This window comes from Anopheles maculipalpis, chromosome X (assembly GCF_943734695.1).
Source record: "Anopheles maculipalpis chromosome X, idAnoMacuDA_375_x, whole genome shotgun sequence".
In the NCBI taxonomy this organism is placed as follows: domain Eukaryota; kingdom Metazoa; phylum Arthropoda; class Insecta; order Diptera; family Culicidae; genus Anopheles; species Anopheles maculipalpis.
Genome location: NC_064870.1, coordinates 15,670,317 through 15,784,799, shown reverse-complemented (window position 1 = coordinate 15,784,799; position 114,483 = coordinate 15,670,317). Strand labels below are relative to the sequence as shown.

Sequence of the window (114,483 nt, the reverse complement as noted above, 5' to 3'; positions counted from 1 at the left end):
GCTTCGCTCTTATCTAGTCAACAGGACGTACTTTGCGAAATTTAGTGTATCTGTGCTCTGACACGTTTATGAGCACATGTGAAAAGTCCCACAGGGTAGCAATCTTGGTACTCTGACGTTTTTAATATATATAAATGATGTTAGTTTTACATTACTCAACTATAGCTACTTATAGCGTATGCGGGTGATGTGAAAATTTTTCGTCCTGTTAGTACCCCGTTAGATCGTAGAGAGCTGCAATCCATTATTGACATTTTCTCAAACTAGGTGTAGTAGCAACTTTTGAAAAACCTGCGTTGGTAAATGTGCGATAATCTCGTTTTCTCGCGGCAGAAAACAACCTACTCGATATACGTACAGCATAGAAAGGCAGCAAATTAACCGCACGGATAGGATTCGTGATCTTGGTATAATCCTAGATCATAAATTAACGGTTTATAATCACAAAGGAGACATACCAAAAAGAACTTATAGGACCTTAGGCTTAGTTCGTAAAATGACAAATGAGTATAGTGATCACATGTGTGTAAAGTTAAAATTCCATTGTCTAGTCTCGTCCGGTGTTGTAGACGACAGGGGCACCGGACTTCAAACGCCAGGACAGGGGTTCAAACCCCATCCGGATCGTCCCCCCGTAGTGATAGGGCTGACTATTAAACTACGTGGTAATGGCAAGTATTGGGCGACGTGACCTTATGATCGTTAAGCCAAGAAGAAGAAGTAAGATCATTATAAGAATATGGATCAACTGCGTGGTGTTATTATACTGACCGTTAGATCAAGCGTATCGAAAGAATCCAAAGAAATGTGACCAGGTTTGCAATAAGTTTCCTTAGATAGGCGAAATGCGAAAGATGCCAGGAAATGTTCAAACTATTTAAAGGGGAAGTGGATGTAAAAGTAAAGTAAATACTTAAGTCTTACGTCTAAGTACTAGATCGTCAAATCTGCTTACGGTGACTAGACACAACTCAAGATATCCTGCGAATGAATCTATGACTGCCATGGCACACTGCTGGCAATTTGAATTTAAATTTTTTAGTAGCAAAATTCATCGCTGGGGAGGATCGACTGAATTTAATAATCCAAAAATAACAATTCAATCACCTTATTAGACTGTTACTAATTAATTTCATTGTTTTTATCTTTCTTTTCCGGTTCCGCCTTCAACCATACCAACGCGCGGTACACGATCATCGAACCTATAATTATCAACCAACCATCATGACATTGGTTTGTGGCCCTCCTGATCCTGCGCTGCATTTTCGCGAATACGGTCGTCTCCGCCTCTTCATCCGCCATCTGCTTGCCGGCCGTTTAGTGACCTTTGTATCCGAAGTGTGAACGCTTTTTCGTGGTGAGAAACACGGACTCTACGGGTCGCGCGCGTACTTTACGCTTTAAGTGCGAGATTTAATTTGGCACACAGCACAGCACAGCGAACACCATAACCTCTGGCAAGTTCTAAGGAGCATTTCCGGTTGTGCTTTGAAGCAGAGAGGAAGCTTGCAAGCGGAAAGATCCGAGGATCTTTTCCGGCGCACAGCAGGACACGGGGGCAAAAGAGCCAGCGAGAACATCAGTGAGAGTTGGGGTTTCACCAATCAACAAAGTACGAAGGCTGACCGATACCGCGTGCGTCGAACGTCAATCAAACACACACAAACTCCATAGGAAAAAGATTCTTTTTTGTTTGGTTCGCGGACAGCATATCCTTATCTTTCGCCAGTGTGAAGCGGCAAGCGGATAAGAACCGAACATGGCATTAAAAAGAATTAACAAGGTTCGTGATGTTGAAATATCTAACATTTATTCTTGACTAATTAATTTCTTTTTCAGCATTGGCTTTAGATGTCTAGTATTTATTCCTTTCCTATTTGTATGAAGCATCTGGATTATCCAACATGGAATCATTTCTGTTCTGCCTTATGCGTAGGACAAACAAATTAATGTCCATCTCATCATTCTGTTGCAGTAATTTGAATGATATGCTTCATGTTTCAACTAGCATCGTTAACAATGGGTGGTGGTTTCCATAAAAATACTTTTTACAATTTAAAAGGGTTATTACACGCGAGATAATTCTGTCGGCTGAATTAAAATTCTATCTGTCATCAAGGGCCAAATTTTGCACACCGATTTCGAAATTTGGACTCTATACTCTATTTGGCAGATATTTGCCACCCAAAACGAAATCGGAATTGTGCATGCTGAATTGCTGTTTTCAGACCGGCATCTATCTTTCAAATCCGCTTTGAAGTGTAGATGCCATAACCGATGACAGTGTTTTTCATCGTGTGGTAAACCACTAAAAGAGTGTAGAAAATTAACATTTTTTAAACTACTCAAACTCAAAGCAGCTCAGCAAAGAACTGAGAATATGGCAACCAGACGTAATATTTTATTCAAGTATGACGGCTCTACGCCGCATTGCCTACGAGCCGTACCATTTAACAAAATTTGAATGATGCAAATGTTATCCAAACGGTTCCCTAATTATACTTTTACCAAAAAGTGAAATCAGCTCTTTTTTTTTTGTTTAGCGCTAAGAAATGCGCTTTCCGGTAGCCGCCAAAAGCAGTATACATAAAACAGCAGTCATAGAACGGAACCGACATTGCTTGAGATACTGTTTTTTTCTCTGCTCAAACTCTGCTTTATGTTGATGCAGCAAAACCGTGACGGGGGGAGCACAGACCTTGGTGCTGCTGGCCGTTATAGGCCATCATGTGTTTGTTTTGTTTTTTCTTTTTCATTTCTTCATGATTATGATAATAATAACTGGCTAAGTATGCAAAAGCAGCATTCGCTTTGTAGCTGTGTCTCGTCAGCACGATCATTGTGTGAGAGAGCGGTTTGAGGTTAAGTTTAGGGAGCAAAAATGACGAGGTCATGTGTCGCACATACACACTGAACCGTTATAACGTTTACCTTATTTTTACTTAACCCTGTGGCGAATGATGATTAGGGTTATAATTTATAATATTTTGTAGTAAAATTTACAACGTGTTATTCAAAGTCTTGCACAACATTCTTGTCAATAGATGCAATTATTATGCCTCACAGTGGTACGATCACTGCCCACAGTGTACTACTGCATGCATAAGTGTATGTAGAATCTGGTCACCGGAGGCACATCGTGTCGCATTGTACGTACGCAACAAAAGCCTTCCTTTAAAATGTGTACCCATTTAGGTGCGGTAGATCTCTTAAAGTCTCCCATTAGTATGTCCACGTATCTCAGACAATCTACCTGGTTAGTGGCTGCTGTTAGGTTTAGCTTCTTTGTTGAAGTTGATGTGTAGTAGGCCGGAAAAGGCCATCATAATTGGTACACCTGCCAGCTATTTGAACGTGTGGGTGTGTAATGCTAGAAAGTGAGGCATTTTCACGCACACGCTACAATGTGGGGGAAGGGGGAGGGGTGTACGCGTAACGACGATTCCCCCCGTTGAAGAGCTGGCGTTACGTGCCGCAAACTGGCATTGCCTCTGAGCCACATCGGAAATGAAAAATCGAATCCAACGACGCGACAAAGCGAGACACACAAGGCCTGTTGGAAAAATTGTGAGAAAGAGAGCGAGAAAAAGAGAGAAATACCGAGACGATGTCCAGAGAGCAACGACACGACGGTTTTGTGGATTCGCGCGAGGCTTTCATATTTGCCCCCTCGTATTGGTGTGTGTGTGTGTGTGTGTGTGTGTGTGTGTGTGTGTGTGTGTGTGTGTGTGTGTGTGTGTGTGTGTGTGAATCGTTGTCCTTAGCGGAGTTTTTTGTGTTGTAATTTTCTTTCCCCAACTAAGAACATGTATGCATGCATGTGTTGATGAACGTGCAACGTTTCGCTTGATGACGAACGAGGCAGCATAAATATCCTCGAAGAGGAGACATCTTTTCCTTTCAAGGGTATATTGAGGTTGGCGGGCGACCATGGACCATGAACCTTGTTTGGCTACCCATTTCTCTCGCACCTCGCCCCTAAAATCCTTTGCAGCAAAGGTAGAAAGAGAACATAAGAGAGCAAAAAATGAAACAAGACGCCGAACGCCCTTAAACCCACCAGCAGCAGCGAGAGAAACTGGCGAAAAAGTAGAGAGAAATGTGGTTTGCACTGCACATACTTTTTTTCTTTTGATGTCAGATGGTATCCATTTCGATTCCCTTTCTCTTGCTAAACACATCTAGAGAAAATCTTTTTAACATTCCTTAAGGACCGCTGGTTAGACGATAGAGCGTGTGGGGTGTGTTGCGTGTGGTAGTACAATACTACAAAAATTATTGTTCGCATGTAGAGAACAACCGTTTATTTTAGGTTTCTCATGCAGCTACTCACGATACTCAGATACTCTTGTAAGATACTAATGTTTGGAATCCCAACGAGGATTGCTGAACAAAATTCACTTCTCGTCTCCCGTCACGATTCTGTGCAGGAGGAAACCTTTTCTGTTGTGCCGCTGTGGTATCCATTTACCCTCCTTCTATATCATGCCTAACGCATTCAGCCGTGATGATATGGCCTGACGAGTTAACGCGTTTGGCAGTGATTTTCCTCCAGTAAAGTGTCAATTCTTCGTCGGCGAACGTTTTGGGCCTTCCTTCACGTTGAGCATCCTTCACGGCGAAATCACCACTTCGAAAGCGTCGAAACCAATCCGTAAACACTCGAAAGCTCTCGATGCGCTACGGCTGAAGTTTTCTTCGCTCGAAACAAAAACAGCAACGCCTCCCGCATATGGCTATTGTCTGGTTCAAAATCAGACATTTTCAAGAACTGGAACTTTTACTCGCACGAAATAATCACTAATTTGTTTACATAGTTTGATTATTCTATTCCCGAACTTGATTTATAACGTTTGTAATCGTCGAAAGCGCGCCACAGTCCACGGTGGCCCCATCGATTTCAAAACGGCCGTTATTTATTTGCGGACCTGATACATACTATCGTAACACATTTTCCGTACATTTAATTTGCAATCTGCAATAGATAATTATATCATTTTCCTTTTTTAAAACTTGTGTTTCATCGGGATGCAAGTGCTAATAAAAACAAATTAAATTACTATAATTACATGTAGTTGCCTTGGTTACTTGGAGCTCGCTCATGACAACGCATCGCAGTATTGTCAAGCTCATTAAATGTTGTTCATTTTATTTCAAACGAATTGTTGTGTATTTTTGTAAATATATTTGTCTCACCTTTGTCCTACTAAATCATCGTTCCGGATAAATTTCTTTCTTCTAATAATCGAGTATAACAAGCAATTAGAATGTAAACACCCTCGTGATAGATAAATACTGTTTTGAAGCAAAAGATACACCTGTGCCTAATTTTTTTTATCCCCCTTAGCTTTTTAGTCCTTTTGTTGCCAACGATTACATTGATTACAACATTGAAAAGTTGACCAAAAGAATAATCTATTAGAAGTACAATGTATTTATACAGTGACCAGCAATAAAATCAGACCACTACCTACTGCACAACAGGCAAAAATGAGATTGTTAAGTCACTTATCAACGAATCGATAAGTTTTGTTGTTGTTGTAAAAGTTAGTTGAACATTTTGGGAACATGTTCCTACTGTTGGGTGAGTTTTGATATCGGTTATTAGTCGATTTTTTCGATTTTGATGAAAAAGAAAAATGGATTAAACATACAAGACTATAAAATGAGACCAGTCATCGTGTTTTTTAAACTCAAACAAACAGTTATTCATAGTTTTGGACATACATTTTTTTTTACATTTTTCAATAATCATTGATGTTAATAATCACGATTTTTTCGAAATTGACGAAACGAAATAATCAATAATTATCGTTTTTTTTTTACAAAATCAAAGATTCTGTAAATAGTTCAGTTGCATAATGATCATTCTACCAAAATTTCGTAAAGTTAGTATTGACGGTCGCTGCATATCACATGTTCAGTAAAGGTGTCCCTTTTCTTATTTGATATTTAACAGACAATTAGGCGCTATTTTTGTAATCTGAAATGTTTCCTCAATAGTACAGCAGGAACGAAAAGAAGTAAAACTGTCGTTTTATTGCGCCGTTTCGTTATTTCTCGGTGTACGGTTCAAAATTTTTGTGGAAAGGATGAATGCCTGATCATCAGTATTGATCGTTAGACCACCGCTTACCGATAATTCTGACCGGCTTCCGGGTGTGCTTGAAATTTCCGCATTTTTTTTGTTTTGCATATACTGCCTTAATACTATCTCCTTAAAGAGTATGGTCGCTAAATTGGCAAAAAAACAGCAAGTCGCTCAAACGTATTACGCGCGGCGCACACGCACACGACAGAAAGGCCAAAAGAATATTATTTTTAGCCCAGTTAAAGCGGACAGAACGGGGGCGCGCATTTTCATCATCTCGCGTTTGACTCAAACGATATTTTGCCGGTCCGAATCGAACCAAATTGTGCGTTTTGTGTCTGTCTCTCTTTAAGCTGCTCGCTCGCCGGGGTTTGGTGGGCGTGAAGGTGGTACCAGCATCAAAGTGTTTTTTTTTATTGCAATATAACATTGAAACACATTTTCCAACTAATGAAACTTTCACACTTCCAGCCTCTCGATACTGTCAAATGGTATTAACAAAAGTTTTCTACATTTTCTTTCTCTTTGCATGTTGTCTACATTTCGTCGGTCCCTGGTAACAGGAATTACAAGACTTGGGGAGGGACCCACCTGCACAATGTTCAGCCGGTCCAGTCGGTGATGACCGTAAGTATTCAGCTCTTCGATGGAATTATCTTCAAAGATGGAATTATGTGTTGGTAGGAAAACTGTAGAAGCGATCCCGTGTCGACAACAAATGAGAGAATAACGGGGAAGGGTTCATTTAATGTCCTTATGGCATGACAGTTCAGGCAATACGGATTTATACTACAAATGTTTGTAATTTGCAATCCAATGTAGTAAAGCAGCCGAGCAAGCAAATCCATATAATAGAATAGTACAATCAATTAAGGGAATGTTACAAATGGATAGTTGCATCGTTGCAAGCACGTTTTTGACCGTTGCAATCATGTGATCGAATCACTGAGGGGAATTTTGAGCGGTTATTAACAACCAATTTCTGGTTTCAATATGCATTATGTGGTGTGCAACAAAGCTGTCGGAAGACACTTTTCATTTTAAAAAATCAAAAGAGGAGGATGACCAAATGATGGACAGATATGTTATAGTGGCATTGCAAATTTCCCCTAACTGAAAGCATAATTCTATGGAGAAACTAGAAGAAGTGCCACCAAAAAGATTACAATTTTCTACCATGCTTAAGAAAAACTCAAATCGAAACCCCCTATATATGCGAAAGCAGATACGTAATGTGGGAATTATTTGCTTCATTTGTTATCACTTTCTCTTGGTGCCTAAGAAAAAGGGTTTCTTATTTATGCATAAAGGAATCCATCTTTGGCTAACAAATAGGTTGCGGTTAACCATCCACCCCCATAACAATCACCGCGGTGTGTGTAATGAGCAAAAGCGCAGAACTAATATTGAAACGATCATACAACGCGTAGGAAAACACCACAAATGATCGTTTTATCTTATCTTCTGACTAGTTACGGTGATTGTGCGGTGATTGTGTGTGAAGCTAGTTAGATTTCTTGCCACATACTCACGATTAATACGGTAGGCCAAATCTTGAGCTTGATAACATTCGTGAGTGGTTGCGATTGCAATGAGCCCAAAGGGAGGAGGTGTATGGATCTCCTAAGTATTGTCATCTCTCCTCGTCGATGAGGTGATGTGTTTTGATGAGCCCTTGGATTGGATGTTGCTGTGTATTAAAGCCTAGCGAGAAATTGTTCTCAGTCCCCTTACAACAGCGTGTGAAGCGTTAACGATTGACGTTTCTTATTTTATATCGTATCTCGTATCTGCCTTCCTTCTTGTGTAACTGTGGCTGGTTTTAGAATGCGCCTGCGCATACAAGCGCAAACATGTTATTGCCTTTTCTTTGCAACAGCTCTATATACCAACGGGGAACCCGTAGTACAGTACCATCTCACTCACTCTAGAGTCCCTGACCGAACCCGTCCTCCATCACTAGATCCCCCCCCCCCCCCCCCCTCCTCATCCATATAGGCATGTTTGTGTATTGTGACCATACAAAATACCATTCATCATTTTAACATTCAAGCAAAATAAAAAAAAATCAAACTTGGTTCGAAAAAGGGGATTTTCATAATTGGGGCGTTCTATAGTAATATTTCAATTTACAATATCTTTCCTTCATGAGAGTTTCAGAGTGACTGAGCGCCAATGTCCGATTAGCCGAATCCTTTCCTAATCCTATCGTGAGTGCCGACCACACGTTGTAGCGTGCGTACAATGTGCTACCTCGTCGGGACATTTAATTACAGCACCACAATCATTGACGATCTTTTGTACAAAGTCAAAGATGTATTAGATAATATAGTTGCTAATGATCATTCTACCAACATGTGGTAAAGTTGGATCTAGTAGAAGTATCGAAATAAGTTTTTTGGAAAAGTGAAGATGAAACTGGTCTTTTACATTATTGGCGGTCACTGTAAATGTGAATATACAATACAAAATCTCGGTAGGGACAAATGCCGGTCCGTATCCGACTTACGCGGTACTCGAGTTACGCGGATTTGAATGTTATACATTACGTAGAACCATTACGCACATTTAATTTTGGAGAAAATGTTTAAATTAGTATTTTATTCAGACGAAAAAGCCAAATGTTTAGGATCCGAAGGAACCTCCATCGAAAAGTAGAATAAGTTGGGATTTTTTTTATTCATGAAGCACATACGATGTGTCAAGCAATAATTGGGATACGCGGAAATTCGAGACACACGGATTGCTCCGGTTCCTGCGTATATCGGAAATCGGCAGGTGCATTCGCAGACTGCTGTCATGATACACAGATATCCATCTAGCACATTTGGTCTGCTTTGACGCCTTATTTTCCAACATTCCTTACACCACATCACGATGAAAGAGTTCATCTGCGTGAATTTGCCAGACAAAAATATGTATAATAAATAAATATGTTCAACAGCAGACTTCAAATGAGTAATTCGATTTTCTTTATTTTATTCTAGTGTTTCACTGGCAGGCAACCATCATGGGCCCGGTAAGTTAACAGCTCAAAAATAGAATGTAAATGATAGTGCATTCACATCTGTCTGCTTGCAAATTCCATCTTTTCAGTAAGATGAAATGAAATTGTTTTTTACTACCATTCCCATGTCCGTATCCGTAACTTTACAAAGGAAGGCCGCGTCTTTCGCTTCCGGTTTTGCGCCCTAAGCTAACATAAAACACGTACACAGTACTGAAGTGCAGTTGCGTTTTGTGTGCTGCACCTTGCACATGTACTATGGCCGTTTTATTTTCGTGTGCAGGCTTGCATGAGCTTCTGTTTGATGTTATGCGGGGTCTGCGCGTTATTTTCTGCACCCACGTGGATACAGGAACAACACCATGCGGGCAGATCTTTTTCTGATGTGATCGCTACGTACTATTTATAGTAGGACAATCGATACGGAATCGACACGACACTACGGATTGTTGATGTTAGCTTTGTTATTTCTGAGTGCTTTGATTTTTGTCTGTGTCTCTTCCGCCAACGGTGTTTTCTTTTTATGATTTGCTTCTGTAGTTCAAAGGCTTTGTTTTTTTACACGTACGTACGTTCTTCTATACATCATGAATAACTTTTACTTTTACAAGAACATGCTACCAAGTTTATATATTCAGCAACAAATGCTATTACCAATTATCATTATCCATAGCAGAATATAGAAGGTTATACCGTTGGCTCTTTACTTGAATTCAGAATCAGCATATTTAACAGTAAAACGGCCAATCATTATTTTGACTGGTTTAGTTTTTTTTATAGTACAACAATTTTCTTGTTACTCGACAACAAATGGAACGGATCGATTTGAAATGTTTACAGAATGCGTATGAAAGATGGAGCTTTCTTTTGATGGATTTTTATTTGTTCTTTGGTATCGCGCATACGTTTTTTTTTTTAATTTGTAGTGTGACGGCTCTTTGCCGTATGGCCATCGTGCTCATGTATTATTTTTATTTATTTATATTATAGTATTACAGCTTAACGCCGTGTCGTAAATATGTATTGCTTTAAATTTTTAGATCTGTCTATAAGATTGGTTTTGGAATAAAAATTTTTCCTGCAGTTATTCCATACACTACAATGATGAGTAAAACTGCTTTATGTTTGAAACAAAGTACATGATTAATGTTGAAAAAAGAAAAGAATCGGATAGATAGAACTTGAGCTTGACCCACCCTCAAAAATAACCAGTCATTTTGTCTGGTTCGATCGAAGTGATACTTCATTAATCTTGTTCGTTCTAGTGTTAATTAGGGCTTGATTCAAGAATAAATTGTTTTTGCTGTTTGAAAAAAAAAACGATATTTTTTTGGTAGCGAATCTGATTCATGCCAATGTAATGCACGTTACATGCAGTTGGCATCAACGGCGCAGGTGATCACATTGCTCGAATAGAGGGAAAGGCAGTTTTCCTGAAGTCATCAAGAATCATGGTGGAAACATCGGTATAGTCGGTTTTGATCGTCCAGGCGATCATAAAAATCTTAAAACAGATTCTCGAAGCTCTGAAAATGAGAACAGGAATGAGTTTAATATAGAGTAACTCTAGTTTGGGCGGTCCGTTCGATTTTGCCATTCCTAAAAAAAATTTCACTTTATTATTGCCTTAATTTTCTCACAAATTTGTTGTTCTTAATATTAAAGCTAAAATAATAAGTAGCTTATCTGAAAACAGTTTCTATTATTTACTTTAAGTTGTTTGGGGTTGATAATTATTGTTTTCATATCGCATACGGTGTAGCATGTAGAACGTAAGGTTCTTGATCAAAACATGTTTTTTCCAGCTTGCTTGATAAATGCTTTTAGTTTTAAATTTATTTACTTTAACTGGATTCTGTATGTTAACAGAGCTTACATTTTTTGTCGGAAAAATATCGATCACCGATAAGTTGCATTTGTAGCTGGGAATTGTTCCATGGATGTGTTTATGTTTTTAGTGATCGCGTTTCCTGACCGTTGTTTGTGATCGCTTGCTACTTGCTACTTGTGATCGATAAATACTTGCTGACCGCGAAAGTATTTATTGTTTTGTTTACGGAGTTGCTAAAAGTGCTATTTTTGCGTCCTTGGCTAAATGTAAGTTAAATGGTAAATTGATGGATTGCTTCTCAACCTTTCAATCGTATACCACATAATGTTTGTAGATAATGGATAATGTATATTTTACTGAGATTTTTCGCAGATATGCTACACCAATACAAACAGCTCCTATGAAACAGATTTGTGAACCTTTTTGTATCTACATGGTATGAATGTTTTTTCACTGGTTCGATTTCCTTGGCTTTAACTTTTCCAATCTACTGAGAGCAGAATCAGAGTTGATGATAGGCAAAATTTATTGATTCTACCTTTCCCAAGTTTTCGTTCAGATAAATTACCTTGGTGGCAATTAACCCTGAAAAGGAATGTGCAAGCGGCAGCATGGAGTGTGCCGATTTTGCATTCGCCCATTTTATTAATCCAACTCTTTTTCCCCGTCTTTTTATCACTTGCAGCCAGACAGTCCGTACCAGGGAGGCGTATTTTTCTTGACAATACATTTCCCGACAGATTACCCATTCAAACCACCGAAAGTGGCTTTTACGACACGCATATATCATCCAAACATTAACAGCAACGGGTCGATCTGCCTGGACATATTAAGATCTCAATGGTCTCCCGCCCTGACAATTTCCAAGGGTATGTATGCAAGATGTGTTTCTCACTCGTCACTCTCTTGCTTAAATAGTTCGTCTTTTTTTTTTTCAACCACTCTTTTTCATCTCACTTTGCCTTTCCTATCCTACTCACCGAATCGCTCCTATAATCGCTGTCGCTTTGTTTGTACGTTTTTTTAGTGTTGTTGTCAATCTGCTCTCTGTTGTGTGATCCCAACCCCGACGATCCATTGGTGCCGGAGATCGCCAGAATATATAAAACGGATCGGGAAAAATATAATGAACTTGCCCGGGAATGGACAAGGAAGTATGCTATGTGATGCGTTCCAGACGAAACATTGCTACGTAAAACCTACACCTACACGAACGACAAATACAAGAGCAGCAGCGTGCAGTTTACCACCATCCACTACTATCCGCGCAACAACACCAGCAGCAACAACAATGTCAGCCAGTATGGTTGTAGGAAGCAGAAGAAGACGAAGCAGTCCTGGGACGGTATCGATAGAGGTAGCATCATCATAATTCGCAGTAGCAGAAACATTGAGTGCTTGCAGTACCATAAACTGCAAAAGCAGCAGCAGCAGCAAAAACAACAACTGCAGCAGCAAGAAAAGAACTTTACAACGGAGCAAAGCACCGTCATTGAGAATGGCTCCATCAAGCATAAGCATCACTATCCAAACGAACATCTGATGCAACTACAACGCTATTTTTGTGTGCTGGACCAAAACCCACACTGCATAGCCCCGTACTATTATTGTCGTCGCAATAGAATTAGCAGCGATGAAGGACATCAGGAGAAGGAGAATGAAGAGGAAAAATGGGCGGAAAGCTATGAAAGTAATCTTAATTTTACAGACCAACTCCGCAACACCAACCACAGCAACAACAGCAATAATACTATCCTTAACTATCTTTACGTAAGCATCAGCATGCCGTTGGCTCGATGCACCCGGAAGATCAACATCCAGTGGTCCAGTGGTGGTGGTAGAGCGGTGGTTTTGTTGAACTGCAACAGCAAACAAAATTGCCGCCAATTGGCGCCCGCCGCTACTGCTGCTGCATGAGCAGCGGTGACAGCACAAACCATCTCTGCTCGTCACCGTTGTGCACCAACTGGTTCTCTGCTATTTTTCTTTAGATTATTATTTTAAAACATAATTTGCCTAAATTCCTGAGTAGTATGAGATGCAAAAGGCATTTGAGTTAATATATTTTTAAACCACCTCCAATCCTTAATCATTTCCGACGTCATTATATGTTACAACACCACAACATATTCAAATGTGGGGCTCTAGTGTGTTGAGCCATGGGAGGGAAAGTACTCGTAGGGACACGGGAATACACTTTCGATTTTTGTTTTCCCACCTCATTCAGTAAACGCAATACCCCCCAGGCAACCGTTTAAAACCATCCACTGCAGCAAATCGTCCCAACAATTAGAAAATTATCTCGTGCATTGTGTAACGGCCTTCGAAAGCCGCAGGAAGAACACGAAAAAAATCCCGCCAAAACTGTATTATGTGTTTTGGTGCACGAACTATTCGAACAATTTCAAATTCAAATCACCGTGCATGCGAAGGGGCATATAACAATAGAGCATATAAGGAAGAAGAGTGAAACCACAGGAAGCACTAAGGTGTGAGGAGGTGTTGGATCAATAGAAGGAGCGCTCTGAGTTTTAGATTTATGGCATTCGTGTTCATAGCAGCAGGTATTTGTAAGTTATTAATTAATAATTATAATCTGCTGTCACGATGCCAACTTACAACCAAGCTTGAAAAAATTCTGCGCGTGCGGTGATCTCTGTGTACAGAATCCAGGGTAAGTCTTATACTCGCTTACATAAAAAAAACACATTTGATCGTACGTCTCTGCCACACTCCTTACTTATACAATGGCGTCCGGGAAATTTCGTTGTTATTTGTTTAAAAACAGATCGAAAACGCAAATCCAGAAATCCAAACAAATAAAATTGTCATGTAAAACAGATGAGCGTGCTTGGATAGTAGAAAATTTACCTGCCTATCGTTGTCCTCCCATTTCTGGCCCAATCTTTGAGTGTGTGTGTGTGTGTGTCATTGTGTATTGGATGCACACAAAAATGCGGGTAGCATTTGAAATAGCGTGCACACAACCGATTGCAATCCCGGTACCCGTAAAACTATCTTTTGTGTGTAGCAGTAGCATTGATGAGCAAGCCGGCCCCTCCCCAAACTCCTTAACTTCTCAAAAGCGCCTATATGCTGGACAAGCCCAGCCAAGACAAAAGATCGTCAAGATATTAAGGTTCGGAAGGATGATGTGGTAAGAGTTATAGGGTTGGATGGGGGAAGGGGCTAGTAGAGCGCCAAATTGTCTACTAGATGCACAAGAAAAACATAACACGCCTAATTGACAAAATCTGCCTACTAAGGCTCTATTAAGGCAAATTTGTATTGACAAATCTCCTTAGTGGTAGGTTATTTAGGCAATTTTGTCAATGAGGCAACAGCAGCATATAATAATCGCGCTCGTACGTATGGGAAGTGCAACACAAAAGCTAAAATGAGCGAAAGTACAGCCAAGTAGAATTATAGATGATGATGCGGATAATTAATGGGCTCTGAGAGAGAGAGAGAGAGAGAGAGAGAGAGAAAAGAAAAAAAGGGGGCAGACTAGAAGGGTGTTACTAAGGCGAGATACTAATGAACTGCGTTACTTGCGTGTTAGCGAACGATTTACAAACAAAACAAAGCAACAAAAAGAAGCAAAAAAAGTAAAAAAACAGCTAGGAAGATTCACGAGAAAAAAAAAACATTAGTGGCAGGTTTAAATACAAAACGCAAAGGAAAGGAGTAATTACATATATATTACACGTAAATCTATGGTGTGTTTCGTTTTTGTTTTCTCAATCCTATTTTACATGTATACATATATCTATTATTCGTTTCCGTTCCTTCCACGATTTACGGCGTTCGGTAAACTATGACTCAACGTGTACAAGTTGACCTACCATCATCATTTCCGAGGTCCCACCTAAACCTTTCTTCGCTTGTTGGGGTAATTTTGTTTGTGTTTTTGTTTTGTTTCACTGTGCTAAAGGTGAACTAAAGATGAGGATGCGCGTTTGGAACAACATTTCAGATTTGGTACAGACGTTAGGCTACTTCCACGCTTTGATTTTTTTTGTTTGCTGTGAATTGCGGCTTCTGAATATTAGTGACTCATCTCTGATGGGTATCTATTTTTCTTTCCTTTTGATTTTTGTTTTATTAGCTAGAAGCGTAAACATGTTGTGCTGAAATATAATGCCAACTATGTAGGCATTTGCTGTTTGGTTACGATATTATAACTCAACACATTCACACGTACATCTACAACTATTATTGCTCTATAAAAGTACATGTTTTATTGATCCCGGTACTAATGCAACCAGAAGCAAACTGACTAGTTTTAAGTAAGTAAGTAATGGACGGCAAACACGTGGCATAGTTAAAAACCGAATCCTATTTATGTTAGCAAAGGGAACATAAGGGTAAAAAATTAAGTTTTTCCATTTTTTTTTCTTCAAACAGTTGGTTGAATACTAGCTACCAGCTGCAGCTAACTGCAACTGAATTTTGGAGTCAGCCAGTCAGTAGGAATGCAAACCGTTTAAATGGCTTTTTGTCTGTGTAAAACTTATTTTATTCAACAACAACACTTGTGTGTGTGTGTGTGTGGTGTGTACAGCGACAGATTAGAAGGGTATGTGTGAGAATTGAGAAGCACAGTAAAACAAAAAATATACGCAGTAAAATTTGAAAAACTATATTTAAAAAAAATCGGTTAACTAGAGAAACTCATTGTACGTTCGCGTACATTCTTGTCCATTTATTCGTGCATTATTCGTGTCAAAGTTTTGTTTTTATGGTTGTGGTTTTTTAAATGTTTTTTCATGCAGAAAAAATTTATTCCAAGAAGAATGTCAAGCTCATTGTAAAAATGGTAGTATTATTGATGTGCTCTAATTTTTCGCTTGGGTCCAAACATCGCCTTCGGTTTTGGGTCTGCTGATCGTTGACGAGTACTTTAGTTTGCTACTGTCTTTTTTTTAAACGAAAATTCAATATTTTGAACGCTTTAGTAAATCTGTGTGAGAATGCATTTCAATTGAAGATGGGACAATTATTTTGCTCCAATAATGATTACAATTTTGTTTGTTTAGCTAATTGATTGCGGCATATACCTACTAAGAGAAGAAAGTCCATGCAGCGATAGGGAAACTTGAATATGAGTTAAATTATAATAGTATCGTATTGCGTACACGTATTGCGTGGTAACAGGCCGGCGGGACAATTTTGTGATTCAAATATAGGCGTTTTTCATTTGCGACTTAAAACCAGACGAACATTAATACTTAATGGAAACATTTTTACACCTACGCATAAAGTTATAGTGCAGTGCACATCTTTCGTTTTCTTCCCGATCGTATGTGTAAGACTAGTTATTTCTATGATTTAAAGTACCATTTGGCTTGTGCAAAGATTGCATTATCCTCATTGGTTTTTGTTTCGTCCGAGTGGTGAGACAGCTGAGCGGAAGAATTACTTTTGCGCTAACCATAATATAACCCGGAAAGCATTAGAGCGAAACGGTAAAAAAGCATGTAAATGCGTACGATCATACGGAATTACCAATCAACCAGACGAGAACAAAACTGGTAATACAAATCACATACTAAGCATTTACTCTTTTAGCAAACAAATAAATTAGTACCGGTCAGAGTGGATGTGCTGCGGAGGTGTGAACGATGATGGCACTTTACTGCAATAAAACTAAAAAAAAAAATACAAAAAGCGAAACATATTAACGGATACACGTGCTCTCTTGGACGCGCTTAACTAACTGCATTAACAAGAAAAAAAAGACAGATAAATCATATTTCAACTCATTGCTGCATCAGAATGTGATACAGAGCTGCGAACAATGATGATACTACCTAGAGGTGGAACAGCATAAAAGGGAGGGAAAGAGGAAAACAAATGGGAAATACATACCAGTGGTGGTGATTAAGTAATCAAACAAGCTATCTTATACAATTAACAACTTATAGCAAAAAAAAAGGAACACACACAGACAAACAAAATCGACTTACGAAGTGTATTTATTACTCTTCTCCTCTCGCACACTGATCCGCGGTTTTTGTGGCAATGGGTACGCTACACCTGAAACTATGCAATCATGTTGAAACCTTCGTTGGCAGCCAAGGACCGATTGAAATTCGTACTATTGAGGACATTGTTCGGGCACGGGTCAAGGTTTCCCAAGGCCGGACTTCTCTATTGACAAAATCTTTGTACATCTGCCAACTAAGGCACTACGAAGGCAAATTTTATATTGGGAAACCCCTTAGTAGTGCCTATTAAGGCTATTTTGTCAATAGAGTTGCAAGGCGACTAGGCGATTTGGCAAAATTGTTGCATACGCACAGGCGCGCACGCCCCACTTAACCCAGCGTTGAGCCGAAACCGGGGGAGAAGGTAATGCACTCAATCCACAAACAGAACTACTAATACTTCTGCAAAGAAAAATCAAATGGATACTTTACCGTAACGGTCCAGATGGCGTACATGGATGTGAGGATGCGAGGTGAAGATTAATTGGTAATGTAGCTGCTGCATCATACGCCATGCTTGAGGTGAAAGCGGGAAAAAGGATGGTAAATATCTGAAGTGAAGTGAACCATCAGCGCCATTCGTGATCGAAAACCATCTGTCGAAAAATTGTGGCTATCCCCTTGTTCCATATCGTCGATAGGAAAGTGAACCTTCTGCGAACTTACGATATATCTACTATACAGGCTCGAAATGGTGTTGATTGTGTGGATGTGAGTTTGTTGTGAGGTGGTGCTGAAATGCTGTTTCTTACTTTGTGAAGTACATGGGTGTAGGGACTTATGTCGAAAGAACAGGAGAAAGAACAAAACTAAACAAGAAGAACAAAACAGGCAACATATAAGATGCGAAGAAAAAAGGAAAATGGAATAGATAGAGAGAGAGAGAGAGAAGGAGAGAAAAAGAGAGAAACAGCGAGAGGGAGGGAGAGGAAGAAAAAAAAGAAAGGGCTGGAACAAAATCAGAAAAATGATATGAATCGTTTTTTTTCTATAAGTCAAATTGAATTTAAATTAAAATAAACAGAAGGAAACCCGAATCGAAATGATGTTTACTCTTATCGATGTTAGAGTAAATTTGGCTATGGAACTGATCGAACTCTTGCACGGATTGTATTTCTCGTCGACACAATGCACATTGCATGTAAATCTGGAATTCCCCCTATTTCCGATGAACTGCATAATGTCCTTCTGTACAGGCGTCTCATGCTTGCTGTACATTATCAGCAAGCATTGTTGAGGGCAAGCTTATTCGCAAGTTCTAGATGACACTCGACAGACATTTAAATTGTAGATCTTTGGTTTGTTTTTACCATTTTTAATGTTCCATTTATAGTATTTGAGAGATTCATTTTATTTCGAGACTCTACACAGCGGGTCTTTGGGACTACGTTCGCCTCTTAAACTCACTTAATGCAGATCTCCATTCCAAATAGTATCATATGCTCGCGTTTGTAAGAACGAGCTATCTTATCAATAAATAAGAAATAAGAACTTTTATTGGAGCAACTGTTGGAATGACTTGGAGTTTCTGAAACCGGCTTACTAGACATGCTGATACTACGTAGTTGCATAGCCAGTCTTGATGCGGGGGAACGGTTGTTAAACAAAAGCTGAAATTGCGAATATTTAACAAATTTTTAAATTTTAATTTAACATTTCGGTTAAAACAATATCTTTTAGTATTTATTTCTGTTAAAACAATAAGATGGTTTAACAGTATAAAACTAGTTGTTAACGCACAAGTCAAACACGTGTAACTATTTCGAGCAGAAGTGTAAATGATTGCTAATTTGTATCGCGAACGCTTTTGACGATCGTTTATTAACCAACGTCTCAGGACCTGCTGTTGAAATGAAAGAATGAAAAGATTTAATAATCTTCAATTAAATTATACTTTTAAATGGTTTGAAAAAATATCGCAGCCGAGTTTTTGTGCACAATTTCACATCTTTCAGACTTTTCACACGCATCATTCCAGTTTCTTTATGCCTGGTTTTGTCGTGAATGTGATTGCTTTTTTTTTTGCTTTATCGTACCGATAACGACCGGCTCATCTAAATTCTTAGATGGTACTTAGAGGATCTTACTGTCTATTCTTGGTCGAAGTTTAACTCAACTCAAAGTAATTTATCTCTAGATCCCCGCCATCTTTTTTGTTATAAACGGTTTACAACTATTTTATTTACCTAATCTTAGATTTTAACGATTGATTAATTATCTTATTTTCTATTAAAAATTAGTGATGGGAACTTCTGGAAAAAATCCGGAGTCAACTTCGGAGTAACTCCGGAGTAATCTGGAATTTGCTCCGTTGTTATCCGTTGTTGGTTCTGTAACACAAAATTGTTTATTTGTTAGTGATAAACTGTTTTTACATCGACCACATTTCGCATTTAGCTCTTTTTAATTCCATGGAATTTCTGCGTTGGTTATAATTATACTTTGCTTTATGAATTTTGTTTGGAGATGACGATATAACTAATATTATCATCACCAATGCATATTTCTTCCTTTATTAGAGGATTGAGGTACTATTCTGTACGATAAATAAGGTGACATTCGATCTCAAACGTCGCGCGACAAAGAAATTGTAAGAAGAAAGTAGTGTTATTGACTTCCTTAAGCTAAGAATTAGCTTAAGTAAGTTGAGCTTAAGTAAGCTTAGCTTAAGATAAGCTTAGAATATTGTTTTGTTTTCTTGTATGAAATTAATTTAATTAATTAATTAATTAATCAATTTTTTAATTCCTCATGGTTTCCTTCATGTCCAGCTGTTGATAAAAGCTTCTTCCGTTGGAAGATTATCCCTTCTTCTTTCTAGTTCAAACCTTCTGCATTGCAACCTTTAGGAACGTTGTTTCTGATTTAGGAACGGCGAATATGGCGGCTAAACCAATATTTTAAAAGAAGGATTCCTCTCTAAAATAGTCTTCACTGGCCGTGCATGGTGAAATCGATCGTTGTCCGTAACCAGTGTGCCTTCTTAACAGAAGCCACACTTTTTTTTTGTTAGCCTGCTTATTAAATACATTTTCTAACAAAAAAACCTACAAATGATGCTGTATTATAGCGAAATCTTTGAAATGTTGTGTCTTGTGTTTAAGGTGTCCGAGTTGTTTATATTAAAACATTGCATTCAAGACAAAAACGATACTAAAATTTGTTAAACATATTGAAATTAACGCACGCACCGCACGCAACACACCGAACGCTTCGCTATCTTAAAACTGAGTGCCGAATCCTTTCTACCTGGTCGCTTATAGATTGCGCGCTGACCCGATCCTGCGGTCAGCGCCCTAGGACACTCACTGAGCTGAGTGTCTGTCAGTGCGTAGCTCCAACGCATCAGGTTGCACCATAACACATAAAATCATAATTCATTTTTGTTGATTGCGCAACAAACTGAAATATTACTCGCCCGAACTCGTCGCACTCACATAATGGCTGGTGTGCCAAACCAGGAACGGCCGTATTCTGCATGCGCATTGAATCCTACCTCATCTATGAATGCAGTGTTCGCCTCCGAACCAAATATATTTAAGAATTCTACTCTCTGGCACAACAGATCTTCGTTTAAAACTGAATATGAAACTCGGGGAGCCTCCGGCAAGCAGGTATTTCGTCCTCGTCGCATTGATCATCAATCCAATTCTTGCTGCTTCACTTATCAGTCGGGCGTACGCCTCACACACCTTCGCTGTCGTCTTGCCAACGATGTCAATGTCATCCGCGAAGCCAAGAAATTGAAGAGCTCGGTACACAATCGTGCAACGGATATCGTTGTCTAGCCCCGCGCTTCGTATGACACCATCCAAGGCTATATTGAACAGTAGACAGGAGAGTCCGTCCCCTTTCCTCAGACCCCTGTGAGATTCGAACGATTCCGACAGCATGTTCGATACTCTAACTTTGCACTGCGCCCCATTCATGGTGGCCTGGCGCTCTCGGCACTTCTGGAGGATCTGCCGAAGAATGAAGATTTGGTCGGTGGTGGAATTGCCTCCAACAAACCCCGCTTGGTAGCTGCCGACGAAATCTGTAGCAAGGGGAGCAAGTCTGCAGAACAAGATCTGTGACAGGGTCTTATAGGCGGCATTAAGGACTGAAATGGCACGATAGTTCGAGCATTCCAGTCTGTCGCCCTTTTTGTAGACTGGGTGAATGACTCCCAGTTTCCACTCCTCCGGTAATTATTCCAGATTCTCGTGATCAGCTTGTGGATTTCGACGGTAAGCCTTTCCGGCCTCAAGATGGGGCAAGAGCTCGCGGATGGAAGCTTGAAGAGCTCGCGGAGCTGCAGAGATGGCGGAGGCACTTCGTCTTCTGCACTATTGCTGTCACTGATGTTATTGTTTCTGCTGCTGTTGGCTTGTTCTACTACTAGTACCAACCTCTCCTGTCTCTGTTCCGTTCTGGTGTCCTTCGAAGTAGCACTTCCACCTTTCTATCACCTTCCGCTCGTCTGTCAGGTCAGTTTTCCGTCTGCGTCCTGGCACATTGCTCTTGTAGGAGCAAATCCACTCCGTGGCTTTTTCAACCTCCTGTAAAACGAGAGGGCGTCCCCCGATTGTGAAGCTGCTCTAGCAGCTTTTCATCTGACTCTTCAAAGCGGCGCTTCTTGTCCTGGAAGAGCAGGGTCTGCTGTCTCCTCAGTCGTTTATAGTTTTCCACGTTCTGACGTGTTTCATGCTGAAGCATGAGGGCGCGTGCTGCATTCTTCTCGGATAGTGCACGAGTGCACTCTTCGTCGAACCATTCCTTTCGCTGTCTGTGTGGTAAGTGGGCAATTTTCAGTTCGGCTGCTGTGCTGATGGCTCGTTCTACCATACGCCAGTGATCTCCGAGGGGCATTGTGGGATTGTCGCCCGAGAGCACTTCCCCGAGCGCTGCCGCATACCCCTCCCCCACATCAGCACGCCACAGCCGATCCAGATTGAGCCTAGGGGTAGGCTTGCTCTGTTGCTTGTTGACCACGAAGAGTTTCTGGAGCAGCTTTACCATTACCAGGAAATGGTCCGAGTCAACGTTTGGGCCTCTGTACGTTTTCCCGTCGATAATATCCAAAAAGTGCCTTCCGTCTATTAGAACGTGGTCGATTTGGGAGTAGGTTTGTAATGGTGATCTCCAGGTGTAGCTGAACCGAGGTACGTGCTGGCAAAAGGTGCTGCGAATGCTCATGCGCTGAAACTTCCGATTGTTGGTTTATATACCTCCTCCCGTCCGACCTGAGCATCATACTCCTGCGTATCTCCAGCTGCGTAAAGAAGAGCTCGTTCTCGTCATCGGTGCTCCCAAGGTGCGGACTGTGCACATTTATGATGCTCAGTTTGAAGAACCTGCCACGAATCCTCAACCTGCACATTCGTTCGTTGACTGGCAACCATCCAAACACCCATTGTTGCATCGCACCTAGCACCATGAACGCTGACCGAGCTCACGCGTTTCTCCACTACTTTGGTAGATTGTGCAGTTGCTATGGTACTGGCGCACCATTGCACCCTTCCAGCGCACCTTCTGAAGTGCTACTATCTCGAAGCCACGGGCCTGGACCTCATCTAACAGGATTCGGATGCTTCCATCAGATGTAAGTGATATACAATTTCAGGTTCCGAGCCTCCAATTGTAAGTCCTTTTTCCTTGCGGGGGTCTGCATCGATTGGACCGGTGCGATATTTTCGTTTGCGGTAGTTGTTTTCTCTAGGGGCGGCTTGCAAGGCCTCTCCCACAACCCCAACCCCCGATATGTTACCGTTCTGTACGTCGTAGACGTATTGAGTCGGAGTAGTTAGTCTTCAGTAGTTGGAGTAGGTAACCTATATTAACCTTCAGGAGGTGTCGGATCAGGGTTGGTCTGTAGCCGCAGACCACCTTCCGAGATGGGGACCTTTTGAAGGTTCCCTCCCCCTTAACAAAAAAAAAAAGGAGGTGTCGGATCATACCCGTATCAGTGCGGTATTGCTACAAACACTGACAACACTGAAGAACCTTCAAGGATGAAGGATAGGATTTTTCATTAAATGTAAAATTTTATTTATTTGTTATATTCTCAGCAACAACTCTAAACATTTTTTTTTGCCTGGCCAGTTCAAATATTTGATGCTTTATTTGATATTTGATTTACACCCCGGTCCTGTCGTTTGATGACTGGCGTCGCTGTCGCCTGTACCTGCTTCGATAATGCAGTAGTTTAAAAAAACACATATTAAGATGGACCTATACTATTGTCCCCTTGTTTGTATATATGTTCTATATGTGTAACAGCTGTATGTTTTTCTATTGGTACAAGATATAGGATATTTACAAAGCAACATTTAACACAAATAGTGGAAAAACTAAATGTTTACATCAAGTTTCACCTGACCGCAATTGCAAGATTGCGGATTGTCCGTGATTATCCGTCCCCCTCATGAATCCACACGCTTTTTTTCATAGTTGGCGCTCTTTCTCATGTTATAAAGTTATGCTCTCAAAATATCTCTCGCTGGAAACAGTGTCTCATTCTCCTTGGTACAGTAGTATACACGTCAAATGCGGACGGAGCTGTGCATTATTATTTTTTATTTTTTATTTTTTTATTCATAAAGGACGGCCAGGCTGTATTGCTAGCTGTGCATTATTTAATTCTAAAATACATTTTAATTTTTTTTTTATTCATAAAGAACGGCCAGGCAAGTTTTAATCTCCTAATTTAATCTAATCCTAAAAATTTAATCTAATAATTTCAAATTAAGGTCCCGAACCACGGCAAATTTGAATCCATTGATATCGATGTGAAACTGTCAGAGATTTTTTAACCTCTGATTTCAACCTTACTCCGTGTAGGCAGCTTGTGTATGCGCCTGGTTCTCAAAAAGCGATTTCAAAGCGAGAAAATTTCCCTAACATTCAACAGGACCTGAAATTTGGATTTTAAAATCTTTCATGGCACATGGCCTTTTTGAGAAATTCACGTTTTACCTATTAGTATGGTAAATTTAATCATTTAAAGCCTTTAATGTACTTTCCGTATTCCATGCGCATTAATATCTTGAATCCGCGGGCCACGAGAGATTTCAAAATCAAAATTGCAGGTTCTATTGAGTGTTTGTGTAATTTTCTTCGCTTCGAAATCGCTTTTTAAAAACCTGGCAAACGTACCGGCCTTTTTTAGAACAAACGCAAGGTACCTACACAGGGCAACGGAGAAAATGTTGGAATAGTTAATTTTACTTTTTTTGACAGTTCCATAGCGATTTCAACAGTTTGTAATTTGTCGCTGCCTTGATAGCTCATAATTTTATCAATCGCACCACGTCTCGCACAGTTGGTTTAGGAGCTACTGTAACTCTTGAACGAGTATGGGCAGGGTGGGGTGGCAAGTACGTTGGTTTTTTGTTGGATCGCTCACGAAAACGGTGCTGGACTGGTGTCTCTCGGGCAGCACACATTTTACGTTATAGCGCGGTGTGAAGCAGAACGGTCCGTACAGTGTGAGCTGTCAAAATCGTCGGTTGTAGTGTGAATCTTTCGTGCCGTCGATCCTGCCTGACAGGTTGATCTCATCCGGGGTGCTTGGTGAATCGAAACATCGCAGGTAAGTCGAGGCTACAGTGAGTGTGAGTTTCTGTCGGCTAGCCGGTTGGAGATGAAGCTGTAGACCATCACCATACACAACACAAGAATATTATTTAGGAAAAAGTGAGTGTTTACACAGTTAACAAGCTTACCGGAGTTATTTGCTTCGTTGGTTCACGTAACGGGCCGCAAGTTAGCAAATAATGGTGATACAAATTTCGCTATTCCGATATTCCTACTGTTGCCTACATTAGTACATCAAAAAAAAAAAAAAAAAAAACACAGACAACCACCAAAAAAAGTAACGCCAAGTGCAATGCGGATAAACATTGCCGGTTGAGAGGTTTCGTTCTTGCTGGCGGAGAATTTTTCCTACAAAGAGAGACACTCCATATCAACGCGAGAGGAATGCAGAAGAAGCCTTTGCGTACACAACAGCATAGGTTTATGAATATGAAATCCAAAAATGACATCCGTGTGAAAATTTAATCTAATGTCAAGATTTGGAAAACATCAGACAAATATGGAGAGCAGAGACTTTAAACAATAACAAACAAATAAACAGCACCAGACTTGCAAACAACAAGAATCTTTTGCTTCGTCTTGCTTGTTCGAGGGTTAACGAATCGTCACTGCTGCAGCATGGCTGTGGCTTCCTCATCCGTCCACTAAAGCGATGCCTTCATCCGCCCATCCTACCAAGTAATCCTGTAGCCAACGGCTGATAAGTTCATCCCGATAAGTTGCTGATTTGCTGATCCATTCAAGCGATAAGACGCTTCATCCGAAAGCGTGTCGAGCTCTTATCGGCAAGCATATGCATTTGGGCACATGTTGTAGAGTGCATCGCGTGCACGTTCAATGTCTTTCCGGAACGATTTCAAATCAAACGTGGTGACTAGCATCCAACAGATTTGAACATATCGCAACGTTTACTCTCGCTCTCTTTCTCCCAGTGATTGCGGATAATTATGCAGTTTGAATTGCTCCCAAAACAAACGCGACTGGCGTTGTCGAAGGCGGAAGCAAATTTGCACACGCTAGAGATTTCGCTTTTCGTTTTTTTTTTTGTTTGTTTGTTTCGTTTGTATATCGTTTCGGTTCGGCCTTATTTAATGGCGAGTGAAAGCCAACGCCACCATCGGTCAATTAAAGTGGCCAGACGGGCCGCGTGTCTGTTGACCGGACGAACTTGTGGCAACACACAAGCATCGGGTCGCTTTTGTGCCCTGTACCGGTAACGCGAAACGTTACCGCAAGTGTTCTCCCGTTGTGCGGAACTACTCCTTCAAAGCCCTTGATGTAAGGGCGCGCTGTAAGCTTTCTCTTCTGTGGTCTTTCATCGAGTGGCAGACCACATAGAGGGAAACACATTAACAAAGGCATCATCCTTCAGGACCCTTTATGTGAGTATTCGCAACTGATTGAAAAAAAAAACCTTGCCTGGACAAAAACGAAAGTGAGCAAAGCTTGTGGTGGGCAGGTGACAATCGTCGCAATTTGGAGAAAGCCTTACCCATCGATAGTTTGCGCCCTTTAACGGTCCTTTGTTTTGTTTTTTTTTTTTCGTTTTGTTTTCCCAGATACCCGGGGTGGCAAGTGGACTGCTCACCCACAGTTGAAGCGTTCCGCAAATCAATCAAACCGAACATATAACATCATCTGCGCGATCAACCACAGCACACAAGCCAGCATGAACGAGTGGAATGAGCTGCTGAAGGCGGAACTATTGCCACCGTCCGGGAGCTACCGGGCGGAGGTGGACGTACCGGGCAGCATGAAGTGTGGTTTGCTGCGGCCAACGGTTGCGGCCTCGTTCGCACAGCCTCTGGATGACAGTGGACTCTATCATCGGCACCCGCAGAAGGTAAGCTCTAATGGCTTCATTCGAACGCCCGAACGGTGCTGATTGAATTACACCAACAAGCAGTACGTAGTTGCGCGGTTGATTGTTGATGGAAGTAATTGCAGATCACGTGTTTAAGTAGCGCATTGCAGTGTTTGCGGGCCGGACCAAGATTGACGTTGATGAAATTTCGGAAGGGAATAAGTTTGCTTGAAACACATTTTGAACTTTCGTGACAATTCAACGGTACTAGTTGCCTTCTGCATTTTTTACTCCGATAACGACAGGAATTTCGATCAAAGATTTCAAGAAGCCGTGTTAGATATTCACAGAGTAACATATTTTCACAGTAACATCCTTTAATTTTTGCTTTATATTGGTCTGGCCGAGAAGCTCGTCAGAATCAATGGCGTATTTTAGTCCCTCGGAGGCCCTGAGCGGAATAGAAGTTAGGAGCCCCGATCAGCATGAATCTGCTGACCCCTGGAGGGGGGGGGGGGGAAATGTTGTTTTGCGAATTCGGGGCCCATTACCTTTTCGGGACTCACCGCAGTTCCGCTTACTTCGCTTACCGTTAACACCGCCACTGGACAGAATGGTTCTTCCCAGTCAGGGGATCCGACTGAGATGGCATCAATAATACGATCAATGGCCGGTGTGACTTAGTTTGTCGTTAAGCCGAGAAGAAGAAGTAGTAGAAGATATTTAAAGGAAATGAATGATTCCTTGGATTGGTGTACTAAGCATAAGACGGAAAAATTAGGAGGACTTTAGCATTTGGCTTGTGTCTCTAAGCATCTATATTATCTCCGGAGCTTGAAGTTTCAAATTATACTTCTTCAGTAGCTCAAAGAGTCGAGATATGGATCGATGAATCAAGTTATCGAAGAGGAGTTCTCCACATTACAACTACTAAAAGTGTACATCGGTCTAGGACATTCTTAAGCCTGTCAACCAGTATTGGAAATATTACAGCAGCAGCAGAAGACTCATAATTTATGAAGGGTGAGCACGACACTCAGACGTGTCAGTACTGTCACAGAATGAAAGAGGGCAAACACAATCAAAGACTACACTGTACAGGGTGCTAAACGTGCGTCTCCTTTTAACGTCCATTGTTGAATAATTTACCGACCGATGGCCGACCAGGCTGATTGGCATCAATTGGTTCGGCATATATTGGGTTGCGGCGCAGGGTTTAGCTTGGCACGGGTAACAGTGTAAAGCTTTAGAAGTTCGAACAACGCCGTAAGCTGTATGCAAAATCAAACCAACGCCGTATGAGGAGGGAAATATCTTGAGACTAATAAATGTATCGTTTGCTGTGCAACTACAGCACACATCCAAACCGTCTTCCATCTTTTAGCTCTGGCAGCGACTCGATATGAATTGCGGAAATTGATTGCACATGCCGTGGTACAGGGCCTGTTAAAAACTATTCGTTAAAATAGCGTACAGCCTTGGGGTTCAGCTAGCGTACCACAGAATGCTTGCTGCGGGCAGATGGGTTGATGGGCGACTGGTTGAGCTGTTGCGATTTCTCTCATCTTCCCGCGAAACGCCACATGCTTGGTCGCGAATAAAAAAAATAAAAACCTGTACTTGCTCACGTGTTACAAAATCTGCCACAATCTCTCGTACGCCTGGTGTTTACCGATTTGCGCACACAAATCAAGATGGAAGTCGAATTCTCCCTGCCACACCGCCAAACATTCCTGCACACGGCACGCAAAGCAGCGCAGCCATTGTGCGGGAAGCGCGGAAATAATTTCTCTTCCATTTCTTGCGGCTTCGAGTGTGTGGGGTTGCACTACGGCGTACGGAGCTTCCGTCCCGTGGCTGGGTGAAGTTCCCGGCATGGCGACCACTCAAGACAACCGATGCCTCATATACAAATCAGCGCAGAACGCATCGTCTCGCTAAACTGAGAGCAATTTGCTGGGTTTAGTTCCGTGACTCACGTGTCAGTATCTATATCGGGTTCCGATTTCACCCGGTTCCGTTTAGTTTTGCAATTTTGAGCACTGATCATGCTTGATTACTGGTGTGATTGTCTTGCTAAATTAAACCGTTTAGCTTAATGCGCATGTGCATCCGTCAAGTTTCTGCAGATTGATATCCCATTAAGATCTGCACATGATGGATGTCACAGTAATGAATTATGTTGGCTTTGGTGTATTGCAATTCCAATGTCCATTCCATTTATGGGATCTAGAATTTATAATACCATTCGGTGAACGGAGAAGAAACCATTGATCCTCAGTACATAACGTTACATATTTCTTCATTCTATATTCTTCTAGACTGAGCTCTCATTATTATCTTCATTATTATTAGCGGGTGACAATTTCAAGAAATTTTGATTTACAAGAATTTGATGCACTAACACTATTTAAACGGTCTCAGTATGATCTACTCATTTTAGTAACATCAGCACCAATCGGATCTAAGATCTGGGAGACCTCACCTCTTCTGGGAAGAACGCTCTTAAATATGTTTGGTTACCTGTGGATCTATACGTGTTGAATTAGCTGCTACAGGTGCTACGGACTCTATCGGCGGAACCGTTTCAAAATTTGTTGGTGAAGTGGCCATGATCATAATTTTTCGCAACTATTAGGTTATCTCCAAGTTACTATTACTATTTTCAGACATAGAGTTTTCCCCAATTTTTGTAAAATTCGTAGACATTCGTAGGTAAAATAGGCAGAAGGATGTTTTGTTCCGTATTTATGGAAATGGCTTCACTAGTTTCAACGCTCCGGTGGATGTAAATGAGTGTGCTACTGTCCAAACGGATATTTGGATGAAATTTAGGTTCAAACTGATTGGTCCATCAAGATCTCAAAGTTTTTTTTAGCACCTTAAAGATGGTAACCTACATTATCTCTGCACAAAAAATGTCTCAATTTTCGTTTATGTTTCCTTACCAACAGTACATTATATTTTATCTGTGTTCCGTTCTTGGTTTTGTTTTCCGTGCATTAAATGCATCATTAAAGCAACGACTCTGGATGACATTGCACATTCACTAAGCTCTTTATAACGACGTTACGATTTTTCTGCACTTGCTCGAGTAAAGCACCTACTCCACTTGGGTAAAAGTATTCCGGAAGGTGCGATGGAAGGGTTAATTTATTCAAATGAATAAAATAAGAACTTAACGCCGCTTGCTAACTTTGTCAAGCATGTTTCATTTGTTTCCAGCTGACCATGTCTGGGTTGTGAGTGTTTATAGGAGCGGTTTCTTGAATTGTTTTAAGCTGGTAGCTAACCTGGTACCCAAAATTTGCTGATAAGGTAAACAGTGCAATTGGTTTCATTGGGCATGGAGATTGTGTGCATGTGGGTAAAGTTTTGAGTATCATGTTGATGCCATCATTGCTGATGGCTTCACATTTTTCTTTACAGATGTTTTTTTTTCTACTTTGCCAAAAGAACCAATGTTGACAATTGCGTTTTGTACACTAATAACAAATTGTAGGAAGTGCAGACACTGTGCTAATAGCGGTAATGCCCTTTTTTGTGTTTGACCTACATTTTAGCATTTGCTGTGATGTATTTTAAAGTGCGATATGTACCGAAAACCATTTACCTAGATTGGTAAATCGCTCAGTTGCTTGTACACATAAACGCGCTTGCAAACGATAGCAAGTTTGGCTCATTTGGAACGTTCCTTTCAGTTGACTGAATGTTTTTGGCACAAAAATGGCACAAGTTGCTTAGAACTGTCATACCGTATTGATAAAATTGCCTTCATAACCATTACTAAGGCTGAGTGGCTGACTGCGAGGCTGCTCGGTATAGCAGGCGACAGCGGCGCCGATCTTCAAACGACAGGACCGGGGTTCAAATGCCATCCGGACTCCCGACAATGGATTTTTGTATAAAAATTTGCTTTATTTGGGAGATTTTATCAGAGAGAAATGTTCATTTATAGAAAAATGAACCGAGTGAAAATTCGCCAAAAAATAGATATGAAATCAGTAAAATAATTTACTCTTCATTGGGGCGGATTTTTCGGAAATTAAAAAAAAAATGACGTCTCAAATCGTCATTATTTTTACTTCATTTCTTAAATCATCCTACAATTAAAATCGAATCTCTTCTCGTTGTAACATTTGTGTCTTCATTGGGCGACATAAGAAAGCATATGCAAAATAATTATTAAATGTTCTGATCCTATCGCTCTTTGCCACTCACTAGTCTCGTGCAGACATTTTTAATACGATCGACAGAGCCTAACCTACAAAGCACAGAGATCAGCTTCTCGCTACGGCACATATGATTTTAAACGAGCGAAGTGAGAATTAACAGAAGATCTCTTTAGGGCGTATTTAGGACGTATTTACACAATTTAGTTTTTTTTGTCATTATCAATGCCTTGATTCACTAATTCTATGAGTTGCATTCGTATTGGCGACGATTTGAATCGTCGCGGATTTCGCTGGTTTTAAATAGATACTTTTGTAACAGTCCTGTAATTATAGCGAAAGCTCCCCTCTCATTAACGACAAAAATTGAAATAATTCTCTCAATGGACAACCAAACCACCAACAGATGTTTAACATATGTGAAATATTAACCTTCGCTTCAACGACCTAAAGTACACCTTAACTGCTATAACCACCTATCGAGGTAGGTCACACGTTTTGAATGGGATTCGCACCAGAAAGGTAGTAACTTTTGATTTGCTCTTCGTATTTGCATGAAATATTAAAAAAAGAGAAGGTTATTTGTTGTCTAATTAGTAACATTTAGTTGAGAATTGTTTTTAGTTTTTATAGCTTGTAACATCTACATTTACAGAAGTTTATCAAGCGTCAAACATACTTTTTGTATGACAATCTACATTTTCCTTTATAAAAAATGATACTTACCCTTACTTACTTACTTACTTATAAGAATCCGGAATCGCTCACGGTCCCGCGCCGTCGTCGGCTAATCCGTTATCCCGGCCTTGATGGCGGATGATTCCACGCCATCAGTTCGTACAGCTCTTCGTTATAGCGGCTTCTCCATTGTCCTTCCACACATACAGGGCCAACAGTTCTTCTGAGCATCTTCCTCTTGAATGCGGCTAAGAGGGCTTTGTCTGTTTTGGACAGGGTCCATGTCTCAGATGCGTATGTGAGTACTGGGACTATAAAGGTACGATACAGTCCCAGATGTTTCCTGAGGCTGTAGAAAGACCGGCTGGCCGTCAGCATCCTAGCGCGCAACTCCGTCTCTGTGCTGTTTTCGGTGCTGACTTTTGACCGGAGATACGTGAAGTTTTAGACGACTTCAATTTCTTAGTAGGGCCACTGATGGTGCTACAATCAATTTGGTCTGCCACCTGCTCGATCCTTTGGTAGGCCTTTGCTACCTAGGAGAGCCACATACCAATGATGTCTATATCATCAGCTTATGCCAGGATCTGGGTTGACTTATAGAAGATGGTTCCCCAAGTCTCAACCTCCGAACTACGCATGACCCTCTCTAGCGCCAAGTTGAATAGGAGACAGGCGAGCCCATCTCCCTGACGCAGGCCTTTGGTGGTAGCAAAGGACTCTGAAAGTTTTCCATCCACCTTCACCTGGCATGTGACGTCGGTCATGGTCATTCTAACAAGCCTGATCAATTTGACCGAGTTTCCAAAAGAGCTTATAGCCTCGTAGAGTTTTACCCTGGCTATGCTATCATATGCGGCCTTGAAATCTATGAAGAGATGGTACGTGTTCAACTGCTGTTCAGCCATCTTCTCCAAAATTTGCCGCATGGTGAAGATCTGGTCAGTGGTAGATTTTCCGTTCCGGAACCCACTTTGATAGTTTCCAACTTTCCGTTCAACGAATGGGACAAGCTTATCCTGCAGGATTAGGGAGAATATTTTGTAGGCGGTATTCAACACCGTAATACCCCTGTAGTAGTGGCAGTCCAACATATTTCCCTTCTTGTATATGGACCCATACCTCAGTAACAAGATGATGAACCTCATTTTCTAGTAAGACAACCCCGTTTTTAACCAGTTCGGCTACGATTCCGTCGGTTCCGGGTACCTTGTTGTTCTTTAACCGACATCGTGTGTCCTAGATGTCAGGTGGCGTACATCGGGACCGTCTGCTAGTGGAGCCTCTAGCTGTTCGTTGAACTGGTCGTTGAGTAGTTCATCAAAGTACTGAGCCCATCGAGAGAGGACCTCTGGCTTGTTACTGACCAGATTACCATCTTTGTTGCGACAGCAGGTCGCCTTAGGTGTGAAGTTGTTTCGGCGGCCTGCTATTGCTTGGTTAAAACTTTTTAACCTTATTACTTAAAAAAAAAGTACCAATTTTCCAAATTTTGGTCAGCGTGAAAAAGTGAAAAAATTTCTTTTAATTCTTGACTAATTTTTATTAGTTTGACAGCAATTAGCCTCCTCTATTTTTAAAAATTTCATGCAAATACGAGCAGATCAAAAGATACTAGCTTTACGGCAAAATACAAACTTCAATACAAATGTATGACCTACCCGTGTTAGACATTACAGAAGGTATGGGCATAAATCAAAAATATAATAAAAAGTTTTTTTTTAAATACAAAAATCCGTTTTTGCGTAAAGATGCAAGCTGCTAATTGCATTATAAAAAATGTTATTAAAAATAAAAGTGCACCTTCAAAGATTCACCTTATCCACGCGTTTAGACATGTAAAGCTCAGTTTCACGCAGGTGACATGCGATTTGACAGTTAACAGTGAGTGAATGTTGCATTCGTTTATCAGCGGTTTGAGAACATTGTCTGGATATCCAAGAAACACCCTAGATCATAATAGAGACGATATGTGAGACAAGGTTTCTGAGATATACAGTCGATATTGATTCTGTCGACCCGGTGGGATTGCGACAACGGCCGGCAGTCTTCACACGGCAGGTCCGGGGTTCAAATTCCATCCGAAACGCATTAGATGGCCGACGCGACCTGGAAGATGTAGTAGTAGTAGAAGAAGAAGAAGAAGATTTATTCTGCCGTCGTTATATATTCTTTATGATTTACTCTTGTCTTTGTATTCTCGTTCCATCGGAATTTGAAGAAAAAAGACTATGATGATTGCTCTAAGCTTTTTAACGCACTGTAGTTGCTAATTTCTCTGTGTGTTCAACTACAGGATGTCTTTTTGCCGTTTAAACTATATTTTAATATTACGAAGCATTAAGTACATTGCATAGTGCTCGTAAAAAAAGTACATAAATCTCCGGATTAACCGTCTCATAGTAGTGCAAAAAAGTTTTTTTTTCAGTTAACTTTTTTTGACAGTTCGTGTTGATAAGATCTTTTGCTTTTTAATTAGCAGTGCTGCCATCAAGCTTAAAAGCTTTTGCATCGTGTCGTGTGCTGTGCTTTAAAGTATTTTGAGCTTGCCGTTGTATAAAGTGTTTGCTGTTTTAAAAGGGCAGAAGAATATTCTTTAACCACCAACGATCTTAATGAAGTGCGAAGAACGATCTTTTGAAGGTAATGCCAAATTATCCATTTTCATTTGCCATTATTATTAAAGGTGTTTTCAAGCATTGCTAGCCATGTTTTTCTATCCATCCAAACGTTTCGTGATTGAGTGGTTTTGATGATTTTGATATCTAAAATTAAAAGCTTTTTCTTAATCACGGAGAAGACGGTGTGATATATGACAATTTTTAAAGTCGATTGGAGACATTTAAACAAATTTTTTTTTTGTTATTTCTGTCCTTTTTGTTCTACATCAACTACTTCTAATCCATAAGATTTTTTTTTGTAATATTTTAATTTTTTTCACTCTAAACAATATCGCTTTCTAGAGATGGTTTTTCAGAAACGCTCTTAACAGCGTTCTGTATATTCGGTCCTTTTTGTCTTAACAGAGCTGTTTTGTTGTTTTAATAAGGACTTTTGAAAAATGCAGATCTTGAAGAAAGTCTCAATTGTATTGCAATAACTGCAATCTTCTGTTTCTTCTTGGCTTTACGACCTACTGCGTCACGACGACGTAAGTGGGATAGTTAGTCCTTACAACGCGAGAAACGGTCCCGGATAGAATTTCAATACCCAGGTCCTGCCATGTGAAGTCTGGCACCGTTGTCTCCTCTACCACCGGACTCCAACATTACAACAGCATTGTTGTTGTTGTTTCGTGCCCTGCAATAAAATATCTCCTCTTTCCTAAAATCTCAACTTTGATGAAAAAATGTTAACTTGTGTTACAATACAATACTTACTTCTGCACTACTACTTCTACAACATTTGATCTAGTTTAATAGTTTTAGTAAAAATTTTTGAAATTTTATAGACATATGATCTGGCCGCTAGGTTATTAGGTTTCATATTAAGTAAAGTTATTGGCAGTATTTAAAAATCGTATGATTCATAATGACATCAGTGGATCTTCTGAGTCCCAAAAGTATGCACACCGGGACGTTGCGAACTATGCAATCCACAAATGAAGAAATGCGCAACTAGGCCACAATATTGGAAGTCCTATCCTGACCGATTCCTGTTTCTTTGCTATATCTTGATGATGAAGTGTATTTAAAAAACCGGTCCATTTCTCACAACTTCATTCGATGCCGAATGGGGTCACATTTCTGTGTCGTCCATGATGTGCTTTTCGGTTACATAATTATTGATGATTATGAAACGGCTGGCCCCGGAATGATTCTTTTTTTTTTTTTTGTTCCATGATCTCTCAACAGACGTGCTATCTGTTTGTGTATGTTACTATATTTTCCCAGATCTGGAAGCTAAGTCAACTTAGTTTGTATGGTAGCAACAAATGTAAAAATCTATCCTAAGTACAATATTTTGGGAAATAAACATCGGTTTGCAGGTTATAATATATTGAGGCTCACCTGATGTTCTTGCATCAGTGAGGAAATTGCAGCACCATTGCATCTTGTGGAAGCACACAAACACACAATGTGTAAACCTTTATCCCAAAACAATAACACCCGGTAAACGTTGAACCTCACCACAAAACAAAAATCAGAGCCGTACCTCACAATCGCAATCATCATCATCAAGGTCGGATTGATTGGTTGAATCGCAGCGGAAAAGTTGCGCGATCCAGTAGACCCGTACACGATATTGTATCGGCACACATAGACACTCCCGCCACGTGTTGCACTCTTTTTTGTCCAACACGATTTTCTCAACCGGCAAGGCAGCGAAATGGCGGAAACACCGAAACCGTTGATCACCGATCCGCAACATACACACACGTGTCCCAATCGCAAAAAAAAAAAGCCCGGACGCGTTTTCCTCCCTTTTCCTCGCAGCGTAAAGACGCGAACAGTTGCAGAAAATGTTGTTTTACATTGTAGTTTTGCTGGCGCTGCTGACCGCAATCTTCACAACTGAACTGAAACGCAGTTTTGTTTTGGTGTGGGTATGACATCTTTTTAGGACACGTTAAAAAAAATTGGTAAACTGATCTTCCGCCAGTACTGCAGCAATTAAAAACAAAGAAAGAGAGAGAGAGAGAGAGAGAGAGAGAGAGAGAAAGAGAGAGAGCGATATGAGATAAATTGGCGGGTTACTAACCTTTTCGTTTGACCTACTTTACGCATACGACGCCATCACAGGTGACCCAATTTCCGAACGGTTTGTGTGGTAAAAGACACCAAGATCTAAGATCGAAGCTTACAAACAAGAAGGGGAATTGGAATCTGTGGTCGGGTTTTTGCAAAACATTCCCCGCCCCTCCGATCACTCCTTTCCGAACTACGCGATCATATATGCATTTATGTCAGTCGGCGTATGGCGTAACAGGTCTGTTTCTCCCGCCGACCAAAACTTTGGTTAAATATAGAGTGACTTGTTTCGGACATTACTACGAGTGTCAGGTGAGCGGGAATTGGCAGGACGCACGACACACCGGTCGAGCCTCCAAAATATGTCCCATCTGCTTGTGCTTTGTGGGTTAAGATTTTACGTAATCGATTTAAGGTGAAGATAAATAGCATGAAGCTCTGGTCGGATGCTTCCCTTTCCTCTTCCAATAGTGTTTCTCATGTAGTAGGCATGGTGGTTTCTTTGAGCGAGTACAATCGCGGTGCTATCATGTACACTGCTCAGATCTTTGAGTAATCTTGCTTCATCTCACTAAGCGATACTCACACTCACTATTGTACGACATCTCACACTCCAACGAAATCATGCTGAGCGGGAAACATCTTGGTAGAATATATTATCTCTAAAAAAATGCAATTTGGATAGCGAAACATTGAATCGAAAGGAAAGTGAATGGAAAAAAATGGGGGAACATGATCAACCAATTGTGGCGACACTTCTCATCACAACAGCTTCGCCTGCTGCAGCCACACCGAGCATAAAACGTCTCGAAAGCCTATACGAAGAGAGAATGGGTGGAAAAAATGCTCGCAACACAGAAACCCAAAAGGCACACACACACACACAGCACAAAGAAAGCGATTTGCCCAACGAAGCCAAATGACGATTGCTCCACCGTTGGACTGTTGGAGATTTTTGCAATTAGCGCCATGGAAATGGTTGCAGCGCACACAACAATCGACTACCACTTATCCTATCACACCTTTGCCGCTGCAGCATGCTCGAGGCTTTTCTTGGGCCTGTAAAAAAAAACGGCTGGTTCAACAGATGGACGTAACCTGTGTGGTGGTTTCTAGATGTAGATACACGGATGGAGATGGATACTAGTAATACATCACAAGCGAACAGCCATTTTGATAGAGTCGTGGAACGGAGCGGACATGTTAGGTTATTGTGATGTGCTACTATTTACCACGATTTGTATGGCTTTTATATACGGGTGTAAATATGTTTTTTTTAACGTTACTTCCGTCATTCCCATACTGTAAAATGTAGCGTTCAGTAGTCTGACGTATGAAGAACTAGGCTAGCTCTAACCAGAGAAGGTTCTCCTTTGGTCCATTCGGACCGGTTCCCGGCGCTGACGTCAAAACAAGTTGATCACTTAAACAATCACCCATCATTTCTGTGAGCTTGAATAATTCTAACTCTACTCTTATTCTGTATGATATCTAGTTTGAGATTAGCATCTGGCACTAGTATTCAAATAGCTGGACTCTCTTTTCTCCTGGAATAGAATTGATGTCTATCATATGATATATTTTTGCGGGGCACTGATGCCTCTGGCTGGTCTGAGATCCAGACTTACTTGCAAATTCTGTCGAGAAAACGAACAGTTACTAAGTCGAAACTCAAATAGCCGGTGGTACAATCTCAGCAACTTCAGTTTCAGGTGATTGCACTTTTAATCGAACCGGTTTTGTTGCAGACGCGATAATACACTGTGAACACGAAAAAGTTCTAGCTTGGAAGGGCTGTTACGGTTACAAGCTGTATGGATTGTACGATGATGTCGACACCTCATAATAGCTAGTTCGACTCTGCCCTTGACAAACCACATCTCTCCCACCTGTATCAATTCTGATCTTTCTGATAAACACATGTATATCGGAAGCAGTGTAGCAGGACAACTTTAAAGTCGTTTTTCATTTCTTACTGACGTAAGATTTGTTCCCCGAACTTTTCTTATATTTCTTGGAATTTGTGATAACACATTTATCCGCAAAGTTTATTACACCTTCCTGGACCTGCTACAAGTAATCCACTAGACATTAATATTACGGAATTTAGGAACCGCCAGCATGAGTCTTAATATCCCAATACTCTCTGCAGACTTAATCATTTCGATCAACCAACATTTCGTCGATCAAACTATTATGAAACTGTGTAAAAAGAAGTAAAAGTAACATACACACACCCACACACGAACGCATTTCACCCCTCCGCATAGGCATATTGCAAGCCCCGCTAGGCGTTTTAGTTTGACCTGAAACATTTCGGTAAATTCATTGGCCTTCACCCGGTTTTTGGAAAGCGTCGAGTTCGTTTCCGCGTCATCGGAGGAGTGGTCTGCGAGACGATACAGCCACAATACGCAAGTCGTTGAAAGTGAGCGTGACCTTGCGGTCGATCGTGCGTCGCCTTTCTTCGCTTAGGGCGCGTATGTGTTTGTAGGTGTTGTAATCGTATGGCTTGATACGCAACCGAGCATTCATTACCGCTGGTGATATTGGCGAATGAGGCGCGATGCTGATGGTTTGCTGTTTATCGTTCAGGTGTTTATCACTGCCAGTGTGCAATGGAGTGGGCATGATAGGAGCCTAAGAATGATTTAGTTGAATAATTGTACTCTGAGACTATACTAGTTGAATATAGAGAAATAGATATAGGAGGAGGCCTTACCAAAACGCGTTTAAAAGATTTGATAGCGTATCTACTCCATTCTGGATGTGTACAATTCATTTACTAACATTTTATGCTCACATTAAGTGCCCTCGAGAGGGACGGCCCGGTGGCAGAAGAGACTACGGCGCCGGTCTTCACATGGAAGAACCTGAGTTCAACTCATGTCCGGACCCGCTCTCCCTCTCAGGGTGTGAGAGCTGACTATATCGAACTCAATGGGGGTATATCAGCCAATAGTAGAGCCAATCAATAGCTGTCGTGAACTATATAGTAAGAGTCGGTTAAGCCAAGAAGGACTAACTAACAAATTATTTTTAAAAAAGCGACTATGATATAAGCAGAAAATAACAAAATGGACGCTGATTTACTTCCGTTTGTCTCATCTGGGTCGCCCTGGTTCATTTCTATTTTTTTCTATTTGATAATTTATTATGAAATGGTTGCCCTAGTTCAGTTTTGTTTTTAGTTGTTCTATTTTTGCGCCAAAACTTAATACAAAAATAAAACACTGAATGAAACCGAACAGTAAAAATTGGACGCAGGATCAGCAAACCACACGTTAAGTGTCGTCTGCAGAGACCACCTACTGGTGCGCTATCCCTTCCTACAAAGCTTAAACTACTTAAACCTTCCCCAGACGGTCCCCACTCCGGCTTCGGAGCTTTGCGTGCTCTTACCCTCTCCCATGCCATGTATGTGCTTTATTTTTCTTTATCGCTTATTTTGCTTCGTCTGCTGTTTGCATGTTTCGTTCGGTTTTTGTGGCCCGCACTAACGTATGATGGCTGTTTTCATCACAATTTCCCAGCCATTTACTGTTGGCGTGTTGGTCAAGTAACGTGTCTACTCGGTACGGACCGCAGCTCATCCAGCGCTGGTTCAGTTGGTGCCGTGCGCGTGCAACAGAAGCTGTGCCTTCAGCGAGCCTCCTTTGATTTGCCTTTACCGAAAATCCTTCGAGGCACGCGGTGTGACTGAATTTGCGTGTGCGCGTGTGTGTGTGCTTGTATAAAAACAAAATTCCATACAAAGTTGTACACGATGTCATCAATGGAGAAGTTCTTTCGTGTAAGTTAGATTTTCAGTTAGAAGTGATCCTTTCTGGTGATTTGCTGATACTGAGTTCTACTAGTGTTTGTGTGTGTATGTGTGACCAAGTAGAGTTGATGAAGTCCAGACAGTGTCTCGAACCAAAAATTGACATGTCAGTTCAAGCCATCTGCAATACAACAGAATCCTGGTTAGAGTTCAGAATTCTGAGAGCTTTTTACATATTCTCATACATGTGTGTAAAACTTGAGCAGTTACTACCATTTCCACAGTTTAAGATCGTATGGACAGTTGTCTACTGATATACCTACAATATGCAGCGCCGACATCAACCAACAACCAACTAAAGAGAACCCAAATCAACTCATAACAACAAAACAGCTCCGGACGCACGTTGCACCACGTGCAAGACCAACATCCAACAACATTCGATCAGTGAGCCGTCATTCATGGCGTTGGTAGTCCCGCGCCGATGTAAATGATGGCTCCGAGCAGCATCCAGTAACGTAACCAGCATTAACCTCAAAAGGGTGTCGCAAGCAATGAAACTCCATCTCGCAGTAACTGCGCACGAGAGCGCTGTCTGTTAGCGTCCAATTTTTTCAAAAACAAACCGCCATATTGTGTCATGTGTTGTGCTCATCGCTGGTTTTTATTTTGTCTTTTGATGGCAACACGGACTCTGTTGCAAGTCATAAACGAAGAACTTGACGAAACAACCGAGAGAAAATGTTTTTTTAAAACAATGCTTCTTTCAAACGATTTCTGTTACGGAAGAAAAAAATCTTAACTTGCTGTTATAAGCGAAATCGTTAAACTTCCGGGAGTAAGAAATGTATCAGCAACTTTTGCACCACTTTGAAGGTACGCGTGTTGGGCAACGGAACCATTCGCCGAAAGGTGGCATATTGTTGACAGTACAGGCTTTCCAGGTGGCAACGACATGGAACACTATCCAGCACCAGCCGAGTTCAGTGCTGGTGACTCCAGCACCTCAGAAATTGGAATGAATAATTTCGCGATGAATTTCTAGTGGACCTAGCCTTCCGCCTGGTTATTGCTTACAGAACGCTCGAGGGTAATGACACGTGTTTGAAGAGTTGCAGTAACTGATACCAACCATTTTGTTCTCTTCCGCTGTAGAGCATTGCTAACCCACCCGTGCTGGAGGATGCGACGGAAAAGCACGGTTCATCCTCAGAACTCACCCCTTCAGGATGGCGTGAGAAGGTAGTAGCCTACGACGATGCACCGGAACATTTGCGGTTTAATCCATTCATCCGTACCGGCTACCGGACGTACCTGTCCGCACGTCTCTGTCTGGAGAGCATGTTCTGGTGGACGAACGAGACGGTCAACATCTGGAGCCACATTCTCGGCCTGTGCGTGTTTCTTATCCTGGCGTACTATGACACCGCCATGCTACAGATACAGGCCAGCACGGTCGATAAGGTGATCGTCGGGATGCTGCTACTCAGCTTTCAGCTCTGCATGATCTTCTCCTCGATATATCACACGTTCTCGTGCCACTCGGCCGACAGCTACGATCGGCTGCTCGCGTTCGACCTGTTCGGCATTGCACTGTCCCTGTTGGCCATCTTTATGAGCGGCATCTACTACGCCTTCTGGTGCAATCAGGTACTGTCAAACACGAAGGTGACTGCGATCGCCCCCCCCCCCCCCCCCCGCTACTCATAACATTTCGTCTCGCTTTGCTTTTCCAGCCGTTGCGCGACTTCTACATGATCACGATCGGGGTCATCTTTGCCGCGGCCATGGCCCTGCAGATCCCGCAGCTGAACGTGCACTCGAACATGAAAATGTTGGCCTTTGTGGCGTGGGCCGCGTACGGTGTCGTACCGACGCTGCACTGGTACTTTGTCATGGGCGGCACCGAGAGTACGATGGTAAAGGTGAGTGAATCAAAAAGTTGACGGCAATGCGTGCCCTCGTCCACAATCACGTGCGCGATCGAGCAATGCATAGTAAATTCGCAATTCAGGACCGTTAAATGCGCGTACCCTTGAGGCTAACGAATGTTGACGAGCTCGTGCAGAATTACTGTCTGCACCATCGAAGCTGTGCTAACTCCCATTTGTAGTTGTCGCATTGCCATATTAACGGGATCACAGTTAGCGCCTAAAATTATGCAATCGGTTAAACAATTTCTCTAATTGGCTGTTTTTTTGTTTGTGTGAGCATGTTTTAGATCTTTATCCCGCGCGTTGCAGTGATGTATGCGTTGTCCGGTTTCGCCTTTTTAATATATGTTGCCAAGATTCCCGAACGTTGGTGCATCGGTTGGTTTGACTGCATTGGACATTCACACAACTTGTGGCATTTAATCGTACTGGCAGCATTGTGCTACTGGCACAACAGCGGTAAGTTCCTTTTGTTCATTTGTGTTTGAGTTCGATGTTTCTCCTGCTTTAAACCATTTCGAACGTTTGTTTTGGTGCGTGTGTTTGTGTGTTTTTGAGCCCATAAATAATAACCCATCACAAATAGTATTACTGTTGGACTACTGTCGATGATCATGTCATATGTTTAAATGATAAAGTAAAAATAAGTTCCTTTAACATTTCGTTCATCCATTAGAATAAGCCTTTAACAGTGAATGATCATTTGAGTTTGAGTTTTGTTGTTGTTGTTGTTGCTTTCGCCTCATATAACATACATTCTGCTTGTATCTCACACTATCAGGCTCTAAAAATGATTTTCTTATGCTTTTAATTTTTTATCGCAAAAAAAGACACTTTTACTTTTACCAAAATTCTATTGCCAAACATCGAGACCGGCTTAGACTTTAAGCGTTGTAATGGATGTTAGTATTTTATATTTTATATTTTTTTCCTGCAAAGTAAACTAGCAAATAATATTTAAACTCCTACCTTCAGCCTCAAAATTAAGTTAATCCTTTGCCCCCACGTACTATGACCTTGCGCATATGACAATTAAGCTCCCGTAGATACTATATACGAACGGTTTTGACAACGAATCAGAACAATTTTCTTCCATCCCCCGCCTTCCTCGTACATTCTCAACAGGTCTTGATTTTGCCAATTTCCTCATCGAAAATGGTTGCGTTAATGATAGAGCGAAATGTTACGCACTCACCGTCACTGATGGGCACTAACACCAAACAGGATTCAGCAGCTCGTACACGGCTTGAATCGTTGCGGATGCATTTGACGGGCGTAACAGACCTCTACCCCTCCCCACCGTGCGGAATCGCTGTCCATTGTATTTCCTTTCACACAGAAACCGTAACCCAAAAACCCACCCTCCCATCAAAGCCCTTTTGCTGTAAATTTAGGCAACAGAAGCAATAGCGTTGTATTGGCCAGGGCCTGTGATCCGCACACCCAGTTCCAATGATTGTGCCCTATGATTAAAATTTTTGTTTCCGCTGTTCTTCGTAAGTCTTGCTTTCTTGATGGTTGAGGGACATAGGCGTTGCTATTCTCTATAAATTGTTTTCCCCAATTTTGTTTTGTTGTTTTGATAAAATGTTCTACAGTCCTTTACATAACTATAGGAACACTCGTTTATAAAGGAAAAAAATAATAAAAAAACTAGTAGCGATAGCTAAAGTTTAAACTTTAGTAAGCTGTACAGAATAATGCAACACGTAATTGTACACACATCGAAATTTTTGTAGCTTGTAAAATCCCTTCAAATAACATAATTTATAAAAACGCATACGGAATATGTTTTCCGCGGCGAATGTAATGATTTTAAAAATCGTTTAAAAATACGTTGGATTTTATTAAAGTAAATATTTTTTATATAATATTTTTTTTAAATGTAAAAAAAAAATTTTACGCATTTCATTCCATTTTTTTGTGTCACATTTTACGTTTCTGAAAAAAAGCATTGTTTTAATTATACGATAAGCGTCCAATGGGTGGAAACCCCATGTGAAGCGATGTATGCAGTATTTTGAGCTAATTTTATCGACACTCTTTACATTACTGAACATGTTATGGGTGGCAAATCTTCAATACAATTACATATATTGGAAAGTTTTTAAAAAGCCTTATAATTTAAAAAAAACATAGAATAATACAAGCGTTATAAAAAGTATAAAATTTATCGTGAAAAAATGCATCGCAGAGAGCCAAAGAGCTAATTTTTTTATACTAAACAGCCGTATTGCTAAAAGACCTTTAAAAATGGTTTAAATTATATGCACGTTAATAAAGGTTGCTATAGCTCACTTATATTTTTAGACAATGTTTAACATCATTACATTCATCGAGAAAAATATTTTCCGTAGAAGCACCTACGGTTCAGTTATGTAATATGGAGGTATTTTTTTATGTGCCAAAAAAAAGGTAAATGTGTATGTACAATTACACAAAAATGTTCAAAACACGTGTTCTGTTACATTCTACAACTTACTAAGGGAATCCTTTTAAATTATCTCTTCTAATTTTTGTTTCATTCTGAAAAATATAAGTGGTACTATGGTTCTATTCTGGACTGTAGCTCATTCAATCGTGGTTGGGTTTATTGTTTCAGGGATATAAAACTCATAGTTTGAAAAATGTCAGGATTTAAGGCATAACCCGTCGAAAACTTGTACCTTGTGGTTTCTGGTTGCGGCTTTTAATTTATTGACTTTTTGTGCCCCTCTCCTCTCAGAAGGTTGCAAAATCCTTTTGTTAAAAAAGTGATAATAAGATCGATTATCATTGTTTTTTATTTGGTATTATTATGTGCTTATTTGTTTAAATAATAGCTGTTATTTCAAAATTTAAAAAACGAACACGAAACAAGCTATTGCCTACATTCAGGCGGTATTTTGTAGGAGGAGTTTATGCAGTTAAACAACAGCTAATGAAAGCTCAGTATCTTTAAAAACTGCTCATCTTCGCACTCATTCTTCTATCGTTCGATCTCTTTTTATTTCAATGTTATTGAAAAATACTATTCCATCCTTTTTTAAGTCTACATTCGCCTCTTGCTATCTTTTAATGCAAAATAACTATTTGATTATTCAATCGTTCAAATGCATCGTCTTTTTTCTATGCTTGTCCGAAACGTTCGAAGCATGATACAATCCGAGGCACAAATCATTGCATCACATTCACAAAACAAGGTTCTTATTGTAAATGCTTTATTTAATTTATTTCGATGCATATATGCATATAAATCGATCCAACCACATGTACATTTACTTATAATGTGAATTTACTAACCGAAAACGAATGGTGCATGTAAGCCTCCTAACGGGGATAGACGGGAACAGCGGAAATGGGAACAAAACATTATAACATCCAACCTCCTCCTTTCTCATCTCCCACCTCCTTCCCCTAATCGCCTTCCTCAACCATCACCTTCCACATAGAGCTGAACATTTTGCAATTTATTAATAATTCGTTTGCCACTACAACGCATCCGTTTTGTTATTTCCTTTACCTTTTCTTTCCGCCGCCAAACAAATCCGGAAAACCCTCCACAAACACACACACATACACACTCCTCCTCCCATAACACCTCACCGCAACGATCCAACTGCCTACCGGTTACCACGATTGCCGCAACAACACACAGGCATGAAGTATGTAGAGTTCCGGATGACACATGGATGCTCTGCCGGTGTACAGTACGCGTAGTGAAGATACGGCTCAATATCCGCGTGCCTTCGCGTACTGGCGAGAGTGTAGTGAGGGCACGTTTTAGGAGTACCGTTCGGGATGTGACTGGGACAGCAGTACAGGAGAAACGTGTAGCGGTGGTGATCATCGATAACTGAAGGAAACCGGGTGTCCATGGCCGTCACCAACATTCCAGCAATCCAGGCGTAGATGGCGAAGACCGCTATGTGAAACGACTAAGCTACTCTAGCGTACGTTCTAGAGTGATCGCATCTAGTTTGCTGAGCTAACCGAGGCAAGATCGCCTTATCTTCGCCGGAAGCCGGATCACACCTTTGCTTGCAGTACCCTCTACCAGCTACGATCCTCTGTTTCCTTCGCGAAAGGGTTGCTTCACCTCACCGGGGCTTCGTGCAGCTGTTCGACACCACCGAAGCGCCGCTGAAAGGGGAATAAAAGGAAGAAGGACCAACAGGTGTGATATGGAATGAAGGCATGGACCAGACGGTAACGCTGCATGAAGAAAGTTTTTCTAAACGTATGTCTTTGTATGTTAAAAGTTTCGCCTGATTGTGCGATTTAGAACTCGAATTCCTTTTTTTTTTTTTGAATAGTGAAAAGTAGAACATTAATCGTTGCGCTAGTTTCGATCGAATCGACACGTGCACTATGCACAGTCGGGGCAGGTTCTTGTTTGCAAACGTACCAACGCACATGAGTAGAGACTGAGCAGCAGACAATAAGGATAGCGAAGGATCGATGCCTTTCTGCGAAAGGTTAACTATGCAAACCATCAGCATTCCTCCTTCATTCGCGGACAAACCCTGCCAACGTAGTCGTGGAAGATAGATGTACAAAGAGAGTAGCACAAGGGTCGTGATATGAGCGTGCGGTGAACCTGTGAAAACCAAACGGTACGGACTTTAATAACTAAACACAGTGGTTTTAATTCTGGGAGGACAAGCTGCCGATATCGGTTCGGGAGTTCGTAGTAGCACAATAGGGTACGATAGGGATTGTAAATTTTGTAGAATCTTAGTAGGTTAGCATTAAGACGGCGGGAAGCATAACTGTATATGACAAAGGGCAGGACACAGCATGCGAACAAATATGCCAAAGTGAGTGGCTAAACAGGATTGCTCAATTATCTTAGTACGACACAGGTGAACAATGTGACAGGAATACATAGATGAGGAGGCTATAAGAAATTATTTAGGACCGAGAAGCAGTGGTATTTGTGTGCAGCAAGTGAACAAGTGTTAGATTTGTTTTTGTTTCGTTCTTAATCCTTTGTACACAATAGTACTGCAAAATAAAAGCTAAAATGGAAATTAAAAGATTTAAATTGTTGTGCCGAAGCTAAGATTCGACTTTATCCAACATTGCGCTATCCAAAATGGTGTAGTTAATATGCAAGAGAAATAGAATTGGACGAATTGGCATGGAATAGATCACTGAATTGAATTACATCATTAAATTATTTATTAAATTACTGATTAGTTGGATTACTGACTTATTGAATTACTGATTAAATTACTTCAGATCTGATAAAATTGATTTTGAATGTAGACAGTAAACGTATGTAAGTGAACGTAAAAACTGCGGAATATCAACTAACAGCTAGATGTCTGATACCACTGTTACCGAAAACTGATGAAGTCTGAGTATCTGACCTAAACTAAAGTGTAACTGAATTAGTCAACTTACTTACTGACATACTTAAGAGACGTAACACGATGTTTCGCGGTTTTCGCAGGTTTCGCAGACCGGTTGGAGCAATCCTCGATACCACTCACGATCTGGCGCCGTCACCAGCCAATTAAATATTTAGGCATTTTTGACTTAGGCATCAACGCCATTACTCCATCTCAGTTCCGGTTTACCAAGGACTCCTTTGTCCACGTGGACGGCCTGAAAGGGAGATCTCTATTCAAACTCTGGAAATTTACATGTACCTTCCTGGTCTGGAAGACTGCTTTGCTCATCCTGATCTTAAAGAACGGTGATCGAAGTCTGGTTTCCAATTTTTCGAGAAATATCCATTCCATGTGCTGGTAGTAAAGTGTTTAGACGTGTTGTTCAAAAGTATTTGTTGTTCCAGGTGCGTGCCTTTGTCAGTCTTCAACAACATGGCTTTATGTTCGGCCGATCAGCTACAAATAACCTGATACAGTTCGAATGGTGGAAGACAGATTCATGTTATTTACAGCGATTTTAAAGCGGTGACAAACTTCTGCTTCTCTAACTCATCAAATTGGGCTGGACGGAGCCTTGTCTTTCAAGTCGGTTATGTTCTTATACCTCGCGCCTTCTTCTTATTGTTCTTCGTCTTCTTCTTCTACTTGGCCTGCTTAGGGTTGAGCACGTCGTGATGACATGATCAGGTCGTCGATCCGTTTTCAGAAATCTCAATCCAGCGATGCATTCCTCCATCCACAGCTCCAACCGATTTACCACATATTTGATTCCACCTGTTCCAGCCAACGAGATCACTGTGCTCCTCTACCCCTAGTTGCCGAACGAAGTTGGTTACGAGTAGGGTACCAGCCTTCCTGGTTGGGTATGAGTCCGCGATCCTATTCACAAGTCTCAACCCTCGCATTCTTCCGGCTTTGACTACCGTCGGAATATCTGCGGCACTAAACAGCTCGGCTAGCTCGTAGTCTATAAAATTTCTTCACATGAGCTGCTCACATACACAGAGTCAAAGAAAATTCTAGTATCTACCGCTTAAAAATGACGAGGACATTGCCGTGCTCCGGCAGCATAGCCCAGTACACGTATCCATTGAGGACTGCGGACTTATCAATGTACCATAAATCGGGAATTTCATGTATTTTGAAGTCTTCTGGATAGCAGGAGTTTGTGGAGTCTGCAGTAGGTACGATTTACCTGTAAACTGTGCCTTCGAGTTTCGCTGCTTACGTTGTTGTCCGAAGTTACGATCGTAACAAGGTAGCAGAACTCCTCTACATCCTCGAGGCGTCGCTGTCAACTGATACTCTGCTTCCTAGTCGGGCTCTATCACGCTTAGATGTCCGTCCGATGGCGTCAATGTCATCCGCGAAGCCAAGGAATTGGAGAGTTTCGGTGAAAATCGTGCCCCGAATGCCAAAGCCCGCGCTTCAAATGAAACCCCCCAGAGCGATGTTAAAGAACAGTCAGGAGATTCCGTCGCCTTGCCTTAGACCCCGGTGAGGCATCCCTAAACAGGCGTACCAGTTTCCCAGGGAATGAACAGGTTGTTTGTATGGATCTGGTGCTCTCAGAATTTCTGGAGGATTTGGCGTAGAGTAAATGTTTGGTCTGTGGTCGATTTGCTTAATAACCCAACTCCCATTTGCCGCCCCGTAAAGTGCCAACATGGTTTTTCCGAATAAGTCACCCAAAACATTAGGATTAGCTACTTATCAAAATTTCACGTTTAGTTGCCACTCAACTATAAGCACTCAGCAACATGCTTTTATACCACTAGCCTTATGTATTTTTCAACTAAAATTTTTCGTACCTTTGAGGCTGGTTTAGAATTAGATGCAGTTTACCCTGACTGCTTGCTAAACTAGCAAAGTTGGGATCTAATAGTTAAATTTATTTGAAGGATCAGTCTAGTCAAGCAAACTTTGGTCAACATGTTTCGAGAAGTTGTTCTAGTTCTTTGGGTGTTCCTCAAAGGTAGTGTACTAAGTCCTCTCTTGTTTGTCTTGTTCGTGAATGATGTTTGTAATGTTCTACCTCGTGATCCTTATCTGCTGTATGCTGATGACATCACAATATTCCGAACTATTTCTTCCATGGTTGACTGTTCTTTGATTCAGCATTGTTTGGATTCTTTTTTTGTTTGGTGTTGTTCAAATTTTTTCTCTTTATGTCCGTCTAAATGTTTAATAATTTCCTTTTCTCATGCTCGTAGCCGTATTTTGTTTAATTTTTCATTGTCTCAATCTTCTCTTGTCCGTGTTATCAAGATCAAGAATAGAAGTATTCTTGGTTTTGGTGTGATACTTGAAGACAAGTTGAACTTCAAAGAACATGTTGGCGAAATCATACGGAAAGCCTTGGATTTATCATTAGTGGAACTGTTGATTTGCGAGATCCTACATCGGGATTGTATTGCATCTCCTGCAGCACGCAGGGGTTGTTTGATGTCCGTTCACTATTCAAAGTACAACTAGAACTCCTAGAGTAATTCAATGAGTAATTCACTCGAGTTGCTTATAAACGGATCTTTGGCTCATCTCCTATGCTACCAAGTCCTTTGATTTTAATTCCTCCTCATCCGCCGATCGCTCGCGCATTTGTTCCTCCCTAGATGTAATCTTTTTGACAATAGCGATACAGTTGTTCCTTTTTTCCCGCTTTGAGTTTTTGATGTTTTTCTTCTCTATAATGCTACTAGACAACAGCAATTTTAAGGGATTTAAGGCAGAAATTGTTTTATTCAGGCCGTATTGCTAAGGCAGAAATTGTTAATAATCATAAAATAAGGTAAAATAAATAAAAAATTAAGATAGTAACACTATACCGTTATCCGTTATCGTCATCCTGCGTTAGATGTTAGATGAGGAGGAACTGACGGAAGTTTTTTTGCGATATTAGTCGGGGATGGTGAAATAATCTCTGGTATCTTCAGTGGCTGAAATTTCTCTATTGTCCCTAATGAGGTGTGTTGCATGCGAAGCCCTTTTTCGTATACTGTAGATTGGGAAAATTCGTCAAAAGCGAAAACTAGACTGTGAAAGAGTGTAACGTTACAATATCAGCTTGGTGGTTTTAGAGAGTTATGGGCTATTGGATTTGGCTAACAAAACAGACGGACTCTTCAAGTACGCGTGATAGTGTTTGCACCATTGAGCAACATCTAAATTAAAGAAATTGTTAGCATTTTCGTGTTCGATTTTTTTTGTCATTCAATGGAAGGATGTTCCTTAGGGTCCCAAACTATGTTAAACATCGATCGAGCTTCCTCACTCACTCACTCACTCATGTCGGCCTGCTCTTCTAAAGAACACGTCGTCGTGACATGGCCCGGTCAAGAAGAGATCTGCAGCTTCTCATCCGTGTAAACACCCAATCTCCGACAGGTCACCCTTCACCTGATCCAGCCAACGAACTCTCGTGCTCGTGATTCATCCTTCTTCTCCACACTCCATGCTCGAACACACCGCCAAAGATGGTCCGGAGGATGCAACGCTCAAACACGCCAAGAACGTTTGCATCCTCCGCTCGGATGGTCCAAGACTCGTGGCCATATAGGAAAACCGGGCGAATCAGTGTGCGATATATCTCGCATTTCGTGCGGTCTCCAAGTCTTCTGGATCTCAACAGACGGTGAAGGCCGTAGTAGGCACGATGCCCTGAACAATGCGTCTCCGGATTTCGCTGCTAACATCGTTATCTGAAGTTACGACAGTCTCAAGATAGCAGAACTCCTCTACTACCTCGAGGTTGTCGCCGTCGAATAACACGCTGCTTCCCACTCGGGCTCTATCGCGATCAGAGCCTCCGACAAGCAGGTATTTCGTCTTCGTCGCATTAATCATCAATCCAATTCTTGCTGCTTCACGTTTCAGTCGGGTGTACGCCTCACACACCTTCGCTGTCGTTTTGCCAACGATGTCAATGTCATCCGCGAAGCCAAGAAATTGAAGAGCTCGGTACAGAATCGTGCCACGGATATCATTGTCTAGCCCCGCGCTTCGTATGGCACCTTCCAAGGCTATATTGAACAGTAGACAGGAGAAACCGTCCGCTTGCCTCAGACCCCTGCGAGATTCGAACGATTCCGAAAGCATGTTCGATACTCTCACTTTGCACTGCACCCCATTCATGGTGGCCTGACGCTCATGGCACTTCTGGAGGATCTGCAGAAGAGTGAAGATTTGGTCGGTGGTGGATTTGCCTCCAACAAACCCCGCTTGGTAGCTGGCGACAAAATCTGTAGCAAGGGGCTCAAGTCTGCAGAACAAGATCTGTGACAGGGTCTTATAGGCGGCATTAAGGACTGAAATGGCACTATAGTTCGAGCATTCCTGTCTGTCGCCCTTTTTGTAGACTGGGTAAATGATTCCCAGTTCCCACTCCTCCGGTAATTATTCCTGTTCCCAGATCGATCGATCTAGTTTCCATTTGCTGCAATTACGGCTTCATCACGCTTCCGAAATGCAAGGTTCTAATAATGTAGTCTCTATCCATTTCTCTGAGACTTGGTGTACTGGGGTGGCGTTTAGAACAGGCCTTGTCCTTCATAATGCGCCATTTTGAGTAATCCAGCGGATTAAAATCGTGGCAGAATGGCGGTCATATATCTTTCGTCCGGAACGGAAAATGTTCCTGCAATCACTTCTGAGTGTGGTTCGAGGTGTGACTTCTGGAATGAACATCGGGTTAATTTGTTTGCCATCGGAAGCCACCAATCCGAATACCATAACGCTAGCAGGATGCTTGATCAGACATACATTCTTGTGCTTGTCGGTCACGTCTTTTACCGGAAGAGAACTAATATATCGGTCGGTTCTGGATTTTGATACCGGATCGACGGTAAACATGCACTCATCAGTGAACAGGACTACCTGAAGTACTTCTTGCATCGTTCGACTCGCAGCTCCCGGATGCGGTTTTCTTATTGAACGCACTGGATTTACCCGAATTTTCCTTTCGATAGCAGCGATAACTGACGACCTGTGGCCACCTTTTTTGCTTTTTTTTTGCATTTTGACACTACGGTATAAACTACAGGTAACGTGCATGCAAATCAAACCAAAATATTTAATGCACAGGTAAAACGAGAACCTTATTTATACGATGGTGCTAACATTATCAAGAATGCGGTACGTGGTGAAAATAAGTTCGTCAATCTATTATATAATATCAGGTACCGTTCGAAAACTAAGGTAATGCTTCCGTTCCTACTACCGTAAAATCCTACCACAATCAGATATTAGAGATCATGCCGTTGCATAAGCAGGGCACGGCTCTCGTAAACCATGCAAAGCAACAAACCATCGCGAAGAAGTATCTACTTTCCTCGACACTCAGAACAACATAAAAGAAAAAAGAGATTACCAACTGTCATCTGCTTAACCTGTAACAAATTGTGCTGAAACGTTAGATCCAAAAATCAACCAATGCAGGACAACGACAACGTGCCAGCGTTCCTGGAACAAATCGGAACCGCAACCAAATGCCCTAGTATGTAATCGTTTTTGAACATACAAACGCACTACACTTGATCCATATGACGAGCGGTAACTGACGCATAACAGTGTCGATGCAAAACGTTCTACCAGGAAAAAAAACATTTCGGAGTTTTGTAGTTACCACTTGCAGTTACGTACATAGAGCGGACTCTATCTACTGCTGCTCAAATTACTTAACGCCGAATGTCCGGACGATGGAGGGGTTTTAAACGGATTTTCGTTGGAACGTTAACCACCACCCCTAGGTGAATGGTACGCGCATGGAGGGCATCTAAAGGACAAACTATTTTTGGTCATTGGTGACGGATGCATACCTTCGTCCTGCCATCTCCAGCGTTTGCTTAGTAGAGTGGAACTTCAAGTGTACATATGCGGGTGTTGCACTTGTTTTTCCAATTGGTGCATTGAACATCTTGCAGATGAAATTGATACCTTTATCTGGATATGGTTATGACTACGACGGCCTTACCCACTTACAGAAATGCCCGTGTGGCACTATTATAACCCGATGCAGTCATCCTGAAGATTGTGGGTTAAACGTTGGGGCATTGCTTTGTAAGAGTAGTAACGGGCGGTAGGTTGTATTACCATACCGCTTAGAAACAGAATAAAAAGCAACCTGTCTAGACTATTGAAGTTTGATACAGTAGTAAATCATTCAAAAAGGCTAGAGACTTTTGTGACATCAGTGCACTAAGACAGGTTTCGAGGTTATCTTGCCGATAGACATTTTTCATTGCTGGCGTTCTTAAGCAGATTTAGTTCAGAGCGGTGAAAATACTCCTGCAAAAGACCGTGTAGGAATCCTCCAGCTGATCACAATTGCAGTTCATTTGTTATTTATTTCCTTCCGTTCGTTCCTTGCCTTCTCTTCTAGCAGCCATAAATGTCCACCATGGATAGCCGGGTGCCGCGGGTTTAGTGCGGATAATGAAACATTTAACGGCATATTTACCTTCGGCTTATCGAACGCATTGCCGTACTTTTACCGTCGCTGGGGATGGCTTCAGCAAGCGCAGAAAAGACGAAATAGATGCACTGTCCTTCACGTGCACTGTCATCGCTCGAAAAACCCGCCGTGTGGGAAATAGTGAGTGGCGATAATTAGTTTTTTTTTTTTTGCTCGGCGGATCGTGCACCTCACCTCATCTTATCGATTGACTACCGTGGGCGAACAGAACAAAGGATAGGTCGAAACATCATGTGCAGACGGTGTCACTACACCACAAGGCAAACCTACGCACTATTTGCTGTGCGATACACATACACGCGGGCAAGAATCCTTTCAAATGCCACACCGCTGCTTGCGTTCGTGCATGGTGTGGATGATATGCCTTTGCGCCTGAATTCCTGCAAACCGTGCAGGATTTCAGCACATGAGACCCATGGACTCGTCGATTAATCTGACCGTTCGGTAGAAATGGGGGAACGAATGTTCCAACGCTGTTAAGCTTGATCCCGTGAAGCCGATTCAAATGGTTAGGATTTCATTGTACAGTGAATGCCATTTGTTAACTAGCTCGAAGAGTGATTATTTAAAACAAATTTTCAAGGTGGCAGGAAACAGTTTTTATTAAGTTGAGAATCGATAGTACCATTATACAATTATTATATAACAGTTTTGAAAATGTTATGTTTACATATGCTTTAGAGTCGATATAACGTTTGCAAAAAAAATTGAATTCGGATGGTAATAAAAATAAATAATAGAGCTAATTGTTGCCAATTAGACGACGTTATACTTCATACTTAATACCGTCATACTTAATAATAAAGTTTATTATTGAATATCACTACACATCGCCGCATTGTCACTGAATAATAAAATAAGATAAATGTTTTTGTTAAATTTCCCATCGAAATAAGTCATTTAAGCTCACTTGAGAAAAAATTCTACTCCGTTGCGAGCAGCCTTCCTGCGGTTAATCGTAACATTCGTCATGGCGGACAAACACATGCAAATAGGCATATTTGGTATTTTCCCCTTTTTGGTTTTTAATTCCTCCTCGATTTTCGTGTCTAAATTATTGGAATAGACCGCACGCTGAAAGTTACCTCAGAAATTCACGATAGGACGCAGCCGGGGTTAGGTACCACATCGGTGTTCAGCCACGATGTACTTCAAAAATGGCTTTGAGTAGTGGGCCGACGCCACATCCGGCCAAAATATTGTGGCTCTGCGCATATGGTTTCTTGATAAGCGACAAGAACTCTATCAGGCATTTCGTACGGAAGATTTCCCCGATCATGGTAAATTAGGAGCGAAAGAAAAGCGACTTTGACATCCCCTTCTCGCTGATTATAAATCACATCAGCAGCCTCATGGAGACCTTGGTGTGCCAAATGAACTACACCTTGGAGCCCTTCTTCCCTTCTTGGGGGAAGTAAAATACGAAGTACACTGAAAGTCAAAGGCCACCCAGGATGAGATAGGTCTCGTCGTCCATCACCAACGTCTCTTCGCATTTCGCATATTAACCATCCGAAGTGGTCACGGCAATCAGGGATGTAACCCCTTTTCCCTCGGTCTTCCTCTTCAGGTTCCTATGAATTTTCTTGCCGCTCAGGGTCGTCGGCCGTACGTAACCGGGCTTTCTTTCGATGATCTGATTATTTGATCGTACATACTTCTGCACGGAAGTGCTTCGTTATTTTTGCCTGCGCGATTAGAGTTCCAGAGATAGAGCTGTCAAATTTTGACGGCTAACTCTAATTTCATTCCATTGGTGCGGGCTGCAGGTAAACTCGTAAAAATTCGGCAATTTTAATCTATTTTTAAAAATGCAAACTTTAGTACAAATATTGAGTAAACCATAAGTCATTTCCACGCCCTTGTTGTGGGAGGCAAAATAATTTCGCTCCAGGCCTGAAATCTGATCGTGCACGATTACTATCAAAGCCAAACTCAACATCAAGCTCCAGAAGAATATGGAGTAAGTCGTGATGCTCTTCAGAAGCTTATTCTGAAGCACCAGAAGTATAAGAGTGTTGCCGATTAGACTGGGCATGGGCAGAAACGTAAAATCGATCTTCGAGAGGATCGCGAAATCATCCGAGTGGTCAAGAAATCCATTCATAACAATCCATGAAAATGAAAGAGATTTCGCATCGTGTTATCCGTCGGCGTCGGCGCCATTTTACCCGGATAACCCGCTCATCAGCCGCACGATCAAGAATAAACGGTTGAAATTCACCAGGACCCACATAAATAAACCCATGGAGTTCTGGAAACATGTTGTGTGGTCGGACGAATCTATGTTTAAACTACTCAATAAGAAACGGCGCAAAAAAAAGTCTGGCCTAGAAGCGATGAACGACTGCAAGACAATCATTTCTATCATATCATGAAACACGGTGTGGGGCTGTTTCTCATGGAAGGCATTCATCAATTAAATCAAGACATTATCCATCAAGATGGTTGAACTGATATTTCAAGAAAACGATCGCCTTTCCGTTTCTGTTACATCAAATCCTTAGAATGATCGCCCCAGAGAGACCTGGCCCAATAGAGAATCTTTGAACCATCGTTGACAAAAAAGTGATTTTTTTTTTTGGTGGAATTTTTGGCGCGGAACGTCCTGGATCTATGCAACCTCAGAAACGTGCTAGAAATCATTCAAAGATGGCTACGAGCGATCATCCTTAGGAAAGAGGGTCATATTGGATATTCTTCTTCTTCTTGACTTAGCCACCGTTTAGGTCACAACCAAATAATTAAGAAAAGATATTATTTTGCATTTTGATTGTGCACGTCTCGCCGACATGGCCAGGTCTCCAATCAGTTTCCAGGAAACTCGATCTAGGGCTGCAGTCCTCCAGCCACGGCTGCATCCGATCTCCGACAGGTTCGACTCCACTTGATCCAGCCAACGAGCTCGCTGCGCTCTTCTACGCCTCGTTCCGAACGGGTCGCTGACGAGTGCCTTCTTGTTGGGGCATGAGTCTGGCATCCTCATCACGTGCCCCAACCAACGTACCCTTCCGGCTTTGACTACCGTCAGGATATCAGCACCGCCAAACAGCACACACCAAAGATAGTCCTTAACACCCGTCGTTCGAAAATGGCGAGTGCATTGGCGTCCTCCGTCAGCATATTCCAAGACTCGTACCCGTAGAGGACTACCGGACGCATCAAGGTGCGGTAAATCGTGCATTTCGTGTGTTGTTGGAGTCTTCTGGATCGCAGGAGTTTGTGGAGTCCGTAGTAGGCACGATTCCCCTAAACAATGCGCCTTCGGATTTCGCTGCTTACGTTGTTGTACGAAGTTACGATCGTACCAAGGTAGCAGAACTCCTCTACCTCCTCGAGATCGTCGCTGTCAACTGATACTCTGCTTCGGAGTCGGGCTCTATCACGGTCAGATAGAGTCTCCGGCAAGCAGGTATTTTGTCTTCGTCGCATTGATGCTCTATCCAATTCTATTGGCATCGCGTTTCAGTCGGGTGTACGCCCCGCCGGAGATCGAAGCCCGCGCTTCGCATGACACCCTCCAGAGAGATGTTGAACAACAAACAGGAGAGTCCGTCTCCTTGCCTCAGACCCCGGTGAGATTCGAACGATTCCGACAGCATGCTCAAACCCTCACCTTTTGGAGCATCTGCCGTAGAGTGAAGATTTGGTCGGTTGTAAATTTGCCTCCAACAAGTCTAGCTTGGTAGCTTCCGACAAAATCTGTAGCAAGGGGCTCCAGTCTGCAGAAGAGTATTCGGGACAGGATCTTATAGGCAGCATTCAGGACTGTGATGGCCCGGAAGTTAGCACAGTCCAACCTGTCGCCCTTTTTGTACACCGTGTGTTTGACACCTAGTTTCCATCCGCCCGGTAGTTCTTCCTGGTCCCAAGTCTTAACAATCAGCCGATGCATGATGTCGGAAATCCTCTCCGGACCCTTCTTGTTCGGCCACCAGCCCATCGCTGCCAGCTGATTTGTTACATTTCAGCTGTTTGATGGCACCGATGACTTCGTCCAGGGATGGCGAGGGTACCTCGTCATCGTCATGCTGGCTGTCGTAGTTCTGCACTCCTCACTGTATACACTATTATTGTTAAATATTTTTAATCTCGCACTAGCATGCTAATGGACATAAAAATTTAAAAAAAAGTTACAATATGGAACAATACAACAATCTGTAACAATACGGCACTTGACCGTCATAATTAATTATAAATAAAAATACAATTTGTAATAAAATTTATGATATGCTCTCGTAAGTACATTTTGCGAAGTTAGCTAGTAATGTTAATTTTTTTAGCTCACGTACACTAACTGGCAAGATATAAATATAAAAATAGTGAGCACATACAACAATTGCGTCCACTGTTTCTTTTCGGAATCGTTGAATCCGGAAAATCACGATTAGGGTGCGGAAGGTCGGTTGAAGTGTCGTGTCTCATAGCGAGTGTCGTCATACGGCCGACGCGACGACGGGACCGGTAAATGTGCAACGTATGCGCGAATCAGCCACCTGCCCAATGTGTGCAGGCCAAGCATACCGTCATCAGTCGATGGCCGTTCGACCTCGCCGATGGTTGATTTTTGCCTGCTCTGGAAACGCTACTCGTTGCAAGAATTGTGTCAGAAACCGCCTCTTCTCTTTTGTGTTTTGTTTACTCCGGGATGAACACTTTGTGAAAACGTTCCGACAAGACACCGGTGCGTGGTGAAAGCGAGGTTAAGTCCACCGAGAGTGACTTTGATTGGTTTTAATCGAGATAATTTCTCTGGCTAGCGAGCTGCCACTTATACCGATTGAAGAAGCAAAAGTGTATGTAGAACAATGGTGGAGAGCACTGCTGGAAGCAGATTATAAAAACGCACTGATCTTCACACTATCAGCTATCAGCCGTTAATCCCGTTGAGTGCCATCAAGCGAACTACCAAGTGTACACTGCAAGTGTTCAATGATAAGCGCGACCAAATAGTGCGGTAGTTTGTTGAACGGAAGGTCACCATTTTCGTTCTGCTGTGAACATTCCTGTGTGTGTCTGTCGGTAGCCACGAGACGATGTGTGTTTAATTCTCGTCTTGTTGGAAGCAAGTGTACCAGGCTCACATGAAGCCCTTGTTCGGCGTAGTAAAATTCAGGTTCAACACTCAAACTAACGCACCATGCTGGATGCACTCAAATTCTTCCTGTTTGTCATCCTGCTGCTGGTGACGATCATGCTCAATCAACACGTCACTTCCAAACGTTCTGCCGAGATTGATCTCGAGCTGCTGTGGCAGATACAGGACACGAAAGGAGGTAAGCGTTGGATGTCGCGCGAGTTATTGCTTTTTCAGCGTCATAACTTTCTTTTTTGTGCTACCTACCTTAGTCTACATCATACCGAACCAAACAGTGCCTTCTGGTGTGTATACAGCGCTGGAGCATAGCATGGTAATCGGTTCGCTGTTGGAGGAGTACAACGATGTCAACACGAGCTGGGTTGGCGAAATGGATTGGATCTACCGAACCAACTTATCTTGTGAGTGGTTTAGCGCTTAACTACCGAAAATGCCGCTCTCCTTAACTAACGCAATGTTTAGGTCTGAAAGAAGAGTATGACTACGTGTTGCTAACATTTCACGGTGTGGATACGTTTGCTGATGTCTACCTCGGTGAAAGACACCTCGGTTCAACCGAGAATATGTTTGTACGGTACCGTTACGACGTGAAGGATCTGGTAAGTAAAAAACCGGTGCCTCTAACTGTTGAGCCATCCTTAAACTTACCCTGCTGGGTGTCCACTTCCAATCGGCGCTAGTGTGATGGAGATACACGAGAACTAAGGCTACAGTTCCGATCGTCCGTTGTTGAGGCACGCGAACGCGCCACGCACCAAGCACTACCAATCGTGCCGACGTGTCCACCGGACGTGTACCATGGTCAATGCCACGTAAATCTCATCCGCAAGATGCAAGCAAGCTTCGCCTGGGATTGGGGTTTGGCGGCACCATCGATGGGTATCTGGAAGCCGGTCCGATTGGAGTATTACAGCTCAGCACTGATCCGCGACCTCACGGTAGCAATCAACGAGACGGATGTTGGTACCGAAGAGCGCTGGACGGTTGACGTTGGTGTGTATCTCGAAGCAGGACTTAGCAGTGTGCCTATCAACGGACTGTTAACATTCAAGATCATGTACAGGGGTATCGTTGCCAGTGTGTCTTACAGATGAGCTGGTCACAAAGGCTATGCAACACTTACGCTCTCTCGTTCTATTCGCAGTGGTGTACCGCTGGGAGATGAATCCGAACAAACACTGGCGGTCGCGAACCGTACGGATGCGAATGGAGAGTTGTTGGTGAAGCATCGGTTGACCGTACGCAAGGATGCGGTAGAACGATGGTGGCCAAATGGGTTTGGCAAACAGACACTCTACAGCCTGTACGTACGCTGGGAGGATGTGTCTCTGAACGGTGTTAAGCTGAAAAACCCGGACACAAAGATTTCGGAGAAGGTGATCCGTATCGGTTTCCGCACGGTGCAACTAGTTCAGGAACCTGCAACCGATGGGTTGATGTTCTACTTCCGGGTGAACGGTGTGCCTATTTTTGCAAAGGGTTCGAACTGGATTCCATCCTCGGTACTGCCCGAGCGTTCGTACGACGTGAACTATGGTGAGTTGACGACACATAGTAATCCTATTACGTTTGGGGCTGTTGTTGTTGTTTGCGCCATTTAAAATGCTGCCATCACCCACTATTTCACAGTGAAGTTTCTGCTGTACGCTGCACGGGATGCACACATGAATATGCTGCGTGTGTGGGGTGGCGGATTGTATGAGAGTGACCACTTCTACCGCATGGCGGACGAGCTCGGTTTGCTTATCTGGCACGATCTCATGTTCGCCTGCTCGATGTACCCGACCGATGCGGACTTCCTGCGTACGGTGAAGGAGGAAGTGCGTCAGAACGTGCGCCGCATCCAGCACCATCCGAGCGTTGCTGTGTGGGCTACCAACAACGAGAACGAGGTGGCACTGCGTCAAAATTGGTACAAAACCGATACAAATATTAGCAACTACACCGCACAGTACGTTCAACTGTACGTGGATACGGTGCTGCCGACAGTGATGGCGAACGATCCATGGCGCTTGGTGCTTCTATCATCACCGTCCAACGGTGAACACCGGGCAGAGGACGATTACATCGCCGAAAATCCTCAAGATCCGCATTACGGAGACGGTAAGTAACGCGAACGGGTGTATATTTACAATTGACACAAATATTCATAATGTCTGGAGCCCCTAGAAGTACTGTACGGGGAAAAAAAAGTATTACTTCCCTGTTTCTTGTGACGGTTTCGTCCGCCTCATAAGCTAAGCTGTCTTTGGTAGCATGCTACCTTCAAAATAGATTAGGATATATAAACGGGGCGGTGTGATGGTAGAGACGACAGAGGCGCCGGTCTTCACATGACATGATCGGGATTCAAATCTCATCCGGACCGTCCCCCCGTAGTGAGGTCTGCCTATCCAAGTCAACAAGTCTCGCAAACCATCAGATGGCATCTGGGTCTACCAAAAACCGACGAATTTAATACCTCAAATACTTTCTCCATTCGCTATTCTGAATATCAGCTGGGTTGCATGTAGTAATAGGTCGCGCACAATTTTTGTGATACTGTACACCTTTTGTGGTACCACAGGGAAGGATCGTCAAACTCTGAGGAAAGGATACAGGCAATGAAGTAGGACTGCACGTTAAAATGATGAGACCCAATTTCACTCAGGCCGAGCATACGGTAGCGGATTAGATAATATGACACAGGAACAGTGTAGTCATGCAGAAATCTACGCACAACAAGAAGCGTAAATCTCGATTCTCTGCATAGCGGTGATACCAGCTGGGGCCATAGTCCAAGACGGATCGGACCCAGCAACAATACAATGCTTTCATACAAAGAAGGTCTTGGATTTAAGAGGCCATTCTGGCCCCAAAAGCTGCCTCGTATAAGTGGCCCTGTAACAGGGGCCTCGTATTGGGAGATTTGCAGTAGTAGCTTCGTAGCAGGGAATCGTACTCGTGAACCCTGATATACATGTGGTGGGGTCCCGGTAATTTGCATGAAAATTGTTAGCGACAACATGTTCTTCCAGGGCCTATAATCTTACTACCCTCCGGGATAGCGCTATTGATTTTGGCGGTATTACGCCCCGATATTCACTCCGCCAAACGAACTCCAATTTGACGTTTGTGAAATTGAAGCAGTATGAGTTGTCATTCACGCGCAAGGTGTTGAGAATGTGGCTGTGAGTATAAGTCCGGCAGTATCGGGGCACGTCGGCAGTATCGAGCGTGTCCAATTGTCTTGTGTACACTCATGAATATCGTTTGTACCGCTATCTCTACTTGCCTAGGTTTTTTCTTCTATTTCTTCTGTTAGCGTGCCTCGAATACAAATATTACATTGGGGACATGCATACTAATGCATACCCCAACCAACCCCCCCCCCCCCACCCCTCCTCCCCCCTTAATCTTGCACTCGAGGTTTTGTGGTGTTAAAGGAGAGTCTCTTGTCTTATCTTATGAGGATAGGCCTGATTTAATCTTTAAAGAAACCAAAGTTTCCATCTTCGATAGAGATTCGAATCTTCGAATTATAATCCTAATTAGAATTCGATCTGTCATATTATATCACGGTGGCGACACCTCTTTTTTATCGTGACCAGCGGATGTTCTGTTCTGATTTTGATCAAGCCCTGCTACTGCATTGTGTTGGACCACAAAATCCCATCCGCCATGGGTTTCCTAACAACTTGATTCGCACTACCCCGCTCCTCCAATGGCCCCAAAACCATTGTCGCTTAGGACCTCAGAAGGGCTAAATTCACCGTAGGTTCTTCATAGCGAGAGGCAGCCGTGGTACAAGTTGTTTTGTTGTGCGTTTTGGAAGGTTAATCTCGCTGGCAATGCTCTTGGGCACAAAGTGAATTGGTGTTCTACTGTTCGACGTATACTGTAAAGATATGCGCCACAGGATATCTTTCTGTTCAATAGCAGGCACAGGCAAGCTCGTTAATAATTACGATAATTTATTATGTGTGATATTGCTCCACACTGCATGGCACATGTGGTAATTCTAACACGACTTTCGTGTCAGTAAGCGTTTCTTCGCGGCTCTCTGTTGTCTGCAGGCATGTCTGCTAGTCTTTGCGGTTACACAATAGTGGAGTCGCTTTTGATGGCTGATACTTGCAGGTTAAGTTCACCGCGGATACGAGGGAGTGCCATTTGCTGAATTGGCACCTGTGTGCCTCCATTACCTTGCCAAAGAAAGGAGCCGGTGATGGATGTTATTTTGGCATTGTCCATTGCGCGGGTGACACAGACCGAGTCACTTTCGAGACGAGAGGATGGAGGTACAGCACAAAAAATGCATCGACAGAGGGTCACCTTGTCTTACAGATAGACGTGAAGATGATTGTTGCCATGCCAATTGAACTCAAAAGATCAACTAACTGAGCATTGAATCCCAAGGAGATCATTGACGTCCAGAGAAAGAAAAGAGACTTTTATACCGATTCAAGGATTGCTCCGTCATCTGTGTGAATTGTATCTATTACTGTTCGTTTCGTTCGTCTCCCATTGATTCTCGCCATTGATAATTGTTTCATTAATTTAAGTGCTTTATTCGAATAATCTTCTCTGCAATGAGAACGGTTTCCCTTTAGTGCGGTTGATGTTGGATAATTCCTCTGGTTCTAGCCGATGGAATCTGAATCCCAGTCAAATCCCAATCCCAATCGTATCTTTATCGGATCGAACCCGTCAATAAGGATCCTATCCACTTCAAATCTTTCTAGCGATCAAATCTTCGAATCCTCCGAGTTCTTCATAGTTCAGCCAATGTATTACCCTCATACCGGGGTAATTAAGGTCTCGCTTCTTCTTCTTCTGAGCTTGGTTTAACGTTCTAGATCTAAATCTTTCCAGCCGTATATTTATTTACTAGACTTATTGATACAGGGTATCCCGGAAATTCTCGACACTTTCCAAAGTTTTTTACCTTGTGTCCAAATATGTTTGTTCTCGTCCCGAGGTTTTTTGGCGCGTGAACATATATTTTTGTACTTTTTTTTATTCACATAGGACGGCCAGACCATATTGCTTAATATAGTTTTGTTCTTGGGCCGCAATTTCATGGCACGTTCCACTTCATTTTTGGTTTCCACTACTGAATCTTGGTTTCGTTGTCTTGCTTTAAGAAGTACGGTCCAATCAGTGTTAAAAATCAAGTCCGTGAACAAGTATTTTCATCGAATCGAATCGAAAAAATGCTGATTAAATTTAAAATTTCATACTATGCGGTTATAGTAAAATTATGTGAAAAGTAATTGATTTACTCCCTGGTAACTTTTTATATTCAAACAGGTTAAATTTACAGCTTGACAGAGTTCCTCAGAGTGCTCATAAACGTTTATATGATAAATTCACTCTTAGTTCTAGTATACCAAAATGAAATAAAAATCAATAGAAGATGCCAAAAATATATGGGAATATGTCAAAAAATCGTGGGATAAGAGCAAAAATATTTGATCAGACGGTAAAAAAAACCTCGGGACGAGAACAAAAGTATATGGCGAAGGGTAAAAAAAATCTCGGAATAACCTGTTCTACGTAGCGGAAAAGTCAGTCAAACATTAGACACTTGGATGTATTAGTTATTTCAATATTACGTCAACCCTAATAAACGATTAGTTTAGAAACGATAAATTACAAAGTAGCAGGCAAGTATGCCATGTTTGACATAAAACTTACATTTTATTCTTAACTAATTTTGCAATTTACTTACCCATGTCTTCCTTATCAGTGCATTACTACAACTACTTCCTGGACGGCTGGAATGCGGCTCAGTATCGTGGCGGACGGTTCGTGTCCGAGTACGGGTTTCAATCATTTCCAGCATTCACCAGCTGGCCGGAAGCGCGTAGCTACGGTCCGGCAGAGCTAACACAGTTGATTAATCACCGCCAGCATAGCCCACTGGGCAACGAACCAATACTCGCGATGATACGCTATAATCTGCCTCTTCCGAACGATGCGTCCGCCAACGACTACTGGCCCGAACTGATCTATTTAAGTCAACTGTCCCAGGCGATGATCGTGAAGACGGAAACGGAAGTGTACCGGGCGCATCGGCTTCAGCACGGCACAATGGGTGCGCTCTACTGGCAGCTGAATGATGTCTGGATTGCTCCGTCCTGGTCATCGATCGAGTACGGTGGCACCTTTAAGCTGCTGCACGTCTGGCTACGGAACATTTTTGCACCGGAACATTTGATTGCTTTCATCAACGAACGACGCCAGCTGGAGGTAGTGGCTGTGCGGGATACGCTCGAGCCAGCAGAACAGCTGTGGGATGTGGAGATACGCATCCATCGATACGGTAGCTTCCGACCGGTCGACCGACATATCGAGACGGTACGGGTGTCTGCCAACTCCGTCAAGCTAGTGCCCCAGTGGGACGTGTATGGACGACTTGCCCAGCTTGGTCTGCATCCTGCCAACCATCTGCTGTTGCTGTACGCCTACCGTAACGGGTCGGAACAGTCGGTTCGCTCGCAACCGATCGCCGAAAACTTCGTCCTCCTGGACAAGCTGAAGAACATCCGAACGGATCAACGGGTTAAACCGAAGATCGCTATCAATGTGCTGTCGGCGGTTTGTAACAGACAGAACAATCTGACCAGCGTTAGCCTGGAAGTGTCGGTTAGCGTGCCCGCCCTGTTCGTATACCTACAGCTTACGCCCGAAAACAGCACACTAAAGCAGTGCCAGTTTTCGCACAATGGCTTTTTGCAGTTTCAACCGATACGCACGGTAAAGCTGACGTGTGTCGATCCAGGCTGCCGCAACACGATCCAGGCACGGGACATTACTGTACGAACGGTTAATGATTTGTTGGTGCGCTAAACTAAACACTCGGGAGGAGTAAAGGATATAACAAAAGGATAGGACAAAAAGGAAGAAGGTTTCGCATGTACCAAGTGGGTGGATAAGTCTTAGTCCTAGCTACGATAGAATTATTTTTTTGACAAAATTCAATTTGTTTACTCAACTTTACATACTCTTCGAGAGTAATTAGTGCTTGCAGCGATCCACCATCTTTTCGAAGCCATTTTTCAAATACAGTTTGCCATTAGCCGCAAAATAAGGCTCTGTTTTGGCGATTACTTCATCATTGGACCTCAATTTACAAGTAATTTCCAGTGAGCATTTTTTTTTTTTTCACGACAATACGGCGTAGAGCTGTCATACTACATTAAATAACAAGCTTTTTTTCTGATCTACGAATAGAAAATATGTTGTTTTCTATCATTTCGTCGATAGTCACACGTCGACATATATATTCGGCTTTATTGTAGTTTAAAAGCTTCAAACCACCCGTTGTTGTTTCTGATCGATTGTGAGCTCACGCAGCACTCATTTTGCGCAAAGCTTTTACATATCAAAATGCATATGAAACATATGATACACAAGTTTTTAGATATCACCAGAGCTTCTGCTATCTCCATCAATGTTGTTTTGTAGTTGCAGCACTAGAGCAGCAGATTTATCGAGTTATTGCTGAGGTATGGGACAGCGAATCGATGATTTGCGATTGGAATCTTGGTATCATCTATCTCATAAACAAGAAGGGATATAAGTTAGAGTGCAGCAACCACAGGTGTATCACAGATCCTGGCACACGGTGATGACATAGACATCATCTCCTACGCAGCGGAAGTTGATATGAGGATCGAGCAAATGGCGGAAAACTTCGGGTTGGAGATTAACGAGGCAAAAACTAGATAGATGGTGGCACCCACATCGACCCTGCTAACCGTTCCTGACACACGCAGGGGTGACGTACGGTTAGTTGACCGCACCTTCGAGGTCGTCCATAACTTCACCTCTCTTGGATCTTTGGGTCAGCCAACCCGTCATTCTACTGTCTAAGGAAACTTTCAGAAGTTGCTCCACACGAAACAATAACTCATCATTTAATCATATGACGAATCTCAAATTCATTCATGTGTGTTTTCGTAATTGGCCAAAACTGACAAACATTTTAACTCATTTTTTGTGCCACAATCTATACATCAGGACTGTAACTTATCTACCCACCTGTTATCCTGCTCTCGGATACGTTCTTACGGTACGCCCGCACGAACGCAGCATATTTACACACGTGCACATTTTAAAAAAGAAACGAATTATTATAATTGTATTTCTGTATATTAGCTACATCTAAACCAACAAAGTTTATAATTAATTATGCGTGTTCGTTTCCGTTAATTTACAACTCCCATTTTGCTTTCCGTTTCGTCGGTATTGTTGCATAATCATTGCCAAACCATCACAATTTTACCACTGTTCCGTTTGATCTCTGCATACTGCATTGCACTGTCGGCAGATGACGCAGTTCGATATATCGTTCTCAAGCAATAGGAATAGCTTAGCTGTTACAAATGATAGGCGATTGCTGTATGTGTGTTGCTTAAGTGCTGCAGGAGATACATCCGTTTTTTGTTTTGTTTCAATCCCTTTATAATATCGCGATCGTCGTACGATCGAGCGCCGTTAAATGGAAAACAAAAATATATGCATATGTTATCCCTCAACTTACTGTCGAATTGCTCGCGACTATACCTGTGTAAGCAGCAATGTTGTGTTTGTAACACACCGGTGTAAAAGCACTAGGTACTTTCGTTTTCTACGTACAAGTGTATGGTATCTAACATAAGAAACATAATAGTGTGCAGTCCGGAGATATACACTACATAGAATAAAATAAAGCGATACGAAACGTCACAATCGATAAACAAGACTAGTAGGTTTGCTATTACGTAGATACTAGATGGAACATAAATTATTGGAACATGTAACAAAAGCATTTTTGGCCAGGTATATGAAGCAGTTTTAATTTGTTTGTTAAACCACTGAAAAACGAATGCAACTTTCACTCAATGTTAACTGTCAAATCACATTTCTGTTGTCTGAAACTGAACTTAACACGTCTAAACGCTTTCCTAAGATGATTTTTTTAGTGCAACTGAAAGTTCACTTAACAACGCTGTTACGATAATATTTCATATTAGTAAAACTTAGCTGTCAATTGATAGAAATATTTGAATATTTGTCGCTAGTGAGACTGGAGCTTTCGCTTTTATTATGTTTGGGGTGTTATTTTCCGATTCATGAATTTGAATCGATAATTCCAAATCCGTATTAATTTACTATTGCGTTATTTTACCGATTTTCTCCCCGCGTCTACAAATAAACATTTGACAATTCTTAACAACCAGTGAAATGGGTGTGTGCCGTGTATGAAAATCACGACAACGGAAATTTTCAGCCAACTGAAATGGAAGTTTTAAATGAGTGAAACTTGCTATCGTTTACAAGCGCTCTTAGACTACTACTTGACAAAACTAATCCACCTCCTTCGCTTCTTATCCGCAGCTGCACTTTTTCATCTCTCTCCAAGTTTTGTCTTATAACGGCTGTTCCTACTACTGTGTGTCGTGTATCGCTTTGCAAGCGTACAATGACCGTCAATAAAATAATACCTCCTGCTATACTTGAACAATTGGGAACATGTTCCTGTCATTGGATGAGTCTTGGAACCGGTAGTTAGCCGTTTTTTTTCGATTCTGATGGAAAAAAACGGTTGAAACACACATGACTATGAAATAAGACTTATTATTTTTTAAATTTCAACAATTTTTTTGGGCATCACTTCTTTAAATTTTTCAACTCTAAAACTGTTTATGTGTGGTAGTAAAAAAGTTTTGATTAACTTAATTAATTAAACTGATTAAGCATTGATGAACTTTTAGCCAAAAAAGGGGCAAAATTTGATAAAGTTAAACCTAGTAAATTTATCGAATTCAGCTTTTTTTCCAAAAAAGGACGTTAAAATGGTCTTCTAACGTTGACGGTCACTGTACGTCTGTAAGCCTAGCGCCACGGAGGCAGAGAAAAAGTTGATAAATTTATTAAGAGTCAAAAACAGCTTCTCAACTGCTTTTCCCGTGGTCGCGTGGACACTTTCTCAAAAAAGTGAAAAAAATGCTGTACATAAACAACCAACTGGTATGAACGTGAAAATTTTATCAACATTGTTCTCAACTTATTCTCGCAGATTTTCTACGAGAATATTTTTTATCAAAAGCTCAAAAGCTCTATTTGAGAAAATTATCACGGTTTTCTCAGCTCTCATGGCCCTGAGCCTTGTGACATAGAGATACCCATAGCCATATAACACAACCCTAAAATATGGGTAACCGCGTCGAGATTTTATCCCTCCCAACAGGATTCGCTGATAGGTAGACCTTCCCAACACCATCCTGACACGCAATCGACAACAGTAGCGAAATGTTAATAATCAATAAATACAACTTATCAGGCACTACAACCACTTCACGGTCTTAACTTTGTTGCATGAGTGTCCCGCACCAGGGGTTCCGGTTCAGCACCGTTGCCTACCGTTTCGTTCAACCCGACCTTTTTCCAGTTACAAGACAAGTCCTTAAATTAAATCCTTGCAAAGCTGTCGGAAACATTCATTACTTATAAATGTTGCATCAGATCATATGTATAAAACGTAAAAAGAATAAACAAAGATGTCACTAAGACACCAAAATAAGCAAAACGAAATCCTAACCGTAACGTGAACATTTTTCTTCTCCATAAACGCATTACATTCTTTGTGCATTCAAAACAAGCATTCGAGTGGGTTGATGATTGGTTGTGCCGGAATTGTGTAGTTTGTTAGTGTTTCTTCTTTTTACGCACGAAAAATATAAATTCTCTAACTCACACTCACATCAAGCTTTGTGTAACGTAGCTAACGCTTGCCATATTCATTTTCCAAATTTAAACATCCCTTCTCCATCCATTGTCGCTTCATACATGCGCACGTAATACGCAATACGTGTAATGTTTTCGATTATGTGTATGTTTTTTGTTTGTTTGTTTTTAAATAATGTTTCTAAAAAAATGTTTGTTTCTCTGTTTTACTAAAAGCTACGCGTTAATCCTATTTCAAATATTTGGTGTTATTCTGCAGGCGGCTCGGCCATCAATTTGCAAATCAACCAAGTCCAACGTCGAAAGCTGAGTGGCGTAAAAGTATTGTAACCGTAATATGTAATGATTATAATAAGTTAACTGTTTTGAGGCTCTTCCTCACTGCGGTGTGTTCCGAGGTGTGAATCGAGGAAATTGAACACAGCCTACGTTAACACATCACTAAAGATTGAGACTGTGCAAAAACAAAACGGAAACAGGGTTTTTAGCGAGGATAAAAAAAATTGTGTCGTTAAAAGTAACGTCCGACCATCGGTTAAGTATGTATGATGATCTTCAACCGTACATTAGCTGCCGGTATTAGCTTTTTCATTAGATTTTCCAACTTAATGACTTCATTTGTCTGGCACGTGCTGATTTCGTTCTTTTTTCTGAAGGCTTTTTTCGTCTATCTCTGAACTCTCATGTCAATTTGATAACAGCAGGCAAGGTGCTTTTAGTTGTGTGATATCTCTATTGACAAAATCTGCCAACTAAGGCACTACTAAGGCAAATTCGTATTGAAAAATCCCTTAGTAGTGGTTATTAAAGCAGTTCTATCAATAGGGACAAATTCATCTAAATGATTACGCCTCTCTTTCTCCCCCTTTTTCTCTATATCTCTCTCTATCTCTCTTTTCTCTCTATCTATCTATCTCTCTCTCTCACTCACACTTTCTTTCTGTTCGTAGCCCTTAACATCTCGAGCCTTTCCGTAGATGTTCAGCGCTTTTTTCTTGCATTCCGTCGATATTTGCGTATTTCATCTCTAAAACAAAAAGAGAGGCGAATGTAGTCTGTAATACTCAAAGGCTCTATAAATAAACGAAAAAAAAAAAATCTCTAAAACAAAAGCCCACATCCATACCGAAAACTGGCTCAAAAAATAAATGAAACCTCCAAAAGAAAAACATCTAAGAGATAATACTCACGCTGGTCGACATAGGGAGACTGTGGTTTGAATGCAATTCTACGTCAAATTTTAATCCGCTATCGCCGTGTACGGAAGGCTACTGTGCTTCGGTTTCGTTTTGTTGATGAACACCTTAATACATCCGCTAAAGTCAGCGCTCACCATTACATACCCACCGCACGCTTTATTGCTTTGTTCGACGAGCGATTGGTTGAGGGTGATCTGTAAGAGAGAAAAATATACATAAATGAGGTATTGAGCAGCAGAATTCCAATCGCAAAAGATAGATATTAGCACGAGTTAACATCCTTACATTGCTGTTGTTTAATTCGTCATATTCGGGCATGATAATCGCTTCCGGTTTGGGTGCAAAAATTGCACATGTAACGGTAGCGTTGTGCGCCTTAATGCCTTCCCAGAAATCGCTTCGATCACGGCGAACCTGTAACGGGAAATAGTAGTCGAGGATAATTATGGCATGTTTTCAACTATTTTTTATTTGTTATGTTAAGCATGATGGCTTGCGCCATATTGTCAATGTTTTGCTGTTACTATGGTATTGTAGCGTCCTCGCGACGAGGATGCAGGACAACAAACCGCGAACGGTTCAAGAAAGGTGCGCAAAATATATAAATAGCTAGAAACAAAACAGGCAGAAGGACTGTCACAGCATGGAAACTTCATTGTGCAGTTCCTCGATACTCCTACACTTATTCCAAACAGAGTTACTCATTCAGTAATAGATATTTTCCTTTAAAATATCATTTGCAGCAAACCCTATACCATCGATGATCTGAACTCGGACCACTTCCCAGTCATAACAGAACTGGATCTACATGAAACCCGACATCCACCTGTACTGCGGAAGGACTATTGCAACACTGACTGGCTTCGCTTCGGTAGAACCCTGGACCGGCTTATCGGCAGCACGGACGTGGAAGCCGCAATCAAAGCAGCCGAGGGGGAGTGTGACCCGGAGAGGAGTGTTCGTGGGGCGGTTCTCGTTCTCGATGACCACACGCCGACGCTCATCACCAGACGAAATTCGCTGAGGCGACAGCACCAGCGGACCGGGGCTCTGTTGCTGAAACGACAGGCTGCGCAACTTTCGCGTATCATCCACGAGCGAGTGTTGACGATCCGCAACAAAAACTTCGAGCGAATGGTCCAAAAGTTACCACCCGATGCAGATAACTTCTGGAAAACTAAAAAAGTTCTTCGCGCCAAACCTAGACCAGTACCACCACTCAAAATAGCAACGAACCAGACGGCACACACACCAGCAGAAAAGTCAGACACACTTGTCCTACAAACTGTAGGGCCAGTGCTCGTCAGATCGGTCTGTCGATGTCCAGTCCACATGAGTCATCTGTGGCATCTGAGGACAACCCACCCTTTCCAACTGAAGACCGAACCACCATAGCAGAAGTGAAGGCTGCAGCCATGAGAATGAGGAACATGAAAGCCCCTGGCTTCGACCGTTGTTTTGATCTATCTTATTTTCCACAGTCCTGGAAGTGCGCCAAGGTCATCCCGATCCTTAAGCCAGAGAAGGATCCGACAATGCCTTCTAGCTATCGACCCATCAGTCTGCTGAGAAGTCCCGATAAACTCTTCGAGAGATTAGTTTACTGGAGGCTTCGCGATGCAGTCGACAAGCGGCAACTCATTCCAGCGGAACAGTTTGGTTTCCGGACCGGCCATTCCTCCACACTACAGCTTCTTCGACTGAAGAACACCATCGACAACAATAGATGAGTCTCCAAATCCACTGCTGCCGTTCTGCTGTACATTGAGAAGGCGTTCGACAATGTGTGGCACAACGGGCTCATCCACAAGTTCTGCAGGTTCGGCATTCCAGCTCACCTGGTAAAGATCCTGCACAACTATCTAAAACAGCGAATGTTTCGGGTCGTTGTTTCATCAGCCACTTCCGGTGAAACTGCAGTACCAGCTGGTGTTCCGCAGGGCAGCATATTAAGGCCTCTGCTCTATCTGCTGTACACTGCGGATCTACCGGCCCTTCCCGCTGGTGCGCACATGTTCCTGTTCGCAGACGACATGGCCATCGCGACGAAGGGTAGGACACCTGCAGAGTTGAGGAACAGCGCCCAACGTTCACTGTCCATAATCCAACAATATGCTACCGACTGGAAAATTAAAATCAACCAAGCCAAGACTCAAGCGATGATCATCCCTCATCGTCTGACAAACCAGCTCATCAACCCACATACACACAAAATCACCATAGACAGCATCCGGTTGCCGTGGAGATCCACGATCCGGTACCTCGGAGTCACTATTGACAACCGAATGCTGTTCAATCACCATACAAAAGATACATCCATCCGCTTACTCATATTATTGAGGAAGTTATATCCAGGAAGTTATATATTGAGGAAGATATATCAATAGACGCTCCAAGCTTCAACCAAAAAACATGCTAGCCATCTACGAACAGATCGTGCTGCCCACAGCAACGTACGACATTCTTGTCTTGCGTTCCTGTGCAAGGACGAATCTGCGAAAGGTACAAACTAGCTGCAATAAATTCCTCCGACTCATCCTGGACGCTCCTCGCTGGACACGGCTTGAAGATCTCTACGAATACAAGCCAACACAGCACCATTTGACGACATAGCAGACAACATCATCAACCGGCTTCAAGCATCAGCAGAAGCCTCAACTCACCAACTGGTGCACAACCTAGTTTTTTTTTTTTTTTTTTTTTTTTTTTATTCATAAGGGACGGCCAGGCCGTATTGCTTGCACAACCTAGTTTTTAGATGATAAATTATTTTATACAGCAGGTTGACTAGTTTTTAAGTTGTTGATTAGTTTGTAAGTTTGAACAAACCACTAGCCTTAGCGCTTAACATATTAATTATTCAGCTTAAACACCTGCCTCTTGGCATACATGACGACAACAGCGCTGAAAAGCTTATTAGCTGCGTCTCGCAAACTAACATTAATCAAGTAAATACTAACAAACTTGACAATAAATACATTAATCGAAAAAAAACAGGCAGAAGGAGAAGGTTTTGGCAAGCCACCCAGTGCACATCGGTTGGAATAAAAAGAAGTCAAATAAAAGAAGTCTTATTTGTATAGTGTGGTAAAATACAGACACAAGAAGATAAATCTGGCCCATCCATTACTTGCACTGAGTAAATTATCCACAAACAAAAATGGTATGTGGTTGGTATGTGAATTTTCCACACATAATGCAGAACAAAGGAACGAAGATCGAACAAAAATCATCAACAATGCTAACAAAAAAATAAGAAAATATTTTTTTTTTTTTCGTTTATTTATAGAGGCATTGAGTCTTAGAGACTACATTCGCCTCTATAAGAAAATATTGAAATGCTAGTACTCTGGACGAAAGAGAAAATATTTATGGTACAATTGAGTAGTACACAACACATTTAATAAACATACAGGGTATCTCGACAATTTCTTACACTTTCCTGTAAGTTTTTTGCTGTGTAACCTACTAATATTGCTCATGTTGCACATTCCGGTATATTTTTGGTTTCTCCTACTGATTTTTTGGTTTAACGACGGATTGATTTAGTTTTAATACGTTAAAAAATAGATTTTCAATTTCAATTCAATTCGATTCAATTCTCGTATAAAAGTTTACCGGCAAGCTGTAAACCTCGGTAATGCTGTATATTTACAGCATCACAGTTTGGAAAATCCAAAAACCTTTTTGGTTTCCAATTTCATTATTTTTAAATTCGTGCTATTCGTTCACGGGATACACAGGTCCCGAAGTTTTTAAAAGAATGCCCATTTGGTCACGTCCAGAGATTTTTTGGCTCATGACCATATACGTTTGTTCTTGCCCCGTACTCCAGGAATTCGACTCCAGGAAAAAATGAGGATTTATCCATCACTACTGGACATGCATTTCAATTACTTTAGTTTTGTAATGCGCAGTTTTTTTTATAACAATTATTTTGCATATTTTGCTTACCGAGCTTAGTTTGGTGTACTCGTGATGTGTTTTCCAGATATAGATACACTGGTTTTCCGAGCCAGATATGATGTATTTGCCGTCATGGCTGAACGACGCCTTGATCTGTGACGATGAGTTTAGGTAACCCTTGTATTTGCAACTGAGATTTAAATCGCGCAAATCGTACAACCTGATGCGACTATCGTTTGATGTTACCAGAATTTTGTCTTCGCCTAGCAAAAAGAAAACACGAGAATTATCGTTTCACTGGAATGACTTCCTTTGCGATGCTACACCCTTACCTGGCATTGGTTCGATACCGCTTATTTTACGTCCGATTGCATTACGTCCCCTTGTGGACCGTACGTGTATTTGCGTGTGATACTTGAGTTGATCCGTGTTGTAGAAGATGCACCGCCCATCGTACGTACCGACAACCGCAAACTTGCCGTTAGCGCAAAAATTCGCCGCTGTAATAAGTTTCGTCTGTCCATCGACCTCGTTCCACAGGGCCACCTTCTTTTCCGGGATGTTCCACAACCGCAGCTTGCCATCCAGGCTGCCGCTGAGAAAGTAACGATCGTCCCGCGGATGAAATGCGATTGCAGTCACGAAGTCAATATGCTGGAAACAGCAGAGACATTCACGCCGCGAGATGTGCCACAGTCGGACAGTTTTGTCCATGGAGCTGGACAGGATGAAATAGTTCTTCGACCAGGACACATCGAGTAGATCGGACGTATGGCCGGTGTAGGTGCAGAACGAGCGTGACATAAACGGGCCGGGCGATGGATCGTCAGACGTTTCCGCCGTTAACGACTCGTCCTTGCACACCGTCACGAACGTTGTGTTCAGCGCCTCTTCCGACGGTGAAGGGGACGATTTCTGGTACGCGTTATACTTCGTACGCATCGTTTGGAAGAATGGATAGGCATCTTTCAGCACCCAGATGCAGAGCACGCGATCCTGCCCGGCCGTTGCTAGTAGCCGGCCGCAGCTACTAAACTTCATGCACCAAACCGCCACCGTGTGCTCACCCGATAGGTCCTGCACGTGCTGCAGCTTGGCAAAATCGTACGGTCCTTTGTTCGTACTGGACGCTTTAATCTTGATGTTCTGTTCCGGGTTCCCTACGTCCTGAATGTCGGCCACGTCCTCCTTATGCCGTGCGTGGGACACTTCCGACGCGATTGATTTCGCCTTGTTGACCGTCTTCTTTGCCGTGGTACGAAAGAATCGTTTCAACCTCGCCGTTCGACGCTTCAATCGCCCACGTTCGAGACCCTCCGATTCTAGCTCTTCCTCGTAGCCGGGCTGTATCGAGTCCGAGTCAGGTTGCGGTCCCACCGACTCTTCATCCGTTTCGGGGATGTGACTCGTCAGGCGCATGATGTGCAGAGACAGTGGATTAATGCAATGGGGCAACTTTTCTTCTACCGCGGACAATGGGAAGTTTTCACCCGTATCAAGATTTTTCACTGGGACCTGCTCGAGAATCTCCATGTCTGTGAGTTGCTTGCCGGAGTTGGTGCGCGTACGTACGTACATGTTCATTTGCTTGAACTGTTCCTCGTCGCCTGCAGATTTGCGGCGCTCGCGCAGCTGTAATTGCTTCCCTACCTGACTGCTGTGTCGCATGCCACCCTCCAGACTGTTCGTACCAGTGAACGAATAGTTCTTCCGATGATTGCTTATCCCGGTGACACCTAAACCGGGAACACCTCCAACGCTTCCGGTACCACTACCACCACCAGCCACGCCGATTCCGCTGCCGACATTACGGAAAAATTCACGCCGGATACGCTCAACCCGTGCGATCTCGTCACGGGACGGTCCTTCAGCCTTGTTAAACGCGCCATCAGTCGGCTTCACTACGTACTGGCCCTTGGTCGCCTTGTAGATGTTCAGTCCCTGCGCATTATCCGTCCAGCTAACGTGGGACGATGGGCTGGAAATGCTCTTGATGCTGCCCGTCGGGCTGATATGGCTGCACTTAGGCTGACTTCCGCCGAGCGCTAGTGTCGTGGACGGTTGGTGCGCGGCGAGCCGCATCAGCGATGCATCACCACTACTGCTACCGACACCACTACCGCTACCACCATTAGCGATGGTGGTGGTTACGGCACCGGTTCCAACTCCCACCACTGCACATGCTGCCTCTTCGAATGAATTTTCTATCTCGCGAGTAATCGATTCGAGCGTGGCAGGAGATGGAAGCGTTTGACCACTGTTGCTGTCACCGCCGGTTGTAGTGACATCGGAACCGCTCGCACTGCTTGCACCATTGCTGCCAATACTGCTGCTGTGCTTGGTAGTGATATTAGATGTGGTCGTATCAGTACCAACCGTTACCGATGGTGGGAGCTTAACCATCAGCAACTCACTGGATGAACTGTCTGCCGGTGGTAGCTTAAGGCCTTCGTTCATATTGCACTGCTCGGAGGAGCTGCTTGAAAGTTTGCGCGTTTTTTTCTTCCGACGGGGCGGAGCCACCGGTCGCTCTGGTACGGAGGCGCTGGTGGTGATGTTTTTGACAGTGGCGGCAGGACCAGCGAATACTCCTGCATCGGCGGTTTTCGCGTTCGCAAGGTGCTTTGTGCTATTCGTAACATCTGAATTCGCTGTAACGAGGCAAGGAATTGTATGAATGTGATGTGCATTGGCATCGATCTTAATTGTGTTGACAGTCGCTGAAGGTAACTGTAATGTCTCGGATTGATAACATTGGTTGATAACGTAGCAAGACGATTAAACAATTATCAATTCAATTTTTAGTTGCCATAGCGCTTACTTCAACAGATAAGTTGTAATGGTTAGACCTAACGCTAGGCATCTTTTCTGCCTATCTGAAACACAGATAAGTATTCTGAACTTAAAGGCCTGCACCAAATGAATACAAAAAAACCCTTTTATTATATTTATTGTTATTATGATTATGTGAAAATTAATTAATTTATTAATTTATTAATTAACGAAATCCTAAGTTTGGCTTCCCCAAGCCGAGTAAGAGCGGTTAGAGTGTGCCCCAAAACTACTTTGTCAAACCAAAGCAGATGAGTTTTGGCAGATGGTTATAACCACAGAAGAAATCAAATTCACACTACTTCGATGTGAACTGTTTCTCCATACAAATTGCATGAAAAGGGGTGATGCAGTAGACAAGAGTAGACTTTACCCCTACTTGGATGTTTTTTCTCCATGCAAATTGTATGGAAAACGATGAAACTCTAGACAACTGTACCCCTACTTGGATGTGCAGTTTCTCCATATTCATGATATCTACAATGTTTCTCTAAAATCACACATAGTATTACAAGTATTTCAATTAAATTTTACATATTACATCCAAGGGAGATGCTCCCTTGCGATCGGATGACCGTGTAGTTCAGAACCGCACTGTAGCAGATGGACGATGGGCGTACATATATCGTATCCAAGGTTCCCTGTGTTATCGGATTGCAGCGCTTGATCGTCTTCCCGGGCATGTACCGATTTTTGCGCAGTTATACTTCCACGATTCTAGTGTCGAGCAACAACGAAATGAAACGGTCGACGCGTGTTTAGCTCTTAGCAATAACCTGAATCTGGTGATTATGGCTACCCTTCAAAGCATGTTCGACGCATGCAATCCGCTGGGTGCCATATTCCGGCATGCATACGAACGTATGACACTTCACGCGAATGTGCAGTAACGCATCAACGCACGATTGCCAGGTCTCGATATGCATCGCTATAGTCGTCCAACTGGCGATTAAGTCGGTGGCATACAATTATCATGACGATAATTGTAGAAATGCACACTACTTTATGCAATAAAAATAATATTTGTTTTGATTCATTGAATATGTTTCATCAATTATTTAGTATCAATACCCTTGCAGTACGGACACTTTTTTGACACAGTGTAGTTGTAGTCCGGTCAAAATTCGATTCAAAATGCTAACTGTGCATTGGTCCCAATGCACTAACAGATTCTTCACAGCAAATTTTTCCAGCTTTCTTTAGTAACGTTTTTTTATCTGAAAATCATTCAGCAATTGAATATTTAACAGAGTTTCATCTATAATGTATTTTTTATTGGTTTTCAGTATAACAATTAACAGAAAACCACTCAACAATGCATCTCAATACTTTAAGTTAAAAATTTAGAGTTTTACGGAAAATCAATAAAAATCGGAGAAAAATTGTTACGAAACAGTTTTTTGGATCAAAGCACTCGTTGTACATACACTTAAACGTCTTCTCGTAGTTGGTATTTTAAAGTTTTTGGCTTAAATCTCGCGAAAAAAGGTACGAAGCATTGATGGATTATTCCATTTACGAATGAAGGAGAACTTGAATCTAGAAGTACTGCTTCTAATACAGTGGCCCCTCGGAGGCCCCTAAGCGGATTGCAAGTTGCATGATCACATTCATGCGCATTAAAGCTACTGACCAAGGATGATGGGGAGTATCTTTGTAAATTCTAGGTTCCTCCTTTACAGGATATGTTGAACCACAGACCACTCTGCAGGTTGTTTGAATTAAAATAGTGGATAGTTTGCACTTTTTCAAGTAATTTGTTGAATTCATACAAAAAATTACATTATAAATAAAACACACAAGCACAAGAAAATGAATGTCTTAGCACATTCTCAGGCATTTCCGATTTTTGCTGATTGTTTAGTAGCTGGTTTTTGAAAGGATATTTTACTGCACATTTACAGTAATTTCATTCCATATCGTAATTTCCATATCGTTTTACTGCGTTTTCAGCAAACCAAAAGCATTGCTGAATGTTTCAGCAAGCATTGTTTTTTATCGAAGCATTGTTGAAGTTGCAACTTAAAACGTTTCAGTAAAATTTTAATGAACTATGGTCAAAAAATTAGTGTTCAACACACTAGAATCTTTTATAGAATTTTCAAAGAAATCAACATAAAACTTCAATCAGCTTTACTATCATGCAATGTACCTGGATCCTTAGGACCTCCTGTTCCGCTGCTGCCTTTCTTGCTGGTTTGCTGTTTGTTTGCCGATTGCATCTGCTTCATATTCGACGAACCTGTGCTGTGTGCTGTGAAGAAATAAATCAGCATTAATGAAACCATGCAATAACCGCAGCTTAGGGTTATGGAGCTGTCCCCTTACCGCTTGCATCAATGCTACCGCCAGCCATAATGCGTCCCACAATGCCGAGCGAGGATATGCTATGGATGCTAGCAACATCGCTTTCAATCACACGAAACGGATAGTTTGATCGGCTAGTCGACACGTACATACCCTCTACGGAACTATTCTGCAGGTTCGAAGGAAAGAGTAATTGTTGTTAATATGAAGTAAAATGATAGGAATAAAAAAAAAGGAATAGTGCAGCTTTCGTGCAAAACTAGAGGCATCTAGAAACGGGTAGATGTGCAGAATTGCAACAGTTTACAAAACTAGCGCAACATTACACTACTGTTCTAAGCGCTACGAATTAACAAATTTAAACAAACACAACTCAATGAATGTAGAATTAGAAAAGAACAAACACATAGGAATCTTAGCATATAACGAATTTGCAATCACCTCCGCGGTAGGTCACCGCCGGTAAAGGTATGAACGGAACAAAGATAAAATTATACGGAGCATTTTAAGAAATCAAAAATCAATTTCTGTTACAAATCAAACCTTAGTAGTAAAGAGTAAAATAGTATATGATAGGAAGACTACACGAAATGTTGTGCTTTTAACTGGATAAGATTTTGACGTGTGATAGAAACTGTTCCGCTTTCAATAATCCTAATAAAAGTGGAGCTAAATGGATGATAGGGCACACGCTTTTCTGCTTCCGCTGATAGGTCAGTTTAGTTATTAGTACCTGTGAGTCAGGTGTCAGAATATTGCCCGGATTCTCGTCTTCGTCGTTTTGCATGCTTTGGCGCAACTCGTGAAATCGCTGACTACGAAGCTACGGTAAAGAAAAACGGATAAAAAACAAATAGAAACGGTAACGAATAACTAAGATGTATTAAGAAAAGGACAGCAGATTAGTTTCATCCTACGAATATACAACGAATACACAAGCCACACATACAGTGCAATGCATTCGTTTAGCCGTACTTCATAAAAATAAGTTTTTGCGTTTAATTTCATTTCGAGAAATATTATTATAGTGTAGCCAATTATTGCACACCATTCATTTATTGCACACTATGTATAAATTGCTTTATTTCTTTAATGCCTTGCACACACCGACTGACTGACATATTTTTTTCCTAAAAAAAATTACTATTTTTTTAAGAAAGTTCATCGATCCTTATTATTGCACAAAGCAACCTCTCATTCTGAACGTCTAAAAATATTTGACAATTTCACTAGCAGTGGTAGAAGAATGTTTCGTTTATCATTAACGAGCAGCAGCGGCACAGAAAACACCCATGTGAGAAAAACACCCATTTCCGGACTACTTTTCGTTAGCTTATAAGCTTTTGGTACCAATTCCATCCAAAAATGCGTTAGTACTGTGAGATCAAAAGGAATGACTCTAAGTCATAGATATTCAAATGCCTGTAACATCGAAAATTAACTATAAAATTTTGCCTTGCATCGATACTATTGTCATGCTGCAGGAGGAACTTAATTTAATGAAACGGATTCAAGGCATGGAGCTTTCGTGAATCATAAAACACGCCCTGATTGCTAGCAAGTATGATCATTAAATACGGCGATTTTAAAAATCAATATCAAGTGTGCATTAATTGATTTCAAAGGATATGTTGGTGTGTAATATTTTTTCATGTGTTTGAAACTCAATAATTCTTCCTAAATTTAAAATATATAGTACTTTATAATTGAGAATTTTCGGTCCTAGAACTTTGTTTTTTTTTTATTTTAAATATTGTCAACACTGCATGTGTTGACTGTTTTTATTAACTAGCTTAACGGGGCATTTTCTCGCTGTTTCTTTTTTTTTTGCCTTATCCCGGGTATGCTCGTTAAGGCCCTAGATCTAGGAAAAGTCTCCTTAAGTGTGCAACAATTGGTAAATGACACTTTATGTTTGTGGTAGTAGCATGCTAAACTACGTTCAATAAAATCGACAGCTTCTGCGTTTGCCAGATGGTAGCAGTTGACATTTTATAAAAGTTTTTACTTCGATGGAGTTGCATTCGTTTAGACACAGTGGATATCTATCTGATTTTTTTAAAGAAGTGCTGCTATCTTACCAAAAATTCATCCCATAGAATTCCACTTTGAAGTAAGTCTGCTCTTTGTTATTCAGTGTTACTTTTGATGTACATGATTCTGATTTTAATTTTCTAGATATGGTTAGAGCTGAAAATACTAATAGAGCTAATAAATACAATCTTGAGATTGCACAGGATATGAACAGATCAGAGAAGGTGGTGCGTGATTATACTTTAAAAAAATCAAAAGAATACGGTGTAAAGGCAAGTACAAAAGGTAATTGAAAATTGGCAGCCAGATAAAATGGACGAATTTAGTACGAAGCAACACAAAACCACTTTAATTGTTGCCAAATTTTTCACTAAACTCGATCTCGCAGTGCACAAATGTACCGTCATTCGTGTGTTTAATGCATCTTCACACAAAAAATGAACCAAACCCGAACTTAAACCTAAGCTTACAATTCAACATAAGGTATGGTAAGGTTGAAGTTTGCATACATTCGCCCAGATGCAGTAGACTATTGAATTGAGGCATTTATTTTTTTCCTGACGAAAAAAAAACTTCAATTTGGATGGACCTGATTGTTACAACTACTGTTGGCATGATTTGAGGAATCACGAAGCATTCCGATCTAGGATACATTTTCTAAGAGGAACGGTTTTATGGTTTGGGGTGCATTTTCCAACTATGGAAAGCTTCCCACTTCCTGAATATCTACGAAAATGAACCCTACCACATACGGCGAACTACTCAAAGATGATTTGATTCCTCATTTGGATAATTATCCAGATGAATCGGCTGTTTTCCGGCAGGACAAGTCATGTATCACGCCATTCAAAGGCATGGTTTGATTTGAATGAAATCACCGTTCTTGAGTGGCCAGGTTGTAGTACGAATTGTAACCTTATCGAAAACCTGTGGGGAATAATTTAATCTAAGGTTTACGAAAATGATTTTCAATTCATCAATGTAAAGGACCTTTAAGCATGCATGCATGAATGCTGGAAGCAAATCGATGAAAAAACTATAAAAACCTTGTTAGTTCAATACGCAAGTGAATCGGCGAACAAATTACGAATAAAGGAAGAGCTACCAAATACTAAGATAATGACATCTCATGAAATTTTGTATTGTTTTTTAAAAAATATTTTTGGCATTGCGGCTAAACGAATGCAACACCTTATTTCAGTTTTATAGCGATTAGCGATTAGGAACAACCTAAAACAAGCAATTGACAATGAACTGAGATTATGAATCAGTGGTTTGAAAAACATCGATCATTTCACCAAGAAATATGTCAATATGCTAAATGCGTGCTAAACGAAACAGTGCGAGTAAACGAATGCATCGCACTGTATTGGACCAAGATGGGTTGATAGTTGTTTGTTGCAGGTCTCTTGAAGCTGTTGAATGTTGACCGTTGATTGACTGTTGTTGAATATTTCGGATGCTGTTAAGACTTGTGTTACTAGTGAGCAGCGGAAGACAAAAAAATCCGCTTTGTAAACGGTATACGGTAAACGTAACAGGAGGTAGTGATGGATAAATCCTCATTTTTCCCGGAGTTGCACTAATCCGACTCTGAGACATTCCAGAATTTACTCCGGAGTAATTCCGGATTAATCCGATTTTTAATCGGAGTTTGCTTTGGAGTAATCCAAAGTTGAATTCGGATTAATCCGGAATAATTACCCCGCATTACCCCGCCTTCTCAAGAGCAGTCCTAAGCAATCTCCGATATTAACTCCGGATTTAATTCCGGAGTGCACTGCGGAAACAATTGCAGGTGACTCCGGATTACTTTGATACTATTAGATGCCTGTACTATGAGACTATGAGTAACCTGCATTTGATTCCGCAGTGCACGCAGTGCACAGTTTATATCGGAGTTTACTCCGGATTACTCCAGAGCAAACTGCTAATTAACCCGGAGTATTCTCCGGAGTTTACTCTGGATTTTTTCCAAAGTATATTCCAGTCTTGATACGCCGGAGTCGGAGTGAATTTATTTATCCACTCCGGAATCCTCACCACTATCAGATGGTCTTGCTAATACATATTAGAGATTAGAGCTAATCACTACACGTTACCGGACAATAACTTTCGAAAAAAAAAAACGAAACAAAAATCGTAGAACAACAATTACGCTAAACTGATGCTCATGCTGCTCCAAACAAACCAAGATACGGAACAATATTATATAAAAGAAAAGGTAAGTGGACGGCACAAAGCATTTGCGGTACGCGGTACACGACACTACTATTACTTACCGATTTTGGTTCCTTGAACGGTTTGTCAGCAAAGGCAGAGGAAGCAATGCTGCCCGAAAGTCCTTTGGCTGTCGGTTTGAGAGGACTCCTTCTCGATGTTCTGTCCGACGTTGGTTCAAGCTGTCCTGCCAGCTGGATCCGGCCTCCCTGCTGTACGGAATGCAAGCTTTCTGTGTACTTTGCTGCATGATGATCGCTGCTGGTGGGTTCGTGCACTGCCGGATGATTCGGTTCGGTTCGATTCACGGAACGTCTTCTGCGTCATAACAAAACAACAAAAACAAAAAGTGAGTCATTGTACGCCAACAAAGAGAAAGAACGCAACAGACTACGGTACGGTAACCACAGCAATAAAAGAAAAAAATCCATCGAAAGTGTTTAGTTGTTTTCATACTTGCTGGCACTGCCACCGGCAGTCCTTCCTCCTTCGTCATCGATTGAAGCTCTACCCACTAGGCTGTCTTCCAGTGCATCGTAAAACTCGTCGGAACTCTCACTTCCGCTGGCCATACTGAACGGATTCAGGCAGAAACGCACAGAACGAACAAAAGCTGGAGGTCAGCAGGAGGGACGCGAGAAACACGCACCTCACTTTCGGGCCAATTTGCACCGTTCACCTTTCGAAGTTGTTGCTTTTTTGCTGTGGTTGCTCCTCACGAAGCGCCTGCCATCAGGCCGTAGTCGAAAATTTTCAACACTCTTTGACAGCAGTTTTTCGCCTGATCATCACACAAGAATTTCGCCTGATTTTCTGATTTCATTGCCAGGGATCGACAAACTTTTTCAAAAATGAAACCAAATACAGTCAGTTCCCGTGATACGCGGATAATGGGGACTGGAGAAATTCGCGTATCTCGAGTTTCCGCGTACACCTCGAATATTGCTTGACACACCGTTTATAAAGGGGTTATTCATGGGAGAAAATTCTGTTAGCTGATTTTGGATTTTATCTGTCAATATGAGCTTGTGATAGAAAAATGTCTTCCGATCGTGTAATAATACATTTGTCAGATTTCGTATTCCCGATTTCAGATTTTTAAACAGAAACTTAGTTTTTCGAGAATATGCGCGCTCAAAAAAACACAAAAGACAATATACATCCTTTCTTTTGCTATTACCCATCAATCCTCGTATTCCATTTGGCAGATATTTGCCATCCAAAAACCAAATCGGAATCGTGCATGCTGAAAAAATCCAATTTTCAGACTGACATATTCTTCTTCCTCTTGGTTTAACGACCTCTAAGGTCGTGCCGGTCATCGAAATGGCTTTCTAGACTACCGATACCACGTAGTTGGTTAGTCAGTCCTCACTACGGGGGGACGGTCCGGATGGGATTTGAACCCCAGTCCTGCCGTTTGAAGACCAACGCCACTGTCGTCTATACCACCGAGCCACCGCTTTGTATTGTATATTTTTATTACTTTGATCATTAATTCCTTATAAAGTACAAATTGAATAATGGATGTTTCTGAAACATGGCAAGACTTAAATAAATATGTTGTCAATAAATAAATCAACCAAACATACTTCTTTTATTTATACTCGTTAGTGCAATAATGCTTGAAAAATACTCATTATATCCAAATCAACCGATAAATTTAATATTTGAATTTTTTATAACATGGACACAAGAACTCGACCCCTGAATACGAAGTATAAAATATCTGTCAGGCATTATTCGAGTTACGCGGATTTTTCCGGTCCCCATTATCTGCGTAAGTCGGGAAGTAACTGTACCTGTAATTTCAACGTAACTCGAATATTGCTTGACGTGTCAGTTATACGTCCTACTAAGAGAAAGAAGTCTAATTTATAAGGCCCTGGGCCACGGGAATTTTTAAACTGTTGATATTGTTGCGAAAATGCCAAAAAATCTGAAAATTGCAATTTCAGCATTTTCTCCAGTGCTGGTAGATTGTTATACATCAGATTCTCAAAAGGAAATTTCAAAGCGATAAAATTTCACATATGCCTGTTCTGGGCATATGTGAAAGGTTATCAAAATAAGCACAATCACGAAAAAAATTATTGAAATATTTTTTTACTGTTACTTTATTTTATATAAAGTAACAGGCCCTCAAGTTGTACGGGATTCACCTCATGCAAGCTTGTGTGAAAAATCACGGTAGATAGTGGCCGTTATGCGTAGGACATAAAAATAATATTTAAATTTAAATAATATTTAAAATGAGGGAAGTTATTTGAATTTATTGTTAAGTGTCGCAAAAGCCAGCTTATGTATGAGACTGATTTATAAAAACATTTCACTAACTTATTTCATTACTAAAACGAGACATTTCATACTGTAATTGAAATAATTGTATAATGAGCCATATGTTTTTATTTAAATGACTCAATATAGGGAAAAAAATTCAAACATTATTTGAGAAGATAGTTGATTCAATTACTAAATTACTAATTACTAGTTAAAATAAGATTTTTTTGGATTTTATAAACCAATAGTTTTGATATTTTCAATATGTCCTACTCAGCCATGTTCACAAACGACTGTGGAGCTTGCATGTGAGTTTGCTGCGTATTACTCTTTAGCCAAATTAGATGCTTAAAAGGAATAAATGGGTATTTAGTGATGCAAATATGCTTATTTGCCTCACAACTACTTACTCACAACTAACGCCCTAACGATCAATGAATTACGTTTTATGAAATGATTCCTTGTTATCCTTTAATCGTAGTTTGGCTAGATTAGCTAGATGGAAGTTTTGCGAGTAATCCTTCTGAAAAATCAAACAGTCATTTTTCAAAAGCTCTCATAATTCTGAAAATCTTCGGGGCATGCTCTTTAATAAGAATAATCATAAAGAAGAGGTTACTAGACACTGGAGCGCAGCATCAGTGTATCAGAATCTTTATAAAGTCTTCTATGGTTTCCACAAATGGCATTAGCGGCGTCAAGCCTTCATACAGAAGGACCTTGGTTCAAATCCCTTACCGAATGTTCCTTCGTAGTGAATTCTGTCAACTACATGATATCAATAAGCCCTACTAAATGTTCCAATAATGTAAAAAGGCTAGTTTTGAAAATCCCTTTTATACATTTTATATAAATTTTAGTACTTTTTTTCTTATCGCAAATGCAACCACTATTTGTGAATGAAATCAGCGTTTGAAAGCCAATATGTAACGGAACGGACCAGCTGCAGCATTAAGCATCAAGTTTGTTCGTTTTCCCGATCTTGTTAGCCAACCCCCATGAAAACCATGACCTGTATTCAATCGGCAGCTTGAATAGACCCAAAAAGACGAGCTGGAATGTAATATTGCAACATTTAATAAACGATATTTATCATCTATAAAGGATGCTCCAACGTTTATTGCTTGCTCGTTACAACGATTCTAAACTAAAACAAAATAATAAAACAAAACAGGAATGATAATCCCAACACAATCCTGGAAGTCTCTAATTCTTTACGCTACAGTCACACCTGCGGCGACCCTGTGTACTTGTTGGATTGGACGCGTTCTGTATCAAACTCTAACTCTGTTGCATCGGTTCATCACCATCGTTTGGTTCTGCATCTTTCGCAGCCATACGACTGTTTTCCTCCTTGAACGATTTCAGCGTCTCCCGTTGCGAAGAAAGCAGAAGCATTATCTGCGCACGTAGATGATCGTTCTGCTGTTCGATAGTGTCCAGTACTGTGCTGAGTGAATCCAGCCGATCGTTTAGTTCGAGAATTTCTGCAACGTTGCAAAAGATACGCGCATATTAGTGTTGACAGATTCGGGATTCGGAAGACTTGGCGATTCCAGTCCTGGGAAGATTCGAATCGAACTAGAACCTAATTGAAGGATCCGATCCGATTAGGATTCCATTGGGATTCGAACCGATTGAAATTTCATTGGTATTCGATCCGTTTGCCGTACGAGGCCATAAGTACTGCAGCTGAACGGTGGAAACTGTAGTGGACTTACCGTCGCTGGCTCCTTCCAGATCGATCTCTTCCTCTGCGACTGCTGGTGTTTCGTTTTCATCGCTCGATTCGATCTGCTGCTCATCGTTCGTCTTCTCTTGGCACGGAGCCGTTTCCTTCGGTTCCGGAGGCATCCTGCAGGATATTGTAGCAGTGTGGTAAAATGGTTTTCAAGGGTCGTCTGTTTGCTGCCTTGCTTTTGGGTTTCCTGATGGTGATCACCTGACATCTGTTGGTATCGGGGGGTTTGTTTTCGATGCAAAAATGTTGTGTGTTTGTTGCTTGCGCTCATTAGATGTTTACGGTGATGTGTTTGATTCTCAGACCGAAACAGCCAGCTACCGCAGACATTTTTCGAAACTGTTTCTAGTATTTAAAAGGCTCATTATTAGATCAATCAAGAAAAAAAAGTTTCTCAAGGCTGCTAAACGACGAAATTTATTATTTCCACACATGGTACAGGAACTTAAATTCAATTGTCAAACTGTCAACCACCGCTTGCTGTTGGTTGGACATTGTTGACACCAACAGTTGTAGTCCACGGTTCTTGTGGAGTAAACAAACATCTTCATGATTTGTCCCGTATTTACCTGTAGCCGCATTTATCACTCGGCAATGTTAGTGCTTATAAAAGAACGCTGTAAGTGTTGAATCAAATCATTTATCTCGTATAGGCTCAAAGTTTTTATATATCTAACCTAAGTAAGACTCAAAGTTCTCTCCCTCTCTCTCTCTATCTCTAATCAAATAGAAGAACAAGTTTGTTTCGCTACGGTAAGATTCTGTATAAGATTATTTATTCCGCATGGCAATTATTTGATTCCGCATTACAGTCCATTAGTTGCAGTTTGTACCAGCGTATTTATCTAAGAAAACATCCTGATGTGCCATAACAAGGATTCGTCGTTCAGTGAGCTAAGCTCACTACTGGAAAATGTCCGTAATGCACCTCTACCGACGAAGGAACTGCTGCTACGAAAGTTTTTTCAAGACTTTGAACATAGCCGTCAAGCTGTTTTAGATGTGGTAAGTAAGCGAGATTTTTTTTCTTTTTGTGCTGATTTATTTTATGATTCTTGAGTTGATTATCTGGCTACGTGTAAATTTAATCTTAGGAAAACAATAATGACAAACCAAGACCTCCTGAGGTTGTGGACGACATAAGAAATAGTGTTCCGGAAATTTGGATTATCCCTAGAATTCCGGATTAAACCGCCTGTGAGACCAAAACAGACGAAAGGGTAACTCCAATTATTGACGGAGGAGCAAAATCGATTGGGGGGACGCAAAGTAAAGCATGGTCAAAGGTCGTTGCGCAATATAATTTTGAATATAACTTCATAATAATAACTACTATAAAAACAGTACTGCGAAAATGAAACTGTTTTTTAGAAGTTGTTAATGATGCAAAAACGATCACTTCCAAGTAGTTAATAATTGCCAGATGAACCCGAATCGCAAAGAGAACACTTTTCGAAACGCAAAGAGTTTTTAGAACTGTTAAGAAGAACATATAGTTTTGAAAACTGTTTTAGGATTGAATGCGCAGCGTGTTGAAACAGCTGTTTTGACTGGCGTGATGTCGTTATGAGAGAAAATCCCGATGCAATCTCCCCGGTCATCAAGTGTTTTTTTTTATTCATAAAGGACGGCCTGGCCGTATTGCTTATAGTTAACTTAAAAGTAAGATACACCTTTCATCTTGGCTGGGAGACATTTTCTTCTCCGAGCCGTGAAAGGGCACCATATCCAGGGTGTGCTCGGTTGATCATTAAGTGTTAAGTTAAGTTAAAATTTTATACCCTTATTGTTGATAACCACCCACCCAGGTAGGTCATATATTTTGCGGGTGTTTGTATTTTGTCGTATTATAAAGCTTGTATCTTTTGATCCGCTCGTCGTATTTGCATGAAATTTTCGAGGAAAGACGAAACTATTTGATGAAGAAAGGAATTTGGGATTTTGAAAAAATGCTTCTTCTTTTTATTTTTCACTGCCAAAACTGTAATCTCTTTGCACCTTCGATAAGCAATTGTTCTCTGACAAGAGCTTTTATATGAATATGGGAAATCTTTGTATTGTTAAACTTATTTATTTTACTTAAGTCAGCCGTAAAAATATTTCGTGTAACACTTTTGTTGTGTAGTATTGTGGAATTATGAAATGGCCTCAAATTTCTCATAACAATCATCTTAATTTTTTTTCCATAATCTCTCCCTTTTTGAGATTATGAATGGTTAGACCTTTCCTACGTGACCAATCGCTTTATTTTTCTGCTGAATATTCATTTTTTGTAACGAGGGCTTGATTTAGAAGAGATTCAATGCATGATTGACATACGGTGACGGGTGAAATTATTTTGCCAGTCTTCACTTATCTGCCTTTGTAATATAACATGAAAATATTACACAAAAGTGAATAATAAGCTATCCGTTTGAAATGTTTGGAACCATATCAAAAAATGAGAGCGATTATCATACAATTCTTCGACTATTTTTATTGTCTGTAAAAATTTATTACTTGATTTAGTAGTAACAACAGTACACAGACTTATGTTGATGGTTATTAGTTTTTTTCATACTGGCATTCCTTATCATCCTAGTATAAATATATATTTTGCAAGCTACAAAAACTGAATAAAAGAAGATTTGTTTTATTCTCAACTAAGTTTTATTAATTAGACAACAAATAGCCTCATCTTTCTTGAAAATGTCATGCAAATGCGACGAGCAGATCAAAAGTTATTAACTTTCTTATTACGAAATACAAACTCCCATACAAAATTTATTACCTACACGGGTAGGTGGTTATAGAAGTAACGGCTGGGTAGAAAAGTCTTAGTCCTAATCAAGATAAAAGGATTTTTTGGCCAAATTTTTTTCTTTTTTTACTCAATTTTACTGCATTTGAGAGCGAAGTAGTGTTTATAGCGATCTATTACCATTCAAAGCCCTTTTAAAATACAGTTTGTCATAAGTTTCAAATTAGGTCTCTGTTTCAGCAATTAATTCATACTGCCATTTCTTTCCAGTCAGCATTCTTTTCTGGTCTGCGAATAGTTTGTTAAATGTTTTTTCATTCTTAGTCACATCTCGACACAAAAATTTGACCTTATTGTAGTTTAATAGCTGCAAACCACATGTTGTTGTTTCTGATCGATTGTGAGCTCACGGGGTACTCATTTTGAGCGAAGCTTTCGCATGTTCAAATGTTGGCAAAACATATGATGCACAAGTTCTTTTGATATCTATCACTAGAGTTTCTGATGGATGGATGATTTTATGGACTTTTATGGACATTTTCTGGCAAAACAACCTCTTTCGGACGACCACTGCGTTTTACATCGCCTGTGGCTTCTTTCAAACTCACAAAACCAATACTTCATGTTTGTGAGGTGATTGTGCAGGATCAGTTCGGGTAAAATTTATCAAGCGATTGTTTGGTTTTACCCTTCAAAAATAAATTATAGATCAGCCAACCAAACCCAAGTTTATCCATGCTTCGCACCATATCAGAAGTTCTTCTCTGTGAGGTAATCTCTCGATATGGTTAGGGGATCCATGCATTCAAGGTTGGCCAAAACATTTAAAAAAAAAATCATTTTTTGTCCCGGAATCTCAGGACTCAGGACTATCACCTCATCAAATCATCAGGACTACACCTTATCTACTCACCTATTAAGGGTGTATGTTTACACACATATTTAATTTACGAAGGTTAAAATAAATCGATATTTACTTTATTTTTATTTTTTGTTGTGATTCGTAGGTCGATAAACCTTCGATCTATCCATGGCTAAGGTTGATAGTGCCGGGAATGGATCGCGAACGTAAAGCGTACGGTTTGCGTGAACAAACGCTCGCCGAAGCCTATATTCGCGCGCTGGGACTAGATCGTCAAAATGCAGAGGTGCAGCAGCGGCTGCTGGGCGCCGGGAGTGATCTGGCGGATCGGTTAGGACCGTTGCTGCACGGTCGCTGCCCGGCCATCGGTGACCTGACTGTTGATGACGTAAACAGCCGTTTGGATGCGATCGGTGCGGGACGTGCGGTAGCAGCGCGGGACGAGCTGGTAACGCTGATTGAGCGAGGCAGTCCACTTGACCAGCGGTGGTTGGTGCGGATTGTGCTGAAAAAAATGCAGTTAGGTGTGAGCAACCGGCACATCTTGCGACTGTACCATCCAGATGCACCTACGCTGTACGATGGGTCGAGCGATTTGAAACAGTTGGTGGGGCTGATCGAGACGAAGGAATCTGGTGCGATTAAGACGTTCGGTGATGACGGTGGTCCAGTGCTGTTGACACACTTTATCCGTCCAATGCTTTGCCAGCGAGTGGAACTCCGTCAGGTTGGTGAGTTGTTGCGCCGGGATACGTACTGGTGCGAAACAAAGATGGACGGCGAACGGTTCCAGATGCACTGGGATGGTATATCGTTTCGGTACTATTCACGCAACGGGCACGATTACAGTGACGCATTTGGCAGGACAGCGGACCAGGTCGGTGGCACACTAACACCGATGCTAGCGACCCTGCTCGCACCTTCTACCCGGAATGTCATATTGGACGGTGAGATGATGGTGTTTGATCGGCGTGACCTACGATTTCGAGACAAATGTGACGGTACGGATGTAAAAGCACTCCGCACGGGCACGGCGAATCTGCGACCCTGTTTTTGTGTCTATGACTTGCTGTACCACAATGGTCGCACGCTTACCGGCGTACCGTACGCTGAACGGGCCCACCTTCTAAGGCACACGATACGCGAACAGTTTGGCTTTCTCCAACACTGTCGGCGAGAACGGGTACGCGATGCGGAACATCTGATCGAGCTCATTAATACGGCAATCGATGCACAGCAGGAGGGTGTAGTGCTAAAACGCGAGGACGCACGGTACCAACCGAACAGACGGGCTGGCACCGGCTGGTACAAGATAAAACCCGACTATATCGAGGGTTTGGTAACGGACTTTGATCTACTCGTGATGGGCGGTTTCTACAACATGCGCCGTTCACACGTGAACATGTTTCTGGTTGGGGTAGCGCGTGGTCCGGGTAAGTTTGTCGCGGTGGCGAAAGTTTCCATGGGACTCAGTGTGGCCGAATGGAAGCAGCTAAATCAGTCGCTCCAAACGCACTGGAGAACGGAACCGATCGGTGGAATGCATTGTGGTCGCACGAAACCCGATGTTTGGATTGCACCGGCTAATTCAATCGTCCTTCAGCTGAAAGGTTCCGAACTGGTACGGAGTGATTCGTATGCTGCTGGATATACGATTCGTTTCCCGCGCATTGTTACCATCCGGGCCGATAAGATGCCAGATGAGGTGTGCACGCTCGAAGAGTTGCAACAGCTCAGTAACACCAATGCCAATACCGTTGGTAGCCCGCACACCAACAATCGTAAATCGACAAAGCTTGCAAAACGACACGTCATTCTCGAGGATCTTAATGCACCGGTAAAACGAGCAAATCGGGGGAGAAAACCATTAATTGCAGCGGAACGGACATTAATCCCGAAACGGGATACGTCACCACTTCCGGATGGGATGTTAAAAGGCCGGGATGTGTGTGTAATGAGCGTTGGAAATCGACCCGGTGCACCAACGATCGACACGCTGGAGCGGTTGGTGCGGCGACACGGTGGGCGTGCCGTGGCCAACCCAAGCCCAACCACGTTCGCCATCGTAGCCGGCCGGGAAACGTTCAAGGTGCGAAAGTACATGGAAACAGGCCGGTGGGATGTAGTGCGGGAGGATTGGTTGTTGCGTGCTGGTATGGAAGGTAAACTAGAACCGTTTCGACCGGAACACATACTCGTAGCGACGGAATCGACACGGATGAAGCTAACGAAGCAGTACGATCGGTACGGGGATTCATACACACGTCCGGTCACACCGAACTCCTTTTCGGCGTTGCTGAACCGCATCACAGGAGAGGGGGAAGAAAGGAATCAACTGATGACACGATTGACCGACCGGGAATTGGTGCAAGCCGAAACGAGACTGTTGGGTGTGCGGGTAGCGCGAAGAAAGCGTCTCTTCCGAGGACTTACCGCACAGCTGTATGTAAAGCAGGACAATCAGGAAATTGCTTCGGTAGTAGTGGACGTGTATCGCCCACAGCGTGAAATGTTGCGATTTGTGCAGCACGGTGGTTATTGGCTGCGGGACAACGAACCCGGTACGGTACGGTACGTGTTTGTGGCGTCAACGGTCGATACACTCGGTGAGGCAAAAGCTTGGTTCGATTCGGTCACCGGATCGGACAGCGAAGCTTCGCCGATGTTCTTGCGAGTGGACTGGATTGGACGTGCCATCGAGGCTGGCCGGCTGTGCGACGAGAGGGATTTTATCTTACATGACTAGAGCGTGGATCGCTTTAATATTGAAAATCCGATAGAAACTGTTGGGAATGTTAATCAAAGTAAGCCGTGATTTTGTTGTTCATGTGTTTCAAACGAACTAAGGGGTGGACCACAATGAAACCTACTCCTGGAAACGAAATTCTAATGGACAGAAAAATGTAGGTGCAAAAAATCTACTTTGTGAGTTTATTTGACCGTTCCATAGATGAAATGGAACGTACCTGACAGCTTCGGAAATTCTCATCACTAGGAATAACGGAAGATTCACGAATATTTGGACATGCGAAAGCATAGCGCAAAATGAGTACACCGTGAGCTCACAACCGATCGGAAACAACAGTATGATTGGAAGCTATTAAACTACAATAAAGCCAAATTTTTATGTGATGTGACTATGGACGGAACAACAGAAATGCTGATTGGAAAATTCCTGAAAGCTACCAATAAGGTCCTTTTATACCGCAACCTTTTGCACCGTTAGCCATTTGTTGGGGCTACCAATTTGGTTTTGTTGGACGAATGGATTACGTTCGCTCAAATTATGCCCTTCAAGACTACGGCACCTTGCATGTGTAATGCTAGTTGAGCGTTTTGGATATGCATTCGGAATAGATCGTAACTTATCGAGAACTTGGACGAAGCGGACGGATAATACTATCTGTTTCAACCTTCTCGGTCCATAGATTTGGATTGATGTTTTATAATAATATTATGAATAATAATGTGGTTAGCTAAATCATAAAATGATCGTAATTCCGGGACAATGATAGTGCAATCCCGGAGCCACGTGATAATAATGTCGTCGTCAGCGCCCATCAACGAAAAATCATCTGTAATTCCATTGAAAGAAAAGAGCACAATAACCTCGTTAGCGTGGAAAATAATTGTAGTGGCGGATTATTAACGTAAGGCAGGGGGCCTCGCCAACTAGAAACCTTTTTTATGTAGAATCGTTATACCAAATACGCCCCATGAAGATTTAGAGGTGCAGTTAGTACATTGCAATCTAAATCTTTCGATTTTGATAGAGATCCGCAACTGGCTGGTGGTGGACCTCGATATCCATTCCGGCAATGGTCTTCAAAGCACCATGATCCGCCACTGGTCGTGTTGTGTTTAATTCGTGAAGCTGACCATGAAGATAAAATCCAATGCATACCATTATGTAACGCATGACAAGGGCTCTTGTAGTTGTAACGTATACAGTAAGAAAAAAGAACAACTTGTATTGGCAAACACTGTCAAAAAATATCAATTTACATTTGAATGAGAGAGGAAAATGGCACTTATTTTTAAAGCGTTCCTGATTCGAATTAAAATAAAGAAAAATAATTTTCAAACAGCCCAACAACATTACTCATTCTACCGCCACAAAATCTTACAATTCGGATGCATAAATGAGATAGAAGAGAGAAAAGGTTATGAAAAAAAGTGTTAGACTTCAATTTTATTCAATTATGCACTGGGTGGGAGAGCGGCAGGGTGGGGAAGAAAGATGTTAGAACGAATGGATTTATTGTAAAACTGACGTGAGACAAACAAAAACTCAAAATTATTAAGAGCAAGGGTGTGATTAGTGTTTCACTTTTGGATGTATATATCGTTTTTATACTTTACTCTGACCCTCATATGTAAAGCGTGTGTTAATTTTCGGGGATATTTATTAATTGACCCCCCCCCCCTCTCCGTTTCCTCCCCTCGCTTTGTGAGGATCAGCACACTTCCTCGTGTTACTGGTGCTGCTGCACAATTCCTCCTGTTACTGTATCTCTGAATCTACTTTGCTGACAAGCTTTTCTGTCCTGGTGGCGCGTGTCGTGAGTTGGTAGTAAGATGAGAGCGCAAGAGCAGATAATCTTTCCAAGCGGCTTATCGGCAAACCTATACATTTAAGCCTGCCTACCTTAACTCCGTCTCGATTTTATGAATTATACATTTACATACATAGATCTGTATTTAATGTATTTATATTTATATATACGTTTGCATTTCGTTTGAGTGTTTTTCTTTTTTTGTTCATAAATCAAATTCCAATGATTACAATTCGTTTTGCATAAATATGACAAAGCGTTATGCCCATTTTGAAAAGGGCTTACTCCGCACCCTTCGGTTTTATGTTTTTTGTTGTTGTTGTTGTTAATCTTACACTTCTTTCCCTCATTTTAGTTATTATTGTATCCGCTTCTATTCGTTAGGTGGTTCGACCTCGTTTCACATTAAAAAATAAAACACTTTGCTTAGGATGCTGCTCCTATTTAAATATCGCTATTACAAAAGAACAACAAAAAAAAACGAAAAACTCCTGTGAATCCTTCACAAATCCTTTTTTCGTGCATATTTAGCAGCATACTAATGTCGTTAGATATTTTTGTTTTCATGCAAAGAACATTACATATAACAAAACTAGATTTGAGTTATAGCACAGCGAAGTTGAAACGAACGTACTTCTGTGGTTTTTCCGTCTTCTCGTTACTTTAACCTTCAATTCAATGACCACATATACCCGGGTATGTTTTGTACTTTTCATTCTTAATAACATTTGACATAATGGAGCTATCGGCATAAAACTTTTGGAATGCATAGAAAAACATGTTTTCTATCATAACTCAGCTAAAACCAGATTTTTGCATTTTTTTTAATTTACTTTTCAATTCAATTCAATTCAATTTTCGATTTGTATCCCTTACTTCTATAATCCGTGTAGGTCATACGTTTTGCATTGGGAATTGCAGTTCTACGAGTTTCAGTGAAGCTGCGTAATACTATTTTATTGTCAATATAAAAAACTCAAAATTTTTAATATTCGTTTTCTTATTCCTCCTAGAAAACATTTGTGATTCTGATGGCGAGGAATTACAAATGCCCGAATATAATCCCACTGAATCGGATAGTGACGATGATTTTCAAGAAGCTATGGATGACAGCAGAACGCGTGCTCAACGAAATACAAAAAAAAAGTTGTTGTTTAAAATCATGACGTATGATAAAGAAATTGAATTATAAGTTCTTCAGATTTCTAATATCTTCTAATATTCCTAATAGATTTAAGGTGTTGTAAATCGTTTCACACATTATTTGTTAAAAACGGGCTGAAATATATTTTGCATATTCTATAATCGTATCTCAAAATTTTAAACTGTATGTTATCGTCGTATCTCAAAAATATTATGTTAAACTGTATGTTACAACTTTACCAAAAACTTTAAATCATTTCATTAATTAAAACTGGAAAATTCCTTTACAAAACGAAGTCATTTCAATAGCTTAAATCGCACTATTAAATATGCGCTATTTAACACGTAGTAATGTAAAATCCCGTACAAATCGTATGACCTAACCGGGTAGATGGTTATAGAATGAAGGGTGTATGTTTGGTCATTGAAACAAAGGTTAACACTGTTCGTAATGTGTAGTAAATACACCAACACATTGTATGGTGTTGTGTTTCTGTGCGCATGTGGGAAAAGGGATCAAATGTAAATATGAATGATGGAGAGAAGCATTCATAACCTACAAACAAAAAAATAATTCAGTAGTGACATACAGATGTTCCTTATCTACCTTCTTCTTTTATGGAAGGCAGCGCGATTGGGTTTTTCGCACCCAGGGAACAAAACACATTTTCGTTGGTTGTGCGCGCATATACACGCACGGTACACGTTGAGAAAACAACATACATACATGACATTCCAAAAAAAAAATCGTCAATAAAAAAATCCTTACACAAAATAATTTCATAATATCTTTCAAAAAAAGATACGCATCTTTAAAAAAAAGCTATAACAAACACAAAGTAAAGTCGACTAAAAACTACCCAACTAAAGTGGATCGAAAATTGCAAACAGGAAGGGATTGGTGCTTTTGTGTCGTGTTGCCGGTTGTCCGGTTGAATTAGCTTAGCGAAAATAATGTAAATTATGAGGTTAAACCTTCGGCAGAAGGGCACCGAATAAACGCGTAAGCGTTTGAATCGAAGCCACTGCGACGGTTTGCTGCGCCGGAGCCGTTGGGATGATCTCGTACAGTGTCGCGACAGCGAAAGATACGGCCGCTGTCGCACGGGCAGCCTCCTGAATCGCGTCGTTCATAGCGGTGATCCCTTCCTTCTTCGAGCCGGCAGATTCTGTTACGGGAGCATCGCCGTCGGTGGTGCTGGTGGTGGTGTTGGTGCTGTTAGTTGCGTTGGCGGCGGCAGCCGCTTCGGCTTTCGTGCCAGCGGCAAGGGCTTCCGCGCCCGCCTTTGTCAGTGTCTCGATCTGGGCGACCAGTTTGGCGGTGTGCTCCACCTCCTCCTTGTTTTCTTCCTTGCTTTCCTTGTTAGCAGTCTCGGTTGAGGGTTTCACTTCCTGCAGGACCTTCTGCGCGATCGCTTCGGCCGCCTTCGCCGCCCGAGCCGCCAACAGTGTTGCGGCATTCACTTCCGCCGCCAACTCCACCAGCAGGTTGAGGTGCGCGGCGGCGTTTGTGTTCGCGTCAGGATCCTTGTCCGTTGCGGCGGTATTGTCGGTGTTATTTGCCAGCTTGGTGCAAACTTCGGCAGCTTTCTTGGCGGCCCGGTTTGCAGCAGATGTGACTGAGGTTGCATCATTTTCATCGAATTCGCGGGACTTCGGCTGCAGCTCACACTTGAGCTTGACCTGCTTCAACTCGGTACTGTTCTTCTGCGGCACCGAGATGCGCATATCTGCCAGCTTCTGTAGCAGCTCGTCCACCTGCACCTGTTCTTCCGCATCATCCCGCTTCGGAAAGATTAGGACACACCGGCCGTTGCGGTTTTGGTTAATTTTAGCCGGATAGCAGTCCCGGTTGCGTAGCTCCTCTTTGAACTCCTTGAACGGCACGGAGAACATGTTTGACACTCGGATACGGACGCCATCCTGCAGCTGAGGCTTAAGCTGCCGCGGTGGCCGGGATGAAGGTTTCTGTTGCCGCACACGGCCACCGTTATTGGGCGCGTTCTCGCCACCGCCAGACTTGTTGTTCGTGGGACGCATCCGACCACCCCTGAACGGACGCTTTCGTCGCTGTGACATCCCACCGCCGCCGCCGCCGCCATTACCAGTCGAACGCTGTGCGGGATTGGCGTCCCCGGCACCCCCGCGATCGTAGCTTGTGCGCGGTTCGGGTTCAGCATCATCATCGCCACGATTATATTTTGGATACTTGAAAGATTTCGAGATAAACTTCTTTCGAGCCCGACCGCCAACGTTCGAACGACGAACAGCGAAGCTCTCGACATCCGTATCCTCTTCCTTTAGCTCAATCTTCTTTCCCATGTCCTCGAGATGCTTTTTCAGCGGCTTCAGCACTCGCATCACTGCCAATCGACGAGAGGAAAGCAGACCCCACTGAACACCGATCGTGCGCTGCTCCGGCCGCGGATCGACACGAATCACACGCGTTGGCGTGACGATAAGGTCGACGGTAAAGTCATAGTCTTGGAACAGCTCCGTCGGAAATTCAGGGAACACTTGTTTGTCAGCCACGGTAGTGGCGATCACGGTTTCCCGTGTTATTAATCCCAGGGTGTGCAGTACGGCAATGCTCAAATCCACGTACCCGTTGCCCTTGCCAATGCGCTGGCCACGTTGCGACACAGCAACGCATCCGACCACAATCATGTCCAGTGGTTCGGCCTGATCGATAGCTGTTGATAGAGCGAAATATGCACATCATTATCGCTTTGAAAATACACATTTAATAAACAACCGTCCGTCTAGAATCACCGAGTCCGCAACTGATTAAATCGTTTAGAAAAAAAATCCCATCGATCGCTAGCCAGGCTTTTATCATTTTGAATATTGCACGCAGTAGTTTTGAAAATGTGGTTTCCAATGTCGACATCATTGTGTAGATCTTTGCATTCAATCGGAACGATTAGAACCATGGTGAGTTTAGGTTTGCGTAAAAATGTATAAAACGAGCGGGATTGTAAGCAACGAACCGCTTTGGTAGAAACCCGTCAATTAATAAAGACACTATTTTTTTTATTCGCAATAGCGTCCCTAATAAATCCTTTAAAACGCCGCGTTTTTCTACAGTACAATACATATATTTTTTAATTTCTTCAGGCACGGCCTGGTTGTAATGCCGGAAAATTGATAAAATAATCCATAAAAGCTCTGAGAAAGTTGTCCGTCACCAGACCTGACTATGCTTATAAGAGGAAAAATCACATGCTTCCGACCTATGGTGTTTGGCATTATTACTGACTGTATATGACAAGCATTGGAATCTATGATAACTTCAGCTAGAAAGTCTGAACTATCCTACCAAAATCCCCTCAATGGCCACTCAATCAGTACAGGTTTTTTTTCCCCGGTTTTTCGCGGTTCACTCCCACTTCGTTTCTCGGATGTCAATAAACTTGTGCGATTACTTTAATGTAATAATATATTATCATACTGCTCGAAATTAGGTTCATGTGTGTAAACCTGTCTTTCTCTGTAACGTTAGAGGCCTGTAACGTGTTAATACGCGATCCCATGTCGATGCAATATTCTTTATAGTTTAAATATTACTCTTCTAGTTTCCAGTTTCGCACACAAGCTGTTTCATGTTATAGCGTTTCAAAGTTGACACCATTTAAAAAATGATAATGTGGGAAATACGGGCATTTCAAGCAGTTTAAACTTTTTTTCAATTTAACACTATACATAATAGTGACAACACTATCGTTTGCTTGTGGTGCTGGTTATATATGAACTAAATGTCATACAGATTCCTAAGTGCCGTAATAACATCCTAAAACTATAAAATAAAGCCAATGTTTGACGTGATGGTAATTTATCATGTGGGAATAACAGCGCTAATGGGAAATAGTATTCATACAACATAAATGAACTAGCGATACAACGTGCTGATAGAACTTGGCGTCCTGTGAGATATCAAGCTTGCTTACTTTTCGATATCACTATGAAAACATAAAAACTAACGACAATAGGACTTTTGGTTTAGTTCGTAAAATGGCTAGTCAATTCAATGATTCTGTTAGTATAAAAACACTGTTTGTAGTCTAACTCGTCCTATCCTTAGTTTGGATTTACTGGTTACTTTCGATGGTCCATGTCCAGAATCGAAAAAATCCAAAGGTAAATGTTTAGGTACGCTATAAAGCTGCTGCGATGACCGAACAATTCTGAGATTCTTTACAGAACGCGGAAACATTAGAAAATCGTCGTGTAAGTTCCAAGATATTTGTTATTGCAAAACTATTATTAAAGGGATACATAGATGCACCTCACCGTCTTTGCCCATAAAAATTGGTATTGTAACGATGTAAGCTTATCGCTTAAACACGTTCACAGTGTTTCTCGGTCACTGGTATTGATATATGATATTGATACTGACTATTGCTGATCGCAGATCGTATGCAAAAATTAGAACTTGCAGGAACTTGTTTTAATATTTTTACAGCAACAAAACATTTTTTTTACATCCGGAAATTCTTTCTTGAATATCAGAGTTTTCACCAATCAAATTGAACTGATTAATGGGTCAGATGAATAAAACGCGTTCATAATAACGCCCCTTGAATTAGAAATTCTTGAACATTTTCTATCAAACACTCATCTGTTCATTCCGTATAAGTTGTAGCGAATATCAGCAGCTTCGTCGCCTAACGCCTCAATTGGTGCTGGTGCATTCATGACAAATTCACCTACATGGGCATGAACCTTGTTTACACTAAAGATTATTTTATTCCAGTGGTAATGATTGAGATAAAAAAAAACTATATACCTCGCAATATTTGCTACTAACGACTGGATAAAAGTGCTGGCATCAATTTATAGCAATTGAAATATTTCTAAACCTTGCATTCTATTCTTCAATCTTTAAGATTCGGTATTTCTATTTTGTAGCTTTGTAGCTGTAGTTAGATCAAACAGTGCCATTTTTTTTATGTTTCAAATACAATAATTAGTCAGGTCTTGTAAAGCTTTATCTACTCTATACGACAGATGTTAGACACTTTAATTCACTACTATCTTTTAAAGCAGGTTTTTAGAGCAAAGACAACTCGACTTGTTGCGCATCATTTGTGGGTCCCAACGTAAGACAGGAAGAACAGAAGATGCGAGCTAGGTAGAACTTTTCGACACACCATATCCGAATAATAAATAAAAATTCGTAGTGAATAAAAATGCCGAATCCCGGCTGATTCCCCGGTTGAGTGGCCAGTTTTTATATTATTATTTTCTACTTAAAGCACTAACGCTTTTTGCGCAGGCTAATTTTGGCTGTCGGTTTACATGTATGGAAAGCTAGCAGCATTTTAGCCTCAAAACGTGCAAAGCCAATCGGTTTGACAGTTTCACAGAAACCGTTTAAATTAAAGAAACCGATTTATTTTCTAATTTTCAAGCTGAAGCCATCATAGACTCAAATCATGGAATCATGATTTGTATGGATTCTTCGCCCATCGCACCCCCCCCCCCCCCTACCCCCCTTTCCCATTCGAATTTAATACGATGTACATACCGATTTCCTGGTATGTGTCCTTGCCGGCCAACAACTTTACGATGCCTCGCGTATCCGCAAGGTCAATCTCCTCTAGATTTTCTGATCCCTCGATCTTCGCGTATAGGCATTCGGACTTATGCCTCGGTGTAACGAACAAAGTTTTGTTCGCCTTCAGCACCATGATCTTTACCGCTTCCTGGGGCTTGTCGATGTCCACTTTAATATTTTCTAGAAACGGTGGTGATAAGACCAACAATAAGGACAACGTTACAACAGTTACTATTCGCAATAGTGGACGCTGCCATAGGCGAATCTAGGCTGCTGCTACTATACATACTCGCTTCCTGGAACTCGGGCGTATCGGCGAGTCGTTTAGCCGCTGCAAGCGCTTCCGGGAAGAGTGGTACCTTTCTCTTTATATAGCGCATAATGCCTACTTTGCCCGAGTAGAGCCTTGTTACCGCCGACCAGGCCAACTTACGGTACAAACTTTTCGTGGGAGGTTCTATTACATTGTTATCGGGGTCATCGTTCTTTGCTGCTTCTTGAACTGCAAAGGAGTAAAATCAAAGAAAAATGGAAGGCAAAACAACGAATTAATAAAGATGGGCAGAATATGAATTTTAAACTAAATATGAGAGTTTTTTAAAATAAATGTCCCTGAGCCGCGTTGTTGCAATAGTGTAAGTAAACAGCATAAGAATCTCATATGAAATATCTATTCAATTGTCTTGTTTCAATTGTCGATAAAAATTGTAATGTGTTCGAAATGGTAATCACACACAAGTACGCGTGGCCTACTTGTACAGCAGTTTGCGATCCGTCGAATGGACTTTTCCCTACCGACAAAATTGTCTTAATTGCCACTTACTAAGGAATTTGTTAATACAAATTTGCACTAATAGTGACGTAGTTGGCCGATTTTCTCAATAGTGTTGTTTACGCTGTGACTAACGCGTAGCCGTACGGATACGTTTTGACTAGCGTATAGCCGTGTAAATACGTTTTGAACAGCGTGTAGCCGTTGTCATAAAAATGTATTAAACAAATCTTTTCCAAAAACTTTCTAAATTTACAACACAAGTAGAGAATTGGGAATAATTCCGTGAGTCTGAAAAATACGGCCACGACCAAGTTTCTACTTGCTTTCGACAGATCTTCTCCTCGTCGAAACAAATACGATCGAAATGCACCATACGCTATTTTATTATAAGGTATGACGACACGAAATATCGCGTCCACGATACTAATTGTCGACAGAATTATCGACAGTTCGAAATTTTGCTAAATATTTCTAGACAGGTATTTCGATTTCGATCGACAACGCATTCCTTATACGATACCAAGATGAGTTCAGTTCTTCCAAAATGAATACTTTTCAACAGAAGAACCCTCTTTCGATGCGAGTATTCAATTAATTTTGTCGACGATCACCGTGTGTGTGTGCAGAAGAACTGTGTGTATGTATCCATTGTAAATCCTGTTGGATTGATAGATGATGTTTTGAAGCGTTAGTTGATTGATGAACTCCAACAAAATCGATCATCCGTTTGATCGGTTTGAGAAACACAGTTTTGATTGCAGATTTGATGGTCGGTCCCGGCTCGCGCATGTGCAGTAAATTTTCGTCACCTGAAACAGTGTTCTATGCGTTGGATGTACACACACAGCAAACACACAAGCTTAATAGTCATGCTCTCACTAATTAAAACTACTATCCGTTAATACACTCCCAAACTCCGAAACACTCCTTTCGAACATGGTATATTAAACTAATAAAAAAAAAGTATTATCGGGTACAAAAACAATGAAATAGGCACACAAAAAGAAAAAGTTAAACATTAGTAACTATTTAAAGCAAAAATTTGCTTAAACTAATCGTCTTTAGACTGTAATTCACCACGCTTAATCTTCTTACTCAGTCGCACTTTTGTCGCTGTTTCATATGAACACATGTGAAATAATTTATCCAGAACAAATATACGGGGTGGCATCGTAGAAGTGATACACTCGACCAATGGGAAGTTGCTTTTGTTGTTTATCGACAAAGGCATGAAGATCAACAAAGAATACTATTTAGAACACGTTTCTCCAAGTCTCCATAGCCCATGAGATTTCGATCTTTCAGGAGTGTTAGAAGGAACATTTCCTGCCATGCTTCATCAGCACATCGAAAATGGTCTGATGTCGTCTGCAGTCTGAATCTGTTGGACCTGCAGCATATGGGGATACATACTTGGGAAGTTGAGTGACGTCAAACATTTGACTTTGGACGGATTTAAGAAACGGTTTTATTTAACACGTTGACTGCCACATCACCCATTTCGTGGGTGATAGTAACACTTCCTACGGGGCCGCATCACCCAATTTTTGGGTGATGATAGAAGCGCTCAACGTACCGTGTACAAAAGACACTAATACCATGCCGTGCTTGCGAAAGACCCCTATGAGCAAAATCGCCATGCTGCCTCGCTCTATCTTTATAACAATCACACCTGTCAAAGCGCGAAAGCATGACGAATTTGATCGTGGGGACGGTCCAAAACCAATCGATTCTGAGAATTTTTGTTGTTGATTAGCTTCAGAACGGCCCGGCCGTTTATCTAAATTCTTAGAAAATACGGTAGTCGCCAATTACTTGCACCTTGATAACCATTTTCAGTTTCGTTTTGATCTTGTCGAAGTCACACGTAACTCTATTTTGTCTGAACATTTCACCGATCACCGATCATTTCAAATCAACCTGCCAGCAATATTTGCAAATCTTCGGATAAAAATCATACCATCGCCATCCGGAAGAATGATTTGGGTAGACCGATGCGCCGTGCTTGTAAACGATGTTATTCCTTACGCAGAAATACAATGGACAACGCGAAGGCTCATGGTCCCGCGAAGGCTCAAAATCCTACACCGCAAATAATATAATGAACTAAATTATGAATAAAAAAATTTAATTTTTCTCAAATACCAATAAAACTTGTTTTTTTCATCGTCCAACAAAACTTATAAGAAGGATAACGACAAAACGGCTAGCCTGTTCTCTCCTGAACACAATACATTTCTCTTCCTTAGAATCATATTGCTGGAAATTTCCGATGCGCTGAGCACCAACACATACGCGTGAGCCGTGCGCGGTTTGTGTGGCCTCACGAAGAATTTCACTCAAAATTGCTTGGCAGTCAACGTGTTAAAGATATGGGCCGAATTGCCAGATGAAGAATTTCCAAAAGCTTCTACGGGCCGTTAGCTAGTGCAAAGGGGACAATGTTGAAATAAATTAAGTGAAATTCAGATTCAGCAGTAATAGATGTTATTTAAATCGATTTCGAAGAGAAATCAAATCGGAAGTTTTCATTTTATTACACAAAACAAAGTGTATCTACTTTTACGATGCCTTTCTGTAAATAGAAACCGTGATCAAATTCTCTCTCCACATTCCATAAACCCGGGGCTATTAGTGTTTTGCTTACGTTTTGAAATTTGATTTATTTTCAAGTAGGATGTTGGAAATATAAAGAGTCTGGACATTTTATAACAAGTCTGAACATCGTACAACGTGGCTCCACAAAAGGTACCACACAGGCATCTGAGTGTGTAATATTTTGAGCATGCTAGGCAAAATTCTCTATTAACCTTAGAGCTGAAAAGACGATTATAGACAGCTATCCGAGGGACGGTAGAGGTCTTCATACGGCAGGAACCTGAGTTCAAATTTCTTGCGGATCCGTCCCCCGTAGTGAGGACTTAGCATTGGGCAAGTCTAATAAGCCAATTCCAGCCGGCCAAGCCATGGCTATTAGAGGTTTTCATGGAGGGCTTTTGGTTGTTTGCTTGCTCTGGGAATATCTCAATCATATTCAACAATTTGCAAGAAAATAGTGACCAACGCGCCTTTCTCGATCAATATTAGAAGAAAGTAGAGTGGTAACGTTGCACATACTATTGGAAATCTGGGGCTGGATATACCGTTCATATAATGTTTAGGGGGCTAAAAGTGAAAAGAGGAGAGCGAAAAGAGGAGAGCAAATAGAGTGAAACAAAACCGAGGATGAAAACAGTTATTCGCATTATACGCGTACTGCTGTACATACAAACACACACACTCACACTGCTGCAATGTTTAAGCTATTTTGGGGGTGCTGCATTCGCTTTTTTGCGCCTCCTCTTTTGGGAGGCACAGACTATAAGCAGAAACAATTGCTAATTACGAACCCTAATCGGAATGTGGATGTCCTTATACAATGCCGGGCTTGCGTACTCCCCCACCATCGCCATCGACATCACGTACCAGAAGAGACCACGTCCCCCTCCCCCCCCTCCCTCGCCCATGCGGATTCTTTAGACTGGTGACTTGCGGAGATTTGTGGTGGCTAACCGCTAAATTCAGTCACGAAAACCCATGTCAGCCTCCTGTGGGGGTGTTGATGAGAGGGGATGGTAAGGGTTGTGTGATGATCGATAAAATGATCTCATCGCAAACCCGCGCTCCCGAAACATTCCTACCACACACACATATACTCCCGGCACATTGTTGGTGATGGTGAAATGGGGAAATCAAAAAAGAAAATTTATGTGCCTGGCTGGTTGACGTAGCTAAGATACGTACTTGATTTTTTTTTATAACAAAAGAAAGCAGTAAGAAACCGACATATGGGTTAAGTAAAATGCGTTGATGCGTTCATATAGGTTGATGGGGAAAAATGGGCATTTTTATGATCGATTCCACAATTCAACTGCCCGGCTCACACAAGATTCTCTCAAATGCGCACGCGCGCGAGGAGTGTCCATTTTTCCCCCATTTTGATAGTTTTCGTGTGTGCGGAAGGAAGAGGACGGAAACAAGCTTCCATGATGATCGCCGTGGTGAGAGAACTGAGCGCGCACGCGTGAGATGCATCTTCCATTAAAGCGCGCGCACGCGCACTTCCATGTATGAGATGATGATCACCTTTTTCACGGACAACGCATTCTCACCACCACTATTGTGCGATGTCTTCCTCATCGATTAATGTGAAGGCAAATGGCATGGAGGCGTTGAGCGAGCGATGGCCGACATATACATAATACAAACTCCGTACGTGTGCGTAGCGCTCTCATAATGCTCATATCGTGGTGGGTAGAGTGAGCTGGTGTGCATACTCCGTGCAACGGGCGATCCGTTTTGAAGATGTATAGAGAAAAACTTAGGTGATGTGTGTATGTGTGCCTGTGGACTGATGTGATCAACTAGCACTAAAAAATAACCGGAGAAATTTCTTCTTTTAAAGCGATACTAAGTACGACAATAAAAGTTTACTGGGTGTTCCAAGTACAATAAAATGCTGCTGATCAATTTTCGATCATATAAAAATCATATTGGTTACAAGAAACGAAAAGCAAAGGAAAAATTACTTTTCAAATTAACACCAAAACATTTACCAAAATTAATACCAACAAATGTGAAGTAGATAGAACTATATTACCAAACTCTTGAAAGGATATATATTTCTCAGAAAGAGCTACTGGGACAGGTCGGTGCATTCCAGTGTGCGCCATTCCCATTCCACATGCATGTAGGTGTGAGATGTTTGACTTAAAAACATGTCTCACCCGGCATGACATCTCATAAAGAAAGCACGGCATTTCTCATGCGTATGTATGTGTTTGACTGCAGAGCATTTCCGACACACGTGTCATACGACTACGCACATACCACACAACCCACTAAGGCTAACGCTACACGCAGGTGTTGGCTACCGAAATTCGTCAAAACCGAGATGAAAATAACAATGATTTCATTCATTTCTGCCGGTACGAAAAAAAAAACAAGCTGGTGTGTGAGATGACTTCATCCCGGCTTATTCCGGTGGTGAGCGTAGAGTAAACGCGTGTAATGAGAAAGTATATGCGCAACGTGAGACGATGCACACCTTTTGTCACCCTGTGGCACATGATGTATACGATCCAGCAAGCGCCCATCGGCACACGATCGTGATTGGCTTAAATCCAGTCTCTATAAATAAACGAAATAACTTCTTGTCGCGGAAAATTTATTTACAATTGGTTATGACGGTACAGTGTCGCGGAAAATTTACAACTTGATTTTTTTTATTATTCGTATTCTCGCCTCGTTTCTTCACATATGGTACTATGAAAAAATAGTTTTAAAAACACAGTATGTTGGTGTTTTGCAGCACTGCAGCAAGTGTGCAGCTACAACTGGACTGCCACACATGCACGCACACACACACGCCATCACCAACACACTAGTGACTAGTGTAGGCAGATTCTAGACTCGGAAGAATCTATCCCTAGAAAGATTCGAGTCTTGCGGAATTGACAGATTCGACTGGAATTCTATCCGATAGGGTTTCTTATACGATTCTAGCTTATTTGGAAGGGATTGGAGGTCTTAAAAATGTCCAAAGAGTACGGGCCACGGGGAGATTTAAAAAAAAAAAATTGTCACATGACTGTAAAATTATCTCGCTTAGAAATCCCTTTTTTGAGAATTTTTGTGATCAGCAGCATTTTTGCTGAATCAGACAGATACCCCCCCCCCCCCATATCCCTTCCTGTAACACACAAAAAATAGCGAATCCGTGACATAACCTGACGGTTTCGGGAATTCTGATATTCTAATCTTAAATGCCTCCCTCCCAACACTCCAAGCAACGCATCCATATAACTTAAAAAGATGGAAAGATGGATTCCCTCATATATTCCCTATATTCCACGCACACCTCATTAACCTGTATTAAAGTTGCGCTGAAAACAGACGCGGTCATACAGAATACCGGAACAAGCTGTTCCTCCCTTTACCGTGCTGAGCATTTCCTTCTTCACAGTGCTATAACCCTGATGAAAAAAAGTAAATCCTCTTATTATTACTTACCCTCCTCCTTCGATCGGTATTTCATCCACGTATCATCGTCGGAATCGCTGTGCACCATCTTGGTGTTTTTTTTCTGATGTTTCTCTTCCGACCGCTTTTCGTCCGTTATAATGACGGCAACGGATTTTTATTGCACCGGTTTTGGTGGGGCGCGGGGGGTCAGTTGTTGAAAACGATTCCTCAACGGTTCGCGGACTGTAACTGCTGCTGCGTATACGCTAACCGAAGCTCGATCACGCACACGCTCACTCACGCGCACTAGCAGTAGCCCCCGCTGTGGATGCGTCCTTTTTTGTTTCAACTTTTATCCGTTCGTTTGTCTAAGACTGTATGCTGGAATATGGAAAAGTTGAGAAATTAATGTGCGGTAGAAGAAAATATTAAGCTGTGCTGTGTGTGTAGCTTGTTCTTCATGGATTTAATTCTCCTGGCTAGCGGCGCGGTCGGCCATCAACCACATATACACACAAACTATCTCGCTTACATGCAGGTCACCCAGAAATAGACACGCATACACACCCATACACAACCGTACGCGGCTTGGTATTGTAAAAATTCATTCGCTTTGGATTCGGTTCATTTGCGAAGAGGAAGAAAAAGACGGCATTACTTAATAAGGAAAAAAGTTATCTTAAATGGCTCCATTAGCAAAACACGCGTCTCTGGAAAATGAACTGTTGCCACAAACAAGATACTGCATCAAAAGTGCGAAACAAATTTTACGTCTCCCTCTCCACAAACACGCAACGGCAGCGTTAAAAAGGAAAGGCGAGGCCTGATGCTTCTGCACACGCATACACACGCAGCCGGCGCGTAACAATTGTGCCCTGCATACTTCCTAACCTAACAAAAATGCAAATGGCGAAATACTTACGTTCAGATGCTTGTCTCACTTGATTAAAAGGAAAAAAAACACAACCACAAACAATGCTAACGCAAAATATAGAACGCTATCCGCCCGAGCGCGGGTTTCGCCACTTTGCACAGTTGTTTTTTCTTGTCCGGGGAGAACCTTTATTCGCTTCTCGCAGAATGCTTTTAGGAACTGTGGTGTTTGGATGCACAGCACAAGAGGTAACACGTCCGCTTCACTCAACGTTTGGTAGTTAATGATGTTCGCGTTTCGGATTACAGTTACTTCTCGACTTACGCGGATAATGGGGACCGGAAAAATCCGCGTATCTCGAATATCCGCGTAACTCGAATACTGCCTGTCATATAGTTTATACTTCGTATCCAGAGGTCGAGTTCTTGTGTCCATGTTATAAAAAAATTCAAATATTAAATTTATCCGTTAATTTGAATACAATGAGTATTTTTCAAGCATTATTGCACTAACGGGTATAAATAAAACGAGTATTTTTGGCTGATTTGTTTATTGACAACATATTTATTTAAGTCTCGCCATGTTTCAGAAACATTCACTATTCAATTTGTACTTTAAAAGGAATTAATGTAATAAGGAATTAATGGAATTAGGAGGTAATAAGGATGTTCAAACTCGACTCCGAGTGTGAATTATAAACAGAGCACGATCCCCACTTACGAAGGAAGAGCATTCGTGTTGGGTACTCAGTCCGACCAAAAATGTATAAATATGGGTAACGAATAAAACAAAACTCTCTTACGAAAACGAACAGCACAGCGGTAATTACTACTAATTTACAGCGAAAAAAAGCATCCGAACTTTCCAGCTCGTACTATAGATGTAATGAAGAATTGAAGTAATAAAAATATCAAACACAAAACTTTTTCCATCTTCATGAAGTTTGATTATGCTGAGTTTATCGGCGAATGTAATAGCACATTTCTTTCGTATTTCACTTTTATTATGGATATTTGCCATTTTTTATAACTGTTGAATAAGGATTCAAGGAACAAAATGCGTCTTCTTCATGAATGCTTCTAATGACTTTTGACAATTCCCAGGTGTAGAACTTAAATTGGTACAATAAACCTAACAGTATCGCGTAAGTCGGATATTGACTGTACTCGAGTTACGCGGATTCGGAGATACGCGGATTTTCAAGTTTGACAGCATGTTGGGTTTATTATACCAAATTGAGTTCTCCCCCTAGGAATTGTCAAAAGTCATTAGAAGCATTCATGAAGAGGCCGCATTCACTCGACAGTCTGACACTGTAGAACTCACACACGTTTTTGAAATTTACGTTACTAACGCCTACAGTATAAAGTGTCAGGGAAAGTGATCATCTTTACATCTTATTTCTGATTGAGGCAGTCTTTAGAAATAGTAACCGACAAAACAAAAAATACGCTAAAGGGAGAACTTTTTAAATAAGGATAGGGGTCCTAGATCCTGGGGGGGGGGGGGGAGGGTATACCCCTCAGAAACTATTTCGACACACTGACCGAACTCGGTGAACCCAAGCGAAAAGTAGGAAAAAAACAAACATGGCCTACAATATTTCAAACCATGCGGTCGAAGAAGAAAAAGTGCTAGTGATGGAATCGGTAACAGAGGGCAAGGACCTTACAAAGTGCAACCCATTTCTATTACAAAAAGTTATAGAAAATGCTTTAGGAAGCAAACCAGAGCAAGTGAGCCGTGTACGCGGAGGAAAACTGCTGATTAAAGTTTAAAACGGAAAAATGGCAGAAAAAGCAATAAAAATAAATAAAATCCCAGACACTACAGGAGATATTAAAGTGAGAGTGTATGAGCATCCAACCTTTAACACTACCAAAGGTGTAATTCGGTGCCCGGACATAGAATTTATGTCTGAGGAAGAAATCCTTGCTAGCCTTAAGGACCAGAAAGTAATTGAAGTGAACATAATGAAAAGAAAAGTGGAAAATGAACTAAAAAACACTAAAACTGCAATTGTTACTTTCAACACTACCAAAGTGCCGCGTTCGGTTGATTTTGGGCTATATCCCCTCTTGGTTGACCAATACATTCCCAAGCCAATGCGTTGCGCCACATGCCTTAAAATAGGCCACACAAAAAAATGGTGTAGAGGTGAACGCACCTGTGCCACCTGCAGTCTACCTGCGCACGAGCATGAATGCATGCAAACAAAATGCGTATCATGTGCGTATCACACTTCTAAACCAATCACTGAGAAGAGTGACAGGGTGCACTAGGACTACCCCCATTAATTCCTTACATGCAATTGCTGCTGAAGTTCCATTCCCAATAAGAAGTAGATATATAGTCGCTAAGCAGCTAGCCAAAATCACAGCGCAAGCCTCAAGGAACGCTCAAATTTTAGCCCAAGTACCTGATCAAAGCAACAACCAAAGAAGCTCGGCAATAGAACAAATATATAAAGAAAACGTAGACATTTTCAAGAAAATAACTAAGATAAGTTTTAACAATCTAAATAACAACTATCTTTACATTCACATGAGGACTAACGTTCCAGGTTTAACTGTCAGCAAAGAAAACTGCAACACCATAATAGCTAAACAGCTAAGCATAGAAATGATTATAAATGACGTTTCAAAACTTAAAATATTCAGAGATGATAGCAAAACCAGCAACGGCTGTGGAATAGGCTTGTATATTAGAAATGACAAAATTCTCGTTTTATTTATACTCGTTAATGCAATAATGCTTGAAAAATACTCATTGTATCCAAATCAACGGATAAATTTAATATTTGAATTTTTTTATAACCTGGATACAAGAACTGGCCCCCTGGATACGTAGTATAAACTATATGGCAGGCAGTGTTCGAGTTACGCGGATATTCGAGATACGCGGATTTTTCCCGTCCCCATTAATCGCGTAAGTCGAGAAGTAACTGTTAAGAGTTATTCGATTTTAAAGTTATGGGCTACCCGAATAGCCCGGTTGCCAGGAATAGGATATTTTTTTGGTTACCAACGACAGGGTTAAAAAGACAATGCTGAATTCTTCTCATTCAATTCTTCTTTGTTTTATTTAACGTGAGGGGTTGAGAGGGATCTTGCGTTTTAAACATTAACGTCTTGAAAGTAATGCTAGAGCATGTGAGGGGAAGAGAATGGTTTGCTTACAAAAATTTGTTTTCAAAATTTTTTTACGTACCCAAAAATGACGAAAAGCTGATATCGCTGCAGTAAGAAAGAGAAAAACGAAATACCCTGAATGAAAAACAGAGATAGCAAGAACAGTGGCTGATGGGATATTTCTCATTCGGTCATTTCGTGACGTTTTGGGAGAAAAATACCTCAAATAAGCAAGTGGACAAAAACGCAACTTGGAGTTTGGGTAGGCTGTTTTGGAAATATGTTAAATTGCGTGTAAATTGGCAAAAAATAGAATGAAAGCTTTTATTGTTTTCGATAACAAAAATGAAAGGAAACTTGTTCAATTGTGCTTTTTGACATGAGCCTTTTGACAGGTAATCCCCGGTATACGCTATCGACCGGAACCGATTGATAATCTCGTATACGAAGTACGAAATATTTGTATGTGTGTGTTATATGTATCTTTTCAATTTCATGTGTGTTTGTATATAAAAAATATTTTTGATGTAAGTATATAGTCATTATCCGACTTACGCGGTACTCGAGTTACGCGGATTCGGAGATACGAGGATTTTCAAGTTTGACAGAATGTTGGGTTTATTATACCAAATTAATGCAATCATGCTTGAAAAATACTCATTGTATCCAAATCAACGGATAAATTTAATGTTTGAATTTTTTTATAACATGGATACAAGAACTGGACCTCTGGATACGAAGTATAAACTATATGTCAGGCAGTATTCGAGTTACGCGGATTTTTCCCGTCCCCATTATCCGCGTAAGTCGGGAAGTAACTGTAAGTTTATTTCTATTTAGAATCATATCTAAAATATTTTGAACTATTTATCGTTGTTCATAATAATAAATTAATTATAATAATCAATAATTTGTGTGACAATACGGCATAGAGCCGCCATAGTAAAATAAAAAAATAAAAATATTGCGAAAGCTTAATAGGATTTTTAGTCAAAATAAGAAGAATACGGTCAGTTTTTGAAACATTGGAATACAGCGATATCGCATATACCGAGAATGGCGTATATCGGGGTACACCTGTAATCTGTTCATTCTGTGGATGGGTTCATGCGTCATGGGAAAT

At 41.5% G+C, this 114,483-nt stretch overlaps 7 protein-coding genes across 8 annotated transcripts; 4 read left to right on the top strand and 3 right to left on the bottom strand.

Moving 5' to 3' along the window:
- The first annotated feature begins 1,723 nt into the window (after positions 1-1,723).
- On the top strand, positions 1,724-12,162 carry LOC126561266 (ubiquitin-conjugating enzyme E2-17 kDa). The gene is made up of 5 exons (XM_050217238.1): positions 1,724-1,783; positions 6,655-6,718; positions 9,079-9,110; positions 11,615-11,798; positions 11,957-12,162. The coding sequence occupies exons 1-5, from the start codon at positions 1,760-1,762 to the stop codon at positions 12,094-12,096; spliced, it is 444 nt and encodes a 147-aa protein (XP_050073195.1). The 5' UTR covers positions 1,724-1,759; the 3' UTR covers positions 12,097-12,162.
- A 13,992-nt stretch (positions 12,163-26,154) lies between these two features.
- On the top strand, positions 26,155-42,753 carry LOC126558597 (progestin and adipoQ receptor family member 3). The gene is made up of 5 exons (XM_050214640.1): positions 26,155-26,340; positions 40,761-41,255; positions 41,342-41,530; positions 41,827-41,998; positions 42,665-42,753. Exons 1-5 carry the CDS (start codon positions 26,167-26,169, stop codon positions 42,751-42,753), a joined length of 1,119 nt encoding a protein of 372 aa, XP_050070597.1. The 5' UTR covers positions 26,155-26,166.
- Positions 42,754-58,511: 15,758 nt separating this feature from the next.
- On the top strand, positions 58,512-65,318 carry LOC126562010 (beta-mannosidase). The gene is made up of 7 exons (XM_050218423.1): positions 58,512-58,662; positions 58,736-58,885; positions 58,947-59,083; positions 59,165-59,541; positions 59,629-60,020; positions 60,114-60,587; positions 64,216-65,318. Exons 1-7 carry the CDS (start codon positions 58,527-58,529, stop codon positions 65,316-65,318), a joined length of 2,769 nt encoding a protein of 922 aa, XP_050074380.1. The 5' UTR covers positions 58,512-58,526.
- Positions 65,319-70,440: 5,122 nt separating this feature from the next.
- On the bottom strand, positions 70,441-84,481 carry LOC126567716 (WD repeat-containing protein 44). Of its 2 annotated transcripts, XM_050223988.1 has the most exons (10): positions 84,348-84,481; positions 84,155-84,271; positions 83,761-84,016; positions 80,178-80,267; positions 79,466-79,613; positions 79,290-79,391; positions 74,638-76,956; positions 74,354-74,568; positions 70,685-70,813; positions 70,441-70,593 (listed from the first exon to the last, which is right to left on the bottom strand). In XM_050223988.1, exons 2-10 carry the CDS (start codon positions 84,268-84,270, stop codon positions 70,441-70,443), a joined length of 3,528 nt encoding a protein of 1,175 aa, XP_050079945.1. In that variant the 5' UTR covers position 84,271; positions 84,348-84,481. The 2 variants fall into 2 exon arrangements, with proteins under 2 accessions (XP_050079945.1, XP_050079936.1); XM_050223979.1 differs by lacking the exons at positions 80,178-80,267; positions 84,155-84,271; positions 84,348-84,481 and having other exon boundaries at positions 83,761-83,882.
- A 2,778-nt stretch (positions 84,482-87,259) lies between these two features.
- On the bottom strand, positions 87,260-87,842 carry LOC126561461 (UPF0184 protein AAEL002161-like). The gene is made up of 2 exons (XM_050217627.1): positions 87,700-87,842; positions 87,260-87,465 (listed from the first exon to the last, which is right to left on the bottom strand). Exons 1-2 carry the CDS (start codon positions 87,830-87,832, stop codon positions 87,260-87,262), a joined length of 339 nt encoding a protein of 112 aa, XP_050073584.1. The 5' UTR covers positions 87,833-87,842.
- Positions 87,843-88,580: 738 nt separating this feature from the next.
- Positions 88,581-94,067, top strand: LOC126568045 (DNA ligase 4-like). The gene is made up of 2 exons (XM_050224454.1): positions 88,581-88,724; positions 91,467-94,067. Exons 1-2 carry the CDS (start codon positions 88,581-88,583, stop codon positions 94,065-94,067), a joined length of 2,745 nt encoding a protein of 914 aa, XP_050080411.1.
- A 3,922-nt stretch (positions 94,068-97,989) lies between these two features.
- Positions 97,990-109,461, bottom strand: LOC126563927 (uncharacterized). The gene is made up of 4 exons (XM_050220745.1): positions 109,404-109,461; positions 102,867-103,079; positions 102,548-102,757; positions 97,990-99,713 (listed from the first exon to the last, which is right to left on the bottom strand). Exons 1-4 carry the CDS (start codon positions 109,459-109,461, stop codon positions 97,990-97,992), a joined length of 2,205 nt encoding a protein of 734 aa, XP_050076702.1.
- Between the last annotated feature and the right edge of the window lie 5,022 nt (positions 109,462-114,483).

Excerpts from the sequence above, each read along its gene's own strand:
- LOC126561266 (XM_050217238.1), top strand. The coding sequence starts at position 1,760 with ATGGCATTAAAAAGAATTAACAAG. Across the intron at positions 6,719-9,078 it reads CGGTCCAGTCGGTGATGACC|TGTTTCACTGGCAGGCAACC; the intron begins GTAAGTATTCAG and ends ATTTTATTCTAG. Across the intron at positions 9,111-11,614 it reads AGGCAACCATCATGGGCCCG|CCAGACAGTCCGTACCAGGG; the intron begins GTAAGTTAACAG and ends TATCACTTGCAG.
- LOC126558597 (XM_050214640.1), top strand. The coding sequence starts at position 26,167 with ATGAACGAGTGGAATGAGCTGCTGAAGGCGGAACTATTGCCACCGTCC. Across the intron at positions 26,341-40,760 it reads ATCATCGGCACCCGCAGAAG|AGCATTGCTAACCCACCCGT; the intron begins GTAAGCTCTAAT and ends CTTCCGCTGTAG. Across the intron at positions 41,999-42,664 it reads GTGCTACTGGCACAACAGCG|GTCTTGATTTTGCCAATTTC; the intron begins GTAAGTTCCTTT and ends CATTCTCAACAG.
- LOC126562010 (XM_050218423.1), top strand. The coding sequence starts at position 58,527 with ATGCTGGATGCACTCAAATTCTTCCTGTTTGTCATCCTGCTGCTGGTG. Across the intron at positions 59,542-59,628 it reads CTGTTAACATTCAAGATCAT|TGGTGTACCGCTGGGAGATG; the intron begins GTACAGGGGTAT and ends TTCTATTCGCAG. Across the intron at positions 60,021-60,113 it reads TTCGTACGACGTGAACTATG|TGAAGTTTCTGCTGTACGCT; the intron begins GTGAGTTGACGA and ends ACTATTTCACAG.
- LOC126567716 (XM_050223988.1), bottom strand. The coding sequence starts at position 84,270 with ATGGCCAGCGGAAGTGAGAGTTCCGACGAGTTTTACGATGCACTGGAA. Across the intron at positions 84,017-84,154 it reads GCCGGTGGCAGTGCCAGCAA|AAGACGTTCCGTGAATCGAA; the intron begins GTATGAAAACAA and ends GTTATGACGCAG. Across the intron at positions 79,614-80,177 it reads TTCTGACACCTGACTCACAG|AATAGTTCCGTAGAGGGTAT; the intron begins GTACTAATAACT and ends TCGAACCTGCAG.
- LOC126561461 (XM_050217627.1), bottom strand. The coding sequence starts at position 87,832 with ATGCCTCCGGAACCGAAGGAAACGGCTCCGTGCCAAGAGAAGACGAAC. Across the intron at positions 87,466-87,699 it reads TCTGGAAGGAGCCAGCGACG|AAATTCTCGAACTAAACGAT; the intron begins GTAAGTCCACTA and ends GCAACGTTGCAG.
- LOC126568045 (XM_050224454.1), top strand. The coding sequence starts at position 88,581 with ATGTGCCATAACAAGGATTCGTCGTTCAGTGAGCTAAGCTCACTACTG. Across the intron at positions 88,725-91,466 it reads GTCAAGCTGTTTTAGATGTG|GTCGATAAACCTTCGATCTA; the intron begins GTAAGTAAGCGA and ends TGTGATTCGTAG.
- LOC126563927 (XM_050220745.1), bottom strand. The coding sequence starts at position 109,461 with ATGGTGCACAGCGATTCCGACGATGATACGTGGATGAAATACCGATCG. Across the intron at positions 102,758-102,866 it reads GCCCGAGTTCCAGGAAGCGA|AAAATATTAAAGTGGACATC; the intron begins GTATGTATAGTA and ends CACCGTTTCTAG. Across the intron at positions 99,714-102,547 it reads GGACACATACCAGGAAATCG|CTATCGATCAGGCCGAACCA; the intron begins GTATGTACATCG and ends CTCTATCAACAG.